Source organism: Aspergillus neoniger (assembly GCF_003184625.1).
Source record: "Aspergillus neoniger CBS 115656 unplaced genomic scaffold BO87scaffold_57, whole genome shotgun sequence".
NCBI lineage: Eukaryota > Fungi > Ascomycota > Eurotiomycetes > Eurotiales > Aspergillaceae > Aspergillus > Aspergillus neoniger.
In genome coordinates this window covers 1-124863 of record NW_020291185.1, presented here as the reverse complement: position 1 = coordinate 124863, position 124863 = coordinate 1, and the positions used below count along the sequence as shown (strand labels likewise).

Here is a 124863-nt window from a genome sequence, read left to right as displayed (position 1 = left end):
AACACAATTCCGAGGCTCCATAAACGCTCATCACCGGTGAAGTACAGGGCTCCGATTCCACCCGTCATTGGAGCCCCTCTTCTCCATCGACGGCGGAGTTTGGCCAAACTTAAGGTACCAGACTACTTCGTCCACTACTTTTGTCCCAGCCAACCTAAGCCGGCGTCCAGACCTCCACCGGGCGGGGATATCCTGACCTGACCGGTGGTCGATATTGCATTAGGTCACTCTGGGGTCGCTTCTTTGGGCTCACTGCTCATAATCTTAAAACTCAAATGTTGAACGGTTCTGCGAAACCCTGCGAAATCTAGTCTTTCCATCTTTCAATCTAACCCTTCTAGACTAACCCGCCGTCCCTTCATAATCTTCGAGCCTCGTTCGGGCGATCATCCTTCCAATTTCCCCCACAACAACTGGACCGTTCGTCCGATTGTACGGTCTTCGTGGACTGGACTAGCACTCTCTACTCTACTTCACCCCCCTGGTGTTCCCCCTCCTCTCCGAGGTGCTGTTGTTCGCTAGTGCCCGGGACTATCGGCATACCTTAACTATCTACTACTAGTCATTCCTGCTGCATCTTCTCCAGGTTTTACTCGTTATCATCCCGCTATCCGTCTCCGACCCGCACGCGACAGTGCTCTGTCCAGCATCTTGTGGTGTAGTATGCGCGGACGTCCTGGTCCTGGTCCGCAACAACAACCCTATGTTCTAGGCTTCTGAATGCAATTTACAAGAGCATGGGAATATCCGCTGTGTCCTTTACATGCTCATGGACCAACGAACCAGACTGCGTAAGGCTTGTGACGCCTGTAGTATCCGAAAAGTGAAGGTATACTACATGCAGCTGTCACTGTTCATGAAGAAAGGGCAGTGTTGGCTAACTCTGCTCAGTGCGACACCAGCGGACCACCCTGTCGGTCATGCGCAAGCTTGGACATCCCTTGCACTTATGAACGACCGAGTCGACGTCGCGGTCCCCCTAACCGCCATGCAGAGGCATTCAAAAAGCAAAAACTAGCAGAGTCCCCTGCAGGCTCCCCAAGTCCATCAGACCATGCCACCCCGGGTCCCCCCGGGTCAGTGGGGAGCACCACCATCCCCTCGTCCACCCCAGCACCTTTATCGGCGGAGTCCATTTGTTATATGCCGACCCTGTGGCTATTAATAGACGATTTCTTCACCTACATTCATCCCTTAGTTCCTGTCCCCCATGAGCCCACGTTCCGCGCCGCATTGGAGCGGCGAGATGACCTTTCTAACCCTACCTTTTTGGCCCTCACGGCCGCCATGGTCGGGACACTGGTGGCGTCCTTTCCGCGGAGGCCCAAACGGCATCTGAAGACGGAGGCGGAGAAGGCAGCATTTCCACACTCGATGGCATTGGTCAGGCGATGCCATGATGTTGCAGTCCAAGCTAGAGGCTACGGCTATCTGGATCGAAGCGCGACAGTGTATGATGCCGCAACTAGCTATTTCCTTGGGCTTTGCGCAGGATACGTCTGGCACATGCGCCGATGTCGCGCATATTTCGCGGAATGCCTTACTATGATCCATGTGTATGACCTTTCTCGACAGTCGAATCACTTTCGGGCAATGACTCCGCCAAGCCCCTCTTCCTCGTCGCGTTATTCGCAAGATCCTTTTGGCGGCGCGACCGCCGATCTTCCCGTCGATATCATCGAGCAGGAGCTCGGACGACGCTTATTTTACACCACCATCGCCGGCTACCGGACGCTGCAGCAGCTTGGCTCCGGTGACGTGACTATCCATGTGCCTCCTGAAACTCCGACTTCGCGTTATCCTCCCTTGCCCCTCGAAGTGGATGATGAGTATATCTTCTCCACACATGTTGAACCACAACCATCTGACCGGATTTCCCTTCTGGTGGGCTTCAACGCCAACGTCCGGGTGTTCAAATCGTATAATACTCTCTCCGCCTGGGAGACTGCGTTTGGAAGCGGCCAGGTCTTTGATTGGGAACGGCAGCGCTCTCTTGCGTGGGAATGTCTGCAAAAAGCTAAATCTGGCTTATCTAATGTTCCAAGGGAATTGGCTATCCAGCTATCTCAAGATCCCGAAATGGGCAACGGGCATGGCCAATACGAGACTACACCTGTGGAGGATCCGCGGGCTCGTAAGCGCCATATGCAACTTCAGATTCAAAAGGCGAACATCTACGCGAGCCAGTTGGGCACCCGATCATACTTGGTAGAGAAATATTGGACCTTGTACGGGGCGTGGAAAATGCAGCGAAAACAGTCCGACCAGCAAATTCCCGTCAGCCCAAGAACTACGATTAAGGTTGAAGGTGAGCCGCCGCAAAGTCTAGACACATACGATGCGGAAGCCCAATCAGATTATATTGGGAGGATGATGGCAGAAGAGCGTCGGGTGGTGATCCGGGATCTATTCATCTTGTTGCAATCGGTCAACGAGAGTAGTATGGAACCCAACGGCGGCAGTTTCGTATGCACCCTGTGTTTCCTTTAACTTGAACCGGGAGAACTGACCCCTTCATAGACTGCTAAAATTCGCCAAATCGCCTCCACATTACTCAACTTCCCGCATCATAGCATGATCACGCCCTCCACTTCTGGTCCCCAACCTTTAACATCCGCAGAAGCCGAAGCTTACCTTCGCGCATTCATTGATACTCTTGTACGCCTAGAGGGGTTCAAATCCGGATCTAGCCAGGGCAAAAGCGGTTCCAGTCCCGAGGTACACCGACAATCCATCAGCTATTTGAGCGATCACAACCGCGACGAAGAAGAGCTGCGCCAATGGGCCAGTCTGAAAGAATACCAGGCCAAGTTTGCCGAAGCAGGGGGCATGTTATCCGAACTGTAATGGACACGAAGGCATTCTTGAAGCTGACTTATTTTCGCATCATTTATAGCTGGAGTTTCTGGAATGGGATATCGATTGCTTTATTCGTTTGGGAGGCGGGATACTGATTGTTAGCAAAGCTGGGGTGGCGACGGAGTTCAGTGTGTGTACTATTCGGGTCGGGAGTATGATTGAACGGCCATGGTGTCTATATATTTGTGTATATTATTATAGAGTGTTTCATTGACTGTTTGACCGTGTGATCTTTTGTGATGATACCTATATCTAGGTCATTTCATGGGTGGATGGATGATATGAGCTGTTTTGCTGGAAGTATCTCAAATGAGATGGATGACAAATCCCAATGTGTGTCGAAATAACTGATAAAATACTACTACAAAATCAACATGGAGAGGTAGCACATCCAATAACACAAGCCATGGACCAATCAACTCAGAAAAATTGAATTATGTATGTCTTATTACCACTTATATCCACCATCCCTCCTAACTAATACATATCATATAACATAACATAACAACCAAATCAAGTAGCCACACTCTCCGTCTCCGTAACCCTCTCCGTAACAGTCTCCGTCTTTGTCACCGTCTCTTTCTCCTTCTCCGTCACCGTAACAGTCACAGTAACAGGACCCGTAAGCGTCACAGGCACAATCATAAGAACATCACCTGTCTCACTAGAAAGAGAAGATGTTGATGTTATCGTAGGTATGAACGTGGACGTGGACACATCATCCTCTTCGCTAGATCTCGTTGGCGTTTGTTCTGCATCTAACGGAGTCGGAGTCGGAGTCGTCGTCGACACTTTCCCTTCCTCAGATGTTGTTGATGATGTGGTGGTGGTAGGGACAGTTTCCAAGGTTGGGGTCGGTTTATCAACGACAGTAACGATAGCAGTCGCAATGGTGGTTGAATCATAGGTTTGTTCCGGGGTGGGTGTATCTGTGATGACAACGTAGATGGTTTGCATGGTTGTGGATGTGGAGTGGAGGGTCGTTGGGGGTTCTTTTGTTGTGGTTGGGTTGATTGTTGTGAGGGATGATGTGGATGTGGTATCTGGGTTAGAAGGTATGAAGGAGGAGATTCCGATGACAGTCGTTGATCCTTCGGGTGTAACTAGTACGACGACTGGGGTTGGGGCGGATGTTGTGGTGGCGTCTTCTGTTTCTGGTGTGGGAGTGGTTGTGGTCGTTGTGTCCACTGGGTCTGCTGGCTGAGTAGTCTTGGTTGTGGTTGTGCTTGTCGTGGGTATGGTCACTCCGATGAAGGGTTTGGCTGTGTGGGGGGTTGGTGTAGTAGTCTTATTGTCGGTGGGTGAGATTGTGGTTTGTCTTGTGGTGGGTGTGGGTGAGGTGTCCACGGCTGTGGTTGTTGTGCTCTCGCTGGAGTGTGAGGTGGATGGTGACATTTCAGGCATTGAGGAAGAGCTAGCACTGGCTTCTGGGAGAGGCGTGATGACTCCAATAGTGAAGCTGGTGGGCGTTGATGTCTCGGAGGTGTGGGATGATGTAGTGCTCTCTGGAGCATCGCTTGATGGCAGGGGTGCGACTGTTGAGGAATGTAGTAGTTTACTAGATGATGTGATCGTCCTTCGGTGTGACGGAGATGCTTGAGCTGCTGTGCTGAATGAGTGTGATACTCTGATAGCAGAGGATGACGTCTCGTGCGTGATGTGAGAAGAGGTTGTTGGCATAGGTGCGTGAGACGACGAGGCTTCCATTGGACCTCCTGGCATGGTAATTGAGGGTGTTACAACATGGGAGCTCTCAGAAAGCGTGCTAGATGGTGTTGTGGTATGCACCACCTGCGACGAAGAACTTGTCGTATGAGAACTTGGAACTGCACTCGCGGGAGGCAAGTAGAGTGCTGAAGATGAAGGTGTAGTTGTGGTTGTAGTCGTAGTTATGGTTGTCGAAGTCAGCGACAAAGTAGTCACGGTGCTGTCTGACGAGACACTTGTAGATAACGAGTGCGTATCTGCAGAGGAAGATTCGAACAGAGAGGTAGTTGAGTCGACATGAGTAGAAGTAGTCGGAGATACTTGAACGAACGCAGCTGAGCTTGATGGCGCTGGCTCAACGGTAGTGCTAGAGCTGGATGCAGTCTGAGGAAGACTGGAGGGAGTGACCGGAACTACAGTCAAAGCGTTGATCTCATCGTCGTCATCGTCATCGACCGAAGGACTGGCAACGTGCATATAAGGCGTAGTGAGCGAAGGAGATGGGAAGAGCGACTCCAAGTCTCTCTTGGAAGCAAAAGGAGCAATCGGACCAGCCGCGCAGCAAAAGACCAGGAAGAAGGTCACGAGGATAACTGGTATGAGCGACATTATCTCGTCTGCTGCTGGAATTATGCAGTCGAAATAGTACCAATATTATGTATGTATGTCAAGGAGATGTAAAGGGGACAAATAAACGAGCTGTCAAAGAGAGTATGCAAAGATAAATAGCTGACCACGCTGCATTAACATGTATTGGCAAGTTCAGAAGCGACAGAAATTCATCTTTGACTCGAATTAATATCTAGAAACAACGAAAGAGTGTCGAAGTGAGGGAAAGTAAAGAAGGACAATCAAGATCATGGATGATGCAGAGCGAATGAGGGTTAGACAAGAGAAAGACCGTGTTTAAGAAAGCCAAGCGATGAAAGCGCCCATCCTTCATCTCTTTATTTAGCTGATGCCACTGCCTGGACCGCCATCAAGTGCAGCTTGACATGAAACACTCCGACAGTCCAGTTTGCTGTTGTGGGACTCAAAGTTGGGATCGGTTGGCTGGCGAGAGTCGAGTTGGCGCGCGACAAAGAAGTGCCGGCTGGGATGTTGCAGCACCCGCCCCGGTTGGCCAGCATTTCCCATTCATTGGCAACCGTGTCAAGTCTTGCAGAACAGTGGATCATAGCAATCTTTCTACTGAGCTATGATGAGTGGATCTCGCCATGTCGGAGCATAAGCCTCACAAGCTAAGCCACCATCCTTGAGCCAGCGAGGCATGGCTAGATTGGCTGGGATGCAGCCAACCACGAAGCAGCAAGAGAAACAAATATCCAATTGCGAGAAATTCAATAATATTGACTTGGCTATAGTCCAAAGCTACTGTTAGATCATTCCTACTTTCATATACGTCCTGATCCTGTCTCATAAGCCTCACTCCTTGCCGCTTGAACCAGCCTCCTTCAACATAGTAGAGGCCAGCTCAGCTGACTGCAACCGTAAACGCTTCGCTAATCCCCTCAAAGGAGGATATCTTACCTTGCACACTTCTTGAGTCGCCGTAATAGTGGAGACGATATGTTCCACTCTGAATGGGATTAGGATTCCCCGTGTCGTAATACTCGTCCTCGATCTGCCATTGGAGAGTGACCTCGCTATACCCCAAAATCGTACTCGTCCTTTCCCAGTTATACAGAAGGTTCCAGTCGCTGTCAGTATGCACAACATCCCATGACCCGGTAGCTGAGTTGTACCTCTCCACAGCCGCAAAGGTCGACTCTTGCCGTAGGTTATTGCGAGGGTTTGCCCCCACAAATGTGACATTTATCATGTCTCCAGGCCCGTAAGTGACATTTGCCGACGAGGATACAATATCCCCAAATGCTTTGCTAATTGGCGATCCGTCATATATAACTGAGGGAATAAAGCTTAGTGAGTTGTTGGTATTGACGGGAGGTATCTTCCCGGAGGATAGCGACGGTAGACTGCCCGTCTGCGCTGACTTGCCCAGGTACGGCAGATACGTAAGGGTTAGGTTGATGTATGCTGCAAGTGTATTGGGCCCGTACAGAGTCGAGGCCCCTTCATAGCGCTGCACTCCGTATTCCTCCTCCGTGGCGACGTAATGAGCATAGCTATTGGACGGCGCACCTAGGACTACCAGAGGGTCTGCCACTCCAAGAACCTCTTTTGCAGAGCTGCCAATCGCTTCTTTCCAGCGTCTCCCAGACATGGTGGTGGCTTCGCTTGTCGAGATGACAATGAATAGTTGACCCACTCTCAGGACCTGAATGTCCACAATATTAGGTGTCCAGGCGTACGGCTGTGTGATTGGTCCCACATCGAGAAGAACCTGCTTCGGCGCTTGACACGCCTGCTGCTCTTTTGACGGCTGGTGCAAGAAAGCACGAGCAACATACCATAGAGGGTTGGAATCGGCTGGTCCCGTGCCATTCTGGGTAAAGTCGAAAAATCCTGGCCCGTCCGTGGTGCCGGCTGCAAACGAGAATCCCAATGCGGCAGGACACGTCTTTAGAGTACTACCATTAAACGGCGACGTAAAAGTGTAGTTGGACAGGTCTTGGTAAGTGTGGAACGAGCGGACATCGGCGCCTGAAAGAATTCGAACAGGATTGGAATCCAGATTGGCGTAGAGTTCTTTCGCAGCCGCGTATTGTCGCCGTCCAATCTCGAAGCAGCTCTTTGCGCCGTTATCCTTCTCACGAAAGTAAGGTCCACGGCCGTGGCAATCCTCAGTCTTCCCGCCGCATGTGCTATCTTCATATCGGCATTGTTGTTCAGAGCCATCCTCACACCAAGCTCCTAACACATTCGGGCTGGTATCGCCGACATTTGACTGAGAAAAGCCTGCGACAAAGTCATCGGAGAATTTTTGGTCGCCTTTGACACTGCGCTCAAAAAGCCACGCGGCCACACCCTTGTTGTCCCCGGTGATCAGGGTATTATTATTGTACAAAGATGTACCATGTACGGGAAAGAAGGTCAGTATGGCAGTGGTCTTGTTGTCGGATTCCCGATCAAACCTCAACAAAGTCAGCGTCTTGTCCACATTCGCCGAGTACCGAGCTTTCTCTTCTGCAGGATTGGCGTCATAAGCGTAGGGGCTTCTATTGGTATTGGCGTCTTCTAGGTCTATGGACCCAAAGCTGAGACGTCCGGGTGCTAAACCTTCGTGGGCTCGCTTGATTGAAAGGAGGACACCGTCAACAATCGCTTGATAGCTCTGTTTATCAAAACCCTTGGTGGGGATTTGAGGAAGAAGGTAATTCATCCAGGCACCGGGGCCTGAATGAGAGTGTGTCCCAGTAAGTGCGACGTTCTGCTCGGTGTATCGAGCATAGTCGCTGCCCAGGCTAGCAAGGCCATCAAGTACACCATGGCGCACGGCAGTGTCCCCGGTCAGAGCATCCAGGATAAGGTAGATGAAAGTGTCATCTGGGTTGTTATTATTGGCCACAATGAAAGCCCGAGAGTAGATTCTCTGCCGAAGACCAGTCCCAATCTGGTCCAAGCTAGCATATCCATTCATCCCTAACTCAACAACAGGCCTAGCAGACAATGTATCAGCATCCATGCAGCACTGGTAGGATAAAGGTAGTTTACCCCGTTATATCCGCCTTTCCTGCGCCTAGCAGGAAAATATCATCGTTGTTCGCCTCGGTTGCAGCAGCTCTGTGCGCCCACTTAGACTGTGTACCGACAATGAGTGGCTGGCTCTGGTGCTGAAACAGTGAGAACAGTTGCAGCAACACAAGTGCCGTTGCCACGCTGCTGGCCAAAGCCACACCCAGCCTGAAGTTCGCCATTCCACCGAGATAAGGCGTGAGCTCTAGGATCGTTGCAGTGCCAGAGAGCCTTCAGCCTGTCCACGGGGATGCGCACTTCTTATTGCAAGCAGGGACCGACCGAGGCAGGAGCTATCACAAGGCATGCCCGGCTAGTTTGCAACGACGGCTCCGGGGATGACACTGCAGGGTCTCTGCAACCTTGCGGGGAGGATGCGGAAGAGGCGCGATTGGTGAAAAGGCTATTGGAATGTAGGAGAAAGGGTCTGGTCCGTTCCCGTCGTCATCTGTGGCTAAGCTTGATCAGGAATGTTCTATCCAGCCCCGCGTCGACTAACTGCAAGAATATAAGTTTAGATTCGGCTCTGAAGATGGATGACATGCGGTTGGCTGGTTGAGTCATCATCATTGCAACTCTGTCAAGGTCATAGGCGGGGAACTGGCCAGTCAGGGACCAGCCCTGCCCTGTCACAAGGGACCCTGTAGATCGCATGAACCTCGTCTGATAGAGAAGCCTAGGCTAAGCCTCCAGAGAAGTGGAGAAGAGGCCCGCCTTGCCTAAAGATCCGGGAAAGTGATGATCATGTGGAGAACGAAGGAGGAAAGGAGACGTCCGTGTCGCAGCTGGACGAGATTCATCTATACTTGGGTTGCCCGAAACGGTTTAGCTTAAAACACCCCGGATCAGCTCCGGCAGAAAATGCTGAGTCATCCAGTGATACTCACCGCCCTCCTGTGCTCGGGCGCAAAAGCTGAGACGCTCATGACGAGCTACTGCTGCTGGCACTGTTCGATCTTATACAAGATATCACTTCGCATTGACCCCTGCCTCTTCTAGCTCCTCGTTATCTAGGTCTAATACGCAGGCTCAAGTCAACATGCCTCTCATCAACGAATCCCACGACTCACTTCCTTGTAAGTTGCCTTACCTCTGCTATGAGTTCCCTTCTAACGCGTGGACCGTCATTAGACATCGAACCGACCCCTTCCACCCAGGCACGAGCAGCTGCAGAGAAGCTAATTGCCGCGGAACTTTCGCTGGATGCCAAAACCACTATCCACTCGTCCATTCCTGCTTTTCCTGAGTCGCGATTTTCTCCTCTCATCCAGCAGGAGGTGGACCGCAAGGCTGCTGGATTGCCCTTGACCGGCGGAATCGATCTCTCCCGCTATGAAGCGCCTGAGGCTCCTGCTAAAGCCGCTGACGGAACCCCCGACCTCGAGGAATGGCAACGGACACTGCAAAAGGCTTACACGGCTAGCTCCCATTTGTCAATGCGGCACGAGAATCTGGCACTGCTAGAAGAGAATGGAAAGAACGCATGGCTGATTGGCAATTCGCAGCTGGAAGACATCCTACGGGGGCTTGAAAAGGAATTGGCTGAGATGAAGGAGGCCGCCGAGACAGTGAACAAGGAGAGAAAGCTCGCCCAGGAAGCCAACAAGGGAGAGATTGTGGGGCTGGAGGAGTCATGGAAGCGTGGTGTTGGTGCCATCCTCGACACGGAATTGGCTGCAGAAGGCCTGCGCTTGCAGATCTTGGAGCAAAGACGTCAACTGGCGCAGCAGCATGCGCAGCAGTAATGGGGGTTTTCCGTCGACCTACATTTCTCAGGACGGAGACTCGCTCGACCAGGGTGTAGGCAGTCGCACTGTTGGCCGGGTGAAAGGAGGGCATTGCTTGGTAGAGAAGCCACTTTGGTAATGGGCCGGTTACCCAGCTGCCTGGGGCGTAAAATGCAGCTTCTGCGGTTGTCATTGGGCCTGACCCAAAATTGAACACGACAAAGACGACGCTGTATTCGGCCCATATAAGACCATGGTTGAAATTAACTGGGATGATCATTGGCGTTAGGACAAGACTTGGTGGCGATGGCCGCAGGCGGGGAAACACCCAGCATTTGCCATTCCCCGCACCACGGCAAGATCGAGGCCATTGGCACACTGTCACCACTGCCTCAGCTCTGTTGCCAACAAAAGCGACTCCGCTTAATACGAGCAATTAATGCCTGGGAACGAGGGTGAGAAAGAACAATTTTTCCGTCCGTGGCTATCCGGTCAATCCGCCTCATTGATTGGGTGTTGCGTTTGGCCTGGCGCCGGATTCGTCTCTCTATCCCAGTCCGCCGCGACAGCAACCATTGGAGGATGGCCTGCAAGCTCCCAGCTGACCTGTACAAGGTACGCTTGGGCTGTCGCTGAGCTTCATGTCTGAACAGGTCGCTGACTGGCGAGACCATCTCCTGCTCGATTGGCATTCTGCTTGGCGTTCTCACTGTCAGGATCTGCTCTTTGCCGTCGCAAACTTAATCCAGTCGTCCATTACCGGCAGGAGCCAAGATACACCATTAGAATAGGCTCCCGTATGTCCATCCTGTATATAGATTAATCCACCTTTTATATCGATATATCTCTGACAACTCACTGCATGCACTATGCACGACCCCCTCTCGCCGTGCGGGGAATCTGCGGGAAGCATTTTGTACTTTTGTACCTCTATACCACTGAATGAAGGTTGTATACCGTGTACCATAGACTCTCGCAGTTCTCTTTGTTCCTTGTATGACTTGGACGGTGCGAATGCTGGTTCACATCCTTGTCAGGACTCGTATGCAAGAGGGGTTCTACATAGTGGTGCGGGGATGTATCTCTTGGTCCATAGCATTGCCTACCATGATTCGGAGGTGCTGCATCATGGGTTTGCAGGGTTGCCAGCATATAAACCGACCTCTGAATGCCAATTCCCGGTCATTTTCTATCTTTTTCTGTAAATCACACACCTTCTCACTCACAATTTCTACTATCCATACGTAGTCAATCATACCCACCATGACCATCCCAGAGGAAGTGGACATCATTGTCTGCGGTGGTGGGAGCACCGGCTGCGTAATCGCCGGTCGACTTGCCAACCTGGACCATAATCTCCAGGTCCTGCTGATTGAAGCTGGTGAAGACAACCTGAACAACCCATGGTAGGTTGGACACTGTCACCCTTACTCCCAAAGCCACCCTAACCTTGCCCTAGGGTCTATCGCCCCGGTATCTACCCCCGGAACATGAAGCTTGACTCGAAGACGGCTTCCTTCTACTACTCCCGGCCTTCAGAATGGCTTGATGGCCGTCGGGCTGTTGTGCCATGTGCCCATGTTCTCGGAGGGGGCAGTTCGATCAACTTCATGGTAAGCCATGCTTGCTCAACCCACATCTGGCAACAGTAAGACACACCCTAACTTTGAAGTAGATGTACACTCGAGCCTCTGCCTCCGACTACGACGACTTCCAGGCCAAGGGCTGGACGACAGACGAGCTTCTTCCCTTGATGAGAAAGCACGAGACATACCAACGGGCCTGCAACAACCGGGACATTCATGGCTTCGATGGACCCATCAAGGTCTCGTTCGGGAACTACACGTATCCCATCATGCAAGACTTCCTGCGTGCTGCCGAGTCGCAGGACATTCCTGTCACGGATGATCTTCAGGACCTGAAGACAGGGTAAGTCACTTATACCTCCAATGTATACATGTACATAGCGACCTGCTAACAATATGTGCAGCCACGGAGCCGAACACTGGCTGAAATGGATCAACCGCGACACAGGTATGTCCTCATGATCACCATATCATACATCTAGTAGAGAGACTAATAACCCACATCCAGGCCGCCGCAGCGACTCCGCCCATGCCTACGTCCACAGCACCCGGGCCAAGTACACCAACCTGCATCTCAAGTGCAACACCAAAGTAGACAAAGTAATCATCGAGAACGGCCGCGCCGTCGGCGTCGCCACCGTTCCCACCAAGCCCCTCGCAGGCCGCGATCCCCCGCGGACGATCTTCAGAGCCCGCAAACAGATCATCGTCAGCGGCGGCACCCTCAGCTCCCCTCTCATCCTCCAGAGGTCTGGTGTCGGTGACCCTGAGAAGCTCCGTCGTGCTGGCGTGCAGCCTCTCGTGAACCTCCCTGGTGTGGGACGGAACTTCCAAGACCACTACCTGACATTCTCCGTCTTCCGGGCGAAGCCTGAAGTCGAGTCCTTTGATGACTTTGTCCGCGGAGACCCAGAAGTGCAGAAGAAGGTCTTCGAGGAATGGAACATCAAGGGCACGGGGCCTCTAGCGACGAATGGCATCGAGGCTGGCGTTAAGATCCGGCCGGATGCAAAGGAACTAGAGGAGATGAAGAGCTGGCCCACGAATGACTTTTATAAGGGCTGGGAGAGTTACTTCAAGAATAAACCGGATAAGCCGGTGATGCATTACTCTGTTATTGCTGGGTAGGCACTACACCCTCTTCAAATAACATACTAGAGATACTAACATTTGATAGCTGGTTCGGCGACCACATGCTCATGCCCCCAGGCAAATTCTTCACCATGTTCCACTTCCTCGTGAGTATCCCACCCTTCCATACCACCACCAATCCCAATCTCACTCATTAATCAATCAATCAACAGGAATACCCCTTCTCCCGAGGCTCCACGCACATCCAATCCGCCGACCCCTACGAAAGCCCCGACTTCGACGCCGGCTTCATGAATGACAAGCGCGACATGGCCCCCATGGTCTGGGGATATATCAAGTCGCGCGAGACTGCCCGACGGATGGGCGCCTACGCAGGCGAAGTAACAGGCATGCACCCTCACTTTTCGTATGACTCGCCCGCGCGGGCATTCGATCTGGATCTGGAGACGACGAAGGCGTATGCGGGGCCGAATCATATTTCTGCTGGGATTCAGCATGGTACGTCACACCTCCCTTCTTCCCTGCATCTAGGTGGACTAGTCCACCTAGAAAAGAATACTTACTGACATTATATAAGGCTCCTGGTCCCAACCCCTCGAACCTGTTACTTCGCCCGCATCGCCTACAAGGCTGAACTCCAATATACAGGATACAAGGGAGGAGATCAAGTATAGTAAGAAGGATATCGAACATATTGAGAAGTGGGGTGCGTATCCCTTCCTACACAGCCCCCTCCCTCTAACAATCCCGTACCATTAAACTGACTAATGACTGAATGAATGATAGTCCAACGCCACGTCGAAACAACCTGGCACTCCCTCGGAACATGCAGCATGGCGCCCCGCGAAGGCAACAATCTCACGCCGCACGGCGGAGTCGTCGATGAACGACTCAATGTGCATGGTGTGCAGGGGCTTAAGGTGGCTGATTTGTCTATTTGTCCGGATAATGTGGGGTGTAATACTTATAGTGTCAGTTCCCATCCCCCCCCTCCCTCCTGTTCTTTTTAGTAAGTGGGTTATGCTAATATGTGGTGGTTGTGTAGACCGCCCTGCTTATCGGAGAGAAATGCGCTGTCTTGACCGCTGAGGATCTTGGTTACTCGGGTAAAGCGTTGGATATGAAGGTTCCGGAGTATCATGCGCCTGGGGAGGTGACGTTTTTGTCGAGGTTGTGAGTTGAGTATACCTTTTTGAAGGTGGGTGGGGTGTTGTTTAGTTGTACTTTGTTAGTTTGATCGATTGAGTAGGATGAAATTTTACATGAGTCGTTATGAATTGCTTAGCAGTAAGACGATAGAATGATAATTTTCTTTTCTCGATAGTAATACAATTTGTTGAAATACAAACAGACATTCTTGGTTCATCGGGAATGAACTACAACTTCTCCGGAGGAACCACCAAATTCACATCCACTCCCTCCTCACTCACATTGACCACGCCCTTTGCCGCAACCTCTGCAACCTTCTTCTGGTCCGCCTCGCGGTTCCAAACCTGCAGGTGCTTGCACATACCATACATTGTCGTGATCGGAGGCGCATACCCCAGCCCGCCCTGTTCTGGCGACTTGCGCGCGCGCGAATCATCCGCAATGTAATGCACATTGGTGATGGAGAAAAGAGCAGGCTGCATCTTGGCGATATCTCCGGTGATTCTAGGGAGCCAGGGGAAGTAAACGACCTGCAGGAAGGAGTACCATTCAATGAGGTAGGACAGGATGAGGAAAGGGACGGGAGGTACGCGAGGGAAGTTAGCGGGTGTTTTGGAGAGGGTGTGCAGGAGGAGATAGACGTCGCCGTAGGTGGGGGCTGGGTTGGGGTCTGTGACTAGGAAGTATTGGCCACCGATATTGGGGAGTGTGGTTGGGCTGTTGGTGTGCTCGATAAGGCGCTGTTCGTAGAGAAGGTGGGCGATGGAGACGTTTTCGGCGTTGACGAAGTTTTGCATGGTGTCAATGAGCCAGCTGATAGGGTTGTTAGTCCTTGATCTTCTGCAAAGGTCATTGAGTGCTAATAGGGCTGTCTTACGCAGGGGAACCGCCGGATCTGAGATATGATGTAGTGAGAGAGCCTTCCGTGTCGCCGATCCCGTAGATGCCATTCGCCGGCCGGATACAGCCTGTGCGGAAGTTTCCTTCAAGATCGTCGGCGGCGCGGATGATCTTCTCAGCCTTGGATTTGGAGGCGGCATAGTTGCTGAAGAAGTCGTAGTGTTCTTCCGGAACTGGGGTCGAGTCATCGACTACCTGGACATGACCCTTGGGGGACTTGTTCCAGGGTGCGATCCAGAAGGATTGACTACGGAGACTGACAGATCCCGAGGATGTCGAGATGAGGCAGCTTGCGCCAGCTTTCTTCGCCGCAGCCAGCACGTTTACTGTGCCGCCTACGTTGACGTCGGTGCAACGGGGAAGAAAAGTCTTGAGACGCTCTCCAGGCCTGATCACGGCGGCATTGTGGAAGACAGTCAGGGGTCGGTCAGCGACAGCTTCCGGCCAACGTTGTGCGAAAGCAGTGGCCACGGCCATCTCGTCGGCAATATTCGTCTTGAAGAAAGCGACACCCTGATGGAGAATCTCGCGACGAGGCGCTGCAAGGTCCAAGATACGGATAGCCGACGGATCTTCTCCGCGAGCGAGCAGATGATTCACCATCCAACTTCCCACGAATCCTGGATTTGTTAGCTTTGGAACTGTAAATATGGGAAATCGCATAAGGCAGTCTCATGAGCCACGGCATGCGAATGTCTTTTGGAGATAGTACGCACCTGCCCCACCGACCACGATATAGCGCCGGTTTTGCTTCGGGGGAAGGCTCTTTTGCACGTCGACTGGGTTTCGAATGGCCTCTTCATATGCTGCTTTAATTTCATCGACAGTCCACCGATGAGGAGACAGGCGGCTTACTTCCTCCGGAGTTCCTGTCATACCACGATTGACGTGGTAGAGATAAAGGACAGCTAGTCCGGAGGCAACGGCGATCTCTGAGAACATGTCGAAATGGCAGCTCTAGGCTGAAACGTGTAGTAAAGGGGGTATGCGATGCAGACAGCAGGATAAAGGACAGTCAGATCTTTCTTATTGTAGCGAAGTTAGCACTTTGCCCCTGTTGATCTATCCCTTTGCGAACGCACAAGAAAGCAATGCTGTCGCAACAGAGATCATTCAAAATCAATATAATTCAGGTACAAGAGTATTGCTCAGCCATAAATCTCATCACTAACTTACAATCTCGCGTGGCTAAGCCTTATAGCCACCATCCATGGGTCTCAGAAATCCAAGCGAACGGAGATTAATAGTTCGGGATTGGACCGTTCGGTTAGACAAGTCAGGCCCACATGTCATTCGGTCAGTGGCCAGGTGTAAGTTCGTTAAGGGGTAAAGAACCTATCAAGAAGAGAGTTTCTCTGTCAACCAGCCACTAAAGCATAAAATCGGTTCGATAAATTTGATGCATCCCTTGATTCCGAGTTGCATTAGCAGGAGATGGCCTCCACGTGCCCGGCGCCGGGGCAAAAGCAAGCAAAATGGTCCGATTCGGTTTATTAGTGACACCTTCGGAAAATCTGATGGCGCGGTCAGGGGCTGAGACATTGATTGAATATGACCGGATTTATTGACAGCCGAGAGGCTCAATTATTGTGATTCAGAAGGTAAATTGTAAGCATCTCAACTGCCATAGTATACTCCAACACAGCCAAGAGTACTCCGTACACGCTCTTTAATTGGACGATGCATGCTGCAGGTGTCTGTAAGCACCCAATTCATAGTAAGATCCGATGCTGTGCACATTTTCTATCCCAATTGGGGCTAATAGTACCTTGCTTGTATTCAGGACTACGCTTGACTTATCATATAGGAATCATATCGCAGGGTTGACTACTTCGTGATTGTGATTATTGTCTGGCAGAAGATTCAACAGCCATTTCGGTATTCTTTCCGAGCGGTGGGTCGGGCTTATCTCCGCAATTCCGAGCCTTGTCTCTCCCTCTACGATATGGCCGAGATAGAGATGAATTTGGAGGCTTATACAAAGGTATACCGATAAGAACTGTGTTTTACTCTTATCGCCTGCAACGGACTATCACCTAGCAAACATACACTGTGGGTTCTCACGCGAGTGCCTCCTGATGAACCCAGTCGGTTACCTAGAGATTAAGGATGAAAGCGTACGTCTACACAGTAAGCCCCCAGCATGCTTGTTCTTAGTAAGTGGCTCTTCCTCGCTACTCCAGCATCTGACGGCATTGGCATACATGCTCCTCCCTCCATTTGGTCGCCCTCGTGCCTTTGAAGTTGGAGCTATGGCCACCAAAACATTCGTACCGTCGCTTGCATGGCCCGTGCAAAGAGTTTCCCACCGGGGCCACTGTCTCAAATATTGCATTTTGGATCCTTAATATAGGTCCTTATGCCTACCAATACAGGGCACTATCCTTGATTTCTCGGTAGCATGCTCTGACGGATTTTCACATTCCTCAGAAGAATGGTATGGGGCTGGTCTTGGCACGTGTCGAGTCACCTCTTTGGGCTCGCGCAGGAACTGCGCAATTGCCAGCACTGAAGAGACAAATCATTTTCTCTCTCGAGATGAATATAGATGACGGCATGGTTACCTATCATATTTGGACCTGCAACGTCCGCTCGGAACACGGGCCACTGGGTGGTGGCCGCCAGAATCAGCATGGATACCTAAAAAGAAGGGGCGCAGACGTTCTGGATCGCAAAAACAGTTTCGCACAGGATCGACCTGGTTGTTGCCAGAGTTTCATCGGCAAACCGGCACGGGCGGCACTCGGAACCGAGCCCTGAACTGTGACTGGGTCATGGGCAAGCATCAACCCCGTTTTAGCCTCGAAGGCCTCCCCCGCCCTGTGCTTGACATTTTCTAGTGGACTGGCTCCCTCAGGGTAAGGAAGACGCAAATGCTTCTCCTCGTTGGTGTGGAGCTGGCCGCGTTCAGAATTAGTATCGTCTTCCGACATGGTGGTGGGGACTGGGCTTCGTTTGCGACTGTGCATCTGCCGTTTTCGCCAGAAATCCACCGCAGTGGAGATGCTTATTCATGCGGTGGTGACGTCCAGGACTTATCTCCAGTTTTCTCCCCATCTGGAGCAAATTAGGGATCCTGGGGTAGGTAGATCAGCCTGGCGAAACAGGGTCTGTTAGTGACTGCCATAGTCACGACAGGTATCCATGCAGAGAGACACTGGTAAACTTGCGATGCATGCCCATGAATCCGCATCACACTGTGTCTTATGCAGATCACGCCCTGTAGGTGACGAATAGCCAGCTCTAGTATGAACTAAGTGCGATTGGGCGGGCCTCGTATGCCGTAGCGCAATTTGAATCAGAATTCTCCTGCTACACCGTAACGCCATGCCAGTCCGTGCTGCGAGAGAGGTCAGTCACTGAGGCATTATTTTCCCCCAATACGACTGGGTAGTATATAGTAAGGACTAAAAAGGGTATTAACTCACTGAATGGACATGCAACTTCCCTCGGCTAGTCAATAATAGGGATCATCAGCCGCGTCTAACCATGGATTCCCATATCCAAATTCTAGAAGGAATTCATAGCCTGTCTGTTTTACTATATCCGGATCGTCAGTTAGGGGACACCCCAGCACAACACGTCTAGGCAGCGGATCTGGCAACTCAACGTGGAAGATGCAGATGACTATGAGTTGAGTGCCTAGCGGTGAACGTATCAATTTTAGTTCTCGTGCAATGTCCATCAGCACCTGTCTTTTCCTTGGCAAGAGTCGAAGAAGATCCGGTGGAGGAAGACCGAGGGCTTATCAGTCGCACTCCTGCCGACTGTTCTCGTCCGGCGCCCCCACTTTGAGTGTCTTCTCTTTTGTCTCGCTCTCGCTCTCTCTCTCCCTCTTTTCTTTCCCCTAATGTCACTGACTCACTAGTTTTCGTTGCTAATTATTATCGTATGCGTTTCAGAATTTAATTTCCGCTAAGCTTTATCTTGCAACTCCCAACGTCTATCACTCAAAAAAATTGTCTTCTCCCTTCCCGGCATTTGTACTCGTCTTGTTGGTTTCCATGTCTGCTGCGCTACAACTTGAAATCGCTCACAGTTCGAGAATTTTGGGAGCAATCCTCTACTTGAATTTCTGTCGCATTGGATACGGTTGTCTTTCTTACTCTTGCTGAATCGGGAGCACGAGCGAGTCCAAGAGCCAGTTTTTCGAGTCATTATATAGTAGCTGCAGCGCATTTCAGCGCGCTCTATCTTAATTTTCTTTCATATTACTCCTCCACCGCAGCTATATAATAGATTAGGAGGTTTATATCAGCTGTATCGGCTGTACTCGCTCCAACTGTGGAGAGCTCTTCCCCCTCTGGGTCACGGACCGAATTCTAATTGACGCCACGAAAATGTCCTCAGCCAAGATTCCTTCTTCAGATCCCCCGGCAGGCCCAGGGGATAGCAAAGAGGGGCCTACCTCCACATATGCCCAATCATACGCAGTATCAGGCTCATCCGAGGACACTATCGATCAAGTGGATGACCTGGCGCACATTCCCACGCGCGCCTCTCGAGCCTCGATACCATCTCTAGCCCAAAGAGTCACATCTATAGGGACGACTGGCACATCTGACCCGAACTATGAAGTTGATTGGGACGATGAGTTCGACACTAATAACCCGAAGAACTGGCCCTTCCCCTACAAAGCTATGGGGATCGCTATTCTATCATACAACACCCTGATTATGTGAGTCTGGCGCATCGCCTAGATACGCATTAAGCGACAACGACGCTAATACCTTTCAGCGTATTATACTCAACATCGTACACATCCGGAGAGTCGCAGATTGCAGCTGAATTTGGGGCCTCCACCACCATCGTTACGTTGGGATTGACTCTGTACCTCATCGGTCTGGCTGTGGGATCCATGTTTATGGCGCCACTAAGCGAATTGTACGGCCGAAAGCCAGTCTGCATAGCCTGCTTGTTTATCTTCACAGTATTGATCATACCTTGCGCGCTCGCCAAAAACCTTGCGACTCTGCTGGTTGTGCGCTTCATCGCAGCGTTGTTCGGAAGTGTAATGATTTCCACTGCGCCGGGGATGGTTGCGGACATAGTCGAAGATGACCAGCGCGCGCTGGCAATGTCGGTATGGAGTCTCGGGCCCGTGAACGGACCAGGTAGGCATAACCACTCCCCCGCCAAAACCTACCTGTTATTGACCCTGCCCTAGTCCTCGGACCCATTATCGGAGGTTTCGTCACCCAGTACCTGGGCTGGCGGTGGATGGATTGGATCGCTCTGATATTGTCTGGAGTCGCGTTGGTCTTTTCATGTATCATGAAGGAGACTTATGGCCCCATAATCCTGCAAAAGAAAGCCGCCCGCATGAGGAAAGAAACGGGCGACTCACGATGGTGGTGTCGATACGAACAGAAGGCCAGTCTGAGTGAACTGCTCAAGATAAATCTCGGCCGTCCGTTTGTAATGGCAGTCACTGAGCCTATTTGGTCAGTCTTTCTGAATCAGTACTCGCGTTGTCACTTCAAAGCTGATGTGCCTTTCATATAGTATATTCTGGAATATTTACATTGCCATCGTGTATGGCATCCTCTATCTCTGCTTCACAGCCTACCCTATCGTTTTCCGGGATATTCGCGGTTGGTCACTTGGTCTCTCCGGCCTCGCATTCCTGGGTATCGGAACTGGATGCGTGATCACCATCTCCAGCGAACCCTTGATCCGCCGCTTGATCAACAGTCATAAGCCGGACCCCGAAACAGGCAAACCACCGCCGGAAGCAATGGTGGCCTTTGTATGTATCTGCGCGCTCCTGATTCCCGCTGGAGAATTGTGGTTCGCCTGGACCTGTTCGCCTGCCTCGATTCCTTGGATTGTACCCATTCTCGCTGGTGTCCTCTTCGGCACGGGCAACACGGGAGTCTTCATCTACGCGACCAACTACTTGGCTGGTAGTTACGGAGTGTATGCAGCGTCCGCGCTGGCAGGAAATTCCGTGATCCGGAGTATTCTGGGAGGTGTCTTACCCCTTGTTGGAACGTATATGTATGCCGGTATTGGTCCCAATTGGTCAGGGACCCTTTTGGGCTTGCTCGAGGTGGCTATCGTCCCGATCCCATTTATTTTCTACAAGTATGGCTACAAGATCCGGGAGAAGAGCGTGCTCATCCGGCGGATGCAGGAGGATAAGCGGCGATTGGCGGGAAAGCGCCAACACCAAACACAGCAGGTGGAGAATCTTGAGAAAATCGAGGAGAAGGAAACGATGGAGGTATGAGGGAGGAGTGTGATTGAGACTGGTGACAGTGAATCGACATTAAGCACAGGAGAACATATGAGTTCTTGCGCAGAAAAGCATCCTTGCACAGTTGGAGTTGGCACTGAACCTTGACAATTTAACCTTGGAAGGAACCATTTATCTGGATTAATGTGGATATATACATGTCTGTCAAGAAAAGTCACGAAGTAATGGATTGAAGATCTCGGGTACCATAGTATAGCACATAGAAAAAAGTTGAATAATTGCTAGTCATTAATCAATATGTTGAAATGGGTTATCACCCTGTCCTCCTTACCCTCCTCTCCACGCCCAACGCTTCCTGCAGGATTCGCTCATACTCTCCCAACGCCACGGCGCCAGCTGGGAACACCATCACGGCTTCCACATACACTGGGTTGGGATTTGATTCTGAAACAACAGAATCATCATCACTTCTCCTATATCTCCTTACATAGCCGAGCACATTTACCCACGCGCCAACGGACAGCTCCTGCGAAGTGACTGTCTCCAGCACCGCGTTGATATCCACGGCAACAGAGGGTGGTTCCTGCGGTGGTTTCTGACGCGGATAGTTGTGTTCAAGGATGAGATGCCCCGTTTGGATGTTGTATGTCCTCACGCTGAGAAAATCAGTTTCTTTACTACTATCTTCCTGAGCAGGCAAAGAAGCAAGTATCTCTAAATAGTCTACGGGATACAGCATGCAAAACGATAAGATATACACATAGATAGACAAGGAACTCCACGCACCAACCGAGAAATCGGACCTTCGAGCTAACTGGAAGAGAAGGTAGATCGGAGAGGAATGCCCGCGTAGAAGGAAGAGGTGCGTTCATTCCAGCAGGTGAGATAGTCTCATAAAGAAGCCATCGTATAGAGGAATGATCTCGAGGCAGCAGTGATCGATCACAAGGCAATCAATCAATCAATCAATAATAAATAATTAATACCCGTGAAATACGATGACCGGCGTGACCCCCATCCACGTGACCATATCACCCCGATAGGCTTAGCGCGGTATGTCATAGGGCCAACGAGGGGAAAACCAACTTGAATCCGCTGGGGATCTCCTCCATCTCTTGCTCGCTCTTCTCTCGTCTCGGACCTTATCACTCTCTCTCTGTTCTTGTCGCTTATCAAGGACCGCTGCCTTGCTCGACCTGGCTTAGGTGACTCGGAGCTGATCGACTCCCGCACCCTTCACCAGGATAAATCACCGTCCAGCGATCCCTCACCGATCCCGCCCCGTTGCCACGGACCATCATCTCTTTCCATCCCACCTTCCACCGATTCCAGAACCCGTCGTTACACTTCCTCCCGACTCAACACCAACAACTTCCCCATCGGACGTCGGATCGCTAGTCCCTAGCATCACCCCGATCATCGCAATAGCAACGACCCTCTATCACAGCCTAATTAACCCCCATACACCCTTATCAACATGTGGTCTTGGTTCGGCGGATCCGCCGCTCAGAAGCGGAAAGATGCGCCCAAGAATGCGATTCTCATGCTTCGCGAGCAGCTGGACATGCTCCAGAAGCGCGAGAAGCACTTGGAGAATCTGATGGAGGAGCAGGATGCAATTGCTCGGAAGAACGTAACGTCAAACAAGGCCGGTAGGTGACCGCAGAAAAACAGTCAACTAGGCAACAACAAATGAAGACTAATAAGTTATTGATCTGTATAGCGGCTAAGAATGCCCTCCGACGGAAGAAGGTTCATGAGAAGAACCTCGAACAGACGACGGCGCAGATTGTTCAGCTAGAACAGCAGATCTACTCGATCGAGGCGGCGAATATCAACCAGGAGACTTTGAAGGCTATGGAGGCGGCTGGTGCGGCGATGGCGAAGATCCATGGCTCTATGACGATCGATAAGGTGGATGAGACGATGTATGTTGTTTCGTTATGGTATTATCTGTGTGATGGGAATAAGGCAACTGACTATGGACTAGGGATACACTTCGCGAACAGCACCAACTCAGCACGGAAATCGCAACAGCCATCACAAGCACCTCTCTGGTCGATCAACCAGACGAGGCCGACTTGGAGGAGGAACTCGAGGGTTTGGAGCAGGAGGCCATGGACGAGCGGATGCTCAACACAGGTACTGTGCCGGTTGCAGACCAGCTCAACCGTTTACCTCCTGCGGCAAATGGAGAAAGTAAGCCACTGTCCCTCCCTCCTCTCTATGAAACTATTCTAATATATTTGCAACAGTCAAATCCAAACCCCAGACCGAAGAAGAAGACGAGGAAGCAGAACTGGAGAAGCTACGTGCGGAAATGGCCATGGGATAATTGGCCAGCTAGCTATTTTGTTTTCCTCCAATTCCTTACAGACTCGGGTTTCTTTCACCTCTCCTTCTTCCCTTTTAATCATATGTGTCAAAGAACATGTGCTGCCTCCATTTCACCGTTTTGATTGATTGCGTTATTTGCGCCCCTTGGAGTTAGTTAGCTTACATTTTTTCTTATTACTTGAATCCTTGCATGATGGAATGAACTCATTGTCTACTTATGTTCGGTTCCTATATTGTGATTGAATACATCCGCTAGTAGTAGAGTTGAATTGAGTAGCTGATCCATGATGTTTTGCTCATACATGAAAACATAAAACTGTATCTGTTCCAGGTGTCAATGTATTATCTACCCATCATACTTATGTACATGATCATACCTGAAATCTAGTCCTACAGCCTTGTCTACTTTCTACGTATAGTAATCATGCTGCCTAGAAACCCATCCATCCATTCATCTATCATGAAAAATAAACAAAAATTGTAGTAGTGGTCACGGTAGTATAAACAGACACGTCGTTCCCTGCTTACTATATAGGCATCCACCATAAGCATACTATACACCACCACTAAGCTTAACTTTTCTTAGGACAGTGGGAGCCTAGCAGAACCCTACTACTAGTAAAATACATAGGATTGATTACTATTAGAGTATAGTCGAACCTTGGTGATAATCTCTACGAATCACGCTACTACTTAGCCACGATGTAGATTATGAAGTAGTACATATCTTTCTTATTCAACTACAATGAAAGAAAATATTCTCTTCTCTTCCCATCCATCCATCTAGACCAAGTCGGAAGTATAATCTCGCAGTGATAAGGATTAGGATGAGGTTTTATTTTGATAAATAAAGGTAGATAGATTTACGGTAAATAGCTAAAATATGATATGAGGTAATAAGAAATAAAATTGAGAAATGGAATAAAAGTAAACATTCAGATATTGAAACGCTCAAACTCCCCATGTTTTTGGTAAATGATCTCGCAAACCCATCCGGAATGAAAACCCCCGCCCATTTGAGTGTGTGTTTGCCGAAGTGAAATGGAAACAATCAGTTAGTTACTTAGTTATACGTGAACCCCCGGAATAAAAGACGAATGGTAAAGCCACTGCGGGGAAGTGGTATATTAGGTAGCGAACGACCTTGAAAAGTCTCTGCAGTGGCTTGAAAGGGGTAGTAAAGAGAGTGAGAAAAGGGGTATGAAGCTGCACATCATGGAAACCAGGCGTAACTCTTGAGTAATTTGGCACGAGCCCCGTCGTTCGCTTCGTGACACCACTTGGATTTCCATTTCCACTCTTGCGCAGCAGCCTCGATGAGGGCTTCCTTGCACTCGGGAGGAAGTTCCTCCAGGATTTCGGGGCTCGTGAACTCGGGATTAGCGGAGTCAGCAACGCTGATTAGGCCGTTGGAGCCGAGATCGTGCACATCGCCGTCTGGGCCGGGAACGCCCAGGCTGGAATACGGTGAAGATTCGAACTGGATATCATGGATGGCGAATCGGCGGGACAGCGCAGCTGGAACTGAGGAGAAGAGGGTGGATTCGGTGGTTGGCTGTTCAGGTTGGCTGTCGCTGGGTTCGTTGGCTTCCCTGTCAACAGCAGCTGACTCTGCTTCGCTGGTGCCGTTCGTCAGGCTCAGGGTAGACATGCCCTGAGCTAATTTGGTTGCAACTCGAGGGTCGGGGGGAGGCAGACGCTCCCAGCGGGCGTGCGTCGGTTGCATAATCTTGGGGTACTGCATGACGTTGGTGTGGATGTCATACTGTCCTTCAAGGTTTTCGCGGCGCGCAAGAGATATGAGTGAGTTAAAGTTGCTACAAGCATGTCAGTATACAACTAGTGTCAGGCAAGCGCGTCATCACATACCTCGCCTCTCGGGCATGTTCGAGCATCCAGTTATCACCAGTAACTGTAACCTTACGTTTCTTCGAATCCACCGCCTTTCCGGTGGGCAGCGGCACCGACGGAGCGCTGGTGTGATAGACACTACTGGCACCGTGCCAGGCCACGTATTGATTCTTGTTGTAAGGCTCGCCTGGGGCAGGCAGCTTATCTTCAGGGACGGCAAGTTCGCCCTCGACATCTCCACGCTCCCTCGCGGCCTGGGTATGGTAATCATCGGTGACCTTCTTTCCACCAACAATAATCTTTGCACCGAATTCCCGGAAGACAGACCGAGCGGTGACAACACCGATAGCTCGACCTTTGTAAGAGTGGGGGATAATTTCTCGTTCGATGAGATCGCGTTTCGCCTCGTCGTCGATAATGATTTTATAAAGGAGTTTGTGCTTCTGGAAAAACAGGTACGAGTCCCTGAAACCAATGCATCGCGCAGGCTCAGTAGACAACATGTATTTGCGATCACCACGGTTGAGAATCGTAAACACACGGACCCTATATTCTCGGTCGCCCAGCAGGTTGCCGTTCTTGTCCACCTTTGTCTCGCCCTCGGGGTCGTCTGGGAGAGCAACTTCGTCGTCGATAACGTCCATCATGTTGCCCTCCTTGTCGATCGGAACCTGGGTAACATGCGACGGGCCCCGGTTACGTGCCCACCTACCACCACTAGCAGCGGGACGACCGCGCCTTCGCTTGACCGGCGTGGATGTATGAATCGGGGTCTGAGGGGCGCCGTCATCAGGCGCATCCCAGTCTGGGGGACGGTTCTTCGGGGGACGACCTATGCGGCGCTTTCGTGGGATGGCTGACATGCGGCCACCCATGCGTGTAGGAGTGTCGCCGCGCGATGGAGGGTTCGAATCCTGGGCGGGCGTTGCGGCTGCCTCTTCCTCCTGGCTGGGTTCTGCCTGGGCTTCCGCCTCAGGATCCTTATCGGAAGCATCTCCCGGATCTTCCATCGCTGGCGATGATCCACGCGATGGGGGTGCTTCAATCATCTCCTCGTCCGAGACGTCGGGGAGCGGAGGGGCGGCATTCCCTACTGGGTAATTAGTTGTTCGCGTCCGTGACGACCGAGGCCGCGACGGCCAAGGAAAGGGTAAGGTGAAAACCGAGGAGATCACTTACGCATTGATTGCGCAGCTGCTTGAGCAGCCGCACGAAGTTTCCTAGCCATACCGACGGTGAATGGGTAAGATGGGCAATGGACGCCGACCTAGAATTTCCTGGAGCGACAGAGCTGAATGGAGGCCCTTGGGGACGTTCCTTTCCGCAGCCATTCGCGCTAGAGCCAGACGGGACTAGGTTTCTCCGAGGACCCGGGTTTCCTTGTCACGTGACCTAAAAGGAACACCCCTGATGCCTGAGGCAGATAGAGTTGTTCCAGCCACGTGCCGAACCAATGATGGAGATAATCGGAGACCCTCATCGAGGCTGGAGTCAGTTTGGCGCTTCCTGCACCATGATGTCATGGTCCCTTTCCGCTGATCGCCGACGGTTCGTTCCTTCGAACTGATTCGTGATCGCGCGGCCATCTTGTGTTGCCCGTTTCCCGCTGAACAGTTATCGGCTTCCCCGTGTAGATACATTCCCTTACCCCCTAGTACTACTACTACTTACTACACGGCGTGTAGCAAGTGCAATATGCGGGATTTCCTCCGAAGGTCAGTCATCCTTTGGCTTTCGCTACACAAAAAACCTATGTGGTCTAGACAGGTTCGGTAGCCTTGCATCCTGGCTGAAGCTGAACTGAACCATTGCCAGCACGACCCAAGCCAGCAGATGATTCATCTGCAGCGATAAGGTATGCGCGAGCCTGACCACTGACGTATGTAAGTGACAGTGATAACCTGTTCGGCCTCAACTTCACATGTCCGCCAAAGAGGCGGTGGGAGATGGAGCTTCTGGAACCCCTCAAAAGAGACCCCCACCACCCTCAATAATAGCGGCAGAGCAGGACTGCTGTGCTCCGCATTCCTCAACTCTGACCACCCTTATGCATCCCTGAAGGAGGGTAGGCCCCATCGCGTCACATAATCTTCAACGTGTGTTGGAGCCTGGGTGCTGCGAGGCCATCGCGGTACGGTCCCCTCCGTGGCTATCGGAATCGAGCGTGGGCCCGTGGATGTTTTCGGAGCGTCTGTGGTGACCAGATGCTGCGTGCCGCAGATCGCTTACACAACCTCGCAGCAGCCTGCAGGTGACCTACCTACTGATCGTGTCCAAATAGCCTCAGATGCAGCGACGGTCTCCCTAGTCAACTAGGGCATTTAGCTTATTATTGGCGGATCGTGGAGGGGGCGAGTGCGAAAACAAAGCAGAACTCCACCAAAAGGTTCCCCTGGATATCTTTTCCTGCGACTTCTGGTAGGCATCAATTTCCTAAACAGGCGAGCTGAGAAGAAAATTGCTCCTACCAGAACTCGCTATCTGCACGATGGAGCTCAGTGTCGGTTACACCATGGCAGTGATTGGCATTTTTAGGACTACCCCCTCCTCCTCCATCTCCTCCTCCTAACCCCCATTTTCTGGTCTACGACGGCCGGGTGTTTTTACCGTCGAACCAGGCCATTCTGAAACATAATCGATCCTACCTAAGCAGCGACTGCATTACAATGCTACTGGATCTGGCAGCTGCACGGACATGGTGTAACTCCGTATCGGCGACTTACCACCTCCCAGCCGTACAGCTGCCCTGAGCTTGTGATGCACAAACGTAAGGGGGTGACGAGCCCGGGATTCCCGCTAGCCTCGGGGCGCGCGATCTCCCAATCGTCCTCGACACCTTTGATTTGACTATGCGAGGCATAGATTACCGGTCTGGCCGATAGTTTGACTCAGATAGGAGGAAGAAATGCAACGCTTCGACTACCTAAGACTGGGAAGAATTCCAAGGGGTTGAGGATGCGGCTGCGGTCATACTATAGGCCCCCCCAATGTAAGATGGGTATAGGAATGGTACTAGAGACTACTGCAGAGCTACCATAACAACCAGCAGGGCTGTGTATCATTTGAAGATAGCCGTAGTTCCGCGCGAACACATCTCAAACGCGGGGCATCTGAGAATCCTTGAAAAGAACTTAACATGATGTCACTCAAATCTCAAGTTATCGCTCATAGTGTAGATAGCTTGCATTGACACACCATAAGGAAACGAGGTCCGGGCGGAAAGGGCAACGCATACCTAATCGGGCAATCAGTCGATCCGAACCGGGTGCGAATTACTTTAATTAATGACCTTGGTTAAGATCCAGAGACTTTACGGTTATGAATCATAGTAGTCCTAACAAGGTACTGTACATGCACCTCGAAGTACTTCTCCGGGACAAGTAAAGGGGGAAAGAAACTAATCCCTGTCATAGCAGTACTGTATTTGGACAACAACAAAACCAAGAGAGGGTCAGTGAGCTGTGATGAGGTATATTTCAATGGTTGTTGATGAGTTGATGACAGTTGCGGTGACCAAGTACTAACTACTCCACTGGTACCTACCCCACCCTCCCTCCATCCAATCCAACCGCGAAAGGAACCCAAAAAAGAAGAAGAAGAAGAAGAAGAATTAAGAATAATGAGAGATGAGGAGGTGGCGGCGGAGAGGATGATCTCCGGTGGTATTTTCAATGATTTACTTACCTTCTTGTCGGAGGGGCACTTAGCGTGAGGAGATGGTGGAGAGAGTTGAAAGAGGGGAAGAAGGAGAAAAAGCAGAAAAACTATATCCATTTTAGCTAAAAAGAGGAATTCGCTATTGGCATGTTCTGCCGGAATTTTGAGGGTACTAGTGGGTGGCCGTGGAGGAGCATAAGCTTTCTACCGAGGATTACAATGGGCAAAAAGAGTATCTGCAGGTCATTATTGCATCTCTAGGTGGGAATATTGGGTGATAATGTGGAATTATTTGGTCGGACTAATGCCGTTTCATAGTAAGTAGTATAGATAGTAGTATAGGGAAGGAGGGAGGGAGGGAAGGAAGGAGTTACTCGGGTATCTATCTAGTGGCAGTTTTGGCAAATGGAAAAGACAGAGAAGCCTAAAGAACAGACGGACCCATACCATGGCAGTGACTGGTGTTGGAATTATGCAGCGGGTTTTCTTGACTTTGGAGCATTCCCGGTTCCCACAACCCAGCCCACCCACCCATCCATCCATGTCCACCGGGCGGATAGCCCATCCTTGTCCAAAGAAGGGCCCCAAGAGAGAAGGAGAAGGGAGGCAAACCGGCACATCATCGGACCTCTGCGGTCATCGACGGGCTTGGGAGCCTGTCATTCATCCTTTTTGCTTTACACGGATAATAACTTATTCTTCTTTTTACTCTTGAAGGAGGGGGGATGAGTGGGAGGGAAGGAAAGAAGGAGGAATGGCAATTATTTCAACCATGCTGACCCCCCTCCAGCAGAATAAAAAGAAGATAGACGAAGGAGGAGATGATGGTAGTGGTAGTGAATTAATCATCCAGGAGTTTTTCTATTCCTGTTCCCTCTCTTTTATCATTCTTCCAAGGCATCTCTATCCGTTCCATGAACTGACCCCCTCCTTCTTCGTCTTCCTTCTTCATCACCGCTAGATAAATGTTACTGTGTGTCTCCTCTTCCAGCCACCAAAGCGATGTGGTTCGTGGTTGACTTCACCAGTGGTTCCATCCCATACTGCGCTTCGTCTATTTGCCAGCAGCACCGCCATCTCCACTCCGTCTGAGGCCTTTTCCCTTTTCCTTTTACTTACGCCTCCTGCCGCGCTTTGATTCGTTCCCTTTCCAATGGGTGGCATTTGCCTCCAATTCTAAGGGACACTCCGAGACAACAATGCACCCTTGACCACTACTAGGCTACTTCCTTCACCAGTAGCGTTGCCGAAGCTGTGCCAGTCTAGTAGTAATCGGTTCGAAAGAGTCATCATCATCATCATCATCATCATCATCATCATCATCATCAAACAAACCACCCTTGACCGGTCATCACCCATAAGACCCATCCTATAGTATAAGCACGTTCAACCAGACCTAAAAAAAGGCTTCACCACCAATTCTGACCTGTGTTCTGGTGCGAGAATAGAACCGGGAAGAAAAGAGGAGGTCACATCGTATTCTGGTCGTGTTTCTTCCATACAGAGCCATCGCTGGTTCTAACCATCTCACTCTTCCTCTCTCTCTCTCTCTCTCTCTCTCTCCCATCCTCGCTGGTTCCTTTGGTTTAACCTCAACCACTTCCCCTCACCCAACAGATCCTGTAACTCACTCAGCTCCTGTACTGCTTCCAAACCTTTTCTTTTTTACGCGTTTTTGCCATCCAACTTTCTTTTCTCCTCCCCCAGAATCTCGGTCGCGAAAGTTACCACAAGTCGACGGTCCCCATCCGCAGTCCCTGACCCGTTCAGCGGCTTCAGCGGCAGCTTAGGTCTATGACTATTGGGGGGTTTGGTTCGTTTTAACGCCACCTCATCGCCAACCTCAAATTTGAATTAACCGTCAAAACGTGATTTCCAAATTTCATCTTCCTTTTTTTAACCTTCTTCCCTCTTCGTATATTGACATCTGCCGGGGTTATCTCTTTTTTATTGTTTAAAAAAAAAATTCCACCCATCCTTGTTTCGTGTTTCCTTCCTATCAGTTCTGGCCATCTGGTACGAAACCCGCCATCCGCCGGCGTCCGCCCGCCATTTGTCCGTCTGCGCCTGATTGACGCTAAGGCTCCGTCGCCCACATTGACGGGCATTAATTGCCTGCCCGAGACTGACTGATTGAGTTCTTGGAGCCCATAAGTGCCTTTCTTCGTCAAGTTCGCCCCGGGAATTCATTGGGTTTCGTCTGTGAGTAAAACCCTCCAGGTTGGTGCTTCTCATTCCGTGCCTTTTTTTTTCCCTTCCCTCCCAATTTTCCCCTCAATGTCATTCATCGCTCTTCATCCTTGGCCGTCGACCCCATCAGCTCTACCCACTTTCCCTTCCACGGCTCCGTCGACACTCCTCCTAACAACTTGCCAAACAGTAACAGGGCATCCCGCTTTTCTACCCCTCCCTGCTCTTCGCCATCCGCACCCGATCGGATTCATCCTCCCGCAAACTTCCTTGACTTGTCAACCTCCCAACAGCGTCTGACTCACCTTTTTGCTTCCCACGTTTCAACTTTGCTCGTCGAAAGACGTCATACCTTCAGCGATCTGTCCTCGATCATCTCGTTGGTTTGACATCACTACTTCTATCACAGCGGCGCGACCGACAGATTCGACCCTCGGTATTCCTGGTTGTGGATTTTGGGTGTCGGATGGAAACATAAAGATGGCTGCTGCTCAGAGTGGACTAGGGCCGCATGGAGATGCGGGCTCATTGAAGCAGCCCAGATCCCGGAGGTGAGTACAGTGTCACAACTTTCACCTCGTTCTTGCTGTTTGGTCTGGATTTCATCGTATGCCGGGTGTGGCAAGAGAGTGTGTGGTAAAAGGATGAAAGAGCTGGGTGCGAAGTTTTCGCTCAACGGCGGATGATGGCCGTACTTCAGCCCTCATTGTGTTGTCATGTTTAGCATGCAAGCTTCCCATCCTCGGTTTCTGCGGCGCTGCCCATGGATCATGTCGCGTGCGGGAGTCATCCACGACAAGCAATGACTATATGCCGCACGGGCTGAAGAGGAAAACAAAAATCGCTCTGCATGAAAACTGCCACTCCATTGCTCTGTCGATGCCAGCTCAAGACCTAGCACCCACCCCTGCTCTGCTGTGAATCGCTTGCCTTGTGCTTTCTGTCTTGCGTTATCAGTCCACCATACATAGCACCATGGGGGTCTTAATTACGCTGTCATGCCTAATTTCAACAACACTGGCCTTCCTGATCATGGCTGACTCGTGCGCTAGCAATGGTACGCAAGAAGACGACAATCAGGATCAAATCGGCTCCAACAGTCCAACTCCTACTGGGATCTCGACTCCACAGCCCGATCTAGCGGACAAGCGTCTGCCTTCCATAAATTCCAGTTATTTCCAGGTTGGTTCTCCCTCTGGTGATAAGTCCCGTTCCTCCAACACCCGGTCTTCTGAGACTTCTACTTCCGCGCAAAACCCCCAGTCGGATGCGGCCCCCACAGGGACACGGGATCGAGGTTCCTCACCCTCGGGCTCCTTCGTTATGATGGAGCGCCCCGAGGCTTCGGATACCCAGTCATCTACCGTTTCGCCGGACCAGAGCCTTGAGACACACACATTGCAGCCGGAAACGTTGCCCCCAACGAATTTGCCTACTCCCCCCTACAGTTCCGCTTGTTCTCTTTTGCAGAAAGAATCGGATGAGGCTGAACTGGGCTCCTCTGCCCCGGATAAGGGCATGGGCTCCATCTTCAATACTTTGAAAAATTACCTCTCCCCCTCCGGAAGCATGTCATCTCCTGAACAAACATCCCGCCGTCACACCTCTCTTCCCGTCTCAAGCGTCTCTGACGATCCAGTCCTTGCCTCCCACTTTTCCAATCCCTCCCTTCTTCCTGCTTCAGATGCGTTCTGTTTGCCGGATGCTCCCCTTCTCGAACACGAAAAACCACATGTGTCTATGTCTTCTGAGAATCTGGCGAAGCTAACTGGAACTGTGTCGGATCTCGTGCGTCTAAAGAGTACACCTCCTCTTACTCCTCGAGCAATGTCCAATGAAGGTTCGCAAACCGACAAGAAGCCACCCACCTCCTCCCCTCATCCGTCGGAACCTGCCCAGCCGCCTTCCGATGAATCGGCGAATGCAGCCGACGAGATCGCTGGCAAGCTCAACGAAGCGTTCCCCCCTGAAAGAGATACTCCCTCACCAACTGGTCCTCCGGTGGCCTCGCTGAAGGGCAAGCTCTACGTGAACATATCCGAAGCTAGAGGGCTCCGACCTGGGTTCGATCCGTACGTCGTCTGCGTTTTTGAGTGGAATGAAGTCATCTCAAAGAGCGCCCAGGACGAAGAAGCGGCTACCTTGGAACGCCAACAGAAAGAACAAGAGAAGTCGGACCGTGAGGCTGGACGCCCAATGGCGATCCCCATGAAGAGTCGGCAAAGCAGCAACAACAGCGCGCTCGACGGTGAGCCTCGGGGGCGTGCCCCAGTGACCGACCCGCATTGGAACCACGAAGCGGTCTTGTACGTTCATCCTCCTGTTAGCATGTTAACGAAGGGTATGTGGCTAACTATTACCTTTTAGCGATGTCTTTGGTGATCAGTCAGAGGTAGATGTCTCGGTGTATGATCGCAAAGATCAGGAAGCATTCTTGGGCCACGTGCGCCTTTGCATCAACTTGAAGGATGACAACAGCCGGCTAGAAGGATGGTTCCCTCTGAAGTCCCGTGGCGCGGGTGACTCTCAAGTGTCTGGGGAGATCCACATGGAGATGCGCTTCGAGCGGACAGAGAAGAAGCAGGTTGGGCCGAATGACTTCCAAATCCTCAAGCTCATTGGCAAAGGGACGTTTGGCCAGGTCTATCAGGTCAAGAAGAAGGACACACGTCGTATCTACGCGATGAAAGTCCTGTCGAAGAAGGTTATCATTCAGAAGAAGGAGGTCGCACATACTCTGGGAGAGCGGAATATCTTGGTCCGCACAGCCATGGCGGCTTCACCTTTCATCGTCGGCCTGAAGTTCTCCTTCCAAACACCCACCGATCTATATCTTGTCACAGACTACATGTCCGGTGGTGAGCTGTTCTGGCATCTTCAGAAGGAGGGGCGATTCCAGGAGGCCAGAGCGAAGTTCTACATTGCCGAGCTCATTCTAGCTCTGCAGCACCTTCATGATCACGATATCGTTTACCGGGATCTCAAGCCGGAGAACATTCTGCTCGATGCGAATGGTCACATCGCTCTCTGTGATTTCGGTCTCTCCAAGGCCAATTTGACCCAAAACGACACGACGAACACGTTCTGTGGTACGACTGAGTACCTGGCTCCGGAAGTATTGCTTGACGAACAGGGATACACCAAGATGGTCGATTTCTGGTCTCTTGGAGTTCTCGTGTTTGAGATGTGCTGCGGCTGGAGTCCATTCTACGCCGAGGACACGCAGCAGATGTACAAGAATATCGCCTTTGGCAAAGTTCGGTTCCCTCGGGACGCTCTCAGCACGGAGGGAAGGAACTTCGTAAAGGGCTTGCTTAACCGGAACCCCAAGCACCGCCTTGGTGCCAAGGGCGATGCAAAGGAGCTTATGGCACACCCATTCTTTGACGACGTCGACTGGCAGGCATTGGGCCGGAAGGAGGTGATCCCTCCGTTCAAGCCAACGCTCAAGTCTGACACTGACACTTCCAACTTCGATCCCGAGTTCACGAATGCGCTCGAGACCAACAACTCCCTCAACGACCGTGCAGCTGCCATTGCCAATGGATTCATGCCGGCGTCGACGCCTTTGTCTCCCGGTCTGCAGGCCAACTTCAAGGGCTTCACCTTTGTTAACGAAAGCTCCATGGATCACCACTTTACCAATGAGCCTGGTGACCACATGGAAGAGGACGCTGAGACTTGGCAACGACCTCAGCAGCCGGCAAGCACTGCTAACCACCGCATGAGTGGGGTACAGAGGACACACGAGGGCGGCGAGCCCGGTATTTTCAACGTTGATGATAATTTCGACATGTGATTATGGCCTGATGCATGATAATGGAGTTGTGATTTGTGCCTATTTTTTGAACCTTTTTGCTTTGTACATGCCGTCGTGGGTGATTAGGGCTTAGCTGTTGTTACCTTTCGTTTCTGGTTTGCTATTCGTGGTTTACACCTTAGCTTTTGTTTATTTTTCTTGCTATGGTAACAGCAGTATTAGTCCCCCGCAGTGGTTTGATCATATTTTGCTCTCTTCATATCTTTATCGCTATCTGCGGCTTCCATGTCTTGATTCTTTTTCACTGGTCATCTGGATATAGATGGTTGGATATACTTCACCGATCCGGCTTTGTCCTGCACGGAAGGGACATGAGCCTGGTCCACGAATACTTGACCTTACATTTGCACTTTGTTCTTCCGTCAAACCTTGTGATATCCGGCAGTCGCCTGGCATTATCGCCGGTCGACCCACGTGCTGCCTTGAAGAATTTGCGGTTAGCTTTTGCGAACTCGTATTGGTCTTGTTCCCGAATCCTTGTCTTTCGCATGCGGAGGAGTTACAAGCATGAGTGACAAACACGCACAACATAGTGAAGAGTTGATGCAGGGGCGTTATTATCCGGCAGCATGGCGCAGGAGGACGCTTGCTTGAGATTGTCTGTTGGTCAGAGGCCAATAAATACACAAGTTGTTACGAAATGTTCTAGGTCTACGTAGTATCCGGATCGTAGTTACTACAGTGCAGTAAGCGAGTGAATTGTAGCAGAGAGAGAGAGAGAGAGAGAGAGAGAGAGAAAGTCCAGACCCAGCCAACCCTAAAACCAAAAACCCACGAAGGCGGCACAAAATAAACCATCTGAAACACATCCATATATCAATTGGGACAAGACAAGCCGTATCCGACGAACACCCCTTCCCCTACATATTACATATCTATCTACCCGTACAAACCCGATCTAAAATTGACCAGATACTAGAGACTAAATACTAGGTGGATACTGGATAGATCTTCTCAAACCGACCCCCCCTCCCCGATGGACCCTCGGATGAAACCGACCCAACAAACCAACATTGAACCTAAGTAAAGCCATGAATCGTGGATGCCAAAAGCACTGGCCAGATCTATTTTTGTTCGATGATAAGACTAAAACAAGAATATTCGTTGAAACAAGACATTGTCTGACATACACGGGAAGAGTACACACAGCAGTCTTCACTTACTAATGATAGTACCAACGATAAGTGATCTGATTCGCGCTGAGCTCAGATGGATTCCTTCAGGGCTATTTATATATATATTTTTTGTGATTGTGTTGTGTTGTGTTGGGACTAGGTATCAGATCAGATCCTAGTACATACTGTGCTTAATGCACTGTTAAGCCTACAATGTAAATAAATAAATAAACGAATATGCAAAAATTAAAAGTAAATGCCGAGCTGAGATGCGATGCGATGGATGATGCGATGTGATAAGTGTGATACCTACCTAACTATATTTGGATAAGTAGTTAGTTACGGCGATGATTTGTGTGAAAGTTTCTGAGACACGAACACACACCAGCCAATGAAAGATATTCTGGTGCGTTTACTGACTCACGTCTTTGGGGTTAAGGGATTATCACTATTAGACTTTACTAGATGGGGTATAACTTTGTCACTACTTAGTAGTTTAGTATATACTAAATGCCTTGGTTTTGAAGTGGTGGTGGTGGTCGCTTTGGGGGCCGTGCGGGTGGTAGATATGGACTTTTATGGTATATGATTGTGATGATCGTTTCTTTGTTTTTCTCTATTATTGTGTGGAGGATTGTCCAGTTGGTAGGATGTATGTATTCCTGTGTTTGTAGTGCGGGTTGGTGGACAAAGCAATTGAGTGTAAATAAATGGATGAATGAATAAGTAGTTTAAGGTTTTGAATGTGTTTGTTTCGGGTTGAGTCTTTGATAGCAGTACTGTACCCTTGTATATAATGTTATCCCCCACGGATATCCCGAACCCCATTCCACTGCAGTTCGCATCACCAAAAAACCTTGGCCGAATTTTAGTTCCCCTGCAACCACACAGAAACGGGAACTAACCACCCCCCAACAAGGAACCCAAAGTGTAGATCATATTTCCCTTCTCAAAGATCCGAAATAATCAATACAAAAGTAAAACGTACTCGAGCCAATCGTGAGGCCGGTTGTAGTTGAGCGAAGCAACACTTGCAGGGGGGGTGCTGCAGCCACCACTTCCACCACCACCGGACGGACGGCCCCACGGACCCCTGACTCGAGGGAAGAACTTGAGTTACATGTACGTACTAAGTTGGTTAGGTGTGGTGGTATGTGAAACAGGCTATCGTGGTTCCTTGTTTTTTCTTTTCTTTTTTTTTTTCTATGGAAGGTATTGTTGTTTCACCGGGTGTGTGGATGGTGGTGGTGATGGTGATACAGAGAGTACTTATTTATATACATCAATACAGGGGGAGGGGTTGGAACGGTCGGAAGAAAAATGGCACATCAATGCCAGGCCAGTGGTTGTAGGGTTGTATGTTGCACTTGCCGGAGGAGAGTGGAGTGTATCATGCGGCATTTGTTCGGATCGGTTGGTTTCGGAATATTTGTGTAGTTATTTATACATTGGCGTTTTATGCTGTGTAATCAGTCCAGGATGAAATTGAGGGGGGAGGAGAGTTCGGATTTAAGAGGTTGTACTACTATCTAATATCAACTTACCATGTAGGTATCGGCTGTGTGGATGATAGCGATGAGTGACTTTTATATGCATGTTATTCAGCTCGGACAACAGTCATTGTATATTGCATCCATATTAACCAAATAATATGACGAAACAGGTGGAACGCATTGAGAGAGTTATCTCCGAGCGCGGTATAATTCCTTCACCATCGTTGTCTGAGATTGATGCTCCAAAAACGGGGGGCTGACTAACTGCAGGCTGCGTGGGTTTCCACTTTCCACACACATATTCCCCTCATACGCACTGAGGCCTTTGCTACACACAAATGGGTCCAACGCAACAGCCAATGGTTAATGGACGGTGCGAGCCGATGGCTGGAAAGGGACCCATCGCCATGGAGACTAGACTAAAGACGACTAAACGGGTGATAACGGTGGTTCGTCTTCAGGAGACGTGCTACTGTGCTGCAGGTTAGTTCGTTATTTCTGTTGCCTGCGTGTCTGCTGCATACGTAGTATACGTATATGCACAGCGTACACTTACACATATGATACTTCCATCCCTCATGGTATGTATATACTCCCGACCCTAATACTCCCCATGAATACGATAATCAATAGCTGCCTTTTCTCTCGTATTATTTTGTAAATCCCTCTCAGGATGGTGATCGTAAGCAGCATCGACGTCATCAATCCATTGGATGGTATAAATAAACTTCTCAGAAAAGACCCCAACTACTGGATCATCAACCTTGTTCGGGGCAAGTTGAGCAAAGAGAGCAATAATGCGCACTGAAAAGGGGCTTTCGTAGCGTATCATCTCAGTTCGGGACTAGCGTGGTTGTTCCCTGACGCTAGTGCCAGCCCGGTCACTGCGCTAGACTCTACATAGTATAGTCTTCCTGCCTCGTTCCGCGGGTGTCGAGGCAATCCCCTGCACGGGATTCCATGGATTCGGGGCTGCCACCTCCTTTTCCTTCCTTTTTCCTTACCTTCTCCTGCACCTCCGTCGTCATCCTTGACCCATCCCAAACTCTTGGTTCGGTTGGGTGGGATCGGGGCTACGGTGTGCTACCGTCTACACCATCAAAACAACAAAGCCAATTGACGGTTTTCAGGCCTTCTGATCTTCTGGGGATGATAATGATGATGCGCCGTCCTGCGAAACATCTGCGGAGTCGCTCATCCTCCCACTGAATTGTCGCATCGTTACTCGTTTGGGGTGATACTACGGCCGCCACTACTGTCTCCAAAAGACTAACCCTCTAGCTAACGATTTAGTTCACGGGCCTCTGTCCGCTTTTGCATTGGCAGTTGAATCCTGGAGTCGCCCGACAGTTTCCTTCTGCTTAGTTCACATTATCCTCCGTACGGCTGATGCAGCCCGTCATAACCGAGCATCGCTACCTCCCTTCCCCCCTGGCGACGGCTGCTCTTCCTTGGGTCCGTCAGTATTGGATGGATGAATATCGGGATGGAGTGATGTTTGAGCCGAGGTCTCCGCTTTTCCTTTTCCAGCACGAGTCGCTGTGATGCCGATGCCCTGCAGTCTCACCACGGACTAGTGAACCTAAGATCCTCGTTCCTCCGGAGGGGACGATCGGCCCTCGACTGCCGTCCCAAGTCCTCCTATCTGGTAGTCCGACCACTCTTGACTACTGAATGTACACACTCGGAGAAGTGGCGTGTTCGCGGTGGCCTGCCTCTTGACTTTCTCGTGCCATCAATGGTCCTGCGTTAAGCTCTTTTGGGCGTCCAAACTAACTTCAGCCGACCAAAAGTGGTGTCCTGATACTTGTTGGCGCCCGCTCTCACGCTAATGTTCCCCTCGTTCTCCTAAAATAGCGCCGCGCTGTCTTTTTTTCTTTTTTCCCTCTCTTTCTCGAGTACTGCTTCCTTTGGCCATCAGATTACAACTTTCGTTGTGATTTTTTACTGTTGCTTGTTGTGTGTCCTTCCTTTTCGTTCCTTACATCCACACTCCTTCGTATATACACGCTCTAGCTGGTGTGCCTCTTAATTTACTGTTCATTCATTCCTGTGCCGTGCGTTCTTTTCGACCATCGTTTCCCCACTCGAGCGCCTTTCCCCCTTTCTCTGTCTCCAACGGTCTTTGCGCACTATTCATACAGGCCGCCACCACCACAACCACCACTTTTTCCCTTCGCTAGCTCTCCCCTGTGCGCCCTCTCACGGTGCTCGTCAGATGCAACACCGGTGTTCATAATGAGTGTCGTCGCCAGTAGACCCGAGAGCGCTGCTGTGCCCTTCAGCCCCATTCCTCAAAGCGAATTTATACATTGCAAGGATGCAGCATATGCCGTGACAGTGCAGCCGGTCTCCTCTCGAACGTCATCCGTTTCTTCCTTCAAGAGCAATTACAGTGTCTCTACTGCCCCTACAGTCTACTCTCCTATCTCTTCCACATCACCAGCTCGCGTATTCGACTCCGCTGCTTCTCTGGATAAGATACTGGAGTCGGTGTTCAAGCGACTACCGCAAGAAGTCTACGATGTCATTCTAAACCAATTGGAGCTTTTACATGTCGGCCCGAATCAGACCGGATGCCTAACATGCTTTCAGCGCGACTTGCACGCTCTTTCCTTGACCTGCCGGGCGTGGGAGAAGGGAGTCAGAGCGAAGTTGTGAGTATATTGTTTTGCTTTCAGCCAGGCCTTCGTCATAGCTATTCCCGCGTATGCTAATCAGGCTTGCATCCAGGTATAACCGCATACACATCATTGGAAACGATTCGCCGTCGCAATTGAAGAAATACCGACTCAAAAGGGGAAGCCGCTTGAAGTTGCTCAGACGAACCCTCCGGGAGAGGAAGTTGCTGGCCAATCTCGTTCTTGAGCTTCGAGTCCCCCAAATGGACCTGTTGTTCACAACCGTGAAGCAGAGCACTCAATGGCAAGAATACCGAGACCTAGTCGCCTCGGTCGTCATGGTGTGCCCGAACTTGGAACGATTGCTCGGCTTGACCATCCCGTATAACCATGAGTTCGATCGTCTGACACATGCGTTGTCTACGCGTCGAAAGTTGAAGGAGCACACATGGGTTCTAGGAGAGGCCCCGGCGGTCTCTGAAGAATCCCCTCGCAGCACATCATGCCCCTGGAGCTTGGGCCCCTCGCAGATGTTTGAGTTTCTCAACTACCATGTCTCATGGACTAATCTGGAGACGCTGATGCTTTATGGCGTCAACGAGAACAACGCCCTGGAACCGAGCATCTTTCTTCGCATGGTCAGCCTCCTGCCGTCGCTGCGAAATCTTTGCATTTCCAACTTTGACGCGGATGCCTTTGCGGACAGCGCGCTTCTGTGCCTACCATCGCTCGAATCGCTCCGTTTGGAGAACCTCCCGGGCGTGACTGATTCAGGGCTCTGTCAATTTGCCATGCGTCCAGAGTCTCGCTCGCTCAAGACCCTGGCCCTTATCGAACAGAACATCGATTCGTTGCTTACTATCTCGAAAATCTTGTCATCGCTGAGACAGTTGGAACGATTCAAGTTCGTCCAGAGCAACAAGAACCCTACGCTGAACGCCGATGGGATTGTTTTTCAACCGCTTTTCGCCTCTGCGACGCTTCGATATTTGCATTGGGACGTTACAGGACCCGACTCTGCCGCCGGGCTCGGCAGGCTCGATTACGCTCCGTTTGTGAAGCCACCGCGACATACAGAGTCCCCGAATTCTCATCTAGCTCAGAGTATTCTGTCTGTGGGCTTCCCTCGCCTTGAAGCACTGCGAGCACCCTCGGATATAGAACCTCCGGGAGTCCTTCAGGCTGTATGCCAGCCGATACCACGCGGGCAAGCACTGCTCAAGCCAGACCGTTACAGCCTCCCCCGTAGCTCCCACGGCTCTGTTACGACCCGACCAATGGCCCTGCCCGCCGGGAACAACTTGACTTCTGCTCGGATACGAGCGCAGACTTTTATTGATATGGCAGCGAAGGACACGGAAACCGGAATGCGGCTGCTCATCACTGATCACTCGGACTCGTACGTTCCAGACAATGCATTGGACGAACTTTCCGATGATGGCTCTGATCTGGACATGGACGAGTTCGGCATAGGTGGTGTGCAGCCTAAGAATGATGTGTTACCCGACGATCACGAAGGTCCGGCCACCGTGTATGACTTCCGGATGCCAGCCTTCATGGGGAGGATAGGCTGTAGGACAAGTGAGAAGGACATCTTAATTCCGCGATTTATCCTTCGTCCAGACATACCAGGGCAGGATGGTGATGGAGGTTTAGTTGATTGGAAACATGTGCTGGCCTCCAGCCAGTCCCTTACATATGCTGCTGGAGTTGGAGTAAATTGCTTTGGCGGCAAGGGCCACGCGAAACCGGCGCCCGAAGAGCCGCTATCGCCGACCTCAACTACAACCTCACGCTTTGGATGGGGCAGCATCGGCAGTCGGTCCGCGCTGGGCACCAGTCCAAACACCCCTACAACACCAGCGACGCCGATGAGTCTTTCGTCTACGACGGCACTCCCTTGGGACCGAGATACCTGCACCGGATCATGGAATTATAGCCACAAAAGTGGAAGGGACTGGTGGTTCCACATGGAACGAGACCGCCCAGGAAACGTCGAAATAGTTGACGTTAAGCGACTATTCTAGTCAGGTTGATGTACATCACCGGTGACGTGCATTTGATTTTACCTTTCATTGGTACTTTTATTTTTCTCAAGATTGGCATGCTATGGTACATGCTATCTGTTGGTATACACGCAGAAACGGCGTTTACGGATTGACGGATGGATGGACGATCTCATCAATTGTGGATATTTTTTTTGGTTCTTATTTCTCTGGACATTTTCTGGCCTCGACATACCCGGTGCAGCAGGGGTTATTACCATCTCTATCTCATTAATTGGCATCTCTCTCTCTCGTGTCTTGGTGGTTCACTCACCGCATGAATTCCTATCATCTGGGTCATCTCCGTCTAATAGTGTTTGGCACCGGCGTGAGCAACGCAATTACATAATGCTGCAGCTCTTGTTTATTTCGTATATCCATGTGTCTTCGTTTGTACAGCTTATCATCTGGGGGTGGCATTTGTCGAGTTCACATCTTGTTTTCCTGTATATTTACAGTACTTACGATCAGACTGATCAGTATATATACCTAGTGCGTAATGCATAACTATGGACATCCAACACGAACTGACATTACTTTCACAGTAAATAGTAGATGATAGATGAGCAATATATTCTCAGAGAGGTACCATCTTCACAACAAGTGGTTTATATATATCATGAAAGAAACAGTAAAGATTCCCTCTCCCCTTCTTCTCACTCCACAAGGTTACTCCATCACCTACCTGCAAAGGATGGAAGTAAGACTGGACGACGCACAATCTACCATTTCAATGTTACTCCGTAAATAAAAGAATGATACATACATACATACACAAAACGAAAAAGAATGAATCAAATTGAAAAAGTGAAAAAGAACGAAGAAAATAAAAATAAAATAAAAAAGAGGAATGGGGCAAGCCGGGCTTGAACCGGCCACCTCCAGATCTTCAGTCTGACGCGCTCCCAGATGCGCCATTGCCCCATTGGTTGATACTTTGGCAACGAAAGAGTGCTATATGAAGCTAGACATATTATAGAGAAGAAAGTTACTTTTGTGCAAAGGTATTTGGAATGGAGTATAGAGTTAGGGCGTTGGTCTCTTTAGGGGTACTTAGGATGATAAGTGGTTAATGAAAGGTTATGTGGGTAGGAAGGGAAGTCCATTGACTTTTCCCTGTCGGATAATGGAACAATGAGGATTGAAAAGAGATAGAATGAAAAATGTTCTAGTTAGTATTTGTCCTTGTTTGCTTTCCACAGATAACTTTCTCTTTGTCTATCTCTTGGCGCGGGCAAGTTCATAATAGAATGGTATCGGAAAACATGTGAAATGTAGTACTAAGTCCATCATTACGCAGGAATGAGATATTCTGTAGTGCTATCCCTACTAACCATGTCCGGGACATATCAATACCTCACCAAGTTAGTGGGCATGAGTCGATCGATCGATCTGTTCCATATGCCTGCTGTAGATATCTCTAACCCTGACCCCTCCCTCATATTGTCAAAACCCTAGACAATGATCGCTAATCAAGGGGCAATGGCGCATCTGGGAGCGCGTCAGACTGAAGATCTGGAGGTGGCCGGTTCAAGCCCGGCTTGCCCCATCCTTTTTTGTTGTGAATTTTTTTTTCTTTATCTCTACGATTTTTGACTGTGGATAATTTGCATATTGTGGGTGGAGGAGATGTTGTGGGGTTGTTGTAGATTGCGCTAGCTGTACATGGTTAGTCAATGTTCATGAGAGTTTCTGGTCGATTATGTAATTCGTTAGTTGGTGGGTTGGCTGTATGCTGGTGAGGGAAGATTCCTTTCCTGTGAAGGTTACAGCATTATCCATTCAAAGACAATGTTCAAACTCAATTTGTGGGGAATAGTTTGCCTTGGAGTATGTCAGGGAAGGACAAGTGTCGAAGCAGTCGCGTGGGTGGGGTGACATTGTAGAGCGGATTTCGCCGGTTTGGGAACTTCTTGAGGCTGAGGTGGATGTAGAAAGTAAGAAGCAATTGAGTACTTGCTTTGGAGGCATGGTAGACAGATATACCATAAAATGAGGTGATGAGCAGTACGTGGTTTTGTTTAACATGTTGCAGAGCCTGATTGTTTCGGTTGGATTGTTCCTAATCAACTTCATGGCTTCCGAAGGACTGGGCAGGGAACGAGCAGTTTAGGCATTTGCGTACGGGGCATATCTGCGTCAGTTGCAATACAGTAAACTGAAAAAAGATACATTCTAGTCAATTTCAACATTTAGATGCATGTCAATGTCATCATATCGATCTTGGTGCAAATACCATTAGTAGCAGACAGTCGACGGTACCTAATGTTAGTAAATGCCTCAGTCTACAGCCGTACCAGCCAACTCAAATTCGCAATCACCCATGAATAACACCACTATAGTATGTTGAAAATAATCCCAGAATAAAAAGTTCAAGAAAAAAAAATAACATATAGTGCGAAAATCTCACACTCAGCGGATTCGCTGCATAATGTATACTTTGACATTTGCAAAAGGGCCTACAAGAATATTAAAAATACACAGTATTTCACATAATCGGGGCAATGGCGCATCTGGGAGCGCGTCAGACTGAAGCTTTAACTTCGGCCCACAGGCTTCGTCCGAAAGGATGTCTCTGTAAATCTGAAGGTGGCCGGTTCAAGCCCGGCTTGCCCCATTATTTTTTTTTCCGTTCTTTTTGGTCACGGATCGGTTTCGCACCATCATCCACTTCAACGTAATCTTCTTCTTTCTGGGTCAAACCTCATTATCTTTTATTTGTTTATCATTTTTGTCTCTTCTTTAAATTCGGAATTTTCTTACGCCGCCCTTTTATTTAGTTCAAGCCCCTCAAATCTCCTCGATTATTGCATGTTCTCTCATCTACTTACCTCACAGATAATCTAGCCACCCCTGACTTGATGACGGTCTAAAGCCGCTATCCAATATGCTTTTCTTAATACTTTTGACATTCTTACGGACATTCGCGGCATGAATATTCAGAAACCTTGTTTTAGAGCCGTTGTATGTCTTTGGTCATGCGGACGTCCAGTCTTGGATGCACACAAACAGCAAGAGCTTAGCTTGATTCATGTACTCACATTTCGAATAACTTATTTCGTGATATTATGAAAGTGGCACATGTTGGAATCTCCAGATGGTTATGATGCTTTCCCTTCTTCTATTTCCGTCTGGGCTGCCACGAGAAGTAAATCAAGGGCGAGGTAAAGAGGGAGTGTGCGTCTACTATACGAATATGTAAAGACAGGGCCGTGACTTGTTCTCACAATTCCACATTGATGGCTGGGAACACCCACTGCATATCTACTGAGACACATGATAAAGGCTTGTGCATACTTTATGCTATTGCTTTCATGTGCTGCTGATCTGAGAGCAGGTACTGCTGATGGTCATTCACGTCTGCACAGCAGTAGATCAGTAGGGATCCCCCGACATCTTGGATGCGACTGCTGCACCTACCATTCAAGGCACAAGTTGAGGCAATGGCTTTTCAACATAGGAAGAGTTTCCATCAAGCCAAATGGAATGAAACAAGCAGAAGGAACTCGGAAAGTCCATGTACACCTGATGTAAACTCCATGAATTTGGATAACTAGCTTTAGGCACGCTGGGATATAAATCCATCACCATCCCCATTCATAAATAGACGCAAGAGGTCATGACATCCAGCAGCGAGTGAACGAACTACAACCCAAAAAGACCAGCATCTGATACTGATTGGGATAGTTACTCTTCAACACCACTACACCACCCTTGTCTCATATTCAAGATGGGTTGGAAATCACTGTTCCCGCCCCCTAAGCACTTCGGTGAGCGACGGCTCGAATTTGGATCTCAGATAGACAAGTTATTGGATCATGCTAAGATTCCCTACGTGGCCTGCGGAGATTTAATGAACATGCATTACCAGGAAGAGGGCATTGCGACTGTAAGGCAAACCAACCATATAATAGACTGAGAAACAAATTGGACAAGGCTAACTGATCGACAATAGGCACGTGTTATTTGCTTCGTGGTTCCAGACGATCGCCTGGATGTCACTATACGAGCGTTGCGAGTTGCTGGTTTATCCGAGGATCCTTGTACTGCTGGGAACGCTGGTTGCTGCTGGGCTAAAATCCCAACTTATTACCCTTATCCGCTCCCGTGGCCTGCCAAACACTTCCATCGCTATGTTAAGGGAAGACTTTTCGACGAGAAAGTAACCGTGTGCTACTCTGTCGGTTTGCTTCGGAAGTCCCAGTGGCTCTGGCTCATGCCCGATCTTCCCCTTGAATTTCCTGAGCCCAATGACCCTAATTTCATTCTCTCTACAGACCGCCGTCTTCCTGATTGGGATACGGATGGTTTCGGCAACTCCTTCTATCCCATAAAGCTGCTCACTCCGGCGCGTTGGATAGAGTCATTGTTTAGCCTGCATATCAGAGATTTGAGTGTAGATCAACATTTTGACGAACGCTGGTACCATCATGTTGTGGAGTTTCATGCACGACTTGCAAGACTACTTCCTCCGGAGCTTTTTCATATTGACCTCATTCGACAACCTTTTCGCATCTTATATATAGAGGAAACGGACAGGCGTAACACATTGAACTACAAGCACTTGAAGTTGATGGACAGGTTGTGGGAAGAATGGCAGGAAGCTGGTTCTATGCCAGACCCCATTTACCCGTTCAATATCGAAAGGTATAAGAAGGATATCAAGGAGAACAGAAATGTGTGGTTATATGAAGAATGGATTGATGAGATCATGTCCAGTTAAATTCCAGAGTCGATCTTTCACTTACCCACGATACCTTCCTCCTTTCCGCTCTTCCCACCAGAAGATGGTTCCATCGAGAGCTTATCGAACAGAGGGGCTAGATGGGGTGAGCTTAGGCTTCAGAAATCAAATGTATCATTTTAATATAGAGCATGATTACTTACCAGGTTGTTTTCTAGAAATTAGTGATCCAGATGCCTGCCCTTCCCTTTGCGTCTATCCTTAGTAATGAGTACACTTCCTTTTCCTGGTTTGTCCCTGAAGAGAAAGTAATGAAACCCACTTTCCCAGCTTCTTAGTAAAAAGTCAGAAGAAAAAAAAGGATGAGACAATTAGAGAATCGAATGGCATATGCTAAATAACGAATGGATGTTGTATGCACTACTATATCACTTCAGCTGTAGCGCTTTCCCGGTCAGAGATACTACTTTGTACTGAACACATAGCTGCGCGACACCATAGGCATTCTGGCCCTGTCTTGACGTAATGTTACAAAGATACCACCTGCTCACTAAATCCGCCAAGCGAGTGGTTAATACACCAGAATCTATTATATCTGATCTAGAAGGTGTATGTGTCAAAACAAGCAACTGTGGCACGAGATTATGGTGAGGACCGGAAAATATATCCGCACTTGGGGCTTGGTGAACATGGCAGGCATTGCTAGGGTCTATCATGGCCTTCGGGGTTGTCATATTCCTAAGTATTCCTAAAAGTGGACGACATCATGATTAACATTTGCTTAACTCTGAATTACCGTGTACTCTTTCATGAAATGGCTCAGAGCCTGCTTGGAAGTAGTCGGCAGTCCTCTCTCACTCCTTGTCATCTCTGCACGTATCAAGACCATAACAAAAGTAGGCCAAGGGAAGGTGTGCTCCTTGTTCGCTTCCCACCTTGGAGTCTCTTCACCAAGCTCTTTCTGTGCCTGACATTGTCTTAACAAGTGATTAGGAAGTACTAAACCAGCCCTTGTTGTTATTCAAACCCTACTCCTATCACTTGCCGTCTCCCCACAGCACACACTATGCTAACCCCTGCAAAAAGCAACCCACGAACAAACCAGAAGCACTCAAATACCGCTAACAAAGACTTAAGTAAGTTACCAGGGTACAACGCTGTTCTGCTTGCTTATCATTCTGGGCTTCCCATTGATGATCCTTGCTAGGGAACTACTGCTAGTAACCAGGAGTCTCCACTGGTCATTGCCACAGGCTTAAGTTTACATGGCAGGGTGGCAAACGCGGAAGACAGATTCCGATCAGATTCTGTTGGAGGTTTAGATAATAAGTTAAGTAGATTGACTAGGGACTCTCTGCCTATCGCGTTGCTCGAGCGGGCTGCTGACCGAGATCTGACACACTGACCGTGAATATAGGACTGCCCTAGATCATATGTTCTGGTAGACTTGAAGATTGGACAAAGATAGAGATTGTAATCAGAATTGGGCAAGGGATGGTCCGTGGTGATTACTCGTTTGGGTGGGTGCTAAAGGTGGTTGGCGCCCAGTGCTCTCCTTTTCGAACGGGCCAGACACAGGGTTCATACCAATCCATAGCAGACTTGGAGACAAACAACGGCTCCATCACCACGTGTACAGTCAGTAACTAGACAGACAAGACAATCTTTCGCGCGGCTGCCGGGTAATGCTTCCGGTAGCAGAGACAGCAGTTGAATTTATTAGACGGCTGACTCCGTCTCGCCCGTCGACCCACCCTCTCAACCATGGAGCACCAGCTGTAGCCAAAGACGCTTATGCGCCAAAAGCACGTCTGTACATACGACAGTCAGGAGAAAAAACGGCTAAAACAGAGAACTTCGTGTCCCAAGGATCCAATTTCCTTGATTTGCTCCATGCCTCTGTCCCCCCTCTCTCCCCTCATGGGGCCGAGTACCTGGCTCCTATTACGGAGATGGAGGGTGGGGACGACTTCAAGCTCGGTGGTTCTGTCAATTTGGGGCCTTATCCCGAACTGACACGGCAGGCCATGGCTTTATAATGTTGCATAATAACTGTTTCACTGCAGGTCATGATCATAAACGCTCATCTGTTCTTCTTTCTCTGTCTCAGAACCCAGAACACTATCCGGATAACATGGAAGGCTTCAACCGCTCCGAGTTTCTAGGCACGGTATTCGAGTCTACAAAGCGGTATGTTCAGCTAGCAGTAACTTGACGCTAAGGAATAAGTCTGACCTTGACCGTAACTCTGTTGGGTAGATATGGAAACTTGCAACCCATTGGCTTGGGGGTGTATGGCCTTGTTTGGTAGCCTTTGCCCTGTTTTTTCTTGATTTCTACTGGGAAGGGGGAGAGAGAGTAATTGTGAGTGAGTGAGGGTGAGTGAGGATATGGCTGACATTTCAATCCAGCTCGGCACATGATCAAATTACGGGACAGGCAGTCGCCATCAAAAAAGTCATCAAGCCGTTCGAGACTGCCACAGTGGCAAAGCGTACTTTCCGAGAGGTGAAACTCTTGAAGCATTTTCGACACGAGAATGTATGGCGGGCCCTATCCATCTACCTTCAAGACGCCTTCTTCATTCTGACGATCTACAGCTCATCGGTCTTTGTGACATTTTTGTCTCTCCACTGGAGGACATGTAAGTACCCACAAACCCTCCATGCCATCACACTGGCACTGACCACTATCTCTCAGATATTTAGTGACTGAACTCCTTGCGACGGATTTGAATCGGTTGATGAGATCTAAACCCCTGGAACCCCAGTTTGTCCAATACTTTACCTACCAGATCTTGGTAAGTCAGCGGAGTGGTAACCCCAACAGAGTACCAATGCACAGAAATGACTAACTTAGCCTCCATAGCGTGGTCTGAAGTACATCCACTCCGCCGGCGTTATCCATCGGGACCTCAAGCCTAGCAATATCTTGGTTAACGAGAATTGCGACCTGAAAATATGCGATTTTGGGCTCGCACGAGTGAAGGAACATCAGATGACCGGCTATGTGTCTACATGCTATTATCGAGCACCGGAAATCATGCTGACATGGCAGAGATACGGCGTGGAGGTAGACCTCTGGAGTACTGGGTGCATTCTCGCCGAGATGCTCTCTGGAAAGCCCTTGTTTCCCGGGAAGGACCGTATCAATCAATTCTACTTGATTATCGACCTCTTGGGCAACCCTCCTGATGAGGTCATCGATCGAATTTGCAGTAAGAATGTACGTTTCGAGAAACCACCATTATAACAGTCCCATGCTCACCTGAATGATAGACGGTACAGATAGTCAAGTCACTTGGGAATAGACAGCCACGCTGTCTAAAGACAATGTTCTCGAGCGTCGATGAAGCTGGTATGTGATGTTCTGTTCAGGCATGGCATGGATGATGGACTGCCCTACTTACCGAAATCTTGCTGTACAGCCGTGGACCTCCTCGACAAGTTTTTGGTCTTCGACCCACACGCCAGGATATCGGCCAGCAGTGCTCTGGAGCACCGCTATCTGCAAATATATCATGATCCCACTGATGAACCCAGCGTTGAGAGACCATTCGATGGGTCGTTCGACGGCGCCCGACTCTCCAAGGAGACCCTCAAGCTTATGATGCACGTCTCCCTGGTGACTTTACTCTATGCGTACTATCTTCTAACACAGAGCATGCAGATATGCAGAAGTGCTGGATTACCACCAATCCGACGAATTAGCCCACCCAGTTACGCTTGCTGAAGAGCCAATGTCCGGAGCTGATCTACTCCCGAATATCAGCACATTTCCCGTGCCAGGACGGGAGACCGATACAAACCCGGACTCCACGCTTAGCCTCTTGGAGCCTTGGTCCACGTGGGACTTTGGAGGCCTTGACCTATCATTACCAGCATCAGATTACGTGGATCCAGCTGGTCCTAGTTTACCGACAACAATCGGGTGAGCATAAAAACACCAATTACAAGGTTAAGCCCGGGGTCGAGCGGATTCTTTAGGTTCGATACCCCGAAAGAAATATCTAAATGGCATGATGAAATCTTTTACTCTTCCTTCATCCTTCCCCGTTGAGAGTACCGGATTATATGGAACAGATTAGGAGCCACATCCTGGCCCGCGCGTTGTATTGGCGTCGTGCACATTTCCCAACTTAGTAAAAAGCGAAATACCTCTCGTCTGAGGGTGCGAGCAGACAGTGGCCATACTAGTGCCTCAAAACGGAATAGTATGGGTCTTCAATACTTGATGACGGCCTTTCCGACGGCCAAAGCCGTCGTACTCTCAAATCCGCGGAGTTGTGCGAATCTTCTTTGACGGGCATATTCTGGAGCGTTTTTGGTTATTCCGGTCATGCATCAGGCATCATCAACGATATTATGTACTGAGTCGGAACTAGGGCGTTCGACCGCATGATTCGCCGGAAAAACAAGCGTTGGAGTGATAATTCATTCCATCGCGAACGTCGCAGCACGCATCGATCTTTGGGAAGATATACGGAGATGTGGACAGCCAAACTAGCCCAGTTCAATCGATTATAGTAAAGAACCCACCGCTGACCAGATTAACGCCCCGGCCGAAGGTGTCCGAAGGATAGACACCGCTCCTTGCCTCATTTAAGTCTAGTTGTGTTCATCTGAACTTAACTGGTAAAAGCATCACTCGCCACCTTGGTTACCAAGTGCTTATTAACCATAGGCTGTTCACTTAGCCAACTAGCTGACAGGCGATGCCACGGCACAGCTCAACCGTCTAACAGGATAATTTCCATAGTAGCTCACAGCTGACTTGGCTGGCTAGCAGAATCAGCCCTTAGTAAGTGGTTGCGGTGTACACAGTAAGTAAATGGACCTTTTTCCAATGGCCTCGGCAGTCCCAGGGGGGTGGCAAAAGGCACCCAGCCAAAAGAGTGTGTATTAGAAAAGGCCTCCCACGCAGATCTCGTACGGTGGGGCTGACTAGGAGATAGGCCATCAGATCTATCTAGTCTAGATCTACTCTCTACAGTTTGAGAGCCTAAGCGAGGTGGGGAGTGGAGACGGTCATGCCCGGTGTGCACTGGGCCACCCGTTATCTGACTCTGGGAACCACCAACGAACTAGTCTATCCCCACCACTTGCACACACTCACACTATGTTAGTCACCCCTTGTTGAGTATTTTTACTTGACTGACGGAGAGTCATCACAGTTAAGCCCCGTTTGTTGACTCCACTGTCAGGTGGCAATGTTCGCTCTGCCAATTCCGTCTCGTCCATCTAATTTTTGACTGTCTACCACGGGAATAAAAGCAGTAGTTTAGTCAAGTCAGTACTCGTACTCAATAACTAGACGAGCGTCATGTCTTATTCTCCACTGACTTCAAACGTTCAGCCCTGGTGGATGAAAAGTGCACTTGAAGTACGATAGCATGCTGGCGGCTCTGTCAGCCTCTGTGGCCGCCAACAAGGGCACCCAAGGCGTCGTAAAGCTCTCATAATATCTTCCTTCCATGTCTCTCCTTTGATGTGGAGACATCACCATAAGTTTACCTGCATGACAAAACAGCACGCTCTTAGCTGCCTTTCACTTCAGCTACCCAGGGAGGATGGCCTGCATATATGCTGATATGCCTCAACAGAAGAACGGTTTCCTGATTCGAAAAGCTTGTGTACGTATTGTGAGCATCCTTCGGTGCAGGAAGCCGTCTTCGGAAGTCCCGAAGCTCAGTATCTGCTACTGTGCCAGCCCCACCGATAATACCTACTCAGAAGATGCTAGTACTGAGCCCCTTGGAACCACCGTCTCGTCTGTACGGGGTAAACGCCCTTCTCCCCTGTCTGACTGAGGTAGGGCTCGGCAGTACTCTTCCGGCCAAACATCCAAGAGTAACAGACTCTATCACAGAAGATATCTGATCTTCCCACCGTGGTTGCTATCAAAGTGTGGGCAGGCCACACGGGCACTCTGCATTTTGACGCTCCTTGGGGATATTACTTCTCATATTGTGGAAGTGGACCTTTTAGCTGCACACAGCAAATTCAACCACCTCCAATGGGTGATGAGACGGCGAACGATACGCACTCGTAGATGTCATCATACGACGTTCAGCTTTCTGTGGTTTTCGGACCTGATACCTGGTCGGGCAATCTTCTCCCTGTCTCCAACACTGCAAGAGGCTTAGCGGACTCAGAATTGCTCGGGCCCGAGATCGGCCAACCAATCATCGCTACTGGTTAAGTACCACTTTTCAATTGTCACCTGCAAAGATTGAAATACTACTGCTTATTCACATTGTACTATTATTTGTCTGGTACTAATTAATCTTCCTTGCTCATTAGCCAATCCACCTGGGCCAAATGCATCCATCTATCGATGGGTATGGATCGGCAAATACCACGAGGGGTCCACATGATAAGCATCCACCTTTGTATTACTCACTCATCCTGAGCCTACTGTGTAGTTAACTATGGTTTAGGACTAAATCCCGCCTACTCCGTTAACCCCTCTTGAACTTACCACTAGACTATGCTATGCCATGGCACATGGCCTTCCTATAAGTGAAACACTTGAGCATAATTTCCCCCGTGGAGACCACATCCCCACCTGAAAACCGGAGACCTCCACTATCTGGTCTCGACCTCGATCCACAGACTGGCTGGACTTTCCGCATGAAGACGTCCTTACTACAACCACGTTCAATGTAGACCAAGATAGAGTCTATCCACTACAACTTGCTAGGAGTATCAAAGACATTGACTGATCTCTACATCGCAATGGAACGTCTTTCATCTACGGCAGCGAAAGCTCCCTTGTCGCAAACAAATGTGTATACCAAGGAGTGACATTTCTGATGCAAATAAAAGCTGGTATGCTAGCCATCATAGCAAAAAGTGTGTCATAATGACGAACACCCATTTCGTCCATGTATTGTGCCTTTTCTCAGGAGCCTGGGTTTCCCGAAGGAAAAGAAAATAGAGAACAATGATGAACGCCATTACACCAACGCCAACACACCAAGAACGCCAGGGCATGACATATGACGGAGGGAGGTTGGAAGACAAAGTATTAGGATTGTTCACAAGGGGCTCATCTTCCACCCCGTCTGCAAGATCATCCTCTCCGTCCATGGACTCATCTTCCACCCCGTCTGCCAGCTCATCAATATGGAGATGGAGGGCCGCACGCCACTCTTCACGCGTCCTCATCTCATCTTTTCCTCCCAGATCTATGAGCCTTGTCAGCTTCGCCTCCAGAGCGTTCCTCTGCCCATCCTCCCACCTAAACTGTGGATCAAGCCTTTTGGCTAAGTTCCACACCTGGGAGGATTTGATGATTGTTTTAGTCTCTGAAGGCAACAAGACCTCCATCAAAATGACGGAGGGGAGGTCAGCAAAGGGAATCGCCTCTCGCGGAACATATTGCAGCTGGTGTACTTTCCCAAAAGCCTGGTAGCAAATTTGAAGTTTGAGGTCCCTAGCCGTGGGCGACAGCTGCCGTGGGGATACAGTGTCCAAGGTGCAAGGGATGAGATTGGAATCTTCCACTTTCATATAGAAAGAGCAGCCGTCAGCATTCGACATATTCGACATTGAAAAGTATCCGGATTGGTCGAATATGAGGTCCCCCCGGAGCGTGACTGGCGGAAGTTTTGTGTTGACGAGTATTTCGATTTTCTATTACACCACAGTGAGAAAGCTTTTCAATCAAATAGCTAGGGGTGACAGAGATGGGTAACCGAATGGAGAAGGTTTTCATACTTCCAGTGACCTGTCTTTGAGATGGTGGCTAATGCACGCCTTTCCGACGACTAAGACCTTTGCGGATTTGAAATCCTCATAGCGTCTTAATACGCCGAACAGCTCCTGCAAAACTTTGTGTGAAGCACCATCGGATGTCGAGGTCGTTGAGGGATTTGGTAGGGGGTCGGCGGAGGTGGCAGTAGCAATGGCAGTGGTGTGGTGCGCTGGGGGTGGCTCATCTTGACAGGAGAAAGAATCTCAGGTCAAGTAAGATAATAAACTAGAGTGGTTGAGTTGAAGGAAACTGAAAATGAGGTAGAGGACTTGTGTATTATGACAATGATTGTCTTGCAGCTTTGCATTGCCGCAGACTACTCTATACTTATACTAGATGATCACTCATGATGGAAGCAAAATGGCACATTTGAGAGTGCGCCTCCGACGCGGCAACCCCCCCCCCCCCACCTCCCCACCCCCAAAAGTCACCCCGACCACCACATCCCTCAAGCCCGAATGCATGCACAGCGATCGTGAAGTGATGTGTTGGCATCAATAGGGTCTGTGACTGCGCTTCGCTTAACATAACCTTCGTCATCGTAAAGACGATAGCGGACATGTTGGCCTCTGAAGGTTCAACGCTCCAACACAACTGGCCCTGTTTCTCATGCAAACCCGGGCAGCAGCAGTAGCCGAGACCGCTCCGATGAAATAGATCGTCCGATCTGAGTTGTTGGGCTAACCGGTGTTATTGAACTTTGCAGTTGGTGTGGAAAGGCACCGCGTATGTTACACTAAGTCTTAGTCGAACGCTCAATGGCTGGTAAGCGATGTCCGCTCCGGGACTGAGTGAACCGATGAGTATCCGGGCTATCATCAGATTTGGACCGCTACCAGCCATGCAACCATCATATCAGCAGCGTCAGTATGGTGAGGTACGATGCTCTATGAAATTTTGTCAGCCAGCGAAGGGGGAATAGTCAAGTCATATCATAGAGCTCTAGAGCGAGCATAGTGTGATAGAGACGATGCATCGATGAAGAGGAAGGGGAGTTTGGTCCAAGCGAGGAATGCGGGAGCCAAGCCTCCATGACAGGCTATCCATGTCCAGTATATTGAGCTTGAAGCTTTGGGTCGATCCGTGTTGACCCGGGAAAAAGGAATGAAAGATTGACGAGTAAACCATGAAGTGCTGCTTACTGCTAGAGACTGGAAACACAGAATGTGAGACATAGCCTACCAGACCAGATCTCTCATATAGACCGCTTCCTGCTCTTTCTACCTTTAGCACTTTCTCTTTATCCGCTCAAGCCGCCATATGTATCTTGGATGGCTCAAGTAGGCCTGCCAGCTCCGTGACCAGCCGTAGGACCTCGCAATACGTATAATGACACATGGGATACATGGCGGACTTACCGTAGATATGGATCGCCGCGTTCTAAATGTATTGTATTAAACAGCAGATGGATAGCCAGCGGAACGAGGGATTGTGAAGAAAGCTGGAAAATGCTGAAACGTTGACCAGTGTGATCTATCTCTCCTTAAGCTTTTCGCCGTTGGATGAGAAGAGAGACGCTGGTGCTCCGGACCCGGTGGTCGAATACCACCCCGCACTGTAGGGAGCCTTCAGCCACAAAAAGACATTGAATCCTGTGATTATCCGGAACAACCCGTCCTCAGAAGCTTCATCGATGCGGCCAGAGCGAGCTGACGAGTCCGGAAGGTTCAGAGCAAACGGTTTGGAAACGGCGTGAGATAAGAAACGAGAAATCACAATGACAGAGGCGTTTGAATGTAGTCAGCATACGTCACGCGAGCAGCTTTACAGCTCTGGGAATTGACAGGGTTGGTAGCTCGCGGAACGGCCTATGAGAGTTGACCTGGCTAGACACAAATCATACCGCTCCATCCTCAGCGAACTGAGCAAGCAGCCCTGACCCACAAAGTCGGAGGAGCAGGCACTTCTCAGGGGTAATCCAGTTCCCCGTGGAGGTTGCACTTGTCCAGTCCTACTCAATCATGTCAAATATTAGAGGCACAGCAAGCTCTAACGGATCAGGTCACGGACTTCAAGCCACAGAACGCAGTAACTGACGGCCATATTCTCCGAGCAATGTATGCTCGGGCACTAGGCCTGACCTGGTCTGTGTGCTGCTGCTTTCTACTGGCTAACTCGCCGGTTAAGGATTGTGCGACGATCTACTGTCGTCATCCTATGGCTATCTTTCATAGCAAGGCAGAGCGCACCATCGCTCTCTGAATAACCTTTAGGAGACGGCTGAACTGGTCATCTGGTTTCGCGACGCCACCTAGATCCAGAATCGTAGAGGTGTAAGATACTTATCAACTTGAGACACCAATCACAAGTCACACCAAGTATTGCGCCCATTCCACCTATCAACCTTTCCAGGGAGATGATATCATTGAGCAAATTCGGTCGCCGGCTGAAACTTTAGTGGCGTTACTCATCAGTTATAGTACACAGACACAGTGGGCCCTTTGAATGGACATCCGGGTATGGCACCATGACATCGGCACCAAACAGCCATGCAGATCCCCTAAGCTTTCAATCAGTCATCATCCCAATACAACGGAGAAGAATTGAGTTCCTCACCTCACATACTCTACGTTAGTAATGATTTTCGGACTTTGTATCACTTCATAGATCGACAAGAATACGGGCTCTGCAGTCTGGTTCTAAAAGTGGGCCTAGGCTCTGCTATGGCGGGATGAGTAGAGTAGAGAAACTGCATGTACGTTTGCTGATCATTTCATTCTTAGTTGAACTGGCTTGTCATAAGTAGGTTCTCAGACCGATCGGTCTCTGGTGGCTGTCATCGTCCGCTTTTCTTGGCCCTTCCTCTTCTCACTTCAGGAAACGGCTTGTATCAGGACGAAGTGGGAAGAGGATTAGCACGTGCCAGTGATGCTAGCTTTGTAAGCGGGGTTGGCAGAATGTGGAAACACGCATCTTTTGGACTTGAGGAGGACTAGGGTGGTGAGATGATGAGCGTGTAGGGAAACTTGCGGTTGAGATGCATGGCGGGTGCATCACCTGACCTGCTTTAGCATGGATTCTATAGACGGGTGCCCAAAGTCCCTGATGCGATCTTTATATATCTCAGAGGCTACTCCGCTTAGCTTTGAATACGGTTTGATTATGCGGTATAATTACGATAAAATGAGAGAGGTAATAGCATCTTCAGCCAAGGGAGACATATTTAATAGCATCCTCTAAGCTGCAGCAGGAGTAGATACATAGCATAATGACGACCCGGAGATCATGTAGATAATCGTGACGATGACCGAATTAGACATAGATACCCATGTTCGTGTCCTTCTTCTTCGCCTGTACTTCCGAAATGGCATCCACGTAGTTCTCGTGTCCTACTTTGCTCATGCCCTTCCGGAGAGCAATCATACCCGCCTCCACGCAGACAGCCTTCAGCTGAGCACCGCCAAACTCGTCGGTACTGCGGGCCAGTTCCGCCCAGTTAACCCGGTCATCCACGGCCATTTTGCGGGAGTGAATCTGCAGGATGTTGGCTCTCGCCTCCTCGTTGGGTAGCGGGAACTCGATCTTGCGGTCCAGACGACCGGAACGGAGCAGGGCGGGATCGAGAACGTCGACACGGTTCGTGGCCGCGAGGACCTTGATGCGATCATCCGAGGCAAATCCGTCGAGCTGATTGAGCAGTTCAAGCATGGTTCGCTGCACTTCACGGTCACCGGACTTCTCGGAGTCGAAACGCTTCGTACCGACCGCATCCAGCTCGTCGATGAAGATAATGGAAGGTGCCTTCTCCTTGGCAAGGGCGAAGCAGTCACGAACAAGTTTCGCACCATCACCGATGAACATCTGCACCAACTGCGGACCGGCGAGCTTGAGGAATGTGGCGTTGGTCTCTGCTGCACAGGCTCGGGCAAGAAGTGTCTTACCAGTACCGGGAGGTCCATACATTAGAGCACCTGTGAAGTGTGTCAGAAAGCCCGTGCTAGGCTGAAGAGACCAAGGATTGCATACCTTTCGGTGCCTTGATGCCAAGCTTCTTGAACCTGTCAGCCTCCTTCATAGGCCATACGATAGCCTCCACAATCTCCTCGATTTGCTTATCCAAGCCACCAATGTCGGTGTACTTCTCCGTCGGCTTCTCATCGACCTCCATGGCCTTAACACGGTTATCGTACTCGGCAGGTAGCGTATCCAGGACGAGGTATGAGTCCTTGTTGACACCAATGAGATCACCAGGCTTCAACTTCTCGTGATCTACTAGACCAATGAGAGGGAGATAGATAGTCTGGCGGGTCGACGTCTTGATGACAGCCGACTTGCCCACCCGTGTAGCATCAAGGTCAATGTTCGCCCCCTCCTCGGCAGCCTCAGCTTCAACATCCAAATCCAAAAGCTCGACGACGTTTCCGACCAGGTAGGGTAATTGCCTATCAAGAGAAACAGTTAGTAAATGACCCGAATTGCGCCGCAATTGCCACCGCGTCGAACAGACGCCAGCGGAACTGAAGGCCACGGGACTCAGAGCTTACCTGTTGTTCTCGATCTTTTCTTGGTTATCCTTAACTTTCTCTCGCATCGTGTTTTGCTCGTGGGTCAGGCGCTGGTATTCGCTCTTCATTATACGCAGCTCGTTCTCCAGCATCCGCCGTCGTTTGACGATGTCCGCTGTACTCGAGCTAAGGATCTCTTCGTCCAAGAGTCCATCGTCCTCATCTTTCTTGGCATCGGCATCTTTCATCTCAGCATCTCCTTCACCTTCGGGCTTCCTGCCTTCGCCGTCATCTCCCTGGTCCTTCTTCTTGTCTCTCTGCTCACGCTCAAGGTCGTCGAGGTCTTCCAAGGTCGACATGGTGGAAAACTAGAGTGCGGGCGTATGAGGTTAAAAATCGTAATAAGAGCGGAAAGGGTATCTGAATCGGGGGGGTGGGTGTGTTTTGTCGAAGGTGATGGACCTAGGGAGAAAGGGTTGGGGAACTTGAGCTGTGTTGGAGTCGTGATGCTTGAGCTCCGGCCAAACAACGTCAGCTGTCCTGCCTACGTCACGTGATACCATTACAAATAGCTTGCGCGAGTCCGCTTCGGTAAACACTACCAACAACGCTCAATGAGCTTTTCTTAGCCTTGAAATTTACAGAGGATCTAGGATATGTACACTAGAACAACCAACTGATGTCAATGTACAGTTATCAGCTGCCTGCACATACCCCCACGGAACAACAGGTTCAAATGTAGTAGTTGGGGTTATCCAGGGACCACTGGTCATTGCCGATGTTTCTTAGGACCTCCTCGCGACCGAATTTAAGAAGACGGTATCGTGAGATGAAGTCGTCATTATTTACTGTCCAGTGTCAGCATGTCGGTTTCTAGGACAGGGATACGACAACAAGAAGCATGTAACGGAAGGCCAGCAAAACATCCTGAAAAAAGGCATCCAAAGCAGTAAAGGATACTTACTATATCCACCGCACATCCTGCGCTTTCCTGTAAATTCCGAGCGACCGTGAAGCATTCTCCAATTGTCGAAGACTTGGGAAAATTAGTCCTGTTCGCAAACATCGTTCCCTGCAACAACTTACTGAGGGCTGTCCCTGGTTCAAGCTGTGTCCAGATCTCCATGTCTTTGCGACGAATTATCTCGTCCCAGTGCCGTGCGGCCGTATACCATTTGACCTGCTCCTCCCAGTTCCAGTTCTTCTTGGCGGCTCTGTCATAGTTGTTCCAGCGAATCTGATATAGCCGTTGTAGTTCAGGGTGAACCTTAAGGACTGGAGCTTGCTCCGCCGGTTGCACGCATACGTCCTCATTCCCACTCGAGTGGTAAGGGTGATTCGTCGACATCAGTACCTCGAAGTCTTGCGGGCTCTCTTCACGAAGAATCGAAGCAGCCCGGAAACCGTCAACAAGCAGGCTGGCGCCGCCATCTCCATTGGTATGGGATAGAAGGTGGAATAGCTGAAGCCTCGCAGGATCGGTGAAATAGGTGTTGTCCGTATGTGCTCCGAGGAATTCCGTTGTATATGCAGTGTCCTTGAAAGTCAAATCGGCTGTGAAATCCCAGAATCCACCTTGTAAACGGGGAAGAGTCAGGAACCGACAGAGGAATGGCCAAGGATGTTGCCTTACCGTAATGAGTATTTCTGATGAAAGCAATTCTCTTTAGGAGAGCTTCAGTTGATTCGGGGTTGGTAGGAACTCCTTGTACAAAAGCAAATCCCCAGTCGTACTTCGCAGTGTAAGCAAGACTTTCTGGTTAGCAATGGAGTCATAGCTTACAATTCCTTCAAGCCAGTCACGCAGAGCACCATCGTCGGCCATGATATCTGCGTAAGGAAATGTTGGAAATGTCGTGTCTCTGCCCGGAACGTATGACTTGATCTCTCTGAGTCGAATTGGTATTTCAGCAAGGGTAGCTACTGCAGCTCAACGGTTGAAGTACCTGAAATGTAGTTCTGACTTCGGTTCCAGCTTGGAAGCAGGCTTGTTGGAATGGCTCTTGAGCCACGGAAATGGATAATAGGCATGATGCCCGTCCGACCCTTCACAAAGTCAACGTCCACTGTAAGATGACGGGATAATGTTCGCTTACAGTCTACCTTCACACCATCCTTCTCATAACTGAGATCTTTGATACGGATATCATCAGGTATCTGTATCAGATAATGATCAGTAACTCCATCCGTAACAAGACATTAACTTACTGACTCACCGCAAACGTATCAACAGTTCGTTGTCTTGTGTCTGGATGGATGCATTTGGAACATTGGCAGTTGTCCCTAAATATAAGTAAGTTACTGATCGTGCATATGCGCTACTCTGTAGCTTTGGGAATTCCCACCGGAGCCAAAACGTCCCACTGTCTGATATTAGCATCGTGATTCAATTGATTCCATATTAGGGATCCTTACAAATTGCTGGCTTGACCTTCATGACCGAGCTGCAACGCCTCCCACTTTTTGTTCCTCAAGTGGAGAGGCCAGGGATCCTCGTTATCGCTGCTAGAGGGTGTGGCCTTGACATTTGCCACTGATGAATTCGCGCGTACTAGCGAAGGGAATCGAGTTGAGACGGATGATGACTTGTAGGTCTTTGAAAAGAGTGCACCCCGGTATCAGATTGCTACCCTCACTGGATTTGGTGATCTGCCTCTTACCATTCTAACATATTTCGGGGTAAATGATGACACGGCACGCGATGTGCTAGTACCTCGGTCAATCATCACTGTATGTGCGGGAGTCCTTGGGCGTCATACCTTGCATGATTCAAGGGACCAAGTGCCCTAAGGAAGGAGAGTCTGGCCACACTGTACATTTTGATCTTACTATACACCAAAACTGAGGATTATTGATGGGAAACAATGGATCTCCACAGTGTCACCCCATATCAAGCCCCACGTCACGTGCGGTCGTCAATTAGGCCTCGGCCCGCCATTCTGATCTTATCTTTCGTTTGATTCCAGTGTACACGTAGTAGATGGCCGATGAACTCCATTTTATGATTGACTATCCATAAAGTTGCTGGTTATTAAATAGAAAAACAGCTAGCGACAGATCTCTACACTCATTGAATACACCACAGGTGCCAATCATAGCTTGCTTCTTGGGTTGGTAACCTTCATCAGACAGCGGCCGTTGCTCAGGACCGCCTTGCCCTTACCGTTCTTGGTTACGAATCGAATTTCTTCATAACCATCTTGGAGACTGCCCGTTCTCCAGATTTCAGTAACAAGCTTGTCACCAGGTATGACTGGCGAAGCAAAGCGCGCTTGAATCTCCTTAAGATTCTTCGGATCACTACCACCGAGCTCTCGCAGAACACCATGGGCAGCGGAATTCCAGCTGAAGAGGCCATGGACGATGGCGCCACCGAAGCCCATCTTCTCGCCAGGCTCGGGAGTAGCATGTAGAGGATTGTAGTCTCCGTTGAGTCTAATCGGCGGTATCATTGTCAGCATTCAAGGATCCACCTTGTCCACTACGCTAGTACTCTTATGTGGCTGGGGCGGTATCTTACCGATAGAGATGGGCTGTCTCCGGAGTCGTTTGGACTACATGGACGGCATCTGGCTGCTTGCCTTCAGGTGGGGCATAGTTGGCATTGCTGGGGCCTAAAACCCATCGCGTCAATAACAAGGATATCTGATATAACAAATGCTTTTGGAAGCCTTACCTTTCGGACCACCCCAGTTACCCTGGCCAACGAAGAAACCGCTGCTAACAGTTCTTGAGTAGATCTCGCCTGTCTCCTTATCCACAATAGTCTGTTCGGTTTCGATGACAGTGCCAGGCTTGCCCTTGTCATAGACTCCAATGACCTTGTTGCGCAACTCGAACTTCTTACCCTCGCTCGTGGGGGGCAAGGGCTTAAGGATGGTGAGCTTGCGCTGGCCGTCAACCACGCGGCGATAGTCGAACTTTGGAACACCAGGGATAGGGGATCCGCCAGAACGGGCATAGAAGTCCGTTACTTCTTGATCAGTGAGCTTAAACGCTGTATTGAATACGTTATTAGCGAGGAATTCATGTCATGCAGCTGAGGAACATTAAACCCAGAGAGTTCATATCCGGAACATAATCCTTGAACACCGCGATACTTCACTTCGTAGAACCGGGAAATTATACATACGAAGAATTATAGGATACGTGGGAAAGACCGCAAAGTTCGGATGGAGCTCCTGTGCGAACCTCAGTAAGAAAATTGTGTAGTTGATATGAGCATATAGAATGGAACTCACGTAGAGAAAATGCAGCTCATCGGCCTTGCAGCCGATACTGTAGGCAAAAAGTAGAGCGTCACGCTTGAGCCAGGACACCTCCTGGCGAGGGAATTCATGACCAGCTCCTGGGGTTGACATTATGGAAGGTCGATTAAGATGCGATAAATTCACCAAACACAATTAAGGACAATGGTAGGGCCTACGGGGGACGCTTCTTTATCTGGAGGTCGAAGATAGATTGATGCGGAGAAAGGCCCCCAGAAGGGGCAGTTAGTGTAATCCATGCCGTTGCGGGGCTCCGGCCAAACCGAGGCTCGATCACGTATCAGCCGATTTGGCCGAGAACATTCCCTATCCTATTACTGATTGTTTTCTACCAGAGACGAGACTGTCATACCTTTCAATGCACATTAAGTTTTGTTTCTTACCATCCGAATGGCAAGATGAATGAAATGACTTTAAAAGAAATTATCAGAGGTAGTGAACCGGTTAATTGAACTTCGTGAGATTAATGGACCTGAAGCTAAGTAATGCATAGACAGAACGTCGGAGGTGTGAGACTGAGCGTCGACTCGGGGTATCTACTTGGGAAATTCGAGGAGCTTCATAATCGTCCTTTGGAAATCTTCTCTCCGTACCGCGCCAACTGATGATGCCGTTGCCTTGCCTTCCGTATACGCCGAGAAAAATGATGAAAAATGGCATGACTGAAATCAAAGGAAGTCCAAAATATAACCTTCCATCAGACCGACATCCATACAAGTGAACTTCCGTTAAAATGCTATGCTGCCCACAGGGCAGAACCACTTTATGTTACTGGTGAACATAAATCGACTCCAAGCAAAATAGCTAAGCAACCGAAGAAACAAGGGATGGCCAAGAATTTAGCACCTGCGAGGGTTAGCACATGATGAGTTACTCTGACAGGAACGATTACTCACATCCTGTAGAAGCAGCTGCCCTCGGAGTAACGGTTCGGATCCGTGGTCTCGAACTTGTAGGAGATGCTGATGTCAAGGTCGCGCTTGTTCTTGTCGTTTGGCTTGTTCTCGAGAACACCGGAAACAACTTCCTCCTCTTCGACAGTCAGAACATCGCGAAGATAGAAGACGGTCTGCTTCCAGTGGGTATATTTGGCATGGGGACCGGTGGAGAAGGTGATGGGCTTGTGGCATGCGCCGAATTCAATATCGAACCAAGCGATCACTGCGTGGATGAAGTCACTGCGCTTGGCAGGAAGCGAAAAGGGTACCTTGAAGACCAAGTCGGCCGGAGTGACGGTGTAAAGATCAAGGGTGATGATGGGGCAAGGGTCGGTAACGAGCGCCTTCATCTCGACAGTGTCGACAAGGGGCTCGGTAAGGGCAATCTGCTTCATCGGGCTGTAGTTGAATCCATACACATTGTCCCAGACTAGAATCCGTTAGCGTCCCAAATTCATCGAAAATAGTTGCGCCAAGTGAAGTGTGCTTACATCCAATCTTGTCATCCTTGTACTCGCCATCCTCGATGGCAGCCAAGTACATGGTGGCCTTGTCGGGGAAGATCTTGCCGCCAGGAACAAGGTAACGGTCACGGGCGTAGAGAACGGTGTCCAACATGCTCTCATAGAGAAGGAAGTAGCCCATCCACTCGGAGATGATGATATCAACCTTGGGATAAGGGAGGACAACCTCCTCCATCTTTCCCTGGAGCAGGGTGATCTTGTCCGACAAGCCATTCACAGCAACAATCTCACGAGCCTTCTCAATGATCGACGACATATCGACACCAATCACATGCTTAGCACCTGCCTTGGCGGCGAACCTTTTGAACCAAATGTGTTAAAAATATCCCATCGTTGACCAGTCGATCGGCTTGAACATACATGCTGAGAATACCAGTTCCGCAACCGACATCGAGAACGACCTTGTCCTTGAAGATGTGACGGTTCTGGTAGATAGAGTCACGGTACGATCTAGTACGAACATCATCTTTCTAGAAAACCGGTGGTGGTTAGCGATAGTCAAGGCGTTGTGGTAGAATTGTACTTACAAGCATCTCCTCATGAATGCCTGAGCGGGGTCCGAGATTAGCCACATCCAACTAAAGTTACTTGGGTCATAGATAGTATTTACCATGGTGATCATAACTGTGATTCTTGTCAGCATAAATGATGCGAAGAAGACTTCTTATCTTGGCCATACCTCGTGAAATAACGCACTTCAGCGTGGTCCATGCCTACCATGCGATCAGCGCTGCTGGTGGTCATGGCAGCAGAGTCTGCTTCTCCGGCCATATTTGCGGATCGGTCGATTTGGTGATAGTCGATAAGACAGAAGGAAGAAGAGGCAGAGGCACAGTAAGAGAAGAATGTGCAAGGGGAAAGATAGGAAAAGCCGAAGAAAGAAAGAAAAAGAATGCTATACAGCTATGTTATGGAGAAAAAGATATGGGCGCCTCAAAGATCCCTTCAAGCGCGGCCCTCTTTTTTTTTAACTTTTGCCTTGTTAGGAATTTCTCCTCTCGATGGCAACTCCCGCTAAATCCGATAAGGTTAGCTCGTTTCATTGAGCGCTAGTCCCAAGTCGAACGTATCATGTGACTAATTAGCCCTTTGTCGTGACTAGGGCTATACCAGCCAGCATGCCAGTTGGCGGTTAGTGATTGAATTTGGCGCTGGCCTGCTGTTTTTTAGAATGATTGAATGATTTGGCCACCAGTACAATATCTAGGGGATGCCGGTATTCCAAGACTAGTTAATCATCGAATGTCATATAAAGACTCGTATGGTCGCGCAACTGGTTTTCCGTATGTTGCAGGCTACTGTTGGTTCATAGTAGTACCGCGTAAGATTCCCTAGCATGAACGGAAACAAGCACCCCAAGCCTGGTGCTGAAACAGATACACTCCGGGAAAGTGGGGCTGGATTGCCTACTTTGTAGATTTGAGCAGAGTTCACAAATGAGCTTGAAACGATCTTGCTTCTAATTCTGACTGTCTACATAGTACGTATAGTGTAAGGAGAATGGATGCCTTAGCAGGCGTTGCCAAGCTGTTGTTCCATTGTTGCCGTGCGCGATGCCGCTCCGCCCCCGCCGGAGCTACACGCCGCCCGTCTAGCGTCTAAGCTGTTAGTTTCACTCCTGAAGCTTCCCTTCTCAACTAGAGTGCCATACAACAACCACGAAAAGCACCATGTTTATAGGAACGATAAGGAGGAGTACTTACTGCTGCTTCCTTTTCCTTCTCATTGCCGCTCTTATTGGTAAAACGACAGCCTCTCTTGGTGACCACCTTCCCGACTTCAAAAAATGCGTTAAGGTACATCAACCGGAACCTCATAGCATCCACAACCCGGGAGCCAATGGCTAAGCAACGAACAGGTTTGCCAGGCTGAGAATTGCCAGGATGGCAATGATGTAATTCGTGAGTCTCATAAGCATTGCTTTCTGCCAGCTTGGCTACTAATTAATTGGCTACCAGCTCTCCATCTTCGCCTCATGCTGTGGACATGCCCTTCCGAATGCGATTATACCTGTCAACATGTCGTGACGGACCGCCGTGTCGCTCGTGATCCTCCCATGTTGAACCCAGTATTACAATTCCATGGTAAATGGCCATTTCGCAGAATCATGGGGATGCAGGAACCATTTTCCGTTCTCTTCTCTTTGTTCAACTTTCTTGCCCACTGGCATGGGATTGGACGCATTCGTGAGACGGTACCAGCTTGGCACTCCCTGCGGCCCTATTACATTGCCTTCGGATACTGCGGTTTGGCATGCTGGACCTTCAGCGCGGTGTTCCACATGAGGGACTTGTCCTTGACCGAGAAGTTGGATTACTTTGGAGCGGGGGCTAATGTCATGTATGGGTTCTACCTTGCACTTCTTCGGATCTTCCGTCTGGACCAGGAGAAGCCTAGATACAAACCAACTTTACGTCGTCTGTTGACCACGGTCTGTGCTCTGCTCTACACATTGCATGTGTGCTACCTCAGCTTCTGGTCGTGGGACTACACCTACAACATGATCGCAAACATTGTGATAGGCATGGCCCAGAACATCCTATGGGTGGCATTCAGTATTCACCGCTATCGCAAATACGGCAAGGAATGGATGGCCTGGCCCGGAATGATTGTGGTGTGGATTATTTTGGCTATGAGCCTCGAGTTGCTGGACTTTCCCCCTTGGCACGAGCTGATTGATGCGCATAGCCTTTGGCACCTTGGAACTGTGATCCCGACTGCTTGGTGGTACTTGTGAGTTTATGCTGGAATCTGACCATAGGTTTACTACGCGGCTGACAATTGCGATAGGTTTCTCATCAAGGATGTCCACAACGATGTGGCGGGCGATAGGCTGAAAGCCTGAATCAGCTCAATGGCTCGATCCGAAGTATCTGGACACGCATGACCATTTACCGCCCGGTCTATTGGTCTAGCTTCGTATCACCAGTGCAGGTGATCGGATAGTAGTAGCTTATATAATATGATAGAGTAGTAGTTTTCAACCAACCGCGCCAGGTAATCAGCCAATAAATTTGGGCATTCCTAGTATTTATTATGGGCGATTCTTTTTGCTATAGTTATGTTCATTGAAAACCAAGTCTAATCTAGACAAAAGAGAGAGGTGAATAGACATGCCGGGCCATGCAATGCTTCGACTCCGTTCCTCCCGCTTCTGCATTGCACCACACCATGCCATGAATGATTGTTGCGGGTGCCTCACCGCCCACCGCTCGGGACCCTGGGTACGTAGGCAGTAACAGGGGAACAGGGGCAGGAAACTAAACCTGAGCTGGACGGAGCGTGTCTCACCCAATCTTTTATTTGACCCTTCCCCTCTCTCGTTTTTTTTTTTTTTTTTATTGTGGTTCTTACCCCCCTTTCGCTTCATATTATATGTTCTCTGAACCCCCGAGGTCTCAGTTTTTCAAGTCCTTTTGGTGCTAGTCAACTTATCCTTGGTTTAGTTTGCGCCACAATGGCGTCCCCGGCTATCAGAAAGGCGATCGCTGAAGCGGCGTCGCAGTACTCCAAGCCCGAAGGGAAGGTCTTTCAATATGGTACCGCGGGGGTGAGTTCGTTACTCCATGAAAACCGACTTCTTCGAATATGAAACAAGATGTACTAATTACCTCCCTTACTTGCAGTTCCGTATGAAGGCGTAAGTTGCTCCCCTGCCGATAAACACCTCGAAGGATCGACCCCGCCTCCACAATACCCCGCGACCGCCCTTTTGTTTACACTTTGACCAACGCATTGCCAGTGATCTCCTCAACACCGTAGTCTTCACCGTGGGCTTGCTTGCTGGGCTTCGTTCCAGAAAGCTTAGTGGACAATGGGTTGGTGTCATGGTCACTGCCAGTCACAACCCCGCGGAAGATAATGGTGTCAAGTTGATTGATCCCATGGTGAGTCGCTGTGAACCTCGCTAGCTTGGAGTATGTGCAATGACATGATAAGTGGCTAATACTGTATAGGGTGAAATGTTGGAGGTAAGCTCCCGGAGCTGTAGGATACTGAAATGCGACGACTTTCTCACATCGCTGTAGGCTGAGTGGGAAACTTATGCCACCAGACTTGCCAATGCCCCGCTTGACAAGGTCGGTGATGTCTTTGACGAACTCATCAAGGAGATCGATGTCAGCATGGAGAACCCAGCTCGTGTCGTCTTCGCTCGCGACACTCGTGCCTCCGGCTCGCGTCTGGTCTCCGTCATCAATGCCGCCCTTACCGCTTCGGAGGTCGAATTCATCGATCTGAAGTACATGACCACCCCTCAGCTCCACTATGTTGTGCGCTGCAAGAACACTCTGGGCACCCAGTATGAGTATGGCGAGCCCACAGAGCAGGGCTACTATGAGAAGCTTGCCGAAGCTTTCAAGAGAGTTATGCGTGGTGTTAAGGTCAAGGGCTCGTTGACCGTGGACTGCGCGAACGGTGTTGGTGGGCCCAAGCTGAGAGAGCTCATCAAGTACCTGCCCGGCCCGGAGGAGGGTGGCATGGATATCAAGATAGTTAATGATGATGTCATTAACCCTGATAGCCTGAACTTTGAAGTCCGAAACCCCTTCTGTTCTGCCTGCTTTCTATCTGCATACTGACTGGCTTCTAGTGTGGTGCCGATTATGTCAAAACGAAACAACGTGCCCCGCCTTCCTCCAAGGCAGCTGCTCTTGACCGCTGTGCCTCGCTGGATGGTGACGCCGATCGTATCGTGTACTACTTCATCGACGAGAGCAACACTTTCAGATTGCTTGACGGTGACCGCATTGCCACCCTTGCGGCCTCCTTCATCGGTGATCTTGCGCGGAGCGCTGGAATTGCGCAGAAGCTCAAGATCGGCGTCGTCCAGACCGCTTACGCCAATGGTTCCAGCACGGACTACATCGAGAAGGTCCTGAAGTTGCCTTCTGTTTGCACCAACACTGGTGTCAAGCATCTGCACCATGCGGCCCTGCGCTTCGACGTTGGCGTCTACTTCGAGGCCAACGGTCACGGTACCATTACTTTCTCCGAGACCGCCTTGAAGACCATTAAGAACACTGAGCCCCAGTCTCCTGCCCAGCAGCGCTCCCTTGAGTGCCTCCAGGCTCTTACTGACCTGATCAACCAGGCAGTTGGTGATGCCATCTCCGACATGCTCCTGGTCGAAGCTATTCTTGCTCACAAGGGCTGGAGCCCCAGGGAATGGCTCGCTACTTACACCGACCTTCCCTCGCGACTTGTCCGCGTGGAGGTTGCAGACCGCTCCATCTTCAAGGCTTACGATGCCGAGCGCAAGCTCGAGTCGCCCCCAGGCCTCCAGGCTAAGATTGAGTCCCTCCAGTCCCGCTACAACAAGGGCAGAAGCTTTGCCCGTGCAAGTGGCACGGAAGATGCGGTGCGTGTCTATGCCGAGGCAGCAAGCCGCTCCGAGGCGGACGACCTTGCTACCCGTGTCGCCAACGCCGTCCGCGAGGCTGGCACTGCCAAGGAAACATTGCAGTCTGCTTGAACCCATACTGCCTTGGGATGACGGACTGCTCTAAATAGCAAAGCCCGATTCACCTGCAAAAAGATATCAGATATACTTACACAAATGGCAAGCGTATGAACAGGAAAACTCTGTTCTGCCTTGCAAGCATCCTGGGAACTTTTACGAATGAATTTATGAAATTAGTTTAATCTGCATTGAAGCAAAAGAAGTTGCATTTGATGTTCTCAGATCCGTTTCCACGTTTCAGATACATTCTTCTAGCATTTCTAGTTGATTGAAGCCACATCTAGACTTTTATAAACAAACGTCGACACAGCAAGCAGGTGAACAATCATCAATTTTGGGTATTAACTTCGTAAAATGCAGCCGAGAGGTTAAGGCCTTTCAAGCCTAACCCTCCTCTTGATCCATCTCATCCCGAGACCGTTTACCACCAAACTTCTTGCCCCTGCCTCCCTTCTTCTCATTGTAATCTTTCATATCCATAATCGCCTGGCGTTGCGCCTCCGCGACATTCTCACCAAGCACCATGACCTCGTCCTTAGGGCAGTCATACTCCTTGAGCTTCTTGCCCAGAGCACCTTCGATTCTCAGCCAGACCTCAACATCGTACTGGGCGACAAAGCTGATAGCAAGACCACTCTTTCCGGCACGGGCAGTACGTCCGACACGGTGGACATAGCTGGGAGAGTCTATAGCACATGAAAACATTAGCTAAATCCAACAATATTGCTCCCATAACAAAAGACGGGGGTTATACATACCACCCGGCAAATCAAAGTTAAGCACAACATCAACCGACGGAATATCCAAACCACGAGCAGCCACATCCGTCGCGACAAGAATATTCCGACTACGAGCACGGAACTTGCCCAACGCACCAAGACGAGCCGACTGCGAAAGCTGACCATGTAGCGGGATAGCGCCGAAGCCAAGCGCACGCAGCAAGAACGCAAGTCTCTGCGTCTCGTTCACCGTCCTCGTGAAAATAATCGTACTTTGGCCGGCGAACTCGTTCAACAGGTAGACGAGGTACAAGTCCTTGTGCTTCTGGGGAATGAAGAGGTAGGATTGGAGGAGAGTCGAGACGGTCTGGTATTTGCTTGTGGAGACGGAGACACGGAGCGGGTTGGAAAGGGAGGCACGTTGGAGGGATTCGACCTTGGAGCTCATCGTCGCGGAGAAGAGGAATGTGCGGCGCTCGCGGGGCAGGACTTTCAGGATCTTGTCGAGCAGGGGTCCGAAGTCCATGTCTAGAAGTCGATCCGCTTCGTCCATGACTAGGTACTTCAGGTTGCGGAGGGAGAATCCCTTGGTGTTCTCCAGGTGGTCGAGAAGACGACCGGGGGTGGCCACGATGATATGGGGCTTTTTGCCCAGGGAAATCGATTGGGATACCATGTCCATACCTCCGACGATGACGCAGCTTCGTACGCCCAGGCTGGCGCCTAGGGACTCGAAGGATTTGGAGATCTGGTAGGCGAGTTCTCGGGTTGGGGCGAGGATGAGACCGAAGAAGGGCTGGGGCTTTTCCATCAGGGCTGTGCGGGGATGTTAGTTATTAGTTCTAGTTATATTTTATAGCGCCCAAGAAAGGCAATGCTGTGGCTAGAAACTTACCCTGTAGGATGGGAAGAGCAAACGCTGCCGTCTTTCCACTTCCGGTCTCTGCAAGACCGATCAAATCACGGCCTTGAAGAGCCAGAGGAATCGACTCCCGCTGGATAGGCGTGGGCGCTTTGTAGCCCATGGTCTCGCAAGCCTCGCATAGCTGTTCGATGATTCCTAGTTCCTTGAATGTCTTGGTCTGTCCCTCTTCTTGTTCTTGCTCTTGCTCTTGTGCTTCCGGTTCTGGGGATTGCTCTGGGGTGGAAGATTCGACATCGCTCTCTTGTGCGGGCGCAGGCGCAGGTGCAGGTGCCTCACGGGCGACCTTGCGCTTCTTGACTCCAGGCATAATTTTTTGTATGTGTAGAGAATATCTTTATCTGGCAGCAGCGAAAATTCAAAAAAAACTTGTCGACATCATTGCGAAAGTAAAATAATGTATAATTTTAGGCGCCGCAAAATCGTTGATCCGGGCTCCTCCGCGGCTTTGCTCCGCTCATACTTTTTCTTCGGGTCAGAAAAAAAGTCACTGCCCTGAGAACATCCCGCCCGGAGCGATTATTATTCCTCCGTTGTTTTCTTATCCATCTTTACGCTTTTGTCACCATGGCGAAGGCACGTACTAAGAAGCGCACTCATGTTCGCGCGCAAAATGCTACGGCTGCTGCTGCCAAAGGCGGCGCCGCATCTATGAGCAAGACTCCGAAGTCGATGGTTATCCGTGTTGGCGCTTCAGAAGTTGGTTCTAGTGTCAGTCAGTTGGTCAAGGATGTGCGAACGATGATGGAGCCGGATACGGCTGTTAGATTGAAGGTGAGTTTAGAATTGTTTTGTTGACAGGTGGATGAAGACTAATGGTATCGGTTGTTAGGAACGCAAATCAAACAGACTAAGGGATTACACGACTATGACTGGTCCCCTTGGAGTCACACATCTTATGCTTTTCTCCAAGTCGGCATCTGGAAACACGAACATGCGTTTGGCGCTTACGCCCCGTGGTCCGACATTGCACTTCCAAGTCGAAAACTACTCCCTATGCCGTGATGTTGAGAAAGCTTTGAAGCGCCCGAGAGGTGGTGGTCAGGATCACAAGACGCCTCCTTTGTTGGTCATGAACAACTTCAACTCCCCCAACGCCACCGAGGACTCTAAGGTACCTAAGCGTCTGGAGAGTCTCTCAACGACCATCTTCCAATCTCTCTTCCCCCCGATCAACCCTCAAGCCACTCCCCTTTCTTCCATTCGCCGTGTGATGCTCTTGAACCGTGAACTCGCCCCCGAGGGTGAGGAAGAAGAACACTATGTGTTGAACCTCCGTCATTACGCCATTACTACGAAGAAGACCGGCGTTTCGAAGCGCATTCGCCGCCTCGATCCTAAGGAGATTCGCAACAGGGAGAAGAAGGGAGCCGCTGTGCCCAATCTGGGTAAGCTGGAGGATGCGGCGGATTATCTGCTGGACCCGTCAGCTGCTGGGTATACCTCGGCCAGTGAGACGGAAATGGACACGGATGCTGAAGTTGAGGTGGCCGAGAGCACCACGAAAAAGGTCCTCTCGAAGCGCGAACTGCAACGCATGAAGGCCGGAGAGAAGGAGAAGGCACAGAAGAAGCTGAGCAATGCTCCGGGAGTCGAGAAGCGGGCGGTCAAGTTGGTTGAGCTGGGCCCTCGTATGAAGCTCCGCCTGCTCAAGGTTGAAGAAGGTCTTTGCGAAGGTCGCGTCATGTGGCACGATTTCATCAAGAAGTCTGAGGAGGAAGTTACCAAGTTGGACAAGAACTGGGATCAGAAGAAGAAGGAGAAGGAGCAAAGAAAGAAGGAACAAAAGGCGAATATCGAGAAGAAAAAGCAAGCCAAGGCTCAAGCTAAAGCCGAAGGCAAGGAGGTTGAAGATGACGATGAAGACGATGTTGATATGGATGAGGATGATGAATGGCTCAGTGATGACTTCGAAGATGACAATGCGGAGGAGCAGGAGAACGATGATGAGGATGAGGACGAATCGATGGAGGAGTAAACAGGCGCACTTTCATCACCTTGAAACGGACTCTCAATGTCAAGCAGCTCATAGCCCAGCTGCTACATCAACATCCCACGCATTACTTGCTTCTGCCGTTGACCCTGAGAACTGGGCGCATGCATGTGAAGCTATGATAGTGGAGACCAGTTACATTTCAGTGACGAAGCCTGCGATAACAGACGTGACTCTTTCTTCCTTTGCCTGTTGGCGTTGGGAGTACAGTGGCCACGGACGAAAAGGACTGAGTTATCTAAAAAGTCTCGATCAGAATGTTACGAGCCATGACCGGAAGTCTCTCGTGACGTTCAGCAGGCTGGCCATGACCGATAGAAGTACCAAAATATACCCACAAATCCTGCCTATTATTTTCTATATTCGTACATGGAAGAAACTTTCTCATATCATATCCCTATTTACACGTAGCAAAAATGGCTCGTAAACAACATCCATGATCATACTAGTTCCCTCCCTGCAAACAAAACACGGATATCTACCAATACCCACCCATCCACCTACTTCCTCAACTTCTCCTCGACAATCCTCTCCACCATCTTCTCCAACATCTTCATATCCCCACCGGCAGTACCAGCAAAGTACCCCTGCACACTCTTCTCCACATACTTGCCCACAATATCAATCTCCACATTCACATAATCCCCAGGCTTCTTCGCCGCCGTGACAATCTTCTCCTGCGTATACGCAATAAGCATCACCTCAAAGTACCCCTCCGGACCATCCACAACATTCGTCACCGTCAAACTAGCCCCGTCCAGCGTGACATATCCCTTCTCCACGATATACCGCATCACGCCCACATCGCGCGGCTGCATACGGAACACCAGCGCATTGCCCTCCGGCGTCACGGAAAGGATCTTGGCGATGGTATCTACGTGGCCCTGCACGAAGTGACCGCCCATGCGCGTTTCACCCAGGACGGCGCGTTCGAGGTTCACGCGGGAGTTGGTCTGCAGGGAGCCGAGATTCGTGCGGCGGAGGGTTTCGGGAGCGACGCCGACCTTGAACCAGGTCTTGTCGAAGGCGGTTACTGTTAGACAGGTTCCTGTTTTTATGTAATTTTATTAGTTGAATGGAAGTTCTCCCTGGGGGTCCCCGTGGGGGGTTCGTGGGGGGTATTGTTTCGCGATTTTGGGGGGAGTGGGGGTAGGGGGAGGGGGAGGGGTAACGATGGAGAGAGAGAAGCAGAGGAAAAATAGGGATGGAATGCAATGGGAATGATGGTGAGTGTAGCAATTGATATCATGCGATGCGATTCATACCGTTGACAGCTATACTGTCGCCGAGATGGCAATCTGTGAGAATCTCCTCACAATCGGAGATGGTCAAGGATGTACCCCCGCCCCCGCTTGAGGAGGTATCGAGAGGCTCGAGGGACGAGACAGCTGCGATAGAGAAAGGCAATTAGTTTTTACTGTTTGGGTATTCATGATCGCATTAGAAGAGACTCACTCCCGATTTTCTCAACAAGACCGGTGAACATGGTGGAAATGGGTAAGAATATAAAAATGCAGGGTCGATACCGTGGTTGCGGGCGGAATGAAGCGGTTGTAAGAAGGAAAGTTGAGCGGAAAGCGGACTTAATGTACTTGACCTCGGCTGCGAAGCTCCGTCGGCCTGGTCCCCGAATGGGAGCCAGCGCTTCTACTTGATCTTCCCTGTAGCTTATTTGGAGAACCTTGCATTGTCGATTATAATTTATCTGCCCACTGTCCTTTTGGCTGAGTATTGCTCCAACTATCATTACTTTTATGGTATATCATATTATTTAACATCGCATCTTTAAGCCAGCATTACAATCAATTATGAATCTCACGGCCGCATTGAGGGTACAGCGGGCATGCGTTGCCCGTCGCAGCATCTATCTTCCCCGGCGGACGACGCAATGGCGCAGCTATTCTTCTGCTGTTTCGGATGATACACTTCCCTTGAAAGGTATACGAATTTTGGATATGACACGAGTTTTGGCTGGTGTGAGTAGTAGGATTGTCGTCTCCAACAGCGTTGGATTGGAGATGTAACTAACATTTCCCCCGCAGCCATACTGCACCCAGATTTTGGGTGATTTAGGGTATGTTTTTCGACATCTGACAATTACTATCAAGGCAGTGGGGTATCTGACCGGGATTATACCATATAGAGCGGATGTTATCAAAGTCGAACACCCCGTGCGCGGTGATGATACTCGAGCGTGGGGTCCCCCGTACGCCACGTACACGGATGGGTCCGAAGGTCCAGGAGAGAGTGCCTACTATCTTGGAGTATGTTATGCGGTCTGCTACTGCCATACCTCCAAGAGCGCAATTGACCATTGTGAATAGGTAAACCGCAACAAGAAATCAATTGGTCTGTCTTTCGCTCATAAGTCCGGTGTTGAAATCCTACACCGACTGGCGAAGGAATGTGATGTCCTCGTGGAAAACTACCTTCCTGGTAGCCTTAAGAAATATAATATGGATTATGAGACCCTGCGCTCCATCAATCCTAAACTTATCTACGCCAGCATCACCGGATACGGTCAGACTGGGCCATACAGTAACCGTGCGGGGTACGATGTCATGGTGGAAGCGGAGATGGGTCTGATGCACATCACGGGTAGTAGGGAGGGAGAACCGGTGAAGGTAGGCGTTGCTGTGACCGATTTGACGACTGGTCTGTACACATCGAATGCCATCATGGCTGCCTTGCTTGCGCGGGCGAGAACTGGTAAGGGACAGCATATCGATGCGTGTCTGAGCGACTGTCAGGTTGCGACCTTGGCGAACATTGCCAGCTCCGCTCTGATCAGTGGTAAGAAGGATTCGGGAAGATGGGGAACCGCACACCGTAAGTGGCTTATACCATGGACTGGAAGTCTAGCTACTGACTGTCTGTAAGCGTCCATTGTGCCTTACCGAAGCTACAAGACGCTCGATGGCGATATTCTTTTCGGAGGCGGGAACGATAGACTGTTTGGTGTGTTGTGCGACCGACTTGGACACCCGGAATGGAAGACCGATCCCCGATTCGTTACCAACAGTGATCGAGTAAAGCATCGTACGGATATTGATGGTTTGATTGAGGAAACTGTGAAGCAAAAGACCACGCAAGAGTGGCTTGAGATCTTGGAGGGCAGCGGCATGCCCTATGCTGCAGTTAATGATATTCAGGGAACGTTGAACCACTCCCACGGTATGTTATACATCCAACATAAACCGACTCCGTGATTATATCAATTTGCTGATAATGTATACGTAGTCCAAGCACGAGGCATGGTTGCAGAGGTTGACCATCCAGCCTGTGGACCCATCAAATTGGTGAATACACCCATCAAGTATTCCCACGCAACCCCTGGCATTCGGACACCGCCCCCAACCCTGGGGCAACATACGGACGAGATATTGGGCGAGGTACTGGAGTATGGCAAGGACGATATTGCTCGGCTGAAGAAGGATGGCATAGTAGCATAGATTATATCATACAGTAGCTCTGATTGTCCGACTTCGCTTGGTGGATGGGTCTAGACTGCGTTGAAGAGCCGGTGGTCCGGAAGGTCACGCATCTGCAGGAATAATCCCTACATGGTTAGTTTTTCGTGCGACTACCGGCTCCTCCGCGCTGAAGAGTCCCGGATATCATAGAGAGATAGCTAGAAGAGAATAACCTCAAGCCGGCCATGCATATTGGACAGTGTGCCGCTGGCAGTTACACAATTAAAGGAGCATTATTGCTTTTGACAATGGAAGGGCGGTTCTGTCAAGGGCGCGGGGGATGGATTCCTCACGATCACGTGATGGTATATAAATTTGGGTCCGTTCATGATGACTTCTCTTGTCGCACTCCGATAACAGTGAGGATTCAGGTGCAGTGTCCGGAGCAAGTCTACTAAAGACGACTGAGCAACTGTGCACATCGACCCGACTTGGGGATATGTCACCGCACAATGGAGCTCCTTCCTCCCAGGCGTCTATAGAAACAGCGCCTTCATCAGCCCACGGAACACTTCATACCACTACCACCACTTCTGGCTCACCCCCTTCGGATTCCTCGCGCAGCATCAGCATTGGTTCCTCCCTGGGACTGCCTCCCTCCTTACCCGGACGGCCGTCGAGCGTACCCTCAAAGAGGGTTGAGATTCCCCGGCTCTCTGCAGCTACTACCGAGTTACTGGCGCGGGTCACCGGGAACCTCAAAGGACCACAGCAGAGAAATGATAATGATAGATTTGTTACATGGAACCCATCAACAGTTACTCGGACGTTCGAAAGCCAGAATAGCAACTCCACAATGGGGAAAATGAGGGCCTCTTCTACAATTATTGAATTGCCTACGGCGCCGTTCGTGTATTCGAACACTGTGGCGCCACCGGCGGTTCCTCAGCCTGCCTCCCCAGCGCCTCAAGGAAATACAGGAGACATAGTAAAGCCTACAAATCTACCCAACCTCGCCCCAAAACCGCCCAGCACAACACCAATTGACGCAGTATCAAGACATTCAGGGTCTCCAGTCCCGGTCAATATCGACCTAAAACGCACAAGTTCAACGCCCGTCGATGCAGTATCACGGCAGTCGGCGTCTCCAATTCCAGTCAATATCGCTCCAAAACCAAGCACAACACCTGTTGGTGCGGTTTCAGCACCAACACAATTGACTGCACCCATATCAGCAGAACCCACAGCTGAGATCAAAATTGCCCCTAAACCAAATGGGACATTGTCGAATGGTGCAGCACCAGCACCAACACCTTTGCCTACACCACAGGAGCCACAGCCAGCAGCAAAGTCCAAGAGGCCACAAACCGCAACTGGCTCGCGCCAGCGAAAGGGTGCGGCAAATGGTACCAAGCGGGGCAAGAAGCGCAAACGAAATAATGATAGTGATGGGGAAGATATCATAAGGGCCGGTGACTCCAGTAGCGACGAATCAGATGTTGCACCAACAGCGACGCAAACAAAATCTGGCCGCTTGGTCAACCGGCCTTCGTTATATGTACCTGCACCGTCAGCTCCTGCGGTAGCCAAGGAGGTAAGCAACTCGGCGGACGCGTCTGATTATGCAGCCGTCGCACGAAAGCGTAAACGTATCCACCGCCGAGGAAAAGATGCGATCATCACTTGCTTGCATTGTCAGAGGGGTCATAGCCCATTGAGCAATTCGATCGTATTCTGTGACGAGTGCAATGCCGCATGGCATCAGTTGTGTCACGATCCTCCTATTGGCGCAGACGTTGTTGCGGTCAAGGAGAAGGAATGGTTCTGTCGGGAATGCCGGCCTGTCCAAATTTCTGTCATTCAGCCAACAGTTGTGCGGAGCAATCCTGACCTCACATCTGGGCCATTAGTCCCTAATTATCCTCCGCTATCAATTCCCAAAGGCGAGGTGGGTGCAGCGGAATTTTCGGCTGATGAGCGACGAGGCTTCCTGTCGGGTCTGTCGCATGCAACCCTCGTTGAGCTCCTGATGACTATTTCGGACAACAATCCGATATTGCCGATGTTTCCTGAGAATATGAGGGATCTCCAGTCATCCAAGTTCGCGTTTCGATTGCCAATTTCCGACGCCCCGACTCCGTCGACATCGGTGTCGGGTAATGTTTCGACAAGCCATGGTACAAGGGATTCCGCGTCTGCGTCTACTGAAGTAAACAAATACAATGAGGACTCTATACCCGAATCTACGTCTTCCTCGTCTGCTCAAAGGCAGCATGAGGAGATCTCTGATGACGACTCGGAATATGAATTTCAGGAGCACCGGTTGTATCCACGCGCTGGGAACGGGTTCCGGCTATCGCTAAATGTGGATGACATGGATATCATGCGCGAAGACCCTGCTTGTCCTACCTTCAGCTATTCGCTACACGGAACTGCGCAGGTACGCGCTCAGCTGAACGAAATGGTTCCAGTGTGGGGAACATGACACCAGCGTCAACTTCATTTATATTTACGTTCACCCTTGGGTCTACTCTTGACATTGGGCACCCGACGTCTTAGATTCTTTAGATCATCTTCATCGCTTATGTGGTCTAGCGAATTATAGATATCTGAAGCGTGTGAAGCTTTGGGTTAGCAATACAATACACTATCTGCTGTGCAACCTTCAATACGCCAAAGATGACGCCTCCCGATAATTCGCCGCTACACAAAGTCAAACGCAGATTTCGGACACATTGAACATGGAGAAGCCTTTAGTTGACCACCAACTACGAGCTCTCTGCCAGTCTTGGCTGGCGGGTCCCAGACAATGCCTGCAACACCGTGTCGCGGTCTTGACACGTTACAACCGGTGTCATCCACATCATAGAATAGCAGAATATCTGCACGACTTCCCTGGTTCAAGGCCAAGGCCTCGGATGACGAAAGTCCGATTGCTGCGCGAGCTCTGGTTGACACGCATTCGTACAATAGCTCGGCATTCGCCTTGGTCCCGGCTTGATAGACACCCACTCCTAGACACGCCAACGACAGGGGATCTTCAGAGCCCCAGGGCGTAAAAGCGTTGCCCACATTGTTGATTCCGATCACCGTGTCCAAACCAAACTTGTTTATCATCTCCAAGACCTGCAATGTACCCCGTGGTCGATCATGGCTTTTCGAAGATGGTGGAGAGGCCATGTACATGTCGCTCGTCGGTAGCCCAACAAAGCTGACTGGAAGGTCATTATCCCGGATCTCTTGTGCAAGAAGCCCCCATTCTTCATCACTGAACAGCGTCAGTCGCGTGCAGTGCCCCAGCATGACCCGCTTATCTGTTGACTGCGATGTCCACCCCTTTTCCTTCAGCGTGTGCAAAACAAACCATACCAGTGCCTCCTTCCCAGTATCGAGGTTATAGTCGAGATGAATGTCCACATGCTTTCTGCACTCTAGGGCACGCTCAATCGCCCATATAATATTCTGTTTCGATGCATCGATCGACGACTCAACGTATGGTGTTGTCCCGATGACATCCACCTGCGGCTGTCGCACGGCTTCTTCCATGAGCCGACGGTTATGGTTCCCATGCTCACCCGAGAATATCGGATCCTGCGCAAATGACACTATTTGCACTGCACACGCCTCTTTCCACTCATCCTTGAGAGCGATACCGGCTTCAAGACAAGTTAGGTTTACAGTATGATCTACCTCCACGAATGCTCTCATCGCCGTGACTCCCGCGGATACAGATCCTGCAATCAGCCATTCTCCGCGTCTCAGGAGATCCTCCAGCGTAAACTGCTGCTTTGCTTTCGTGGTAAAGGATAGCGCTTCGGCGAACGAGCCGGTGGAGGGAAGAAGATGTGCATATTCGGGGGAGTTGTGGATAAATGCTTTATCGAGGTGAATATGTGGATGTGTCAGAGCTGGGAGGGCGAGTGGTGCAGTTCGATCTGATTCAGCATTGGGGTGCGGGGTGATGGATGTGATGATGCTGTGCGGAGCATCATGGGGGCGCGAGACGGCAATGTCCCAAGTTGAGTCTCTGCCGGGGAGTCGGACATTCTGAATGCGCTTGACGGGTGTAAGAGTAGGCGGAGGCATTCTGGTATATTATAATATATTGTGTTAAATATTGTGAGTGATAGAAAGTGGTGTTTCGGGTGACAGCAGTCTATGGCGGAGCTCGCCGCACTTTGTATGTATCCCGATCATGGGTCGCGCTCATCGGCTGTTCATGACACAGCTGACGGCAACGTAAAAATAAGAGTTAACTGAATTATCAATCTCCGAAATCAAAGTGCCAGATAATCAAGGCAAATGCACTATGCATGCCTTACACAACCTTAACTCAGCCACGAGCTGAGCTGAATTGAACTGAACTGAACCACTCCCATCAACAGCCCCACATCTCTAAATCATCTGGCCGGAGCTTCTTTCTCCTCATTCCCTCCTCCAAGCTCCGACTGTCAGAAACTCCAATTGACACCCTACAAACCAGACCAGAAGTCCACACTCAATCCTCCTCTACAATCGCACCCAGTAAGTCACTTATCACACCCCCCCCCCCTATTTAAGCGCCGACAACTCCTAACCAACCAATCACAGTCCCCAAGCCGCAGCAGCCTCCGCAAAACACCACCACCACAACCCCCCTACCATGCCCCCAACCACACCTACACCATCACCCAACCATCCCTAAAACTCCCTCCCCAAAATGACCACCCCAAAACTCATCCATACCCACCCCCTCCAACCCACCACCAGCACCAGCACAACCACCACCACAAACCCCCCCCTAACCATCGACCTCCTCCTCACAACCCTCACCCGCACCATCCTCCACCCCATCCCCTCATACATTCTCCTCCTATGCCTCCGCGCCCAAGCAACCCCTTACACTTCCCTCCCCTTCATCATCGCCATCATCTACTCCGCCCTCCTCACCCTCATCTACATCCTCGGCACACTCAACCACCAATTAGCCTACGGGGCCCCGCGCACCGTCGATCTCTCCAATGAAGTGGTGGTCGTGACGGGCGGGGCGAGCGGGTTGGGTTTACTCATTGCGAGGATATATGCGCTGCGTGGCGCCTCCGTAGCGGTTTTGGATGTTCGCGGGATATCGAATGATGAGGTCGAGGAGATGGGGTTGGGGGGGTGTTTTGTTTGTGATGTTTCGGATAGGGGGGCTTTGGAGGGGGTGGTGGGGAGGGTTGGGGTGGAGGTATGTATCTTTCTTTCTTTTCCCTACTTCCTACTTTATATATATATATATATATATATGGTGGGAGGGAAGGAGTCTGGTAATTTAAATTGATTGATGACTGATGGCTAACTACTAACTTGATGTGATGGGATGGGGTAGTTGGGCACTCCTACCATTTTGATCCATTGCGCAGCTGCAAGAATCAACGGTCTACCCTTGCAACAGCTCTCTCCCGAGGCTTTCCAGAAAACTATCAACACCAATCTACTCGCCGCCGTTCATGCCTATCAGGTTTTCTTGCCGTATATGCTGGCTGCGCCGGACGGTGGGACTATTGTCACGGTGAGTTCGGTGCTCGGGCAGCTGTGTGCGGCTGGCTTGGCGGATTACTCGGCTAGTAAGGCTGGGTTGAGCGCGTTGCATCGCTCGCTCGAGGCCGAACTTCGACAATCCGGGGACGATGCAAAAGTGAAGATGGTTCTGGTGGAGCCGGGCCAGATCTCAACGCCGCTGTTTGAATCCGTCCAGACGCCCAACCGGTTCTTTGCCCCCGTGCTGGAGCCAGTCCAGGTCGCGCAGGCTATTGTCTCGGCTGTCGACAGCGGCAGGGGTGGCGTGATAAGGTTGCCTGCGTTTGCCATGCTGGTGAACTGGTATGCGGTGTTGCCGGCGAGCGTGCAGCGGTTGGCGCGGTACCTAAGCGGGATTGATGGCGCGGTAGCACAGGCGTCGTCCAAACCCGGCAGGGCTGGTTCGTCCAGCCAGCAGTTGCAGACGGAGTTGGATCACGTGAAAGAGGACTGACGACGAAGCTGAACAACAGCTGCAATAAGAATATACCCCAACTGTATCATGTCCATGCAATGTATATATACTTGAGCCACAATTTATTTGGTCTCTGAGCGCAGCCGTTCCGCACGATCATCCAGATGGACGTCCCGGGCAGAGCATTTATTGCTCCTTGGCCAGGATCATCTTCTCGCGCTCGCTCTGCCTCTTGGGCAGGTTCTCCTTCTTGGTGTGCTTGCGCACGTTCTCTTCGCGTCTCTTGATCGCCATCAGCTCCTCCCGCTTGATCTCGCGCGCCTTCTTGATCGGCTTCGGCACGTGACGCTGGCGGCGGATTCTGCGGATTTCCGGCATGTGCGAGTATCTCTGGATCAAGGCCTGGTCATACTCGAGCTTGGCCCGTTGACGAGCGCTCTTTACTCCGCTGCGGTCGGATGCGTTTGCGCGCCAAAGGCGGATGTTGCCGTCGTCGGAGCCGGACAAGACGTACTTGTTGTCTGGTGTGAACTTGGCAGAGAAAACACTGTAGAACATAGTCAGCATTATGGATTCTTGGAGAAGGGAAGCAAAAGTAGATACATACCGTTGCATACGCTGGGTGTGGTAGATGTCGCGAGAGTGGCCCGTGGATCTGTTCCACAAGCGGATCGTCCGATCGTAAGAGGCAGTGACAAGTTCCTGACCGGTGGGACTGAAGTCCACATCCATCACAGCGGCGACGTGGTCCTTGAGCACGTTCAATGCGCGATCCATCTTGCGCATGTCGAACATGTAGACGTTGTGATCTTCGTTGGCAACGGCAAAGTTGAACGCTTCCATGGGGTTCCACGAGATCGCGTTCGACGCCAGGCGGAGAACCATCTTGTGAAGAGGGGACGATGTCCGGAGGTCGTACATGATAATCGAACGGTCAATACCGGTAGAACCGAGGATGGAGGTCTCGGTCTGGTTGAAAGCGATGGAAGTGATGGTATCCACGTTGGTGGGCCAATGGAGGGTCTGGGACGGCGTAGAGGAAGGACGGGAGAGATCATAGATAGAGATCTGAGAGGAGGATGCGGCAAAGTAGGGCAGGTCCCGATGGTGCGTGAGGCAGGTGAAAGCGCCCTGGCCCAGGTAGGTTGCTAGCGGTGGTGCTTCGGGTGCCGAGTTGTACGGGTCGAAAAGCTTGACGGTCTTGTCGCTCGCGCAAGAAAGCAACTTCCGATCGGGGGTCCAGCACACACCCTTGACGATGTTGTCGTGTGCCTGGGTATTCCAGATCTCTCCCTGGGTGGTCAAATCCCACACCTTGACCACACCATCACCACTACCACTGGCAAACCGTTCCAGAGAGCCTGGGTCCTTGGCCATAGTATACACACCGTCCACATGGCCTTCGCCCATCTGGCCCAAGAAGGGCGCAGCGAACAGGCGCTCTAACTTGGTAGCATTGAGAGCACGGGTGTATTCACGAGCCCGCTCGAATGGATGCTGCGCCGGGTCGAGGTTTCGGGGCTGTCGAACGACAGCGGTTCCCGGAGCCTGTTGCGAGGAAGTGGGACGAGAAAGAGCTTTGATTTTCTGGAAGGTATATTAGTATCACCGGATGACGATAGAGCAATTTTAATTGACTTACCATGGCGTCCGGTGGTTTTCTCTGCAAAGGAAGCTGGAGGAAAGAAAACTAAAACTATATCGGACATAAAATTTCCAGGCGCTTTTTTTCTACTGGGCGGGTACCGCCGATTCTGGTTGGCTCGCCAAGCCGCGGGCGGTGAGGGCGGCAGCTGCAGCTCCAACCGCCAGTGACGATAGCCAAACCTGTAAGCTTCCTGTCCTGCCATCATCCTCTATACCTCATCATCTCATCTCTCATCTTGTCTAGGGCCTTCCTGCTCTGTGCATTACCTGTCACCCCGTTGGCAGATTGAAAACTACCCGCAATCCCTCCAGATTTCCTCCGCCGCCCCTCACAGCCCCGATCTAGTCATGGCACCCTCTTCGACGACCGCTGGGCGGATAGACGAAGCCCGGGGTCTCGTGAAGAGCGACCCTTCCAAGGCCGAGAGCATCCTCAAGGAAATTCTCGCGCAAGGTCCCGGTTCGTCTGAGGCCTCATCGCGCGATTACGAGAATGCCCTGGTGTTGCTGGGAGAGCTCTACCGGGACCAGAAGAAGCCCCACGAGATTGCCGAACTCATCAAGACCAGCCGCGATTCTTTCTCTTCATTCGCCAAGGCAAAGACGGCTAAGCTGGGTATGTTGGACTGACCGGGTTAATGTATTGCTTCCAGGATTGCTAACCACCCGTCCTCTGATAGTCCGCCAGCTGCTGGACCTGTTCAGCGAGATCCCGAACACCCTCGATATCCAAGTCTCCGTCATCCAATCATGCATTGAGTGGGCCATCGCCGAGCGGAGGTCCTTCCTTCGTCAGAACCTCCAGACTCGCCTTGTCGCCATCTACATGCAGAAACAGACCTACTACGATGCGCTCACCCTCATCAACTCCCTCCTCCGCGAGCTAAAGCGCCTGGATGACAAGCTCATGCTGGTTGAGGTGCAGCTGCTGGAGTCGCGGGTGTACCATGCATTGGGCAACCAGGCCAAGGCACGTGCTGCTTTGACGGCAGCTCGGACATCGGCCGCCTCCGTCTACACGCCGCCGAACCTGCAGGCCGGTCTGGATATGCAGAGTGGTATGCTACACGCCGAGGACAAGGATTTCAACACGTCATTCTCCTATTTCATTGAGGCTCTGGAAGGGTACAGCTCCCTTGATGAGGGAGAGAAGGCCACTGCGGCCCTCCAATATATGCTGCTATGCAAGATCATGTTGAACCTGGTGGACGATGTGACGAATTTGCTGGGATCGAAGCAGGCTCAGAAATATGCCAGCCCGCGACTCGAGGCCATGAAGGCTGTGGCGCGTGCCCATGCCAACCGGTCCCTAGAGGAGTACGAGAAGGCGCTCTCGGACTACCGGTTCGAGCTTGGCAGTGATACATTTATCCGCAACCACCTTCGCAGACTGTATGATGCCATGTTGGAGCAGAACCTGATCAAGGTTATTGAACCTTTCAGCCGGGTTGAGCTGGACCACATCGCCAAGATGGTTGGACTGGACACGCAGCAGGTGGAGCGGAAGCTCTCCCAGATGATCCTGGACAAGGTGATTATCGGAGTGCTCGATCAGGGGGCTGGATGTCTAATTGTCTACGATGAGACGGAGCGTGATCAGGCATACGATGCTGCGTTGGACACGATCGAGAAGTTGAGCAATGTGGTGGAAGAGCTGTACACTAATCAAGCATCGCTGCTGGAGTAAGTAAGAAAAGGCAGATGATGCGGGTGGTGCAGGTGATTATTGAGTTAATGGCTTGGAAATGAAACAGCATTACTACAAATGAACATATGAGGATTGTTGATCCTATAACTAGAGAAAAGTAATTATAGAGTGTAGTTTGATGTGGTTACTGGACCATCCCAAAGAGGAATAGCGCGACCGCGGCAAAAGAATCGCGAAAGCAAGTGACTGACTTGCTTCTGTTCGTCCGCCCAGCAACTACACGCCCATCTCTCCGGCCCTGCGCGGTCTGTCTCATCGCCCCAAGGATCTCCATCCTCCAATTCGCGGATCTTCCCTTGCGGCCTCACCGTCTCATCACGGACCAACCATGAATGCCCCGATCCCACCCAACTACGGCCGTGGGTTCCCCCCACAAGCCGCCCAACGCTCCCCTGCCACGCCTCGTCGCGGTCCTCCAGGTCCTGGTGAGCCTCCACCCTGTAACCCAATCAAACCCCGACGGAACTTTTTCTTCTAACTCCTTCTTCTCCCTCGTATAGCTGCTGCGATGCCTGTCCCCATGCCTCAGCACGCCGTTCCCCCTCAATACATCCCTCCCCAGCGCAACATGCAGCCTCCCAATGACGCCGCCCTGCGTCGCAGCCGCAAACCCACCGACAAGAACATCCCCGACGGCATTGAAGAAGTAATCATCGGCGAAGGCGTGCAGCAGTACAAGAGCCTCCGCGACCTGGAGAAGCGCCTCGATGCAGCCATTGTCCGTAAGCGCCTGGACATCCAGGACTCCATCAGCAAGACTGTCAAGAAGTACCGCACGATGCGCATTTGGATCTCCAACACTGTCGAAAACCAACCCTGGCAGACTGCCAACGGTGCCGCCCCCGGAAGCAACCCCGGCTCCGGACGGTACAAGGTGCGCATCGAGGGACGTCTTCTAGACGACGACAGCGACCCGACCGCCCCGGAGGACAGTGACGACGAAGCTACCGAGCAGACAGACAACGGCGACGCAATGGAGCAAGATGGTCCTAACGCCAATGCCACGACCAAGAAGTCGTCCAACAAGCGCTCCAAGCAGCGTTTCTCGCACTTCTTCAAATCCATCACCGTCGACTTCGACAAGTCCTCCACCGCCAGTCCGGAGGAAGTCAAGCCAATCACCTGGACCAAGCCGCAATTACCCCCTAACACCGTCACCCTGCCACCCACGGCAGACTTTGACTCGATGCAGTTCGCCCGCGCGTCACAGGAGAACCTGAACGTGACATTCAGTCTCGTGCGCGACGAGACACCAGAACGGTACAAGCTCAGCAAAGAGCTAGCAGAAGTACTAGACGTGGAGGAAGAAACACGAAGCGGCATTGTCCTCGGCATCTGGGACTACATCCGCGCCATGGGCCTACAAGAAGACGAAGAGAAGCGACTCGTCCGCTGTGACCATCGTCTCCGATCGGTACCTCCCCTCCCCATTTCCATATGTAAATCCAAAAACCAAACTAACCCAACCCAACCACACAGATCTTCGGCCGCGACCAAATGTTCTTCCCCCAAATCCCCGAAAGCATCGGCCCACACACCAGCCCCATCGACCCCATCCACCTCCCCTACACCATCCGCGTCGACGAAGACTACCACAAGGACCCGACCCCCACCGTCTACGACATCCAAGTCGCCCTGGAAGACCCTCTCCGCTCCAAGATGCTCGCTCTCACCCAGAACCCGCAATACACGGCATCCATGCGCCAGATCGCCACGCTAGACGACCAGGTCGCTCTCATCGTGCAGGCCCTGACGCACTCCCGCGCCCGTCACTCCTTCTACACGGCTCTCAGCAAGGATCCCGCGACTTTCGTCCGCCGCTGGATCAACTCCCAGCGCAGGGACCTGGAAACTATCCTTGGAGAGGCGACGCGTGGTGGCGGCGAAGATGCTAGTGGGCCTGAGTTCCGTCGTGGTGGTACAGATGGCGTTTGGGATACGACTGTGGCGAGGGAAGCGGTGCGGTATATGCTTGCGAAGCCGGAGGCAGCGATGGGGAGGTGATTCTTACATAGGTAGTTTACTCGTTAGGATTGGTTGCTGGTGGAGATGTGGTTTTATTAAGTTAGTGATGTGTGACTGGTGTATTATCTGATCAGCGAAGAAAATAACTCTTTACGAACGATACTAGTTTAGTCGGTTGAGTTGGGCTTGTTTGTTTGATGGGGGCGCTTTCGTGGTGTTTTTTGTCTTTGGTTGGTACTGTTTTCGGGATGGATGCTTTCCTTTTCAGCTCTTTTTTAGTTCCCTTGTCATCGATAATGTATTGCTTGGTTGAAATACAGATCTTATCTGTGGCTGTAGCAGATCTATATATACTCAATAGTGTATATTTGGAATTAGTATGAAGACCATGTGAACATATTTCATCATGAATCTGTGATGATGTATGGTTATATATCTTGTAGTAGTGTTATATGCCGTGACTCGTTTCATTTATATTTCTGATACTGTACTGTACTATGATCTAAGCAAGATAGCAACTGCACAAGGAAACAAAATAAAAACAGATTAAAATGAGCAAACCCATTCTCCTATCCAGATCAACTCCTTATCGAAAGACATGAATGTATGGATTTCGAATCAACTAGCTTTCCCATAACATAACATCGCGTTATATAAAGATATATCCTCTGATGCTTGGAAGCCGGTCTCGCTGACCTATCTGGTCGGCTGTAGTAGGGGTAGATATCAGTCAACAAGCTGTGAGACATGCCCTCGCGAGCTACGAGGCTGTCCATAGTAGGACTGACGGTATGATGAGGGATGTTGTTCCTCGTTGGTTTGTTGTTGCTGCTGCTGCTTTATTGAAGCATGTAACAGAAGCAAACTAGGATGACAACTGGACCTTCCTCTTCCTCAGTTCCTCGAGCCCCGAGTCGACAGCCGAAGCGACTTTCTCCTCGGTAACTCCATCGAGGAAAGGGCTACCCTCCTCCTGTTCCAGCTTGGAGGCCGCTTCCAGGACGACCTTCTGCGTGATTTCCTCCTTCAGGTTGTTGATTTGCTCCTCCTTGGAGGGCTTACCGGCCGGTCCGGACTTCTCAGCGGGCCCGCGGAACCGCTTCAGGACGGTCTCGACCATCTTCGAGAACCAGAAGTAGTTCAAGAAGTTGAGGACCACGTTCGAGATCACGTAAGTCAGAACCAGCCAGGTGGGGACGCCGCCGGCGGTGAATGAGGCGTACTTGGCCATTTCACTGCCGCTGCCTCCGCGGACTTGGAAGACTTGAGAGGTGATATCGACGGGCTCGAGGGGAGTAGCAGCTGCGGTGGCATCCCAGGTCTGTTTCAAGGCGTACCACATGTCCCGATAGACGGCGACGGACTGGTAGGTGCCCCAAAGGAGACGGCAGCTGAAGAAGGTGAAGAGAAGCATCATGCCATTATACCACTGCAGGTTGCTGCCGGTCATGTTGACCTTGTCGAGGAACCAGTGGATATTGAGGAAGGGGCTGGAGAGCTCATAGAGGATGAAGACAGGGGAGTAGAAGTTCACGAATGGTCTCTGTGATGATAGCACAAGTCAAATGATTAGCTTATTGACGCATACCGTAAAATTGGAATAGGGCATAACTCACAAAGCCGAAACTGAACACCCACAGGGCGCTAATGCCATGGAAAAGCATTCCGATCCCAAAGAGCTTCACGTAGATCGTGCTCACGATCAGATCGTAGACAAAGTATCCGGCAGCGAAGGCGGACACCAGTCCACAGGCTCCAGTGTAGCCATAGACACGTTCAGGAGTGTTCATAGAAGCCCGGTCTTCATCAACAAACATGACCCAGAGGGCCATGCCGTTGATAAAGGTGCTCTGCACCAGCGAGACGACATGAACATCCCAGTTGAGCTTGGTCCGGGGATTGAGTTTCGGGTAGTGACGGGGAAACAACACCGGAGACAGAACGGGGGACAAGATAAAGTGGATAAAGAGGTAGCCGGCAAAAGCAATAACGACTTCGTGAGCATGCTCCGTCAGAGCCGGAACGTTGTAATAAAGCGCCCAAGGCTCGACGAAATCCCGCAGCCATGCTGGCGGGGGTGGAAACGGATCCAACATGCCGGTTGACCGCTCCTCCGACCAAGCGGAGAGAAGTTAGGATGAGAGAACCGGAAAATTAAGTGCTCTTGCAGAGGGGAGATAGGGGAGCAGGAGAACAAGACAGAGGAGGAGAGAGCAGCAAGAGGGCGGAGACTAGTGAGGTTAGTTGGTCTAGAAACTAGCCATGGTGGAGACCGGAGACGTTGGAGTTTACCGACCGAAAGGAGAGTAGTAGTAGAAGTAGTAGTAAATGAGGAGTAGCCAGGGGCAGCAGGCACCGAGGATCTATTTATCTCTCGCCGTCGGGCCAGCCAAGGACGGCAACCGATGCAGGCATGCACGCATCCAGGATGAAGCGAGTAGCGACAGTTGATGCAGCAAGGACCTGGGAGCCAACCTCTTTAAACACAAAAAGCGCCGTGAGAAGGAAATCCGTTGGGGATTCGGCGCTGACTCAGCCGCGGTGCATGACCGTTGGCCATGTGACTCGTTGCTTCTTTGATCTCCATCTTCTACAGGCAACAACTACAAACATTCTACAGAAGAAATATATTTAATCGTGGTTTTCCCTCAAATCAGCATATCAAGTCCATTATTAAACTTCCACTCGCTGAATAAGAAACATAGGTACATCATGCATAAACAGTCGTAAGAAACATAGGAGAATACAAAAGAGAGTAACCCGTATCCAACCCCTTTTCGGATCCATGTCCGACACACCAATGATCCTAATCTATACAGCACTCAGCTCAGCCAAATGCTCGGATGATTTGTTTTAGGAGAGTTTCCATATCATGCTGCTTGCTCTCGTCCCTTCATTACTAGGGTCATGCAGCAGAGTCGAGAGGAGTCCTCGTGCGCTTAGAGCTTCATGCCGCGGCACTCGTGACCTCGGGTCCAATACCACTGTCGCTGTGCTGTCCGTAGACCACCATCTTTGAGCCCTCCTCATCCAGCTCTAACGCCTCGTCCGGCTCATCTGCCTTGGGCGTCTGAGCGTCCTCCGCATCGGAGTCCTCCGGTTCGTCCGCGACCGAATGCAGCCCTGTGGAGCTAGCGGCACTTACCCGCCGATCGGCGGAGACATGGCTACTGGTACCATAGATCATGCTATCCGCGTATGTTCCTGTGTAACTGGTTCGTCGCTCCGTGCCTGCGTCACTCTCTTCCCCATCCTCTTCTGGAAAGACTTCGTTCTCCTTGTTGGCAACGGAGCTCCGGCCTCCCCAAGATGCCTTGCGCTGGGAGACGTTGGATCTGACGGAATGGCTCCGCTTCAGACTGGCAAACCCACTGGCGCTGCTCACCTGCCGATCTCCTGCACCGCGATTGCCTGTAACGTTGCTCAGACTGAAGATACGCCGTTCCTTGCTGGTGGTAGATGGTGCGACAGATCCCGCCTGGGACCCATTCGTTCCTCGCTTTCTCAGCGCTAGCCCAACGCTACTGCCGAGGATGCTACGGGCATCTTTGGCGGTGCTGGCATTGCTGGCAACACTAGGCCCGCGGGCGCGAGATCCGCGCTTCTTGACGCCATTTGGGCGACTCAAGAGAACACTGCGAGCGTGGTCGAGAACGCCTTCCAGGATTCGTTTTTCGAGATGGTCTGCACGATCCTCCATAACTTGCATTTCTTCATGACGAAGCTCGAGTGCCATCTCCAAGCCAGCGACTTCCTTGCTGAGCTTGGTGGTCTGCTTAGCAAGGTCATCCTTTTCAGATTTCAAAGTCTGGATGATGTGCAGCAGAGAATCCTTCTCCTCCTTTAGGGTCAAGATTTCTGCCTCCACCTGCTCGCGCTGGGCGTTGCGCCTCTCCAATGCAATCGCTGCTTCTTCGGCCTCCTTACGTCTCCGCTCGTTGTCTTCAGCCACCATGGCGGCCTGGGCAGCAAACATCTCGTTCATCCGACGGGATGTGTCCATGATATCCTTGTGCATCTCGTCCAACTTCATCATCTGCGTAACTGATTGATCATTATTGGTCGCGTGGTCGATGAGTACATCAAGTTTATCGTGCACCGGCCCAGTAGAGTTAGTGGCGTGGTCCAGAAGCTCGCTCAGTTTCTCGTAGACCTGGCCATTGGTACTCGTAGTATGGGTCAGAAGTTCGTCGAGCTTTTGATGTACTTGGTCATTCGTAACGCGTTCGACGAGTGTATTCAGGGTCTCTTGGACCTGGCTACTTTTAGCACGATCGAGGAGGTCATTGAGCTTTTCCTGAACATGAGTATCATCATATTTCTCGGGCTCAGGCGGTGGCAAAGCAGGGAGTAGAGGAGTAATGGCGGAGGGAATTGTAGAAAGGTCCATCTTGAGGTCCTGGGCCGATCTCTGGGAGTGGTCGTAGTGCTGTCCGACAATGGAAAGGATCTCTTGAATGGACTCAAGCACCTGAGGGTGGAACTCGTGTAGCTGACTTTCAACACGATCGGTTGCAGCTGCTGCACGCTCGAGATCCGAACGAGCCTGCTCCTGTTGAGTCTTGACTTCGTTGTGCATCTCTTCCATCTTGTTGTAGGATACATCGACCTTTTCAAAGAAGGTTTGCGCATCTGTGCACATGCGCTCACAAGCCTCGTTAACGCTGTTGCCCATGGACCCAATGACAAGCCTGATGTCTTCGGCCAGAGCCTTGGTATTGGTAACCGCCTCAAGATGCGCATTATCACGTTCTGCGCTCTCAGAGAACTTGGAGTCCATAGCAGTCTGGATAGATGACTGGACCTCGTCATACTTGGCCACGATCTCACCGAGCTTTTCGTCAATCTTCGAGCCCAGTTCGACGATAATGGCGGCTCGGGTCTCGTCATGCTTGACCATCGCAGCAGCATCACGCTCTTCCTTCTCTAGTTTAGTCGCATCCTGTTCGCCCCGGGCGCGCTCGAATTCGCGGTTGATCAGCTCCGTGAGTTCGTTGACATTCTCAACTGTCGTGAAGCTTTCGGCAGACGCTGCCAGGCCTTCAAGTAGCTGCTTGAGTTCACTGAGCCCCTCATTGCTACCATCCAGCTTGCTCTTCAGCTCGTCTCCGAGCCCCTCCACGACAGCCCGAGCTTCCTCGATCTTTTCGGCAAGCCCGGCGTGCTCAACCTTTCGAGCATCGAAGGCTTGTCCCGTCATCTCATTGTCAGCATCAACCTTCTCGCGGAACTCAGTAACAAGTGCCGTAAGATCTTGAATATCGGTCTTGGTCGGCAACGTCTCAATGTCGGGAAGCTTGAGCTCCTCGACCTGCGTCTTCACTTCAAAGATCATGGCTTCCACGGTCTGCAGGTCCGCCTTGACCAACTTTTCGGCATCGTTCTCCTCCTCCGTTCCCTTGCCCTTCAGTTCGTCAAGAGCGATCCACATGTCTTTCATCAGGGTCTCCAAAGTACCAATTTCAGACTTTGTGGGGCCGTCCGATTCGAATCGAGTGCGAAGTTCAGACATGGCTTCTTTAGTTTCTTTGACGATACCTTCAAGGTTTGAAAGCTGCTCCGCTCTTGCGATCTCGTCAGGGGCAGGGAACGTCATCTCATCAAGCTGTGCCTTTGTGTTGCGCAGCAAGGTTTCAATGGCGTCCGTATCCTCCTTCTTGGCTGTCGCCTCATCTGCAGGCTGATCACGAGCGACGATGCCTGTTACCGAGCTCTGAAGTTCGTGTAGTCCAAGGAGGACTTCATCGAGGTGCTCTTTCTTCAGCATGTCTTCAGGAGCCTCCGCAGCGCGGGGAGCTGACTCAATTGCCTCGACTTTGACTTGAAGTTGGGTGATAAGGGCCTTCAAACCTTCAATATCGTTGCTGCTGGTGGAATCAACGGGTGGAGTGTCACTTGCAAGCATCAGTTCACCTCCACGAGTCGTCTCGACTTCTTCGCTCTCTTTCTGAGCTTGCCTCAGCATCTCAACATCTGCCTTCAGACTGCCAAGCCCTGATTTCAGCTCATCCAGCAGCTCCGAATAGTCGAACTCCACGTTCTTTTCCATGAGTTTTGCAAGGTCTTCCCGAATGGTGCCAACACCATCGTTCAAGGCTTCGATTACTTCACCATTAGTGAAGTTGTCGCTTTCGACAGCCTCTTTGGGCTGGCTTTGCTCGCCCCTGAAGCTGTCGAATCTTTCATGCAGCGCAGCAATAATCTCATCCTTGTCGGTCTTGGGCTCCGTAGGTTCCGCACGGACCAAGGTCATGTTCATTGAGTGACGGAGTTCCTCGAATTCTTGTTTGATGATGTTCGTAATGTCGTCGACATTCGTAGACTTGTGCTGCTCAGACATCTCCCGGATTGCTCCAAGGATTGCATCACTGTCTATGCCTTTGTGTTGCTCGGACATATCGCGTACAACAGCAAGCACATCATCATTGTTGGCTGCCTTGTGTTGCTCTGACATTTCACGAATTGCTGCAAGAATCTCATCGGTGTTTGTGCTGTTCTGCTTTTCGGAGATTTCATGGATGGCAGCAAGAATCTCCTCGCTGTTCGTACCGCTTTGCTTCTCGGACATCTCACGGATGGCAGAAAGGATCTCATCACTGTTCGTGTTGTTCTGCTTCTCGGAGATTTCACGGAGGGCAGTAAGAACTTCATCGCTCGGCGCGTCGGGTTTCTGTTCGAACGCTGCCGCAACTGCGGCAAGGATTGCATCATTGTTGGCAGACTTGTGCTCCTCCAACTGTTCACGAAGAGCTGCAAGGATATCCTCTCCAGGCGTACCCGCCTGCTTCTCCGACAGCTCGCGGATAGCCGCAAGAACATCATCGTTTTGCGAAGACTTTTGCTGTTCGGAGATGTCGCGGATTGCGTCGAGAATTTCGTCCTTTTCATTCGGTGCGTTGTTGCGAATCAACAAGGAGCTCATGGTCTGTCGCAGATGCTCGAATTCCTTCTCCATAGCATCAAGAAGTTCTGGAGTATCCGGGTTACCGCGAGGCGCATTAGACATGGCGGTCTCAGTAATCGTCTTCTCCATGTCAGCCTGCAAAAGGCGGAACCCTTCCTTGACAGTGTCCATGATCTCATGCTTCCCGGAAGCTTCAGCTGCAGTTGAGGCGTAGCCTTCCACTTCCTGTCGCACGACAGCAATGCCATCTTTGATAGCGTTAAGCAGCTGCTCGGAGCTCTCTTCGCTGGCAGAGAAATGTTGGCCCATTTCTCCTTTTATGCCGTCCAGCTGCTCCTGAACACGTTCCAGCATTTGCTCGCCGACGCTTTGGTTCGCCTCATTGGCCTCCGCCAGACCAGCGGCGATAGCCTCCATAAGATCATCCCTGTTGAGTTCAATCTCTCTCGTGATTGAGTTCTGGCTTTCCATGCCTTCTGCGATGGCGTGCAGAATCTCGTCACGGGACACAGTAGGTTGAACATTGGTGCTGACGACCGACTGCTGTGCAATGAATGCTTCATTTATTACATTGGCAACGTCGTCCTTCGTGATGTGAGGGTGTTCGATGGCTTTGGTCGCTCCGAAATGCGCTTCTAGTCCTTCCGAGAGAGCACTCAAAATCTCATCACGACCAAGACCAGAGTCCAGAGTATCTCTTGTGAGAGCACTCTGGGACGTAACGGAGTGTGTAACGGCTTCTAGGATCTCATCGCGCATGCCATCAAGGTGTTCGCGCTCCACGCCCCGAGGTGCAGGAGGTTCGAAACCGGCAAGGCATTCGTGAATTGTTTGTACGATCTCTTCTTTCGTAATGCTGGGTGGTTGCGCAAAGCTCTGCATTCCAGCCTGGACAGCCGCCAAGACTTGGTCGTAAGTAACGGCATCCTCGTGCTGCGGCCTATACTCTCTAAGCCCTTCTGACAAGCACTCCAGAATCTCGTCTCGTTCCAAGCCGAAATTTTGCAACTCGATCTCAGGCTTATATGTCTCCCAGGCTTCCCTAACGGTCTCTAGGATCTCTTCCTTTTCCATATTGACACCGTGGGGCTCGGCACGGAACTGAGACAAGTCAAGCTCATCTAGAGCCCTCTTGACGACAGAGTAGAGTTCGTTGCCATTCATGGCGGCTCTGAATTCCGAGATGGATGAAGAGTGGTGTCTACTCTCATCCATAATCGAGGCGAGTTGGTCTCTAAGCTCGTGCAGGCTATTTTCGACGATACCAGCCAGCTCTTCATGAGTGGGCCGATCCGGCCTATCTTCTATGGCGCGGGAAGTCCCAACTCCTTCGATTTGACGAGCTAGGTTCCTTCCCATTCCCAAAACTTCTCCTCGTAGTTCTCGCACAAGAGCTTTGACTTCGTTCGTCATGCCACCTCCTTCAATGACACTAGTCTTTACTCTTTTCATGATCGCTAGCATCTCATCTGCCATCTCGGGATCGGCGGGCACCAAAGAGCGTTCGGCGGGCCGGACGTTGTGGGTTTCCATATCGGGAGAGTATGCATGTTCGTCGTCCAGCGACCTTGTTCCGGAACCGTCTGGCTCTCCCTGCGGAGGCACGCCGTCGGCGCCGGCCCAAGCCTGAGAGCGTACCAGAGCCTTGTTCCCCGGGTCGTCCTTCACATGCTCGAGAATCTCTTCAAGCATCCTCGTAATCGTCTCGTCATTTGATACTTCGTGGGTTTCGGAGACAGGCCTGGCTTTGATCTCCTCAACCATTTCTATAAGCTTGTCTTGACCTTCCTTCGTCCCCATCTCCCGGAGGACCTTCTCTAGTAATGCGATGCTGGCGGAACCATCAGAGATAGGCGTAGGAGATCCACACAATTCGCGCTCCATTGCTGCGGCAAATGGATTAGGGCTTGACATTCGTGGTGCTGCATAGCTCTTCTTCGAGCTCGGAGAACTATCCGATTCCCTGTTGTTAATACCGTTTTCAGAACCCAGGAGAGTACTGAAGTCCCACCTTGTGGCAGCATCAGAATCAAGGAACTTTGCGGCTAGGCTGGAGGACAAGTCACGAAGGCTCTTGCGAATATCCTCATCTCGGGCATTAGTCGCAGCTTTGAGACTGACCAGGTCCGTGGCATTGTCTTTACTTCGTCGGCTTAGTTGAGCCATTTCGCGCTGAAGGTTACTCGCAATATCTGTCAGGCTGAGTATCTGGGTAGATAACGATTCGAAGGTGTGGCTGTCGGGGCGCCTAGGCCCAATAAACGGGTCTGCATCGTTACTTTTTGGTTTCGGTGGCTCGACGCTCTCGGTAGGCAGCTGCATGTTCTGCAAAGCTAACATCGTCGCCGACGGAGGTGTGCTTTCGCCTAGGATTGGCCTCGAAAGGTATCGATTTGAAATCTGCAAGTTAGGCAGCTCTTGTTCATTGTCGCGCGAGTCCGCTGAGCCAGGAGCTTTCACGGGCGTTAATTCATGCTGCTTAGGGCTCTGATCAAAAGTCGACGCGCGGAGAGGCCGTTCTGGTGACCGGCTCTCGAGATAGTTTAAGAATTCATTGCGAGCATCTGTATTCTGTAGCGACTGCATGCGCCTGTGAAATTGGCCCTTGATGAGGGACTTCTCTGGGGACTTCGGCGGCATGGGGTTGGTCGTATACGGGCTCGGTGCGTTTTCGCGCATCTTTTCTTGGAAATTCGCCGCCACGGCTTGGATGCCTGGGGAGACATTTCCTCTTGTAACAGGGCTAGTAGCACTGGGGTTCATGGGGAGCGGAGGGGGTGCCCGTTCGGGATCCGAACTGTCCCACCTTCGTTTCCACAGTCCACGGTCAGTCTGATGCGATTCATAGTTATAGCCCAAGAGAGGGGCTCAAAGATAGAATTTGCACATACATGGGCACCGATTGATGTCTAACGACCAGTTCCCGGTCGCGGGACCCATCTCGTGTATGCGTAGGCATCATGTAACTTAATCGTCGTTAAAGCAAAAAAAAAACAGGGTATGTCTGTCGATGTTGGATATAAAGCAAGTCGATCGAGGGATATCAGGAATGTGTGAGAGGAATGTTCGTCAAAATCAAAGCAATCGGGGTCGTAAAGGGCATATCAAATCGTCAAAACAAAAACTAAAAAGACGCAGGAGGGGGAAAATTGAAAGACAATAGGCGACAAAAAACAGGAACAGGATATAGAATGTAGAAGGAAGATGATGATACAAATGCGCTTGCTATGAGAGATGAGGGGAAACAAGGACGACGAAACACAATGCGACGAGACGGTTGCAAGAGACCAAGGAACACGAGCAGGCTCCAGAGGTTGAACAGTCAATATAAGAGACAATCAAACATCCAAGTGGAGTTCCTGGCTGAAAGGAACGGTAGCTCATGGGGCATCAACGGAAGCCCGATCCAATGTGCGGCGTACACATCGAAGCTCCCGTCATAGCAACCGACGGTCCTTTGGTTGTCCGGTAAACAAAGAGCCAAGACCCGATCGAGGCGGTGAGTTTGTCCGACCTCCCCGACATCTCGGGCACTAGTCCGTTTGGAGAAACATTCCCAACTTGGCTAGTAGCCTTCAGTCGGTAAGGTGACCAATGAAATTTTGGCGCACAAAGCCCTGAGCCCTCTTCGCTCAGAAAAATAGAACGTCCAACGCGGAGAACCTCACTTACTCGACCGAAGCACATCGACAACCACCCCATCGACCTCCGCTCACCGGGACTTTCACAATGAAGTGTTAGTGAAATGCTGCATCACCTCGACTCTTGATTTTTCTCGTCTTCGAATCCAAACTGACAGGATGTTACGATAGTCATGAAAGTGGGCCGTGTGGCCATCATCACCCGTGGCCGTTACGCCGGTAAGAAGGTACGACAACCGATTTCTCCATTTTCTGGCGAGGACATACATATATATATACCCCGAGGTGGAATGGATTGGAAGGAATGAATTTTGCCGACTTGGGAAGAAGAAATAAGTCTTCGATTTGCATGGAAATGAAATCATCGAGCGGAAATGCGATTCACGGGCGAACTACCATGGGGGATATAACGAACGGAATGTGCAAGGATAGATGTGCTGACGAGGGTTTCTTTCGCGAATGACAGGTCGTCATTGTCCAGCCTAACGACACTGGCTCCAAGGCGCACCCCTTCCCTTACGCCATCGTCGCCGGTATCGAGCGCTACCCCCTCAAGGTCACCCGTCGCATGGGTAAGAAGACCGTCGAGAAGCGCAGCCGCATCAAGCCCTTCATCAAGGTCGTCAACTACAACCACTTGATGCCCACTCGCTACACTCTCGAGCTCGAGGGTCTTAAGGGTGCCGTCTCCACCGAGACCTTCAAGGAGGTTTCCACCCGCGAGGACGCCAAGAAGAACGTCAAGAAGGCCCTTGAGGACCGCTACACCAGCGGCAAGAACCGTTGGTTCTTCACTCCTCTGCGTACGTCTTACTCTTATCACCTTTTGCAGCTACGTTGGCTGGGTTAGGTTCGCAATGCTGACGGCTCTACAGGTTTCTAAACGGGGTAATTTGGGGCGTTTTGTCGTTTGAGCGCGCAGGGTCTTAGATGAGGCAAAGGGAAAATGAAAAAGCATCGAAGACGTCCGGTTCAAAAGCATGGGATCACGTGAAGTATACCATAGCACGAGAGAAGAATGGGAATGTATCGATGTACAGGTCCAGGACTTGACCAATTTTTCTTATCATGAGGGAGGCCACTCAGATCTGGCGTCCGTCTCGAAATGAAATGGAAAATATGAACAAATTCAACTTTTTTTTTGTGTTTCGGAATTCTCGGCTTCCCAGGGGTTTCTTCCTCTTTACAACAACGCATGGCACAACCTAGCGCAAACAAAGAACGCATCCCGTACTACAGCAGCCGGTCAGGTCGGAAAAGATTACCAAGTCCGAAGTCACCAAGATTCGCTCGATCATTTTCAATCGAAAGCATACTTATCACCTTGGGACGAGAGAATGCTATCGAATCATCCGACATCACGGGCCCTTCCAAGTTCCCCCTGTTTGCCTTGTCTTACGAGGAAAGGAAGGGGAGCATGTGTGTGTCGGGTCCGATCTAGATTTGGAAACCTACTTCCGTTCAACCTACCGAGCTTGTACTCCCATCCCCGCACGGCCGATATTCCCCGTACATGAAATCCCAGCCTATCCCACATGTTGGGGTAAAAGCGGAGTTCCATGGAGGAAGCATATATCCCCACCTGTAGGAAACGTAGGCCAGGCCTATATTAGGGGATTATGTCATATTGTGTAGATACGGTGCTCATCCTTTGGTTCCGTCTAACGTGCGTAGTGGTGGATTAGTGCAAGGAGGCCATGTTCACTAGTGAATGTAGCACGGATGATGTTGCCCCTCCGTCTAGATGACGGTAGCACCGGCTTCTGCGCCTGAACCAAACAAGCTAGGTACCAGAAAGGTAGGTGTACCGCCAACCGGTGCTGGCAAGGTACTACATGGGGGTCCCATGTAGCCGTGGAAATGAGGAGGTGCAATTAGAGGTTGCGATCTGTGCACGTCGTTCCTTACCCGAGAGAGGGAGTAGCCGTCTAGGCGTGCGACAATCCCTCACTTTCGGTCGTCGATAATGACCGGGTATTTACAATCCTGGCAGCATGGCAACAACTAGGATGGTTAAAGCTACCGATGGGAATCCTTCAGGACATGTGAAAAGCCATTGGTTGTTGATATCTACGCGGCCGGCGATTGCAGCAAGCAAGCCACCAGGAGTCGGCCGTCCAGGTTGTTGGCGCCTTCTATCTCATTTTGCTTCCGATCGCCGGGTAGAGAAACTGTAGTGGTGTTGAGGAGGAGGACCTTACGTCCAGACTGGGCGTCAACGCTAAATCAGACTTAAGCACAAAGACACTGCGTTATGCTTCAATATGTCAAAGTTGATCGGGATCGAGGTTTATGAATTGACCTCCGGGAAGGCTAGCGTCGACCGACATGCAGCAGCAAGACAATCAGACAGCATTGGAAAGTCCAGCACGGTACGACCATTGTCGCATGAACAGAAGTACGACGCACATGGTCAGCACTAGATGACACTGGCCTGAAGGCGAGCCCGTGGAAGATACTACAATGGGGACATATTCTGTCGAAGCTTGCTCAGATCTGGACAGCACTTGCAGGACTGCCACCACACGGTTGGCGTTGGTAGCGCCCAAGAGGACGAGTGGATCAAGCTAAACCCCTCTCTATCCCAGAATAATCTACGGAGCAGTCTGGATAGTAAGATGTCTTCCACGGAGAAAGGTGATGGTCCAAAGGGTCAAAGGGTCAAAGACGCCTCCAACCCCGGACCTGAGACGAGGTCCAGGCGCAAAGATGATGATGCTTGCACTTCCCGCAGGAGATCAACGAGAGCGGTTACCCATCTGGTACAAAAGGAAAAGCAGGGGGAAAGCAGTAGTCCGTTTTCCGGATGTACTGATCCTCAACGTTTACCCTCCAGCTGGTTGCTTCTTGAGACTAGTACTCCGGATCGTTGGGGTGGAATTTTGGGGATCCGGTTTCCTTGTGACAGTCACCGTGAATAGGCGCCCTGATAAGCATGCGGCGCGAACCACGGCGAAGTCCCGTTCTTATCGGAGCCACGAGGAATTCAAGTAAAGGGCCACTGTAAGGTTAGCAATATGTGCATATTTCCAAACGAACACTGAAAAGATGGCATATAATTACGGCCGGTAAGATCAAGATGAATAGGAAAAGGACATTAGGCATGAGGAGTATGTTCGGGAATGAACTACAATGACAGTTAATGTAGTGTATGTAGCAGGAAGACCAGCCGACGGGCGATAGAAAACGACTAGGGCCGCCCGACCCGCAATCACATGCTATCAGCCCATCCCGCGATTCCAAGCCAGAAAACCTTCCAAGTCAATCAACTGTTCGCAACTTCCGGATTCCATCATCATCCACACTGCACTGCTGCAACTACTTTCAGCCTGTAGCCCCGAATCAAGGTCCTAATTTGCTGCTCCGATGCCTGTCGTTCATTTGTTTGGCTTGGCTCTTGCCACTCCGACAACGCAACCGTTACCGCCGTTATCGAGACCAAAATCATGAATCGTTTGATTCTCATTCCGTTCCAGTCATGACTACTCTATCTATACATGACTAAGAAAGAGGGAACCATGTAGGCACAAGTGCGGGTGGCTTGCTCGACACGGCCTTCCGAGGGGTCTGAACTCACTCTGTCCATTTCTGAATCCTCATTTCATATCCTCGCTGCTCCGCGATAGCAACTACTAAGTATGTTCAGTGCGAATTCGGATGCGAGCTGTCGGGGGAGCGCGAGCGCACGGAAGGAGATGCACGATCCTGGTCAATCCAATCTTGGGTCGCGTTTTCTCCAGGCTCATCCCAGGTTCCAGGCCCTGCAGGTGAAATGATAATGACGATGAAGCCGCCGGATTGAGCACGCAACAACTAACTCCGTCCTACGACGGTCTAAAACCTCCTGGAACCAACGGCTGGCTTGCCCCTCCATTCAAGCTCCAAGCGACTTGTTCACCAACGGGCCCGCTATCACATGCTGCCAACTCGCTCTCGCTCTCTTTTTCTATTTCTTACCCAGAAAAAAAATAAAATATTATTTATTTTTTGTATTATCTCATGATAAATCAAACTAACATAAAGAAAGACAATAATTAAAAAAACTAAAATAAAATTAGCACAGAAAAAAAATTCAAACAAATCAAATCACTCAAGCCTCATAAATCCTAGCTATCGGATCGACTGATGGCGTGTTCGCTCTTCTCTCCTCTGAACCTACCTTAAATTTAACTACGGTTCACCTCTTTCCGGTCCATCCCAACTGCTCCCGTATTCCGTCTTTCCTTCTGCAAATGTAAGTGATGTCCTTTCCCCTCTCACCCCTCCATTTCCTTTATTATCCTCAACATCCCCATCCTCCTCACTTTCCGCTTCTTGTCACCGCTTCTTCACGTCTGACCCTCCATAGCTCGTCTTGTCCACCAGGACCCATCTAGCTTTGAGCATTCTGTTGTCGGGTAAGGGTTTATCTTATCGCTCCGCTACTCTATACTTCCTTTCATATACTAATGCGATTTTCATGTGATAGAAACTTATGCCTCACGCAGAAAACGGCATTATGGGCGAGAACTCTGTCAACGGGGAGGCTATCCACTCCCAATTCCTCGATGTAAGTTACCCTAATGCACGATTGCCGATCGCTTCTAACATGCGCTAATCTTTATTTCCTATGGTAGCACCTGACATCCTATCCTGTTGTTTCCGACTCTATCACCGTCATCAAGACCAACAAGTACGCCGCGAAGTCTCTGGAATATGCCGACCAAGGCTACTCTCGCTTAGCCAAGCCGTTCCTCCCTTACTTCTCCAAGCCGTACGGCTTCGTTGCTCCGTATGTCGCGCGCGTAGATACTCTCGGAGACAAAGGCCTGAGCAAGGTTGATGAAAAGTTTCCATTTATCAGAGATGATACAACCACGCTCAAGGGATCGATCAAAGATGGTGTCTCATTCCCAGTGCGATTCGCTTATGACCTAAAGGGTCATGTTTTTGACACTTACAGTTCTGAGTACAAGAAGTGTGGTGGGGACGGAATGGTTGCGAGCGGCAAGGCCGTCATCACTACCGGCTTGGTGCTCTCGCAGGAGTCGCTAGCCTATATCAGCTCCTTGCTTCAGGCCAAGAAAGCCCAAGTTAAGGATGCAGTCAACGAGAAGACTGACAACTAAACTCTCGCAATTGTTAAATCTCTATCTTTGTTTCAGCTGGTCTGTTGTCTTGCGATGAGGTAATTCTTTTGCGTGTTTGTTGTTTAGATCGTTTTGCTCTGGGAGGCCTGTCTCCTTTATTCGGTTTGTCTTGGACATAGGCGGTTCCGTTCAATTCTCCACGTGCTCATGCGGCTTGCATTGGATACATACACAGGCTTGGTAATGGTAGCTAGGGATTAATTGACTTCTATGAAATGTCCGTGCCAGAGGTCTGTGGTAGATCGGTAACAAAAATAAAGCAAAAAGTAATATGGCAAAAAGATCTCCCCGACTGGGAGTCGAACCCAGGTCTCCCGCGCTTGTTCCTGAGAAGGATTGACAAGCGGAAATCATGACCGTTAGACCATCGAGGATCTTCGTTGTGGAAGGCCTCTAACTTATGCTATACTAGCAGGTGCTAATGGAATCATAGATGAAGATTCGCGACAGCTCAAGTATCCCGAGGGTATACAGACAGACATAAAGTCAATTGTCACCAAATATTGCTTATACTTCCAACGAGCAATCTCAAAAGCACTAGGGCTACCCACATACACAACTCCCTCAAAAGGAACATAACAATCCAACAACAACTCTCCACTTCCAAACCAATCGAACTTCCCTACATTATACCACCTCCGACGACCCGCCAAAAGGAGTCCCTCCCTACCTCTAGGAACCAATACGTTAAACTCCCCCATATTTCTCCCTCTACCAAACCAACCCCTGTGCTATATACCCTACCAACACAGCAACCATCCACATCCGACTACAACCGCAATCCCAAAAGTAACTGCAACCCAGAATCAAACTACATATCTACTCGTACCTGGTTAGATAGATGGTAACAACCGCCCCACCCAAACAGCCCTAACCGGTCCGAAAGCAGCCACAACTCCCCCTGCGGGCTCTAGCTTTATGTAGTTAAAATATCACCTGGATAATATATCAAATCCTCGATGGTCTAACGGTCATGATTTCCGCTTGTCAATCCTTCTCAGGAACAAGCGCGGGAGACCTGGGTTCGACTCCCAGTCGGGGAGGATTTCTTTTTTTTGCAGTGGTTTTTTGGGGGGTTGGGTGGTGGTTGGTTAGTGTGTTGTTATCATATCTTGGGTGGGTAGATAGTGTCGTTTATGTGAATTTCTGATGTTTTGCATTTCAAGTCATTGAAGTATTGATTACTTATGATCATATATTTTTGGTTATGGTTGTTGCTGATGTCTCAACGAGTGGGAAAGGATATCTTTACATTAGATGTTGGGGATCGCTTTGAGATTGAGGGAGTGTAGGGAGACGATACTATTGTATTGGCCAATTTTCGCATTTGCAGTATAACTGTGATAAGAGTACTGGCATGGCATTGCGCCGGGGGGACTAATTGACCTTCGAAGCAAGCGTACCCATTGCAAATTCTTTGGCCATCATGGCTTAGTTGGTTAAAGGGTCTGTGGTCTTCTATTAGCTGGACTTCTACCCTCTGTTGAGGATGTACCCTTTTACTAAGTAGCCTAGTGTGGATACTACTTATAGCATGGATTTCGTCTTGATAGATTGCGCTATTATCGATGACTTCTCCGCAGATCAGCTGCAATCGAATCATATCGGTCCTCAACTTTCTTAAGTGTGTCGAGTGATTGCGTGTCGCCAAAATATTTGTGGACTTCGGGAATCTCTGGGTCCTTCTTACTCAACCCCTTGAAGGCATGTCGCATATCATCTGTCCGGAATACCGGTTTGTTCTCGGGCTGTCTCGCTGCCGTTCCCATGCAGTATTGCAGTAATGCGGCCAGTCCAGCTGCAACAGCTGTCGCTAATGAGCTACCGGACAGCGACTGTGGTGGAAACTGAGGAGAGTGCATCTGATCCCTTAACGGTAGGTTTTCTCCTGGAAGATAGAAGTCCAGTTTCTGTGCACCAGTCCTGGACCACTTCCCACCATCGATGGTGGCTGCACCAATCTTGAGTGGATCGCTGAACGCAGCAGGGAGATCATTGTTATCCAGCGAAACGCTAGTGTTTCCATAGTCGCTTGCAGCACAGAACATGGTGATTCCTTTATCGTATGCGGCGCGGATACTTCTCTGGAAATCGTTGTACAGGTCCCCGGACATCTTGCTCTGATTTATGCTCCAGCTCATAGAGATGATATGCACACCAGCATTAGTAGCCCATTTGATCGCCTTGATTGCTGTTTCTGGTTTAATCTGTCGCACTCCTTTTTCCCCATATCCCTCGCCGAGGCGGATAATGTATAAGCGCGCCTTGGGACAGATACGACAAATCAACTTGGCCATTTCCGTGCCATGACCACCGGGTGCCGACCAGTAGTCAATCGGGCGATCGGGACGACCGGGCCGGTGATGAAAGGAAGTTCCACCATCGATGTTCTCCTGCAGATTTGCTTGGAGCGGGTCGATTCCGTCATCAATAATAGCCACCTTCACAGTGGGTGCATACTTCTCCAGGTGCCGGTGGTAGTTCTTGACGATCAGCGCAAACTGGTCCATCGTATCCACCCAGGGATGCTTGCTAATAAAGCGACAAATTACGTTAGTTTGTTGCGTGAGCAAGCCAGGAGGGAATGAGGGGAGCGCTACCTGCTGATGGCTGTCGCCTGACTGTGGAAGTGGATCTGCGGCGAGATGCGGTTCATCATTCTCTCTTCCACAACCTCGATTTCCGGCCGGATTTCACGTAGCCTCTGCTTAAACTGATCTAGATACAGGGTGATTCTTTCTTCTGAGATAACTCCCTGGATAGTAGTTTTCGACTCTCTTTAGTGAAACTCACAAATGCTCAGTGGAGTCGGATACCTACTGGTTGGATGCTGAGGTGAATCCTTTTCAACTATGCCCAGTTATCAGCACATGCTTGAGAACTCAGAACTCGTCAGCTCTTACCTTTTCTAGCTTTTCGAGGCCGCCAGGGGCTGACCAACCGCGCAAAACTTCGTTGTTACTGCTGGAGTAGAGATACAGCTCACGTACGCCCGGTGCGGCGTTGAAGATGGCATCGCTCGGCATATCAAATCGGTTCCAATTGAGAATTTCAACTCCAAAGCCCCGGAGAGCCATCTCAATGGCTTCTTCACAATGGGGAGTATTGCAGTCATCAACTACACTGACATCAATGATTTCACTGACCCCTTTGCTCCGCAACCATTGGAAGACTTTTACAAAGTCGACCCTTCCAGGCAGAGAGGACGTGCGCCGCGACTCCTCTTGGTCACTCTGGGAATCTTCTAGGAGGTTCTCTCCACCACTAACGGTCAGGCACGGTAGGTCGACGTGATGGAGGATGCTCTCGAATTGGACATGGCGAGCCAATCTTGTTAGGCGCTTGTATGTATAGTTGTTCTCTGCGTCATTGGAGAGATCGAAATAGATTGTTTTTTCTCCCCCAGGTCCTGAGCTATGAGGCTGAGTACCTACCGTTGGAACATCGTACAAGATTTCTTTCAGCTCATCTACCGGAAGCTCTCTCATATAAAGGCGTTTTATATCCTCTGACAGCTTTCTCAACACTGTATAGTTCTTCGCGGACCCAAGCAGCTCATATGGTAGCCTGTTGTCCTCGGTGCGCTTATAAAATTCCCTCGGGCAGCGCGTGGTCAGGTCCTGGACCCAATCAATAAGATACTCGATATTCGGAGACGGTTGAGAGGGTGGTGGCGAAGCAAAGGAGTCTCCAATAGCTTTGACCGCGACGTGTAAGGGTGTTCGGCCAATGTTATCGGTGTGGGAGAGAGCCTGGGGATTTTCAGCTAAGGCAAAGCTGATGAATCTAATCATTGGGGGAATATCTGGTGTGGTCAAGCCGGTGTTGTGCCGTGCAATGGTGTTAATAGCAACGTGCAACGGAGTTTGGCCCTTTTTGTCCCTGCAGGCAAAAAGATCCTCCAGGATTTTGTGACGCTGCTGAGCATCTGAAACCTCTTTCAAAGCGTTATGGACTATTTCAACGATAGGCAGCATTGATTGGAGGATTATGTGCAAAAGGTTACCATTTCCGCATTCCTGGTGCAGAGCTGGAATCTTCTCGCGGGTTTTCAAAATTGCCTTGATGAACTGTTGGTTGCAAGTGTCCTGGACGCCCGCGATATGCGGCGCTGTATATCCATTCCGATTCTTTTGATGAACTAGTTCTGGAAAATCGCCAACCAAGTGTCTCACGAGTAATTGACCCTTCCGTTGTCGTGCGAAGTGGTGAAGCAGGGTCTCCCCTTTTTCACCCACAGCCCCAAGCACATCCCCATTCTCTTTGAGGAACCTGTGGAAATCTTCGGGGCCCCCAAAGTACTGCTCAACAGACTTTGCTTTAGATTTGATCTGCACGTACTTCTTGCAGATATCGCGATGTCTTCTTGTAATATCCCGTAACTTCCTTTCCTCGCTACTGACATGTTGGAATGTTCCCTCTCCCTCTTCCTCGTCGTCGTCCTCCTCGCCCTCACTTCCGTCATCTCCCTCTCCCCCCAGGGTTGGCTGTCTTTTCAAGACCCCAATCGGGCGTATGTGACTCTCATCAATCTGTTGATCCTTCGACGATACGACATGAACACTGCGAAGACTTTTGTCCCAGCCATATGGGCCTTGTGGCACTCGTTCCCGGCAATCACGAAGGGCAACTCTTGGAGGCATCAGGGCTGGTTTTCAGAGTTTCAGACGGATAATCTCACGGTCGATAAATTTGGTTTGGGAAAATTTGGGTCAACAGAGCAGCTGAGAGAAAAATATGATGCCATCGGAACATTTCCTCTTCTTGCCGAAAGAGAGGCGAACATGGGTCCGATTAGGAGACTTGGTCATGGTGCTGTACGTTTTGTTTGCCGACGTCCCCTCCCAATGGTTGCGGAGCTTCGCGTGATCCTGCATCCAACTCTGCATAATCACACACCTTCCTGTGCTCGCACCGCTCCACTTGCACTTACCCCGAAATTTGATTTGACAGCCGGTCCATCTCTCGCAGATTCACCATGCAAGTGTGCCATAAGTTCAATCATTTCATTGGCCCACGTGGTTGGAAGGCCCAAGAGATGAGGTCCCATTTGTTTGATTTCGGAGTACTATTTCAGCTGCTCCAGAAGCTCAGCCTCGCGGGCACCATCGAAGTAGCCCGCCTCAACTTGATCCATCATAACAAAGTTGGTTGAAACTGGGCATACAATGGATTCGACTGCTAAAGGAAAGTCCTTTGTTCGACTATGGGCACGGAAATCAAAGGGAAATCGTCCTCTATCGTTTAAACCAGAGTCAGTTACACTCTACGATCGCGCACGTCGTGTTCTCTCTTAATGTGTCTTGTGCTCTATGCTGATGGTGCTAGTATTGTGGTTGTTCATGACCTGGAAGGACCAGAGTTCGCCTGCGAGGAAGGGAGCGGAGAACTGATGGCCTGGTTCGAGGATGTTCTCATAGCAGATTACCCCGAAGCCCACATTCTCAGCTTTTGCCCAATACCAGGTGCTTTTTCTGAAACTCTACTCACAGGTCGTGGTTTTCAGACCCAGGCTTGGGAGCTGCTGAGCTCAATCCAGCAGCAAAGAGAGGATGATCATGTCAGTTATCACCCCGGATTATAGTGTTTCGGCCTTTTAATAAAAACTTCAGCGTACCGGATCCGAAATTATATTCCTTGCTTCGGGAATAGGTCTTCTGGTCGTAGAACAAGTTCGTTATTATAACCTTGAATTCCCAACACAAAAAGAGTATTGTAGCTAACACCTCTCTTTTCCTCAAAGGCGCTAGTGATTGCCCACCACTACCAACAATTCCAATCGATTAGCCATGAAACGTCTCTCATAGTACGGAGTCCTCTGAGCACACGGTATGTGCGTGGATTTGCTGCACAATAATGCTAACAGAAGTCCGTTCAGGGCTTTCTGGAGGCCGAAGCAGTGAAAGAAACCGGAAAATCGTGGGAAGAAATCAGTCTACGCACGGCTGTTCGATTGCACCAGCGGTATGGATGGGGCATCGCGACGATATTGGGTCACCTAGCTACAACAATGAAAGAAACCCATGGTGCCTTCACTTTTCTTTCCGGGCGGTATAGGACACTCACATCTGAACAAACAATAGCACTTCGGACAGAGAAAGCGACCGATGAGGTGTTAAGTGAGTGGCAAGTTCTCTCAAGCCAAATCAGGCGCTTAGCAATGCCCTTTTCAGAAGGTATGGGATCGTCGTCTACTTCGTGGAACTGATTAAAGTAGCTGTAGGGCTGATATCCAGACCATTAGGTTCCCAACAATCGTTGCACGCCGTGTACGGCCGAGATGCCCGCAACCTAATCCTCTCCAAATTTGCCCCCTCGCATGTTCGCGGACTGTTGCCATATACGGCTTGCTCCCAAGCACATGATCTCCTATATTCTGATACAACCTACCAGTCATGGAGAAATAATGGTAACGCTGGAGTATTCTATGTATACGGGGGTGGGAAGATGGAAACTGCGCAGTTCACAAAAATATCGGCAGAAGAGACGATGGTGACAGCTTACTTATCTTTTGAAGATGTCCCATGTTTTGAGAGAACACTGTCGACCGTCATAAGAGTGCTAATCTATAGGTTCCTGGTCACTGTTGCCCCCGCCTTCGATATCATTCGACCCGTTCTACGCTCTTTCGGTCAAATACCAAACTACACTGTTGAAGAGTTATGGGTACTTCTTGGATCATTATTGTCATGTCCTGAAGTCCAATCCATCTATTATATAATTGATGGAGTTGATTTGTGCAATGACAGCATAACAGATCAGTTAGATGCACTGGTGGAGATGGCCCATGCCCGAAGTATATGCTGCAAAGTGCTTGCCACAAGCCGAACACTCAGCAATGCAGCATCCGGGAAAACGCCTGCATTGAATCTGAATTCACTATTATTACAGCACGAAAACTTAAAGGATCTCGTTCGGCGTACAATGCGGCAGTTATTGACGCAAACACGCAGTCTTACGGACCTTGAGCAGGTAATTGTCAATGAGCTTCAGGGATCTGCATCCCCTTCAGACATCAACATTCGACTGCAAGCCTTATTACACTTCGCCAGGCCACTAAGTGTCTGCTCGATAGAGGGGAGCCTCCAAATTTTGCAGAAACCGCTGTCAGAGCTATATGCACGGATGCTGGGCCCGCTGAATGCTTTAAGGCCATGGGTGCGCAGGGCTTTGTCTTGGATGGTGCTTGGTTTCCGGCCGCTTAGTATACATGAGCTAGCTATTGCTGTCTTGATTCCCGACAGTCTGGAAGAGCAGGAGTTGCTTCGCCAACTACCTCTTGATCTTGAGGGCGACTTGGCCCGTGCCTTGGGACCGCTCATTGAAATTCGCAACGGCCAACCTATGTTTGCGAGCGAATCCGTCAGAGAATATATCCGAAGGGAGGGCACAGCAAAGTTGAAGTTGGGTACTGGTGCTCAAGCTTGCGATCTGTTATCGCATGTTGATTTGACGCGTCATTGTCTCACATATCTGAAACGCTCTTTGGTGACTCAAGCGAGTCCAACCGACGAATGTTATAGTTTCTTGGGACAGAGCGGAATGGAGTTCAGCGAGTACGCGGCACGATACTGGCCTTATCATTACCGCGCAGAAGAAAATAGAGATGCTCTTACTTATGACATCATAGATTTCTTCTTACATGACAACTGCGGAAAACGTTGGGCGGAGTGGTGGCGGAATGTGCACTGTTTCGACAGCACAGACTCCATTGAATCCACCCCTCTTGCTCTTGCTGCGGAACATGGCCTATGCGAGGTCGTTTCTAAACTGATATATCCCACCGAGGGCAAGTCTATTTCTTCACAGGAAATGACTGAAGCCTTAGAGGTAGCATTACAATTCGGTCACCTGGACGTGGCCCGCCAGTTGCTGCTCGACACGACCCCTTCGAATAAATCACTTACTCTTGCTAGTAGAACAGGGGCCACAGAGCTTGTCATTGATATACTCACCAAGCTCGATGTTCCAGAATCTGTCTGTCTTAAGTCACTTCAAGTAGCAGTCATACGTGGGCATCTTGAAACAATTGATATCTTGCTGCAGCTGCTTCCAGATTTGTCATCGGCTCTCCAAGATAATACATATCTGTACCTCGACACTATTTATTCGGGGCAGTTTCAAGTTTTGAAACACCTACTCAATGTTGGAGGCGCACGATTGCCAGGGGAAGTTGGGTCAAGTTTGCTTCGCTTGGCTGCCCAAAGAGGCGACATCGATGTCATTCGCTTGCTTCTGGCCGAGGGCTGCAGGGCAGACTGCAAAGATGAGAACGGCTGGACGATCCTACATCATTCTACTGACAATAGGCGTGCTAACGTTGTTACTGAACTTTTACCGTCGCACGATGCTGAGACCAGAGATTATAATGGGATGTCACCGTTGCATCTTGTCTGCAAAAATGGAAGCATTTCGACATTTATCGCCCTTATGAAGGCGAATAACATTAGCTTCGAAGCACCCAACTTTGACGGAGACCAACCAATCCATTTAGCCGCAGCGGGAGGCCACCTCCAGATTGTTATACGTCTTGTGGAAATGGGAGCAGATCCAAACACTTCGAATCGCAAAGGGTTCACGCCGTTACACTTAGCCGCTCAAGCGGGCCACCTGGAGGTCGTTCGGGAACTTGTTCGCCGAGCAGAAGATCGACTGTCGGTCAGTCGAACAGATGAAGAATCTCCACGCATAGAGCTCCGCGAGGATATAAGTGAGCATAACGGAGAGTCAGCGGTAGCTGGAGACAGTCTGGAGGCCCGCAATAATGACGGTAGCAGTGGTGGTCATGGTGAGGAAGAGGAGGAAGGGGAGGAAGAGGAAAGTAGTGATGGAGATGCCGAGGAAGCAGGGAATCAAGATTATGCGCACGAACCAACCCCTTTGCATTCGGCAGCTTTGGGGGGTTATGATGACATTGTAAGGGAGCTCCTCGAGGCGCACGCTGATCCTAATTATGGGAACCAACATGGAAAATCGCCCCTGCACCTGGCAGTTCAAGATGGTCAAACGGCTGTTGTAAAGGCGCTGCTTGATGGAGGCGCCAACCCGAGTTTGTGCGATATGGATGGACGTCTGCCTATTCATCTTGCTTCTGAAGTCGGGAACATTTTCATTTTCCGGGCCCTTCAGCAAATCGTGTCTTACGTGGAAGCGGTTGATGACCGAGGCAGGACCCCGTTGCATATTTGTGCCGGGAATGCATATGAGGAACTGGTCCGACTATTGCTCGATCAAGGAGCCGATCCCAACACTAGCAATGCTGACGGACAAAGCCCCCTGTATTGCGCAATTCTAAGTGGCAACCCACAGGTGTTCAGATTATTGTTGGATGCCGGTGCCAAGATCGATAATGCAAGTCAAAACCAGGCTGCGCTAGTTTATGAAGCGGTATTTGCTGGACAAGACAAGGATGTCGTCCGGCTACTGGTGGAGGCTGGCTGCAACCCAATGGCGAAAGATTCGTATTGGGAAATGCCGTTGGAACTGGCTCTTGCAAGAAATGATCGGACAATGGTGTTGCAACTCTTGGAGCGTGTCGGACCTAATACCCCGTCAGTGGCGGAATATTCAGAGGGTCTTTATTGGCTTGCACAAGCGGGTTGTATTGAGGGAGTCAAGAGAGTTCTGGAGGAAGCAGGCGATGGCATACTGGAATGTTCACCCTATGGGGTGAGCGCTTTGCACATAGCAGCAATAAGAGGGCGTGAGGAGGTGTTGCAATTTCTCTTGGAACGAGGTTCGAATCCGAATGCACGATCATCCGATAATAAGACGCCTTTAATATATGCATGCACGCGAGGTGAACAAGTTGGAGTTGTCAAGAGGCTGTTGGATGCAGGCGCGAACCCTGATCTCGTGTCTGATAGGGGCTTCAGCGCCCTCCATTATGCAATCGAGTCAAAGAGCGACGACTTAGTGCAACTTCTACTCAAGCAAGGGACGCCCTTGCCCAGTGCTACAGAGACCGGTGTTACAATCCTGGGTTCTGCTGTCCAACATAGAATGTCCTCTGTGGTTGAGCTTCTTTTGCAACATGGGGCTAACCCGTTTGAGATGCACTGTGGCAAGACAGTCATCGAGTGGGTTATTATGGATGACGACCCGGTCTACTTGAACCACATAGTCCACTACGGGATCCGCATGGTTGAGGCTGAGAGCATGTTCACACCATTGCATCTTGCGGCAATGATAGGCAATTTGGAACTCATTGAGAAGCATTCATCTAGTCTCGGGGCCAAAGATGCGGTTTACGAACGGACCGCGCTGCATTGGGTTGCAAATAAAGGTGAATTGGATGCGCTGAAATACTTGATTTACTTGGGTGAGGAAGTGTCAGTTCAGGATAAGCAGGGAATGACGGCCCTGCATTTGGCAGCGGCTCGTGGAAAGGGAGATATGGTGGAAGCCTTGATTCAAAAGGACGACCGGTGCAAAATGTTGAAGGATATTCACGGTTGGGCTGCTATGCACATTGCCAAAGCATATGGAAGGACCGAGGCTGTCTCCATTCTTTCTAGTATTTCTCCATCGGGAGTACAAGAAGTGCCAAGTTGCTACCTCCCAAGCCGGTGGGGTGGTGAAGAAGAGAGTTCTGCAAGATACTTGCTAGCTGGGAGAGGCCTTAAAATTATTACTGGTGAGTTCTGATAAGCAAAACGTGGATACATGCTGACGGTTTCGACCTACTCGGCTAGGAGGAATCGGGAACGATTGGACCATGATACAAATTCGCCCTAATCATCCAATGCCTCTCGAAAAACATGTATATTACTATGAGGTGGCAATTATCAATGCTGCAACATTCAAGTGAGTCACACCTTCTCTATATATTTTCGTGCTAGTCTGCTGATTGGTTTTCGTTTGGTGGACAGGATTCTGGGCCTCGGGTTCTGCGAGGAAAACGCTAAGAAGGGGGGGATGCCTGGCTGGTATGGGAAGTCGTGGGGTTATCACGCCGATGATGGATTACTCTACGCGGAAAGCGGGAGAGGGAAAGAGTATGGACCGACATATGAAGATGGAGATGTGGTGGGATGTGGTGTGGACTTTGATGCACAATGTGCGTTTTTCACCCATAATGGAAAGATCCTCGGTATGTGACTTTGTTTCAGAGCCTCAATTTCTGAGTGTATGCCTGACAAGGACTAAAGGCACGTTCCCTTGTAAACTGCAGGGTATCTACTACCCTGTGTTTGGCTATGGCGAGAACGGGATTGAGATCACTACGAACTTTGGCCCTGGTGGATTTCGCTTTGAAGGAGTGGACAGTTACTGCTGGCGGAAAGAGACTGAATCACGAGATGAATGAGTATATAATATGCAGCAGCTATGTTAGACGACTTACGAAAGGGTAGAAATACAATTGACCTATTGCCTATTGCGCGACAGGCAGAGACGTATGCAGCACCACAGCCGGGATATCATCCAAATCAACAGCATCCAGATGCTGAGCATCATACACCTTAGTAGTAGGTGGTAACGCCGGATTAAACACCACCGGATCAACTCTAGGCTTCCTCCCCAGCCAATCTTCAATCTTATTAAACCTCCCCATCTCAGCCTTAACCTCAATTGTCCCGACAAACATTCTCCCCGGATCCCTCCGCAACAGCACCGCCGTCGTAATCGCCCCAGGAATTCCACTCCGCTGACTAGCATTCTCCTCCAAAACCCACTGAGCGCCATTCGGCTCCCCACACAGCCGGTTCGTAAACAAGCTCGTCCCAAAGATCGAGATGTGATCTTTCAATTCCGCACTCTGCGACCGCGTCCACCCAGTTCCTATATTTGCCGTAACAACCCCACCACCCTGTACCCCTGCATCACCACGAACCTCTTTACTCAGTGAGACTACCGACTCATTCATAATGTATTGTCCATCCAGCGAGACTTTTTTGACTTCGGGTGTATCGCCATCTCCATCCTCATCATCATCATCATCATCATCATCATCCATGTCCGCATAAGCAAAATCCCATTTGATCCGTGCGTGCTTGAATCGACGATCGAGGGTCTGTCCGAGGAATTCGAACTTTGCGACTATGAGAGTTGCGTTGGAGACGTGATCATCAGGATGAAAACTTCCGTGGATGACGTGTTGGAGTCGGCCTTTGACGATGCGGTCGGAGCGATGGTAGGTGCGGTGAATGAGATAATGTCGTTGTTCTTGGTTGGGGAGGTTGGTCATTCGATAGGCGCTGTCTTCGTTGCCGGTTTCATGCAGGGGGATGGTGAAGGTGTATTGGGTTGCCATTTCATTTGGGTTGTGCTTGGTTTTGGTGTGGGCAGTGCTCTTACTTGCTATTGTGGGTTTGTGTTGTACTTGGGAGGGGAGGTTCTTGTTTGAGTGGGTGTTGTGAAGAAGATAAGGAGGTATAGGTGAGGCTGAGGCTGGGGCTGAGGGTAGATTGCGGGGTTCATTGCTGCTGTACTGCAGACACGTGTCGTGCCTCTCTGGGGGGCGGTACACTTGTGTTTAGCTGTTTATGTTTCGATGGGTATATTGTTTGATATCATGTCTTGGGTTATAATTCGACGGTATACGGGATTAATATAGTTTTAACGGTTGGGGAAGTTTACTGTAGATTCTGGTTAAGGTTGTACCTCAACCTTAATTTTATACCCTGTTTATTAGGGCATGGGGGTGGAGGCGATGGATGGTCTCCGTGTGCTTGGTGGGTAGATTGATCCCTTTAACGTTATATTCTGTATGGTAAAAAATGATGCATAGTACAGAGTAAGATGTATAATAAGAGCTTTATGACATGCCTGCTACGATTCACTTGTTCTGTTGTTTTTTTATGGTGTCACACCGTAGTATATGTGTCGAGCTGGAGGCATACGGAAGCTGGCTTTGGGTATGCGACGTTTAACAGTAGGTTTCCATTTGGGATAAAGAATCATTGGTGTATTGGTTTATCGTGGGTTGGTAAGTGGCTGGGAGATAGGCATTTCATGGTTGGCCTGTAGATGTATTCTTTATTACTTGTTAGTTTGGTAGCTAGTCTTGGTTCAAACCTACTGCTACTGGATGCAGTTTGATCACTCAACTGAAGATCCGAATTGATGTCAAAGATATATAATAACAAGTACATAACACACCAGTTCCTCCTGTTCGAAATTACTACTTGCATGTTTCCTACTAGAAAATGAATTATCCAACCATCCACATCCATACCAAACATCTGCACTACACTGTCTTATACTCCACTAAATCGGAAAGGGTTGTTGAACCACAACACCATCATATATCCATAGCATTTCGTTATACTGTTCGATGTTTATGCTTTGTTTTTTACACTATATCAATGTAGCCATAGAATTATCTAGTACATACGACCACAGGGTGTGGAAAACAGGGCTTCCCGTCCGCTCAGCCGTACTTAAGCCACACGCCGGGAGGTTAGTAGTTGGGTGGGTGACCACCAGCGAATCCCTTCTGTTGTATGTATTCTTCTTTTTTTTTTCTTTTAGTTGTTTTATACAACACAAGCAATTTTTATCCTAATCTTATTATATAGATCGGTAGCCCTCCTTCACTGTCTCCTTCAGTCCAAGTGTCATTCATATTACTGTCTCCTATAACCAAGAAGACCAAGCCTATCATTGCCACTACATGCCAACTCAGAAAGAAAAATGAACCCGCCGAAGATACTACCATCACGGTCTTGCCATAGCACACAAACTGCTTATTATGTATCGTTAAGCAATTCAAGTCATTAGCTCATATCCCTGACCCTAACCCTAACCCGACATGTCCAATTATTCAGCCCAACAACCATGGGCATCCATAACGCCGTAAACCTAAACCAAAAGACGATACCGATATCGATTAAGACTTGATGAACTTGGTACTCTTGCTGCTAGGGCCTCCCCAGCACCACTTCGCCAAGGTGATGAGCCAATTCATGTCCCGCTCCCGCATGTCCATAAGCGGGCAACTTCGCATGACAAGCTGGCCCTTGTCGAAGTACGCCTCATCAACCCGGAGGTAGTGCTCTCCAATGGCTGATAGCAGCAGGACCTGCAAGAGCGATTAGCGTTTCGCGCTTACCTGGATAATAGGGGTAGCTGAAGGCTCACAGGGGCAATAACATGAGGTCGGAGGGATGGGTCTCGCAAGCGTCCGTGCATGATCTTAATCGCGGCGTCAACCTCGCTGCGACAAAGCTCCTTGTTCTGTGGGTGGGCGAGCTCACTCCACATGAGAGCCACGATATGAGGGGCTTCGGTGTTGGTATCGTACCAAACTGATTCAACCTGCCACTGAGAGCCCAAAGTTACACAGCCCAAGTCTTGAAAAATTGAGATTTCCCCAACTGGGCGGCTAAACATTAATAAAGTTGAGTATTCCAAAAACGAGGGGGGGAAACTAACGAGGAAATTCTAAAGCGAGGTGGGTGAGTGTCTGCTTCTGGCATCTCGCAACGACAGAGAAATCGGTTCAGACAAATGGCGAGGTGTTCTGCATTCTTGTATGGGCATCCCTCAAATTCCGGCCAGACTTCCGCATCCTCGGGATATTCATACTCGGGTCCTTTGATGGGGTACAGGTAAGTAGAGAAGTAATAGGGAGGATTACTGGCATCCAGTGACATTTCTGTGTGTTTGATTTTGACCTGCTCGAGATGGGCGGGTAACAAACGATGATCAAAGTCGCCAAGCTGTCCATAAATATTATTCAGCTCCTGTCGGCGACGTTTCCTCGCAAGTACTAGTTGCTCATCCATACTGGGCTTTCATTTGTGATGGCGAGAAACAACGAAGCGCGTAGATGACGGATAGACTTCGAGGACTTTTGCAAGATGACAAGTCGATCACGTGTCTGGGGCATGAAGGGGTGATCAGCATTGCATGATGAAAGAATGGATACTCTATGTAAAACACCCTATTGGGTTCTGTGAATAGTAGTTTGCAGTGGCATATGTCTGTTGGGTACTGTCTCGAAGCAATCCGCGATGAATCACCACTCGGAGAATGCCGAAAGCAGCGCCAAGAGTGAAGTGATTTTGAAAGGTCTCAAGAAGCGCTTATAGCATTATTCTTGACATAATCACTAGACTCGTACCTGAGAGGCTCCTCAACGGGCGGATCAAGGTCGTCAAGAGAAGCTTTTCGGGCGTCTGCATGTTTGAGTTTTGAATGCGCCGTGGCTTGCCCGTGTCACTACAGGGTTTCCCATTGACTTTATATCCGCCATAGAATCATTGTTAGATGGGCAGACTGATCGAAACTGACAGCCTTGTCTTTTGGGGCTCAACACACTTTTATCCGGAGCGAAGCGAGGTTGCTCTCAGGGTCTTTTCCGTCCATCTCGGATGCAGTCAGTTTCGACACCCACAATGTTCTTGTCCAATAACTCCGGAACTAAGTGAAATCCATGATTATATGGAATCAAAATGATCAACTGACTAGTATGTCTAGCACGTGCCCCGGGGCAAGATACCGGGCTGGGAGGTCAGGGATCCTCGTTCCCGACTTCACTATGTCCCTCATCGACGCTCTCCATCCACACCACCGTGCAAACCCCCGAAGAAGACACAGCCAGCAACTCAACAGGTCGGTGGCTCAATTCATCAATGGGAATTTGTCCGGCCAAATTTCGATAGATCATGGATCAAAAGCCGAGTTACCCATCGACGGGCTCCTTCATATCTGTCAACATCAATGCGAATTGCGCGATCAGCTTTTGCGGGTTTGCAATTCGCATCTTTGCTTATATCGGAGTATAATGCGTGAAGTCCATCATTAGCTATGACTTGTTACTCTCTGGGGGTGATCACCAAGCTATCCATCATACAAATCAGATTGTTTCACTGACAACCCGAGACACGAAGCAAGGTACTTCCTCCTTGACACGATTCACTGCAGACATCCTCCTATCCAGCGTCTTCCTCTATTCTTTGTATACTGACAGCCTAGATTAAGACGACATGATAAGTTGAACACCTATGCGGCTGTGCCATTGACGTCCTACCGTTCGTGCAACACCCGAGCATGATGCCGAATCTGCTGTCGTCCGACCAACACCACGTATTGATGTGAGATAGAACACTCAATTTTTCACCGACAGTAGGTTTTAGCTGCAGCTCACTGACTCATAGTGAGATGCCGCGTTCGGAAACCGAGCCGAAGTTGGACGAGGAGCTCGCTGAGAGGTCCGATAGGATCATCCCGCCGATGATCCTTCAGCCCAGGCCCGTAACCCAATCTGGCCCCCGCCGTATGCCTGACCGACTATATCTCAAGCACCCCGCTCTCTTTTGGCCTCTGCTACGCGCAGATTACGCTCAGTGCTAGCAGAACGTAATATCAACTATGGCGCTTGAGCAAAAGTCGGCCGCCTCCATCGCCGAGCAGCCCTGGCGCTCAACAGACTTGCAAGGCCCGTCTGACCTTAGCGCCGCGCATTCCACTGCCAGCTACGGCAGACCCCGATCGTTCGAGATCGTTGAACCACCAGCTCAAATCTCCACCAACACCTTTCACGTCCGTGACACTACTCCCCATGATATATTTCCAGATGGTGGAACCAGGTCATGGGTTGTTGTTCTGGGGTCCTTTTTCCTACTGATGAGCAGTTACGGCATGATGAACTCTACTGGTGTCCTGCAGAGTTATTTTGCCAGTCACCAGCTGTCGGACTACACCAGTAGTGTCATCGGTTGGATTCCGGGTCTATTTGTCTTCTGTGGCCTGGGCTTGGGCGCCCAGGTTGGTCCGATGTTCGACAGGTACGGACCTACGGGCATTCTCATTGCCGGGACGGCCTGCTACGTCGCGGGCCTGCTATTGATGGCTGAATGCCAACTCTACTGGCAATTTATCTTGACCTTTGGTGTTCTCACTGGCATGGGAGCTGCTCTGTTGAGCACGGCTGCCATTTCCGCCGTTCCCCATTGGTTCGATCGCCGAGTTGGCTTGGCCATGGGCACGGCGATGGCCGGAGCGGGAGTTGGGGGAGTGGTATTCCCCTGGGTTCTCCGGGCAGGGTTTAAGGACCTTGGATATAAGTGGACCATGCGGCTGCTCGCATTGATTGTGGGGACCTTGTGTGCAATGGGAATTGCTTTTGTTCGCTCTCGTCTACCAAGAAGCCAGAGCAAGCCGAGCATCAACGTGCGTGCCTTCCAGGACGCCAGGTTTACCTGGTTGACCATGGGAACATTCAGTAAGCCCAAGACTCTCGGCCGCTCTAGGGTAGTATTGGTTTGCTAATGACCTGTAGTCATGGAACTGGAAGTCTTTGGCTGCCTCGGTCTCTACCCGACATATGTTGTAATGCAGGGATTTGGCACTACCACCAGCATCATCCTTCTGTCTATTTTGAACGTGTAGGAGCCGACATGATACCATAACTATAAAAATCCGATCAAATCTGATGCAATTCTCTAGGTGCTCTACCATTGGTCGCCTCGTCGCCGGTGGTGTCGCAGACAAGTATGGGCGAATCAACACGCAGATAGGACTGCTCGGCCTGGGTGCCGTGGCGGTCTTTGTCATCTGGCTACCCTTCGGAAGCAAGTTGGCGGGACTCTATATCTTCAGCTGTGTATATGGATTTGCTTCCGGTTCCTTTATTAGTCTGGCGCCAGCTTGCATCGGTCAAATTTCCAAAGCCAGCGAAGTGGGAGGGAGATTCGGGGTTTGCTATCTGACCGTCAGCTTTGCGTATGCCGCCCGAACTATTGTAGAGGAATGTGCTAATACATCTGAGCAGTACCCTAATCAGTATCCCCATTGGTGGTGAGATGATTGAGACGGTCGGAAAGCAGGCCATGGTGGCCTTTCTCGGTGCCGTTCTGGTCATCGCGATGGGCATGTTCTCCATGGCGCGGTGGTCGTGCCTTAATTACCGATGGCGGTGGCAAGCTAAAATCTAATACTTGTCTGGTAAGAATCCGGTGCGATCAAGTGACTGATATGAGTCAGTCATCATTGGATTGGGCGATAAAAGTTTGATATTTGGTTTCAACTTTCGGTGTCCTTTCTATCTAATATCACAAATCCGCTAGCTTTCGGGGTGTTCAAGGCAGTCCTGGCGCCACAGCAACCAGTGACACATAACTATTGGTTTCATCTCTTTCTGGTTTCTGTGAAGCTAATTCTATTGGGCACGTTTACCTCGTGCGTGTCATCGTGTTGGAGGAAGTTTGGGGAAATCTTTGGCCGTTGATGCCGCCGGAAACATCGAGTTAGGGCTGCGCGGGAATATCGTGGCCGTGATCGGTGCATTGGCCCAATTGAATTAATATCCCGCCGGAGCCAACCCGAGCAATACAAGCATAGGTTATTTCTTATCACTGGCATATGGTAGAGCATCTACCGTCTATGTAGGCTTCTGTAAATTACCGATAGGTATAGACTTCCTGTTACGGCGTTTACGTTGAGGATGGTTGTAGACGCACGTACGTTGGTGGCCGTGTGTAGATGGCAAAATCTTGATGATTGTTATGCTTGTTCGGTCTATGCTTACCTGGTGATCATGGCTTTGGAGGCTGATGGCTTGCATCTATTCTATCTGTGGTAGTATTTGGTGTGCATGTAGTGATCTGGATATTATCATGGTGTCGATGTTGCTGCAGACTGGTAACGATGGTGGTTCCGTGAATATATATTGGCTCGACCGAATATGCTGGTACTATCAGTACTAGAAAGCACCGACAACCACTCGGCGCACAGCTTCACCATCAAACCAGCACACAGATTTAGCCTCATTAGAGTATCCCAACTGTCACTTACACAATAACCCAAAACAATAACCCCAAACCAATAGCGACGTCAACGAAACTTCCCTCAAAGACAACACAACCTCCAAACACAATTCCCAAACATAATGTCAAAAGTAGAGGAACCAACATATCAAATCCTCGATGGTCTAACGGTCATGATTTCCGCTTGTCAATCCCCTTTCGGGAACAAGCGCGGGAGACCTGGGTTCGACTCCCAGTCGGGGAGATTTCTTTTTTTCCCCATCTTTCTTTTACTGTTTTTGTTATTGATTACCCCATTACCCCCTACCACCCATTGGAAACAACAGATTTTCCTTTCATATTCGTATTTGGCATTTCTGCTACTATATCGTCCATGGTACTGCTGCAAAGCATAGAAGCAACTAGTCGAACTAACGCTTCATAGAACAAAGAGAACCGTACACTGAACCCTCCAAAATAGGCACTAATACTATGTGGCTAAAGTTATTTTCACATACCAAACAACATAGCCTACCTTGTAGCCAATAACACACACAGTAACTAGCCAACAATCTCAATGAAAGCATGCATCAATTGCTGCGCAACCATCCTGTAGTATCATATCAAACCCTTATCTTACCCGCCAAGCACATCCTACCCAAATAGGATAAATCACGCCCGCCGCGCCCCACCCGAATCTAGTCGCGCCGCAGCGCGTTCCACCGAACAAAGGGAAACCGTCGGCAACAATCAATACGCCGTTATTTGCCTGTCCTTACAGACAAACAAACAACACAAAAAAAAGACAGGACGAGACCAGATGCTCATTGCCATGTAGGCTGTCAGTATAGCATTCATAGACAACTACAACACCCACCTCCCCACCCAGAAGAAGAAGAAGAAGAAGAAGAAGAGAAAGAAGACCCGAAGAAATGGCACCTGCCCGTAAACGCCGCGCGGTATGTCACTCACTCATACCTATACACTGCACCAAGCTCAAACTCTAACATGTAACTGCATGCAAAGGTCCCCGACTCACCCAGCGAAGAAGACGACGTCCCCACGCCCGCGACGCAACGACGCCGGGTAGCAGCGGCGCATAGCGAAGACGATGGCGACGACGACAACGACGATGCCGGTTCCGATGATGCGTACGATACGCGGGCGCCCAGTAGCACGGACGTGATGGTGAAGAAGATGGTGCGGTTAGCGCTAGCGAGCGAGTTCTCGCGCCTGCCGATCCGACGATCGGATATTAGTGTTAAGGTGCTGGGGGAGCAGGGGACGAGACAGTTCAAGACGGTGTTTGAGGAGGCGCAGAGGGTGTTGCAGGAGAAGTTTGGGATGGAGATGATGGAGTTGCCGGTTAAGGAGAAGGTTACGGTGCAGCAGAGGAGGGGTGAGTTTCTTCTACATACCCTGTGATAGATGGAGAAGGGGGTTGTGTGAAGGTGTGTATTGGCTAACTGGTGGATGTGGATGTGGATGTGAACAGCTGCGCAAAAGGTTGAAAAGCCTTCATCTACGAACAAGTCCTGGATAGTGACGACTACGTTGCCGACGAAGTACCGGAAGCCTGAGATACTGCTGCCAAGTAGGGCGCCGATGGAGAGTACATATACGGGGCTGTATAGTTTTATTATCGCGGTGATTGTGCTTAATGGGGGCACGATTCATGAGCAGAAGCTCGAGAGGTATCTGAAGCGGACTAATACGGATGCGTGGACGCCTATTGATCGGACGGATCGGTTCTTGCAGCGGTTGTGTAAGGAGGGGTATTTGGTCCGCAATCGCGATGTGGATGGTGGGGAGGAGGTCATTGAGTATATTCTTGGGCCTAGGGGGAAGATTGAGGTGGGGACGAAGGGGGTTGCGAGGTTGGTTCGAGAGGTCTATGGGCAGTCTGAGGGCAGTGAGAGGGATGATGAGTTTGAGATCCGGCTGGCGCGGAGTCTTGGGCTTAAGCAGCCGGAACCGCGTGCCCAGGAAGAGCAGGCTGGGGAGGGTGGTGGTGATGGTGAAGGAGAGGAGGGCGGGAGGCAAAGGCAGAGGCGGGAGCAGCCTAGCCGCCGGGTTAATAGGCGGTTGCCTGAATCTGAGGCTGAGGAGGAG

At 50.3% G+C, this 124863-nt stretch overlaps 47 protein-coding genes and 6 non-coding genes across 53 annotated transcripts; 28 read left to right on the top strand and 25 right to left on the bottom strand.

Moving 5' to 3' along the window:
• Positions 1-763: 763 nt before the first annotated feature.
• Positions 764-2847, top strand: BO87DRAFT_321000 (uncharacterized protein; the record flags this gene model as incomplete). Its single annotated transcript, XM_025619917.1, has 3 exons — positions 764-829; positions 892-2466; positions 2521-2847. 3 exons carry the CDS (start codon positions 764-766, stop codon positions 2845-2847), a joined length of 1968 nt encoding a protein of 655 aa, XP_025474399.1.
• A 466-nt stretch (positions 2848-3313) lies between these two features.
• On the bottom strand, positions 3314-4194 carry BO87DRAFT_380987 (uncharacterized protein). Its single transcript, XM_025624420.1, has one exon. The coding sequence runs from the start codon at positions 3814-3816 to the stop codon at positions 3373-3375; it is 444 nt and encodes a 147-aa protein (XP_025474398.1). The 5' UTR covers positions 3817-4194; the 3' UTR covers positions 3314-3372.
• Positions 4195-5914: 1720 nt separating this feature from the next.
• On the bottom strand, positions 5915-8515 carry BO87DRAFT_201918 (neutral/alkaline ceramidase). The gene is made up of 2 exons (XM_025618554.1): positions 8182-8515; positions 5915-8126 (listed from the first exon to the last, which is right to left on the bottom strand). Exons 1-2 carry the CDS (start codon positions 8382-8384, stop codon positions 6041-6043), a joined length of 2289 nt encoding a protein of 762 aa, XP_025474397.1. The 5' UTR covers positions 8385-8515; the 3' UTR covers positions 5915-6040.
• Positions 8516-9241: 726 nt separating this feature from the next.
• On the top strand, positions 9242-9947 carry BO87DRAFT_321053 (pre-mRNA-splicing factor SPF27 family protein; the record flags this gene model as incomplete). The annotated part of the gene is made up of 2 exons (XM_025619919.1): positions 9242-9278; positions 9334-9947. 2 exons carry the CDS (start codon positions 9242-9244, stop codon positions 9945-9947), a joined length of 651 nt encoding a protein of 216 aa, XP_025474396.1.
• Positions 9948-11152: 1205 nt separating this feature from the next.
• Positions 11153-13827, top strand: BO87DRAFT_370087 (GMC family oxidoreductase). Its single transcript, XM_025622016.1, has 10 exons — positions 11153-11335; positions 11389-11542; positions 11605-11858; positions 11920-11963; positions 12024-12639; positions 12693-12753; positions 12820-13105; positions 13185-13313; positions 13394-13578; positions 13653-13827. The coding sequence occupies exons 1-10, from the start codon at positions 11193-11195 to the stop codon at positions 13782-13784; spliced, it is 2004 nt and encodes a 667-aa protein (XP_025474395.1). The 5' UTR covers positions 11153-11192; the 3' UTR covers positions 13785-13827.
• An 81-nt stretch (positions 13828-13908) lies between these two features.
• Positions 13909-16090, bottom strand: BO87DRAFT_380983 (putative 3-beta hydroxysteroid dehydrogenase/isomerase family protein). Its single transcript, XM_025624419.1, has 4 exons — positions 15833-16090; positions 15373-15681; positions 14634-15276; positions 13909-14569 (listed from the first exon to the last, which is right to left on the bottom strand). Exons 2-4 carry the CDS (start codon positions 15596-15598, stop codon positions 13984-13986), a joined length of 1455 nt encoding a protein of 484 aa, XP_025474394.1. The 5' UTR covers positions 15599-15681; positions 15833-16090; the 3' UTR covers positions 13909-13983.
• Positions 16091-17283: 1193 nt separating this feature from the next.
• BO87DRAFT_431054 (uncharacterized protein) lies at positions 17284-17589 on the bottom strand (the record flags this gene model as incomplete). Its single annotated transcript, XM_025627572.1, has 1 exon — positions 17284-17589. The coding sequence occupies one exon, from the start codon at positions 17587-17589 to the stop codon at positions 17284-17286; it is 306 nt and encodes a 101-aa protein (XP_025474393.1).
• Positions 17590-18669: 1080 nt separating this feature from the next.
• BO87DRAFT_201847 (MFS transporter) lies at positions 18670-21028 on the top strand. Its single transcript, XM_025618553.1, has 4 exons — positions 18670-19334; positions 19394-19770; positions 19824-20100; positions 20162-21028. Exons 1-4 carry the CDS (start codon positions 18997-18999, stop codon positions 20886-20888), a joined length of 1719 nt encoding a protein of 572 aa, XP_025474392.1. The 5' UTR covers positions 18670-18996; the 3' UTR covers positions 20889-21028.
• A 61-nt stretch (positions 21029-21089) lies between these two features.
• On the bottom strand, positions 21090-21799 carry BO87DRAFT_380978 (nuclear telomere cap complex subunit Ten1). Its single transcript, XM_025624418.1, has 2 exons — positions 21642-21799; positions 21090-21511 (listed from the first exon to the last, which is right to left on the bottom strand). Exons 1-2 carry the CDS (start codon positions 21725-21727, stop codon positions 21169-21171), a joined length of 429 nt encoding a protein of 142 aa, XP_025474391.1. The 5' UTR covers positions 21728-21799; the 3' UTR covers positions 21090-21168.
• Positions 21800-21960: 161 nt separating this feature from the next.
• On the top strand, positions 21961-23542 carry BO87DRAFT_380977 (ESCRT-III subunit protein SNF7). The gene is made up of 4 exons (XM_025624417.1): positions 21961-22507; positions 22579-22783; positions 22846-23054; positions 23111-23542. The coding sequence occupies exons 1-4, from the start codon at positions 22333-22335 to the stop codon at positions 23188-23190; spliced, it is 669 nt and encodes a 222-aa protein (XP_025474390.1). The 5' UTR covers positions 21961-22332; the 3' UTR covers positions 23191-23542.
• Positions 23543-24058: 516 nt separating this feature from the next.
• Positions 24059-26326, bottom strand: BO87DRAFT_370073 (nuclear localization protein Npl6). The gene is made up of 3 exons (XM_025622015.1): positions 26223-26326; positions 25062-26133; positions 24059-25009 (listed from the first exon to the last, which is right to left on the bottom strand). The coding sequence occupies exons 1-3, from the start codon at positions 26269-26271 to the stop codon at positions 24406-24408; spliced, it is 1725 nt and encodes a 574-aa protein (XP_025474389.1). The 5' UTR covers positions 26272-26326; the 3' UTR covers positions 24059-24405.
• A 348-nt stretch (positions 26327-26674) lies between these two features.
• Positions 26675-29243, bottom strand: BO87DRAFT_410918 (uncharacterized protein; the record flags this gene model as incomplete). The annotated part of the gene is made up of 13 exons (XM_025626384.1): positions 26675-26910; positions 26945-27007; positions 27128-27192; positions 27245-27267; positions 27512-27590; positions 27659-27684; positions 27767-27859; positions 27974-28015; positions 28067-28094; positions 28136-28173; positions 28279-28318; positions 28358-28388; positions 29142-29243. 13 exons carry the CDS (start codon positions 29241-29243, stop codon positions 26803-26805), a joined length of 738 nt encoding a protein of 245 aa, XP_025474388.1. The 3' UTR covers positions 26675-26802.
• A 2679-nt stretch (positions 29244-31922) lies between these two features.
• Positions 31923-34689, top strand: schA (serine/threonine protein kinase SCH9; the record flags this gene model as incomplete). The annotated part of the gene is made up of 2 exons (XM_025627571.1): positions 31923-33196; positions 33258-34689. 2 exons carry the CDS (start codon positions 31923-31925, stop codon positions 34687-34689), a joined length of 2706 nt encoding a protein of 901 aa, XP_025474387.1.
• Positions 34690-39210: 4521 nt separating this feature from the next.
• On the top strand, positions 39211-42012 carry BO87DRAFT_201670 (uncharacterized protein). The gene is made up of 2 exons (XM_025618552.1): positions 39211-39975; positions 40052-42012. The coding sequence occupies exons 1-2, from the start codon at positions 39557-39559 to the stop codon at positions 41964-41966; spliced, it is 2334 nt and encodes a 777-aa protein (XP_025474386.1). The 5' UTR covers positions 39211-39556; the 3' UTR covers positions 41967-42012.
• Positions 42013-42835: 823 nt separating this feature from the next.
• Positions 42836-42908, bottom strand: BO87DRAFT_t264. The gene has a single exon. It is a non-coding gene; the product is annotated as a tRNA-Phe (tRNA).
• A 552-nt stretch (positions 42909-43460) lies between these two features.
• On the top strand, positions 43461-43533 carry BO87DRAFT_t265. The gene has a single exon. It is a non-coding gene; the product is annotated as a tRNA-Phe (tRNA).
• A 949-nt stretch (positions 43534-44482) lies between these two features.
• Positions 44483-44601, top strand: BO87DRAFT_t266. The gene has a single exon. It is a non-coding gene; the product is annotated as a tRNA-Phe (tRNA).
• Positions 44602-45714: 1113 nt separating this feature from the next.
• Positions 45715-46707, top strand: BO87DRAFT_449914 (uncharacterized protein; the record flags this gene model as incomplete). Its single annotated transcript, XM_025628380.1, has 2 exons — positions 45715-45873; positions 45940-46707. The coding sequence occupies 2 exons, from the start codon at positions 45715-45717 to the stop codon at positions 46705-46707; spliced, it is 927 nt and encodes a 308-aa protein (XP_025474385.1).
• Positions 46708-48040: 1333 nt separating this feature from the next.
• Positions 48041-49007, top strand: BO87DRAFT_380972 (uncharacterized protein). The gene is made up of 2 exons (XM_025624416.1): positions 48041-48848; positions 48904-49007. Exon 1 carries the CDS (start codon positions 48354-48356, stop codon positions 48705-48707), a length of 354 nt encoding a protein of 117 aa, XP_025474384.1. The 5' UTR covers positions 48041-48353; the 3' UTR covers positions 48708-48848; positions 48904-49007.
• On the top strand, positions 48803-50602 carry BO87DRAFT_321078 (kinase-like protein; the record flags this gene model as incomplete). Its single annotated transcript, XM_025619920.1, has 9 exons — positions 48803-48858; positions 48928-48975; positions 49080-49209; positions 49269-49312; positions 49369-49468; positions 49537-49893; positions 49947-50025; positions 50096-50309; positions 50338-50602. 9 exons carry the CDS (start codon positions 48803-48805, stop codon positions 50600-50602), a joined length of 1293 nt encoding a protein of 430 aa, XP_025474383.1.
• A 2908-nt stretch (positions 50603-53510) lies between these two features.
• BO87DRAFT_391483 (uncharacterized protein) lies at positions 53511-54987 on the bottom strand (the record flags this gene model as incomplete). The annotated part of the gene is made up of 3 exons (XM_025624966.1): positions 53511-54305; positions 54390-54610; positions 54837-54987. The coding sequence occupies 3 exons, from the start codon at positions 54985-54987 to the stop codon at positions 53511-53513; spliced, it is 1167 nt and encodes a 388-aa protein (XP_025474382.1).
• A 2533-nt stretch (positions 54988-57520) lies between these two features.
• Positions 57521-59366, bottom strand: BO87DRAFT_345783 (proteasome regulatory particle base subunit RPT5). The gene is made up of 3 exons (XM_025620876.1): positions 58911-59366; positions 58393-58808; positions 57521-58337 (listed from the first exon to the last, which is right to left on the bottom strand). Exons 1-3 carry the CDS (start codon positions 59228-59230, stop codon positions 57679-57681), a joined length of 1395 nt encoding a protein of 464 aa, XP_025474381.1. The 5' UTR covers positions 59231-59366; the 3' UTR covers positions 57521-57678.
• A 135-nt stretch (positions 59367-59501) lies between these two features.
• BO87DRAFT_370057 (putative trimethyllysine dioxygenase TmlH) lies at positions 59502-63325 on the bottom strand. Its single transcript, XM_025622014.1, has 16 exons — positions 63113-63325; positions 63004-63052; positions 62548-62868; positions 62392-62485; positions 62035-62306; positions 61532-61599; positions 61287-61465; positions 61217-61234; positions 61088-61154; positions 60968-61028; positions 60818-60917; positions 60655-60760; positions 60505-60604; positions 59958-60446; positions 59836-59907; positions 59502-59719 (listed from the first exon to the last, which is right to left on the bottom strand). Exons 1-16 carry the CDS (start codon positions 63230-63232, stop codon positions 59604-59606), a joined length of 2232 nt encoding a protein of 743 aa, XP_025474380.1. The 5' UTR covers positions 63233-63325; the 3' UTR covers positions 59502-59603.
• Positions 63262-63675, bottom strand: BO87DRAFT_321041 (uncharacterized protein; the record flags this gene model as incomplete). Its single annotated transcript, XM_025619918.1, has 2 exons — positions 63262-63445; positions 63581-63675. Coding segments are annotated over 2 exons (279 nt in total), but the record flags the coding sequence as incomplete, so codon positions are not given.
• rmtA (protein-arginine omega-N methyltransferase HMT1) lies at positions 63573-65551 on the bottom strand. The gene is made up of 7 exons (XM_025624415.1): positions 65281-65551; positions 65212-65225; positions 65129-65148; positions 64962-65071; positions 64569-64900; positions 64036-64507; positions 63573-63985 (listed from the first exon to the last, which is right to left on the bottom strand). Exons 1-7 carry the CDS (start codon positions 65370-65372, stop codon positions 63979-63981), a joined length of 1047 nt encoding a protein of 348 aa, XP_025474378.1. The 5' UTR covers positions 65373-65551; the 3' UTR covers positions 63573-63978.
• A 682-nt stretch (positions 65552-66233) lies between these two features.
• BO87DRAFT_345773 (PGAP3/PER1 family protein) lies at positions 66234-67618 on the top strand. Its single transcript, XM_025620875.1, has 4 exons — positions 66234-66397; positions 66460-66502; positions 66560-67334; positions 67392-67618. Exons 1-4 carry the CDS (start codon positions 66272-66274, stop codon positions 67444-67446), a joined length of 999 nt encoding a protein of 332 aa, XP_025474377.1. The 5' UTR covers positions 66234-66271; the 3' UTR covers positions 67447-67618.
• A 306-nt stretch (positions 67619-67924) lies between these two features.
• Positions 67925-70379, top strand: agm1 (phosphoacetylglucosamine mutase PCM1). Its single transcript, XM_025624414.1, has 6 exons — positions 67925-68151; positions 68228-68241; positions 68344-68488; positions 68558-68572; positions 68630-69136; positions 69193-70379. The coding sequence occupies exons 1-6, from the start codon at positions 68059-68061 to the stop codon at positions 70072-70074; spliced, it is 1656 nt and encodes a 551-aa protein (XP_025474376.1). The 5' UTR covers positions 67925-68058; the 3' UTR covers positions 70075-70379.
• On the bottom strand, positions 70280-72062 carry rrp3 (RNA-dependent ATPase RRP3). Its single transcript, XM_025620874.1, has 3 exons — positions 71677-72062; positions 70821-71597; positions 70280-70748 (listed from the first exon to the last, which is right to left on the bottom strand). The coding sequence occupies exons 1-3, from the start codon at positions 72011-72013 to the stop codon at positions 70447-70449; spliced, it is 1416 nt and encodes a 471-aa protein (XP_025474375.1). The 5' UTR covers positions 72014-72062; the 3' UTR covers positions 70280-70446.
• Positions 72063-72202: 140 nt separating this feature from the next.
• BO87DRAFT_345766 (Brix domain-containing protein) lies at positions 72203-74060 on the top strand. The gene is made up of 2 exons (XM_025620873.1): positions 72203-72477; positions 72536-74060. The coding sequence occupies exons 1-2, from the start codon at positions 72271-72273 to the stop codon at positions 73679-73681; spliced, it is 1353 nt and encodes a 450-aa protein (XP_025474374.1). The 5' UTR covers positions 72203-72270; the 3' UTR covers positions 73682-74060.
• Positions 74061-75238, bottom strand: BO87DRAFT_463430 (riboflavin synthase). Its single transcript, XM_025629234.1, has 3 exons — positions 75152-75238; positions 74962-75084; positions 74061-74744 (listed from the first exon to the last, which is right to left on the bottom strand). Exons 1-3 carry the CDS (start codon positions 75180-75182, stop codon positions 74197-74199), a joined length of 702 nt encoding a protein of 233 aa, XP_025474373.1. The 5' UTR covers positions 75183-75238; the 3' UTR covers positions 74061-74196.
• A 139-nt stretch (positions 75239-75377) lies between these two features.
• BO87DRAFT_420025 (CaiB/BaiF CoA transferase family protein) lies at positions 75378-77381 on the top strand. The gene is made up of 6 exons (XM_025626982.1): positions 75378-75672; positions 75739-75770; positions 75840-75960; positions 76021-76525; positions 76577-76870; positions 76937-77381. The coding sequence occupies exons 1-6, from the start codon at positions 75505-75507 to the stop codon at positions 77146-77148; spliced, it is 1332 nt and encodes a 443-aa protein (XP_025474372.1). The 5' UTR covers positions 75378-75504; the 3' UTR covers positions 77149-77381.
• BO87DRAFT_201333 (uncharacterized protein) lies at positions 77258-79703 on the top strand. Its single transcript, XM_025618551.1, has one exon. It carries the CDS (start codon positions 77609-77611, stop codon positions 79592-79594), a length of 1986 nt encoding a protein of 661 aa, XP_025474371.1. The 5' UTR covers positions 77258-77608; the 3' UTR covers positions 79595-79703.
• BO87DRAFT_201294 (putative zinc metallopeptidase) lies at positions 79704-81469 on the bottom strand. The gene has a single exon (XM_025618550.1). It carries the CDS (start codon positions 81193-81195, stop codon positions 79813-79815), a length of 1383 nt encoding a protein of 460 aa, XP_025474370.1. The 5' UTR covers positions 81196-81469; the 3' UTR covers positions 79704-79812.
• On the top strand, positions 81443-83104 carry BO87DRAFT_370030 (short-chain dehydrogenase/reductase family protein; the record flags this gene model as incomplete). The annotated part of the gene is made up of 3 exons (XM_025622013.1): positions 81443-81633; positions 81700-82318; positions 82460-83104. Exons 2-3 carry the CDS (start codon positions 81809-81811, stop codon positions 83102-83104), a joined length of 1155 nt encoding a protein of 384 aa, XP_025474369.1. The 5' UTR covers positions 81443-81633; positions 81700-81808.
• A 147-nt stretch (positions 83105-83251) lies between these two features.
• On the bottom strand, positions 83252-84710 carry BO87DRAFT_391469 (rRNA-processing protein SOF1; the record flags this gene model as incomplete). Its single annotated transcript, XM_025624965.1, has 3 exons — positions 83252-83612; positions 83673-84652; positions 84708-84710. The coding sequence occupies 3 exons, from the start codon at positions 84708-84710 to the stop codon at positions 83252-83254; spliced, it is 1344 nt and encodes a 447-aa protein (XP_025474368.1).
• A 205-nt stretch (positions 84711-84915) lies between these two features.
• On the top strand, positions 84916-88733 carry BO87DRAFT_410898 (SWI-SNF complex subunit). Its single transcript, XM_025626383.1, has 5 exons — positions 84916-85328; positions 85393-86395; positions 86634-86845; positions 86921-87834; positions 87900-88733. Exons 1-5 carry the CDS (start codon positions 85061-85063, stop codon positions 88422-88424), a joined length of 2922 nt encoding a protein of 973 aa, XP_025474367.1. The 5' UTR covers positions 84916-85060; the 3' UTR covers positions 88425-88733.
• Positions 88734-88833: 100 nt separating this feature from the next.
• Positions 88834-90820, bottom strand: BO87DRAFT_380953 (TLC domain-containing protein). The gene is made up of 2 exons (XM_025624413.1): positions 90002-90820; positions 88834-89928 (listed from the first exon to the last, which is right to left on the bottom strand). Exons 1-2 carry the CDS (start codon positions 90479-90481, stop codon positions 89251-89253), a joined length of 1158 nt encoding a protein of 385 aa, XP_025474366.1. The 5' UTR covers positions 90482-90820; the 3' UTR covers positions 88834-89250.
• A 246-nt stretch (positions 90821-91066) lies between these two features.
• On the bottom strand, positions 91067-98663 carry BO87DRAFT_463423 (uncharacterized protein). Its single transcript, XM_025629233.1, has 2 exons — positions 98181-98663; positions 91067-98095 (listed from the first exon to the last, which is right to left on the bottom strand). The coding sequence occupies exons 1-2, from the start codon at positions 98249-98251 to the stop codon at positions 91333-91335; spliced, it is 6834 nt and encodes a 2277-aa protein (XP_025474365.1). The 5' UTR covers positions 98252-98663; the 3' UTR covers positions 91067-91332.
• A 319-nt stretch (positions 98664-98982) lies between these two features.
• On the top strand, positions 98983-99945 carry BO87DRAFT_380949 (60S ribosomal protein eL27). Its single transcript, XM_025624412.1, has 4 exons — positions 98983-99025; positions 99102-99157; positions 99397-99733; positions 99806-99945. The coding sequence occupies exons 1-4, from the start codon at positions 99019-99021 to the stop codon at positions 99811-99813; spliced, it is 408 nt and encodes a 135-aa protein (XP_025474364.1). The 5' UTR covers positions 98983-99018; the 3' UTR covers positions 99814-99945.
• A 3174-nt stretch (positions 99946-103119) lies between these two features.
• Positions 103120-104327, top strand: BO87DRAFT_380946 (putative pathogenesis associated protein Cap20). The gene is made up of 4 exons (XM_025624411.1): positions 103120-103164; positions 103279-103327; positions 103399-103479; positions 103547-104327. Exons 3-4 carry the CDS (start codon positions 103405-103407, stop codon positions 104036-104038), a joined length of 567 nt encoding a protein of 188 aa, XP_025474363.1. The 5' UTR covers positions 103120-103164; positions 103279-103327; positions 103399-103404; the 3' UTR covers positions 104039-104327.
• A 16-nt stretch (positions 104328-104343) lies between these two features.
• On the bottom strand, positions 104344-104433 carry BO87DRAFT_t263. Its single transcript has one exon. It is a non-coding gene; the product is annotated as a tRNA-Asp (tRNA).
• A 579-nt stretch (positions 104434-105012) lies between these two features.
• BO87DRAFT_t267 lies at positions 105013-105102 on the top strand. The gene has a single exon. It is a non-coding gene; the product is annotated as a tRNA-Asp (tRNA).
• Positions 105103-105393: 291 nt separating this feature from the next.
• Positions 105394-106851, bottom strand: BO87DRAFT_380945 (subtilisin-like protein). Its single transcript, XM_025624410.1, has 2 exons — positions 106660-106851; positions 105394-106591 (listed from the first exon to the last, which is right to left on the bottom strand). The coding sequence occupies exons 1-2, from the start codon at positions 106713-106715 to the stop codon at positions 105622-105624; spliced, it is 1026 nt and encodes a 341-aa protein (XP_025474362.1). The 5' UTR covers positions 106716-106851; the 3' UTR covers positions 105394-105621.
• BO87DRAFT_201059 (uncharacterized protein) lies at positions 106830-108844 on the bottom strand. Its single transcript, XM_025618549.1, has one exon. The coding sequence runs from the start codon at positions 108700-108702 to the stop codon at positions 106942-106944; it is 1761 nt and encodes a 586-aa protein (XP_025474361.1). The 5' UTR covers positions 108703-108844; the 3' UTR covers positions 106830-106941.
• A 544-nt stretch (positions 108845-109388) lies between these two features.
• On the top strand, positions 109389-112297 carry BO87DRAFT_449880 (uncharacterized protein; the record flags this gene model as incomplete). The annotated part of the gene is made up of 3 exons (XM_025628379.1): positions 109389-109623; positions 110418-111217; positions 111275-112297. Coding segments are annotated over 3 exons (2058 nt in total), but the record flags the coding sequence as incomplete, so codon positions are not given.
• A 44-nt stretch (positions 112298-112341) lies between these two features.
• Positions 112342-112696, top strand: BO87DRAFT_345729 (ankyrin repeat domain-containing protein; the record flags this gene model as incomplete). Its single annotated transcript, XM_025620872.1, has 1 exon — positions 112342-112696. A coding segment is annotated over exon 1 (264 nt), but the record flags the coding sequence as incomplete, so codon positions are not given.
• Positions 112697-113770: 1074 nt separating this feature from the next.
• Positions 113771-115322, top strand: BO87DRAFT_345727 (ankyrin; the record flags this gene model as incomplete). Its single annotated transcript, XM_025620871.1, has 4 exons — positions 113771-114695; positions 114754-114865; positions 114931-115151; positions 115210-115322. Coding segments are annotated over exons 1-4 (1080 nt in total), but the record flags the coding sequence as incomplete, so codon positions are not given.
• Positions 115323-115433: 111 nt separating this feature from the next.
• On the bottom strand, positions 115434-115724 carry BO87DRAFT_285794 (uncharacterized protein; the record flags this gene model as incomplete). Its single annotated transcript, XM_025618942.1, has 2 exons — positions 115434-115566; positions 115606-115724. Coding segments are annotated over 2 exons (252 nt in total), but the record flags the coding sequence as incomplete, so codon positions are not given.
• Positions 115725-115733: 9 nt separating this feature from the next.
• On the bottom strand, positions 115734-116312 carry BO87DRAFT_291744 (uncharacterized protein; the record flags this gene model as incomplete). Its single annotated transcript, XM_025618956.1, has 1 exon — positions 115734-116312. A coding segment is annotated over one exon (579 nt), but the record flags the coding sequence as incomplete, so codon positions are not given.
• A 1578-nt stretch (positions 116313-117890) lies between these two features.
• On the bottom strand, positions 117891-118656 carry BO87DRAFT_401792 (uncharacterized protein; the record flags this gene model as incomplete). Its single annotated transcript, XM_025625637.1, has 3 exons — positions 117891-118082; positions 118142-118385; positions 118436-118656. 3 exons carry the CDS (start codon positions 118654-118656, stop codon positions 117891-117893), a joined length of 657 nt encoding a protein of 218 aa, XP_025474355.1.
• Positions 118657-120326: 1670 nt separating this feature from the next.
• BO87DRAFT_380939 (MCT family MFS transporter) lies at positions 120327-122358 on the top strand. Its single transcript, XM_025624409.1, has 4 exons — positions 120327-121229; positions 121287-121392; positions 121454-121729; positions 121779-122358. Exons 1-4 carry the CDS (start codon positions 120377-120379, stop codon positions 121939-121941), a joined length of 1398 nt encoding a protein of 465 aa, XP_025474354.1. The 5' UTR covers positions 120327-120376; the 3' UTR covers positions 121942-122358.
• A 567-nt stretch (positions 122359-122925) lies between these two features.
• BO87DRAFT_t268 lies at positions 122926-123016 on the top strand. The gene has a single exon. It is a non-coding gene; the product is annotated as a tRNA-Asp (tRNA).
• A 491-nt stretch (positions 123017-123507) lies between these two features.
• On the top strand, positions 123508-124817 carry BO87DRAFT_410890 (MAGE domain-containing protein; the record flags this gene model as incomplete). The annotated part of the gene is made up of 4 exons (XM_025626382.1): positions 123508-123710; positions 123778-124150; positions 124247-124729; positions 124780-124817. Exons 1-4 carry the CDS (start codon positions 123684-123686, stop codon positions 124815-124817), a joined length of 921 nt encoding a protein of 306 aa, XP_025474353.1. The 5' UTR covers positions 123508-123683.
• Positions 124818-124863: the final 46 nt, after the last annotated feature.

Coding starts and splice junctions, on each gene's coding strand:
- BO87DRAFT_380987 (XM_025624420.1), bottom strand. CDS start 3,816: ATGCAAACCATCTACGTTGTCATCACAGATACACCCACCCCGGAACAA.
- BO87DRAFT_201918 (XM_025618554.1), bottom strand. CDS start 8,384: ATGGCGAACTTCAGGCTGGGTGTGGCTTTGGCCAGCAGCGTGGCAACG. Junction 8,127..8,181: donor GGAAAGGCGGATATAACGGG/GTAAACTACCTT, acceptor ATTGTCTGCTAG/GCCTGTTGTTGAGTTAGGGA.
- BO87DRAFT_370087 (XM_025622016.1), top strand. CDS start 11,193: ATGACCATCCCAGAGGAAGTGGACATCATTGTCTGCGGTGGTGGGAGC. Junction 11,859..11,919: donor CTTCAGGACCTGAAGACAGG/GTAAGTCACTTA, acceptor CAATATGTGCAG/CCACGGAGCCGAACACTGGC. Junction 13,579..13,652: donor TGGGGTGTAATACTTATAGT/GTCAGTTCCCAT, acceptor GTGGTTGTGTAG/ACCGCCCTGCTTATCGGAGA.
- BO87DRAFT_380983 (XM_025624419.1), bottom strand. CDS start 15,598: ATGTTCTCAGAGATCGCCGTTGCCTCCGGACTAGCTGTCCTTTATCTC. Junction 15,277..15,372: donor TATCGTGGTCGGTGGGGCAG/GTGCGTACTATC, acceptor TAACAAATCCAG/GATTCGTGGGAAGTTGGATG. Junction 14,570..14,633: donor AGATCCGGCGGTTCCCCTGC/GTAAGACAGCCC, acceptor CAACCCTATCAG/CTGGCTCATTGACACCATGC.
- BO87DRAFT_201847 (XM_025618553.1), top strand. CDS start 18,997: ATGTCCTCAGCCAAGATTCCTTCTTCAGATCCCCCGGCAGGCCCAGGG. Junction 19,771..19,823: donor CGGGCCCGTGAACGGACCAG/GTAGGCATAACC, acceptor ACCCTGCCCTAG/TCCTCGGACCCATTATCGGA. Junction 20,101..20,161: donor GCAGTCACTGAGCCTATTTG/GTCAGTCTTTCT, acceptor CCTTTCATATAG/TATATTCTGGAATATTTACA.
- BO87DRAFT_380978 (XM_025624418.1), bottom strand. CDS start 21,727: ATGAACGCACCTCTTCCTTCTACGCGGGCATTCCTCTCCGATCTACCT. Junction 21,512..21,641: donor AAGGTCCGATTTCTCGGTTG/GTGCGTGGAGTT, acceptor TGATTTTCTCAG/CGTGAGGACATACAACATCC.
- BO87DRAFT_380977 (XM_025624417.1), top strand. CDS start 22,333: ATGTGGTCTTGGTTCGGCGGATCCGCCGCTCAGAAGCGGAAAGATGCG. Junction 22,508..22,578: donor CGTAACGTCAAACAAGGCCG/GTAGGTGACCGC, acceptor TGATCTGTATAG/CGGCTAAGAATGCCCTCCGA. Junction 23,055..23,110: donor TCCTGCGGCAAATGGAGAAA/GTAAGCCACTGT, acceptor TATTTGCAACAG/TCAAATCCAAACCCCAGACC.
- BO87DRAFT_370073 (XM_025622015.1), bottom strand. CDS start 26,271: ATGGCTAGGAAACTTCGTGCGGCTGCTCAAGCAGCTGCGCAATCAATG. Junction 26,134..26,222: donor AGCAGCTGCGCAATCAATGC/GTAAGTGATCTC, acceptor ATTACCCAGTAG/GGAATGCCGCCCCTCCGCTC. Junction 25,010..25,061: donor GAACATGCCCGAGAGGCGAG/GTATGTGATGAC, acceptor ACATGCTTGTAG/CAACTTTAACTCACTCATAT.
- BO87DRAFT_201670 (XM_025618552.1), top strand. CDS start 39,557: ATGAGTGTCGTCGCCAGTAGACCCGAGAGCGCTGCTGTGCCCTTCAGC. Junction 39,976..40,051: donor AAGGGAGTCAGAGCGAAGTT/GTGAGTATATTG, acceptor GCTTGCATCCAG/GTATAACCGCATACACATCA.
- BO87DRAFT_380972 (XM_025624416.1), top strand. CDS start 48,354: ATGCTTCCGGTAGCAGAGACAGCAGTTGAATTTATTAGACGGCTGACT.
- BO87DRAFT_345783 (XM_025620876.1), bottom strand. CDS start 59,230: ATGTCGACCTTGGAAGACCTCGACGACCTTGAGCGTGAGCAGAGAGAC. Junction 58,809..58,910: donor GAAAAGATCGAGAACAACAG/GTAAGCTCTGAG, acceptor TTCTCTTGATAG/GCAATTACCCTACCTGGTCG. Junction 58,338..58,392: donor TGGCATCAAGGCACCGAAAG/GTATGCAATCCT, acceptor CACACTTCACAG/GTGCTCTAATGTATGGACCT.
- BO87DRAFT_370057 (XM_025622014.1), bottom strand. CDS start 63,232: ATGTCAACCCCAGGAGCTGGTCATGAATTCCCTCGCCAGGAGGTGTCC. Junction 62,869..63,003: donor CACGTATCCTATAATTCTTC/GTATGTATAATT, acceptor TATTCAATACAG/CGTTTAAGCTCACTGATCAA. Junction 59,720..59,835: donor CAGGATGTGCGGTGGATATA/GTAAGTATCCTT, acceptor GACACTGGACAG/TAAATAATGACGACTTCATC.
- rmtA (XM_025624415.1), bottom strand. CDS start 65,372: ATGGCCGGAGAAGCAGACTCTGCTGCCATGACCACCAGCAGCGCTGAT. Junction 65,072..65,128: donor GCATTCATGAGGAGATGCTT/GTAAGTACAATT, acceptor CCGGTTTTCTAG/AAAGATGATGTTCGTACTAG. Junction 64,508..64,568: donor CAAGGATGACAAGATTGGAT/GTAAGCACACTT, acceptor AACGGATTCTAG/TCTGGGACAATGTGTATGGA.
- BO87DRAFT_345773 (XM_025620875.1), top strand. CDS start 66,272: ATGTTTATAGGAACGATAAGGAGGAGTACTTACTGCTGCTTCCTTTTC. Junction 66,398..66,459: donor ACTTCAAAAAATGCGTTAAG/GTACATCAACCG, acceptor AGCAACGAACAG/GTTTGCCAGGCTGAGAATTG. Junction 67,335..67,391: donor CCGACTGCTTGGTGGTACTT/GTGAGTTTATGC, acceptor CAATTGCGATAG/GTTTCTCATCAAGGATGTCC.
- agm1 (XM_025624414.1), top strand. CDS start 68,059: ATGGCGTCCCCGGCTATCAGAAAGGCGATCGCTGAAGCGGCGTCGCAG. Junction 69,137..69,192: donor CTGATAGCCTGAACTTTGAA/GTCCGAAACCCC, acceptor ACTGGCTTCTAG/TGTGGTGCCGATTATGTCAA.
- rrp3 (XM_025620874.1), bottom strand. CDS start 72,013: ATGCCTGGAGTCAAGAAGCGCAAGGTCGCCCGTGAGGCACCTGCACCT. Junction 71,598..71,676: donor TGCTCTTCCCATCCTACAGG/GTAAGTTTCTAG, acceptor ATCCCCGCACAG/CCCTGATGGAAAAGCCCCAG. Junction 70,749..70,820: donor TAACTTTGATTTGCCGGGTG/GTATGTATAACC, acceptor CATGTGCTATAG/ACTCTCCCAGCTATGTCCAC.
- BO87DRAFT_345766 (XM_025620873.1), top strand. CDS start 72,271: ATGGCGAAGGCACGTACTAAGAAGCGCACTCATGTTCGCGCGCAAAAT. Junction 72,478..72,535: donor ATACGGCTGTTAGATTGAAG/GTGAGTTTAGAA, acceptor ATCGGTTGTTAG/GAACGCAAATCAAACAGACT.
- BO87DRAFT_463430 (XM_025629234.1), bottom strand. CDS start 75,182: ATGTTCACCGGTCTTGTTGAGAAAATCGGGA. Junction 75,085..75,151: donor TCTTGTTGAGAAAATCGGGA/GTGAGTCTCTTC, acceptor TCTCTATCGCAG/CTGTCTCGTCCCTCGAGCCT. Junction 74,745..74,961: donor CGACAGTATAGCTGTCAACG/GTATGAATCGCA, acceptor ACATAAAAACAG/GAACCTGTCTAACAGTAACC.
- BO87DRAFT_420025 (XM_025626982.1), top strand. CDS start 75,505: ATGAATCTCACGGCCGCATTGAGGGTACAGCGGGCATGCGTTGCCCGT. Junction 75,771..75,839: donor CAGATTTTGGGTGATTTAGG/GTATGTTTTTCG, acceptor TATACCATATAG/AGCGGATGTTATCAAAGTCG. Junction 76,526..76,576: donor AAGATGGGGAACCGCACACC/GTAAGTGGCTTA, acceptor ACTGTCTGTAAG/CGTCCATTGTGCCTTACCGA.
- BO87DRAFT_201333 (XM_025618551.1), top strand. CDS start 77,609: ATGTCACCGCACAATGGAGCTCCTTCCTCCCAGGCGTCTATAGAAACA.
- BO87DRAFT_201294 (XM_025618550.1), bottom strand. CDS start 81,195: ATGCCTCCGCCTACTCTTACACCCGTCAAGCGCATTCAGAATGTCCGA.
- BO87DRAFT_410898 (XM_025626383.1), top strand. CDS start 85,061: ATGGCACCCTCTTCGACGACCGCTGGGCGGATAGACGAAGCCCGGGGT. Junction 85,329..85,392: donor GGCAAAGACGGCTAAGCTGG/GTATGTTGGACT, acceptor GTCCTCTGATAG/TCCGCCAGCTGCTGGACCTG. Junction 86,846..86,920: donor TCGCGGTCCTCCAGGTCCTG/GTGAGCCTCCAC, acceptor TCCCTCGTATAG/CTGCTGCGATGCCTGTCCCC.
- BO87DRAFT_380953 (XM_025624413.1), bottom strand. CDS start 90,481: ATGTTGGATCCGTTTCCACCCCCGCCAGCATGGCTGCGGGATTTCGTC. Junction 89,929..90,001: donor GGGTGTTCAGTTTCGGCTTT/GTGAGTTATGCC, acceptor CTATCATCACAG/AGACCATTCGTGAACTTCTA.
- BO87DRAFT_463423 (XM_025629233.1), bottom strand. CDS start 98,251: ATGATGCCTACGCATACACGAGATGGGTCCCGCGACCGGGAACTGGTC. Junction 98,096..98,180: donor AGACATCAATCGGTGCCCAT/GTATGTGCAAAT, acceptor GTGGAAACGAAG/GTGGGACAGTTCGGATCCCG.
- BO87DRAFT_380949 (XM_025624412.1), top strand. Junction 99,158..99,396: donor GCCGTTACGCCGGTAAGAAG/GTACGACAACCG, acceptor CGCGAATGACAG/GTCGTCATTGTCCAGCCTAA.
- BO87DRAFT_380946 (XM_025624411.1), top strand. CDS start 103,405: ATGCCTCACGCAGAAAACGGCATTATGGGCGAGAACTCTGTCAACGGG. Junction 103,480..103,546: donor TCCACTCCCAATTCCTCGAT/GTAAGTTACCCT, acceptor TTCCTATGGTAG/CACCTGACATCCTATCCTGT.
- BO87DRAFT_380945 (XM_025624410.1), bottom strand. CDS start 106,715: ATGAACCGCATCTCGCCGCAGATCCACTTCCACAGTCAGGCGACAGCC. Junction 106,592..106,659: donor CAGGCGACAGCCATCAGCAG/GTAGCGCTCCCC, acceptor TCGCTTTATTAG/CAAGCATCCCTGGGTGGATA.
- BO87DRAFT_201059 (XM_025618549.1), bottom strand. CDS start 108,702: ATGCCTCCAAGAGTTGCCCTTCGTGATTGCCGGGAACGAGTGCCACAA.
- BO87DRAFT_380939 (XM_025624409.1), top strand. CDS start 120,377: ATGGCGCTTGAGCAAAAGTCGGCCGCCTCCATCGCCGAGCAGCCCTGG. Junction 121,393..121,453: donor CTTCTGTCTATTTTGAACGT/GTAGGAGCCGAC, acceptor GCAATTCTCTAG/GTGCTCTACCATTGGTCGCC. Junction 121,730..121,778: donor TATCTGACCGTCAGCTTTGC/GTATGCCGCCCG, acceptor ACATCTGAGCAG/TACCCTAATCAGTATCCCCA.